Genomic DNA, 131,778 nt, shown 5'->3' with positions numbered 1-131,778 from the left:
ATGTACTTACTACTTTTCTGGGCCTGGAAACATTTCAGTTTCTAGAAAGCTCTTGGATTTCATCAAAAAAAATAAAAAATAAATTGTGATCTGAAGATATACGAAGGTCTTACGGGTTTGAATCATTATGAGATTATTAATGACAGAGTTTGCATTTTTCGGTGAGTTATCCCTTTAACACATCTTTCTTGCGCTTACACATGGTTTAAAAATATATTTACTGTAGTGGTAACCATTGAAATCTACAAATATTATAGTTGAATCATGGCCACATAGTAAAACCATGGTTCATTTTCATAAAGGCTGGCCAGTGACAGGCTGTTGCATGCATTAAATGCAACTTTTTATTCTGACAATGTACAATTTATATTAGGCTAACATTACAGAATAGAACATCAATATGAACTTTCAATGTTCAATTGAAATAAATTTAATTGCAAATATGTAGGCTACAATATAATTGTTTTTAATTGTAAAATAACTAAAACATATGTCAGCAAGCAGACTCAGGACTCAGAGGTAAGTGAACAGCAACTTTTTTGAAAAGCAGAGGAGAGAGGATGGAAGTTAGGTGAGTAGACTTGAGATGGTACAGTATAATATTAGAGTCTCTTAGCTGATAATGATCGACGGATGTCTATGGCAGGTTTTCTAGAGGAACGGGAGAACTGGTGGAGTATTGGAGCATTGGAACATCTCAGAGGTGGGTTTTACCAGTAAACTGCAGTTAAGGAACCAGAACTAGAAGCCATGTAGACTGTAGACTGGAGGATGAGGGAGTGAGAGGAGTGTAGGGATATAGGGAGCTTAATGAGAGGTGAAAGTTGCGAGTGATTTGAATTCTGCTGATTGGGATCTGGTGTACATTGGAGCTGATGACTACGGTGACCGTTTCTCTGACAGTACCCCCTCCTCCAGGGGCGGCTCCTGTGCTCTACTACGGTGGACGGTCATGGCCTCTGGGTGCGGGACAGTCTGGGTGGTTTCAGTGGAAATCTTCCATCAATGAAGGGTCTAGAATGTCATCTTGGTCCACCCAGGACCTCTCCTCCGGCCCATATCCTTCCCAGTTGATGAGGTACTCCAGCCTGCCGCCCCGTCGCCATGAACTCAGAATCTCCATGACTTGGTAGATGGAGGATTCTTTGAGGATATCAGGAGGAGGAGGAGGAGGAGGAGGAGGAGGTAAGCCCTGTTTGGGTCCTGGTGCAGATGGAGAAAAGGGTTTAAGGACTGAGACATAGAATGAGGGATGAATATGATACCTTGCACAGAACTCAAGTAGGCAGATCCTTAGTGGAAAACCAGACCTTATCCCCGGGCTGATAGGCTGGTGGAATGGAACGGCGGGCATCTGCGAAGGTCTTATGTCTCCGCACTGCCCGCTGGAGGTGGACGTGAGCTGGGTCCCAAACTCTCTCACTCGGAACCAGTAGTCCTCAGCTGGAACCTCTGATGGCTCCTATGTCCTGGGGAAGAGCGGGGACTGGAAACCGAGTATGCATTTGAATTGGGTCAGCCCGGTGGTATTCTGCTTCATGGAGTTCTGAGCATACTCGGCCCATGGGAGGAAGCGGTTCCAGCTGTGCTGATCATCCTGGCAGTATGACCGGAGGTACTGTCCGAGCTCTAGTATCTTGCACTCAGTCTAGCCATTCAGCCGTCTGAATTAAAGAGGATCAGTAACAAAATCTACCCCTATACAAGACCACAGCCTTTGTGGAGCGGGTAGGGGAACCAGATTGCCGGCGGGGAGATGGCGAGGAGTTTTGGAAATGGCACAAACTGAGCAGCTACCATCATACCGGATGACTTCCAGGCTCATACTGGGCCACCAGTACTGAGCTTGGAGGAGCGAGAGAGTTCGCTGGCTGCATGGGTGTCCAGAGCCCGGTAAATCATGAACTGAGCCCAGAAGGGATAGAAGTTGGGAGGTGGGAATATAAATCTAGCGGAAATGGCTTGGTGCGTGTGGCGGCACGGATACGTTCATTGATGTCCCACTGAATAGGGGTGATTATCATGGCTGGTGGGAGGATGGGCTTGGGTTCTGCAGGTGAATATGGGGAATGGACTCATGACAGGGCATCAATCTTCACATTACGGCCTCCTGGGTGATAGGTGATGGAGAAGATAAATCTTGTGAAGAATAAAACCTAGCGGGCTTGACGAGGGTTGAGTCTCTTGGCCTCTCTGAGATACTGCAGATTTTTATATTCTGTGATAGCAGTGAATGGAAGCTGTGCCCCTTCCAACCAATGGTGCCACTCCTCTAGAGCCAACTTGATTGCCAGCAATACCCAGTTGCCAATGTCATAATTTTGCTCTGCTGGGGTGAGTTTCTGGGAATAGAAAGCGCAAGGGTGAAGGCGGGGAGACTCTCTGTGATATTGAGAAAGCACAGCCCCTACTCCAGTGGTTGAAAATGCCAGGAATCATTGCAGTTCCTTCACCAACTGGGGTAGCGGCCAATCTGTGATGGCTTGAACCTTCCCCTGGTCCATCTGGATCCCTTCAGGGCTGATGAGATAGCCGAGGAATTGCACAGTGGAGTAGTGGAACTCGCACTTTTCTAGCTTCAGGTAGAGGTGGTGCTTTCTGAGTTGTCTAAAGACCTGTGTCACGTGATGGCGATGTTCAGCCAGGTTCTGGGAGTATATCAGAATATCATCTATATAGATGATGATGTAGTGATGGAGAAACTCCCAGAGCACCTCATTCACGAAACCTTGGAAGACTGACAGTGAGTATGCTAGCCCATATGGCATGACCCGGTACTCATAGTGGCCAGATAAAGATGGCATCGGAGGAGCACTATACTTCACCCACCCACGCCCTAGCGGTCTTCCCTGTATGGTCTTGACTCGGAGCTCCCGGGTTTGGCATCTATGGGGCAGGCAACTTAGGAGAGCTTGGGAGATGAAATTTCCAGAGGAGTCTGAGTCAACGAGGGCGGACACTCAAACAGAACAATCTGTGATCAGAATTTGCACTGGTAACAGTAACAGATTCGAAATATCAGGGTCTAATTGAAAGGTACACACCACAGGGCGTGGGGGGGTCGAACAGGGCAGACCTTGATGAAATGATCTAGACACAGGCACAGTAAATCCAGCCGCATGCCGGCAAGCACGCTCCGTGCATGTGAGGCACACAGTGTCAACTTGCATAGGCTCTGGTACTGGAGGACAGGCAGCAGGTGAGACTGGATGATGAGCGGTTTCCTCAGGCTGAGAATCATTGGGAGATACAGGTAGCTCATTGCATTAAACTCTCCAATCCCATAGTATCATCGTAGATCCCCATTTGAGCACGTATGCACGGATCCAGCCCTTGACGGTATGTACTCAGCAGGGCAGCTTCGTTCCCCCTGTTAGTAGCCACCAACGGTCTGAAACTGCAAGGTGTAATCGCTGGTGGATAATGTGCCTTGGCACAGCTGCAAAAGTTGATCGGGGACAGATAACTCTCCTGTTGTAGTACCGAAGACCTCCTTAAAATGATTAGTGAAAGTATTCACAGCCTATATCATGACACTCAAAATTGAGCTCAGGTGCATCCTGTTTCCACTGATTATCCTTGAGATGTTTCTACAACTTGATTGGAGTCCACCTGTGGTAAATTCAGTTGATTGGACATGATTTGGAAAGGCACACACCTGTCTATATAAGTTCCCACATAATAGTGACTGTAAGGGCATAAACCAAGCCATGAATTCCAAGAAATTGTCTGTAGACCGTCAAGATAGATTGATTTGATTGTATAGAGGCACAGATCTGGGGCAGGGTACAAAAACATTTCTGCAGCATTGAAGATCCCAGTGAGCACAGTGGCCTCCATCATCCATAAATGGAAGAAGTTTGGAAGCACTAGAATTCTTCCTAGACCGGGCTGCCCGGCCAAACTGAGTGATTGGGTGAGAAGGACCTTAGTTAGGGAGGTGACCAAGAACCCGATGATCACTCTGACAGAGCTCCAGAGCTTCTCTGTGGAGAGAGCAGAATCTTTCAGAAGAACAACCATCTCCGCAGCACTCCACCAGACAGAAGCCACTCCTCAGTAAAGGGCACCTGAAGGACTCTCAGACCATGAGAAACAAAATTATCTGGTCTGATGAAACAAAGATTGAACTCTTTGGCCTGAATGGCAAGCGTCATGTCTAAAGGAAATCAGGCATTGCTCATCACCTGGCCAATACCATCCCTACAGTGAAGCATGGTGGTGGCAGCATCATGCTGTGGGGATGTTTTTAAGTGGCATGAACTTGGAGACTAGTCAGCATCGAGGGAAAGATGAATGCAGCAATGTGCAGAGACCTCCTTGATGAAAACCTGCTCCAGATCGCTCTGGGCCACAGACAGGTGAAGGTTCATCTTCCAACAGGACAACAACCCCAAACACACAGCCAAGATAACAAAGAAGTGGCTACGGGACAACTCTGTGAATGTCCTTGTGTGGCCCAGCCAGAGCCCAGACTTGACCCGATTGAACATCTCTGAAGAGATCTGAAAATGGCTGTTCACTGATGCTCCCCATCCAACCTGATGGAGCTTGAGAGGTCCTGCAAAACAGAACAGGAGAAACTGCCCAAAAATAGGTGTGCAAAGCTTGTAGCATTACATTTAAAAGACTTGAGGCTGTAATTGGTGACAAAGGTGCATCAACAAAGTATTTGGCATGGGCTTGAATACTTATGTACTTTTTTTTTTTTTTTTTTTATAAATTTGCAAAGATTTCAAAAACTTTTCACATTGTCATTATGGGGTGTTGTTTGTAGAATTGAGGAAAATAATGAATCTAATCCATTTTGGAACAAGGCTGTAACATAACAAAATGCAGAAAAAGTGAAGTTTAACAATTTAGTTTCTCGGACATAAAGTGTTTTTGTATTGTAAAAAAGCAAAGCATGCTTCTTTGTTTTTTAGGAGATAAGAGTGGCCAATATTAGTAATTGCTAATATAATAATATAGTTGCTGATATCAACATTCTAACAGATGTAAGTGGTTTTTTTTTATTTTGTTTTTTGTGACAAGATACCTTGAAGACTTCACTTCAAACTGTTTTTTTTTTTTGTTGTTGTGGGTTTTTTTTTTTTTTCTGAGAGTGTGGTACCAACATCAGATGTTTAACTACACTGGGCTGATGTTCTACATGAATATGGTAAAACTGCTGTTTATGGACTACTGATGGTGGGAGTTTTTTTTTTTTTTTTTTTTAAATCCATGGAAATAAGCAGGCAGAAAACACTTATCACTTAGTAGGAAATACCTGGTATGGTTAAGTAGTGGTGAAATCATGGCCTAGTGGTTAGAGAGTTTGACTCCTAACCCTAAGGTTGTGGGTTCGAGTCTCTGGCCAGCAATACCATGACTGAGGTGAACCTTGAGCAAGGCACTGAACCCCCAACTGCTCCAAGGGGGCCGCAGCATAAATGGCTGCCCACTACTCCGGGTGTGTGTTCACGGTGTGTGTGTGTTCACTGCTGCACACATAGCAAATGTCTTCTGGCCCAGATCCGGGCCACACAATCACTTTTCCCTCGGCCCAAGTGCCGCAAAGAATGACGGCCCTGAAGTGGCCCAGAACTGGATTACAGACAAGGGCCACACATGGGCCATAACCGGGCCGAATCTCAGCCAGTTAATCACCCTAAACTGTCCCTGAACTGGGCCAAAACAGGTTTTATTATTGGTGCCAATTCTCAGCCTTAAGTAAACCAGAATCTCCAAATCTGAGCCACACCTGAGCCTTATATAGCCCAGACCCAACCCAGACAGCAAGCAGTTTGTTGGATTTCATGCGGGCCAGATGTGGGCCGGATCTGGACCAACGCTATATTGCTGTCTGGGAATACAGAATCTTAATATTTCAGATTATTGGCTTGTATATTACTATAATCACAATTATTCATTTTGTGACATGCTTTGGTAAACCAGACAGCAACATAGTGTTGGCCCAGATCCAGCCCACATCTGTACATTAATGTACACACAAACTATGCCAATAAAGTACATTAAACTGAATAGAAAATCAGACTTAAAACTCACACATCATGTAACTGTGCAATTAAATAAATAAATAAATAAATAAAAAAACCTTTTGCATTGATTTTTCTATTTATTTTTATAAAGAACAAATCAACCAATAAAGACCGAGTATATAAAGAATGCATTCTATAAGAGAAACGTAACAGATAGATGTAACTTAATCATAATAATTTATTACAGGTGTGTGAAAGAGCAGTACCACAGTAGTCCAAATGACGATACATTGCAGTTGCAGTCCTCTCTGGCAGAATATAATAATAGTGCGAGGAGCAGGGAATAATCTAAATTGTTAAACGCTGAAAATACTCTCCCGATCCACTCTGTTGAGGCGCGCGTTTCTCATTCAAAACACGCATCACCGGAAACACGGCATGTCGCAATCTATGACGAAACCGGCGAGAGCCAATGAGCGTTTGATATCGCTGCCGTAAAACTTGTTGTAAAACTTATTAACGGCACATTTTTTCAATTGTTACTATAGCTACAGAGGAAGGAGATACATATCGCCGATGAATGCGGTTTGAATTTGGATCTGTTCTGTTCCTCACACCAAGCATCACATGGATACAGAGGATTTAAATAAAAAATAAAATACTTTCATGATCATTTTATTTAATGCTTGTGCATGACAGCATACTAATAATAATGATGTGCCTCATGGTAAACCAAATAATTATTACATGATGGTTAAATTATCTCTCTCTCACTCTCGCTCTCTCTCTCTCTCTCTCTCTCTCTCTCTCTCTCTCACTCTCTTTTCATGTAAGGATTCTAAGATTATTTGTACCAAGAATAATAATATAAAAATTTAATAAAATTTTAATTAAGTGCAGTTTAATGCACTTGACTAATTTGCTTAATTTTGTTTTGACTTGCCATTTCAAAGACTATATTAACAATACTACACTTCGTTTAAAATGTATGTGATCATTTAACCATTATCATGCATCTTGTTTATCATGGGTCACATAATATGCTGCCAGATCATAGCCTGATTTGGGTCACATATCACCTGACTGATCTGGGCCACACTCCTCCCACCAACAATCGGCCCTCATATTGTTTGCCGGATCCCCGCCCTGCCGTCATTGCCACACATGGCCCAGCTCTGGCTGAAAGGGTACATGCCATTGCCGACAGGAGGCCAGCAGTGCCAGCTTGAGGCCACATTTGGGCCAAGTCCGTTTGCTATGCGGGTGTGTGTGTGCACTTTGGATGGGCTAAATGGAGAGCACGAATTCTGAGTATGGGTCACGTCACTTTCACTTTCACTGTCACTTAACTTGTTTAAACAGTTGATCAGGATCAGTTTCCAGAAATTACACAAAGGTCTGTTACTGTTCACATCTCTGTGTTTAGATTAGTGTGCTCAGTAATGTGTCTTTGACCTTCACGGTGTATATTTTGACTATACTGTGTTGTGAATGAAATACAAATAACCAAAACCCTGTTTTTTTACTCTCCTCACATTCTTTCTTATTCGCTTCACAGTCACTTGGGGAGGGACCCTTTGTCTCTCAGGTGTGAATCACTAATTATTCATGGCCATTGTCACTCCCTTGAATACAGCCTTTCTAACACAAATCATGTTTTACAAATGTTAGATCAACTCAGTTTTGTTTTCTGTGAATGTGTGAACAGGATGATTTTCACATCATTTTGTAGCGAAAACTACAAAGTCTACCACATCCAGTTCTCAAATGTTTTCGTCTTTCAGTAACGTTATTTTCTCAAAAATACAAACATGTACATTCATGTTGCTTTCATATTATTGTAGCCCAGTTTGTGCTGATTATTGTAATCAAGTGTAACCCCAGAGGGTTAATAGTGAAATTGGGACCCTAAAATAAAATGTGATCATACTTAAATATTTAATATGCAGAGACAACTGTAAGTAAACCATTTGTTGATCATACTTAAATATTTTAATATGCAGAGACAACTGTAAGTAAACCATTTGTAGTGTAAAAACGGTATCTGTGCTGTCTCATTATTTAATCACATTTGGTGACACTGTGGCACTGAAAATACACACTTCACCTTGGATCCATCTTTCACCCACATTGCTTATTAGCCAACTCTGGGACATTGATCAGTATATTAGTATATTGATTAATACATTACCTCTTTGCCTTGTGTTTATTGTGCTTGTTTGACCCTATCACTCCCAGCATGCTGAAGGAGATACTTTCACAGCTGAGTGACTTGAATCACAAGGTTTATTTACAGCATTACGTGGTCTTCAATGCTTCAATGGTGCTGAACTTAGCTGGACAGCGTGCGAGAGTTGATTATTCTGGCATTTGACAGCACGCTTTGTGTGTGCATGTGTTTGTGTGGATGGATGGGTGATTGAGCATGTGTTTGTGTGTGCTGAGTGTGTATTTTTCTTGGCTGTTTGCCTTACCTTTGTGATAAAGCAAGTAACCCCATCATCCCATTTTGTTGCAAGCTTTTGGTCGTTCAAGCGCCATTGCCCACATGGCTGAATCAAAAAAATTTTTTTGCATCATTAATTTTATGTTTTGTCTTTTGTGTTTCTCCTCTAGTGTGGCATCTCTCAATGTGTCTGGAAGTAATCTGTTCTGCTTGTATTTGTAGGTTTTTGTGCTTTTTACAGTACATGGCAAAAGTGGAATTTTCTTTGGAAAGTACCAATTCGTTTTATTTATGAAAACTTCCCTTGTGAAAAATAAGTTTGCTACATTGTATTGAAATAAAAGGCCACTGAAGTTAACTAAGAAAAGTCTTTGACTATTTCTTAACACATTTAAGGGCACTTTGTAATAATGTCAGATTAAAAGGTTTACTTTAAAGTTCTGTTTTAATAAAAATTATTTTGTGTTACAAAGTCATACTAAATCACATGTAATGCACTTAATTAGTATTTAAACTAACTTTAATTTATAGGACATTTTAGGTACCATAAATGCTTGTCAGTACATTCAGAAGTACACTACACACTTAAAAATAAAGGTGCTTAAAAGGTTCTTCACAGTGATGCCATAGAAGAACCATTTTTGGTCCCACAAAGAACCATTCATTCAAAGGTTCTTTAAGGAACCACCTCTTTCTTACCTTTTTATAATCTGAAGAACCTTCTTTGGCCACAAAGAAACTATTGTGAAACAGAAATGTTCTTCAGATGTTAAAGGTTCTTAATCGAACTATTTAGACAAAAAGGTTCTTCTATGGCATCGTATAGCACCTTTATTTTTGTAACCATATTTTAAAGACAATAATAAAAGTGATTCTGAAATTGCATGTAAAGATCCTACTTAAGTACATTAAAAAGCACTCTTGGGTTCAAATAATTGCCTTTATTATTAATTTAAACTATTATAACTTTTAATTTAGTTATAATTAGCATGAAATTCAGCATCTGAAAACATTGCTTTTTTTTAGTACATTCAATTGCATTCAAAGTTTATTCTTTATATTATTTTATATTTGTAATACTCTTTTTAGTATGCTAAACTGTACTTCTTTTTCACTATGGGTGTCTCACTTTTATAGTTACAAATGTCTTTTACCAAAAAAAAAAAAAAACAAACAAAAAAAAACATCTGACCTCTGTATAAAAATACTTAGCGCTACATTCTTACCATGGGAAAAGATTTATTTTGCTTTCTAGCATAGATTTATTAAGTGGTGTAATGCTGCTTTGTGGCAAATGTGTCCCTTGTTGCTCAGGGTATAAAGATGTATGTCTTTAGCTTTCTGTACATGACCCTTCTTGTCATTTCTGTTTCCTCTCAGTTTGAGACTTTGTACATAGTAGCCCTTGTGACTGTAGTTTACCTCACAGTCTGAATATGTTGAGCTTTTTCTGTCACAAAATGGATCATTATTCTCTCTCTGAACTCTCTTCCCATGAATGACATTTACTCTAAATGAAGACAAACTACATTAATTCAGCTTCCTGTTGCAGCTGAAACTCTCAGCACTGTGGTTGATGAGTGTTATACTAAGGCCCACTCAAATACAGAGCACTTTATATTTGACCAATCAAGCAATGATTCCCAGACATTTTCTGAACAGTTGTATTTCTTGTCAGGGTCAGAGTAAGGAACAGTTTCTTCATCAGTATTTCTGCTTTTTATTTCAGGCAGTGATGTATGAAAGTGAAGTATGACAGTATTCAAAGATTTATCTGGACATAAATCTGTCTTTTGTCGTCATGAGTGGGACCTCTGAATTCCTCTGACTCTTCACATTTGACTCCAGCGGTTCTAAAGACTGCATTGTGTTTTTTACAGTGACTTCCTACGGTGCCCGTTCAGTCTGTGTGTGTGTGTGTGTGTGTGTGTGTGTGTGTGTGTGTGTGTGTGTGTGTGTGTCACGAGGGCTACTTCTTTGCTGATTAGGGCTGTTCATACAGTACCCCTCACATCCTGTTAGCAAATGCACACACAACAGGACACACCAAATACTTGCCATCTATTAAGAGTCTCACTCACTCTTTTTTGAGCATAGACTTCAATCAGTGTTACTGAATCTATTTTGAAACTGTGTCTTGAGTTAGACTAGGTTTTTAAAGTTTTTATAGCTTTATATATATATATATATATATATATATATATATATTCTATATATATATATATATATATAATATATATATATATATATATATATATATATATATATATATAAACCTAACAGCACTATAGCTACATAAATGGAGCAATGTTTTATTTTATTTTATTTTATTTTATTTTATTTTATTTTTTACAAAGTTTGCAATTACAAAAAATATTATTTAATATTTTTTTCAATAATAACAATAATAGGAACAGTTTAAAATAATAGATACATTTACACTACATTTAAAATAAAAGAATATCTAAAATACTAATAAATATCTAAAATACCATAAAATTATTTTTATCTTTTCATTTACGTAAATCGTCCGAATAAAGCAATTCATTCTAATGAATCTGACTTCATGAAGTTACTCACAGTGCTTGGAAGTTACTAGTTACATGTCGTAAATTCATTACAAAATAACTATAATCTGTCCTACAGTTACTGAGACAAAATGCAATTAAATTACTTATGAAAATGTTAATGATTACAAATTACACACGTTTGTTTCTGTGAATTGTGGGGATTTTCCATAGACTTCTATGACTTTTATACTGACCAAACAATATTTTCTATCCCCTAACCTTACAGAAAACCTGTTTGCATTGTTACACTTTCAGATAAACATCATTTACTGATTTTAGTATTTTTTCCCCCCCTCGTCAACACTTTTAGGTTGTGGGGACATTTTTCCAAGGTATTGTTAGAAGCCACTGTTTCTTATCATATCTATGCAAAGATTTGATTTCAAAAGCAGTGTCATAGCTATTAAACTATTTCTTGTTTTGATTTTAAATCACTATTTAACCTCAGAATGATCTCAAAGTAAAAAGAGGTGCTAACGTCTGATTTTGTGGTGGCTGTGCTTTAAAAATAAATTATTATCATCTTAATTTGAGCGATGAAAAGTCGGACAGTGTTGAGTACTACCCTTTGGATAACCCTGACTGCTTTAAATGTTTGAAAATGATTAACAGTTAAAATATTAGTTAAAAAAATAGAAAAGAAATCAAATGTAATCAGTTACAGTAATTGAAATAGTCACACGACTTATTACATTTTAAAATTGGTAACTTATAATAAGTAATCTATTACATTTCCAAAGTAACCTTGCCAACACTGGTTACTTATGAGAAAAGGGAATCATTAAGAATGAGCCACTTCACTAGAAAGATTCAGAGTTTTTATTTTTTTTCAGTGCTCTGAGAGAGTTGTTTAGTACATGATTATTATGATTCAGATTTTTCAGTGCTACATATGAGAGAAAGAATCATTTAGGATGAATTCACTAAAATGAATCATAAGAATGTTTCAGACTCTCCAACACTGTATGAGGTAGAAATATCTAGGATTAACTGATTCACTAGAATGATTCAGACATGTAACAATAGGTTATAGGAGAGAGAGGACTGTTTAGATAAAACTGATTCAGAAGAATTATTATCATATCCCAATGCCCCAAGAGAAAGAATAGTTTAGGATGAATCAATTCACTGGAATGATTTGAATTTCCAGCATTTTATATAAGATATAGAATTGGATAAATCAATTAATTATAATGATTCAGACTTCAATGCAACAAATGAGAGAGATGAATTTCACAACAAACCAATTAATAAGAATAATTACAGGTTTTCCAGTACCCTGATAGAGAATTGATTAGGATGAATTGGCTCACTAGAATGATTCAGACTTTCCAATGCAAAGGATGAATTATTTAGAATCAATTCTCTAGAATGATTTGGAATTTTTTTTTTTTTTTTTTTTTGCAAAATGCTACATATTAGATAAAGGAATGCTTTAATGTTCCATTCCTAAACTACTCTCAGATGTCAAGTTTTCAGTATTGTAATGCATAAAATATGATTCGAATCGCAGCCAGACAAATCAACGCTTATTTGCTGAGTGTATTGCACAAGTGAAGGACTTCTGGGGGCTTCTTGCAGTGCTATTGTCATAATTAGTTTCAATCCACTTGTGGTCAGGTTTCAGATGCTGTTTTGTATGCCTTAACCGCATTCAGAGAGCACTGAATTAAGGGCTGCTGTGGAAAATAACCTCATTAAGCTCCAATGAAATCAACAAAATCCAGTTATGCCTGTAGATCAGAGGCTCTGATGGGCAGGAACGGAAATCCCCTTCTTGAGTGAACAGCCAAGTACAAAGAAGCTGTCGATCATCATGACATTTAGTTCTTGTACCTCTGGGACTAAGTGTTCGGTGGCTTCAGAATCTGTTTATTTAATGTTTTTGAAGGAATAGATGACTCGAAGTCTCAGCGTAGTAGTTTGGATTAGGGTGTGTGTTGGAAAGGTTGACTAGACTCTCATACACACAAAGCAACTTGTAGGCAAGCCAAGAGGAACTTTAGGGGGTCTGGGACACTGGAGCTGCACAATACTAACCCGCCACGGCTCATTTGTCTTCTCAGTTTAATCATATTAATGACATCCTGCACCAAATATGACAACCTGCAGCTTTTATTAGAGTTATGAGTGAGGTCTTGATATTTTCATGCCCATATTAACAAAGAAGCACACGTATCCAAGTGTGGCTTGCACATAAACAATCCTTATCCCACTGTGCATTTGAGCAGATAGATGTGTTTTTTTTTGTGCATCATTGATGGAGTACTGATGTTGGCTTGGAATTCTGCTGTGCAAGACTTTGGCTCATGATGAAGTGTCTTGTGGGTTAATTCAGATGCGAACCCTCCACGCATTAAAGCTGAACCTCCGCCCTGTTCCTCCAACAATACACTATACCTCTCCTGAATTCATCCACACACCCTGTCATGTCAGTCAATCATCACCACACCCAGACCTCCCAAAGGCAACAATGACCTCATGAAAACATTTTATCTGGGTTTCCTCTTTCCTGCTTAGACAGAATGAATGTGACCTCAGACCTGGAAGAGCAGAAATCTGCATGCCATTTGAGCATAAACACCCACTGATTTGCTTACAGGAATAAGTGTTATTAATGAATTTGAGAACGTAACTTTACGGTTACTAGGGTTTTCTAAATGGTTTGCACTGTTTCAGCTGTTTTTGTCTATATACTGAAAGTCAATGAGGTTCAAAACAAAACTGGAACCCATAGATTTTCATTGTAGATAAAAGACATTTCTCTAAACATTTTCTTTTGTGTTCCACAGAAGAAAGGAAGTCATATTGGACTGGAATTCGACGGTGAGTAAATAATGATAATTAGACCTATCAATTTAATTCTTGGTTTGATAGTATTACCCTTTTTAAAAAGAAGTGCACTTAAATGTGCACATGTAGTGTACTTCAAATCTTAAAAGTATATTCTTAAAGATCCGTACTGGCAAAGAATGGCCACTTAACTGTGCACTTTTACACAAATGTGTTTCAAAGTATTCTTAATGTCAAATTAATAGTTTTGCTTTAAAGTACATGTAAAATCATTAAGAAACAGAGAATAAGACAATAGAAGTATGGAGTTACATACAGAATAAAAATGTAAGTCCTACTTGAGTAGTCAAAAAAGCACATTTAATATAATTTTAAACTGTTTTGTTGTTGTTGTTGTTGTTTTTTAATTGCAATTAGCATGTGGTTAAGTTCTGCAAAAAAACTACTTTTAGTTTGCACTTAAGCATATTCTTTTGAGGTATATTATTTAAGTGCTATATTTAAGTCTACACAAGGGTAAAAGTGCTAATAATAATAACATAAAATATAAATTTACTGTACACTCTGAACTAGAGTTATTTCCCACTATGTAAAACATGTCTTCAATCATAAATTGCAACATAAAAAAAAAAAAAAAAAAAAACCAGACATCTGGAGAAGGAAAGTTGTGCCAGGTGACAATGATTTATTGTATCTTAACCATTTATGGTTGCATACTGTATTGTATACCACACAGTGAAGTACAGAATGTAAAACGTTGCATTGTGAATTAGAAAATCCATACACAGCAAATTATTTTAGAGTAAGTTTATTTGAACTTTTTACACATAAATGCAACATACAAAACACTGTAACTCATCCTGGAGTAATCATAAGTGACCATGACTATATTATTAAATATCTGGGGATGATAAATCTGAGGTTTTATAATAGGAATATTGTAACAACTTATTCTTGGAAATATTTACAATGAGAATGAAATGCTTTACAAAATGAATAGCTAAAATAATGAAATGTACATAACATAACATAAAATCCCATCCCCCCAAATTGATTCTTTGTTGCTGTTAAGAGATAATATTTAGCAAATGTTGTAATAATAAACATTACTACATAACGCTGTGCAAAACCATCCAGGATATGTTTGTTCAAGATCCTGTACCATTTTTTATTTTTTTTTACTGCGGTAAACTTTGGGATTTTACCGCATTGATTATGAGCCTGATTTTGAGCTACATAAAAATGAGACATGCAAGTCCTCAAACTGTTGAGGGTAAAAATATATTCTCAACTCATGTGTACTCGTTTTTATGGAAGCTTTTTTCTGCCATGCAATAAAAATATAAAAGATAATTGCAACCTTCATATATATATATATATATATATATATATATATATATATATATATATATATATATATATATATATATATATATATATTTATTTTTTTTTTTTTTAGAACTGTCTTTTTTTCCTCAGAATTCTGAGATTACATCTTGCGCTTTTTACTTTTTTCTTGGAATTCTAAGTTTAATTCTTGCAATTTTGACTTTTAATTGGAATTCTGAGTTTATATCTCACAATTCTGCCTTTTTTCCATGGAATTCGGAATTAACATCTAGACTAGACACATGCACAATTTTGAGAGAAAAGTCACAATTTTGTGATGTAACCTAAAAAAAAAAAAAAAAAAAAAAAAAACGAGTAAAAGATCACACCAGAAATGGTGTATTTTCCAATGCAATCAGATTTTAGACAGAACTTCACTGGCCCACAAAGTGAATATTGTAGGTCATCTGATGGCCATTGTCCCAAGCATACAGCACCTTATCTTTGGGATTGTAGTCCACTTGGGTTACAAAAGCGTACTCGTTAGTGAACGGCAAACGTGGAGCGGCCTCCGTGTTCGTGTGCGTATCGTAGGCATACGAAATCTCACCCTCTTTCTGGTTGTAGACGTCAACGGCGTACAGCACTCCACACACGATGAAGCAGTTTCCGTACGAGTTGCGCTTCAGCCCAGTCCTCCATGTCGTCTCCTTCTTCATGGACAGGTCACTTGGATCCAGCTTGCTAATGACGATGACTTCGTGCTGGGAGTAGTCGTAATCCAGCGCTGGGTAGATCACCCAGAGGCCACTCTCGTCTACAGCAAAATCAATGTCTGAATGTCCTCGCCATTTCCAGGGTGTGGTGTCCTCATAGACAGCGTCATGAAGCTGAGTCCAAGCTGCCACGTAGCGCATGCGCAAGTCATATTTGATGATGTTTTTGGTGAAGGCTCTGTTGTAATAGAAGGCACCGTTGTAGACCACATGGCCGGTTCCTATCCAGTTGTAGGGAAGCTTGTAGAGGTTACTCCAACGACCTGTCATTGAGGAAGATATTCAAATGATCTTGATTATGATTCAGTTTGTACTGATACTTTATGCATGTATAATTAATATTAGCTACACAGGCCATCCTGGCCATGGAGCATATTCTCAACTCCATAGTGGGAGGAACTGACCAAGAATGAATTGTGTTCACTGATAGCATTTTTCATTTGCTATCTGCTACACCTGATTCACTAAAGAAATTATGCAAATTATTAATAAAATACCCTCTGAATGCCATTTTTGCAGTGCAATTCTCCATCTTGCAGGTTAATTTCAAATGCTGGGTTTGATTATTGCACTTTTACATTAGCACTATAGCACTAATTTACATTAAAAACATTAAACATGTTAAAGGGATACTCCACCCCAAAATGAAAATGTTGTCATTAATCACTTACCCCCATGTCGTTCCAAAGCCGTAAAAGCTTTGTTAAGCTGCCAAGTAAGTTACACTGTCAAGGTCCAGAAAAGTGTGAAAGACATCATCAGAATAGTCCATCTGCCATCAGTGGTTCAACCGTAACGTTATGAAACGATGAGAATACAAAAATAACGACTTTATTTAACAATTTCCGATGGTGATATGGAGAGACACAGAGGAGACTGTTGACAAAGGAATTGTTGAATAAAGTCGTTATTTTTGTTTTCTTCGCTTACAAAAAGTGTTCCCGTCGCTTCATATAACCCAGATTGCACATCTGATGGCAGATGGAATATTCAGACGATGTCGTTCACACTTTTCTGGACCTTGACACTGTTATTTACTTGGCAGTCAATGGGACAGTCACAGGCCTCCCGGTTTTCATCCAAAATATCTTAAATTGTGTTCTGAAGACGAACAAAGCTTTTACGGGTTTGGAACGGCATGGGGGTAAGTGATTAATGACAAAATTTTCATTTTGGGGTGGAGTATTCCTTAAAATACTCATGGTACAGTGATATTTCAGTGCCTATAGAGCCTTGAACTGGTTTGTGCATGGTTACTAAACAAGAACCATAAAAATGGCAGAAATCTTTAGTAAATTTGCCCCTCTTTGTTTTGCTCTTTTACCTTGTTTGAAATTTTCCAGGTTGCGGAACTCCACCAGGTTATTGCCATAGTAGTAGTTTGTAACGTAGATCTTGTTGTCTTTGGCCACTGGGTCCTTCATCCAGGCTCCTTCATTCCGTCCATAACTGTGATGCTTCTCTGGCATCTCCACTGACGCCAATGTGCCCTCACAGTCTAAAGATTTACCTATTCAAATAAATAAATATTGATTTCCATATATCTCCACACATGTACTATGAATAAAATACGGAAATAAAAAATAAAAAGTTTGAATAGATAAATACATTTTTAAAAAATACCTTTTAAATGCTTGGGTCAGTAAGACTTTTTAATGTTTTTGAAAGAAGACTCTAATGTTCACCAAGGCTGCATTTATTTAATCAAAAATACATCAAAACAGTAATACTGTGAAATCTTTATTACAATTTAAAATAACTGTCTTCTATTTTAATATATTGCAATTTATTTCTGTGATGCAAAGCCGATTTTTATTTTTTTTTACTTCCAGTAAAGGCCTGGCAAAGCATCACAAAGGATGGAAACCCAGTCTCTGGTGATGTCCATGAGTTCCAGACTTAAGGCAATCATTGCCTGCAAAGGATTCTCTCAAAATATAAAAAAATGAACATTTTACTTATGATTATATTTATTTGTCAAAATACATTTGAGACCCTTAAAATGGGGGGACTTTATAAAAATGGTTGTAATTCCTAAGCATTTGATATTTTTGTTTAACCCCTTGAATTAAAGATTAACCCTTGTGCGTCAATTAAAAAAATTTCCATGTCAAAAAACTGTCATAAGAATTTGAAGCTTGGCAGCACAGAGTTAAGTTTGGTCTCATTTTAAAGAAGACCCATGGCAGGTTATTGTTGAAGTAAAAAAAACTTGTGAAACGAAACAAAACAAAAAAAGTTATAGAGGTTTCATTTTATGAAAATTATTTATGAACAATATTTTGAACAAAGTCATAAATCTAAACAAGTTGTGTTCCAAATTTGAGGTTGATATCTCAAAAAATGAGCTTTCAGTAAGATTTTGTTTGGCCACAGTATCAAATTTTCCTCATTAGATGCCAGCAAAACTCTGCTGATGCACACAGTGGTTGGATTTGTGATTTTTCAGTAGAGTTTTACTCTCTCAAATATTACAAGAACACACACGCACACAAACATTTTTTTATGACACACATACAAACCATACTCTGACATCCATACCAACACACCCACACAATTATAGCTGCATTATTTATCCAATTGGCTCTATAATATGCAGAAGCAGAAAACAGGAATAAAGCGAGTATTTGCTTTATAGACCAAACCTGAAAAAATAGCAGCATCCGGTAAAAAATAGTCAACAGAATGAAAGCCTATTAACAAAAATTGACTGTAAAGCATATCTGTGTGTGTTAAATGTTTTATAAATTAATAAAAATTGCATCATTTTACAGTTAAATGGCACTACAATTAAAAATAGCAGTTTTAATGGGTTTCAATGGGGACATTTTTGTCCTTAAGGTACTGAGAGGAACAATTTTGTGTACCAAGTGCAAAACAGATTTATTAAAGGAAATGGAAGTAAAATAGTACAATTCCCCCAAAAATACACACCTGTGCCAAAATTTATGCAGTTGGCAATAACACAGGCAAAATGAAAAAAAATAAAATGAAAAAAAAAGAAAAGGACAAAAATGTCCAAAAGGTCGAACAAGGGTTAAAGTCTGCACTTCAATTTCATCATCATTGTTTTATTTTTAATTCTGTTCTGGTGGCATACAGAGCCGAAATTATGAAAATTGTGTCAGTGTCCAAATATATATGGACCTGACTGCACAAACACACATAAAATAAATAAATAAATCATACCAGCTTTTTGCAAGTGTGTCTTTCCTCCACTGCTTATTGGTTTCTCTGGTGCTGCTGTGGACAAGGTTGAATTCATGATGGGCACTTCACTGGGGGTTGCTAGTGTGGTGCTAGTTGCTGTCACAGAGGCAAGCGTAGTGGTTGTTATTGGCACTATAGTTGACGTTATTTCAGACTCTTCCAAAACTAGCTCGGAGCCTCTTTTGTCCACGGTTAGGTGGCCAGTGTGGGTTTTGGCAGAGTTTTCTGAAAAGAGCATAAGAAGAAAGCCAGGGAGGGTTTGAAAGGCAGATTACAATTCTTGGCCTGAAGTTTCACCCCGAGCATTTCAGATTCCTGACATCAAAAGAATTATTAATGAGATGTTGCACTCGAAGAAACTTCCTGCATTGTAACCCAGTCTCTGCCTGCAACGCTTGGATTCGACATTCCTACACTGAGCCCATTTCATCTCATGCCATATACAACAGATCTCCGTAAGACAATGTCAGCGGAGAGACCCTAATCTGAGCCTCTTCTTCCTGCACTGTGGGAGCGTCTGGAACATTAAACATGTGGACATGAGCACAGGACATAAGTACATCTGATATTCATACACACTCCATCACTGCTATCTGTCATTCAAGGACACAGGGCCAGTACTGTAATAGTTTTGGACACCTTAGCAAACTTAAGATTATTTTCTCTTCCCTGCATGTCACTGTTTTATATTTGGTTCTGGAAAGCAATGGGAATGATTTCATCCCAGAGGAAAGCTCTTGCTGATACTGTTGATGAAATAAGAAATACAGAGCAGCATTTCGTTAAAATAACTCAAGTTATTGCCTCTCAGGAAATGCATTTATTACCCAAGAGGAACTTATGGATCCACTATACTGTAGATTTCAGCTCCAGATTCATTAGAAGGGAAAGGAACCCCCTTTTCCTAACCATGGGCTATTCTGGTGTTTCCCATTAAGGATTTTAATGCGAAATAAAATATAAGAGGAAGGGGATTGCGGAGGAATTTTATATAGGATATGTCGGAGATCCAGTCTCGCTTCCAGTATGAGAGCCTCGTATAATATAAACTATAAAACACTTCTCTTGGCTTTCTGCTCTTGTACCTCCTGTAAGGTTTTATAGTCATAAGGTGCACTCATTGGAACATTTTAAAGCCTGCGCTCACAAAAAAAAAAAAAAAAAAAAAAACTACAGGTGCAAACAACCTGTCCTCAAAAACTTTATATACTATACCTATAGTATATGCATGTACTATGGTAAAAAAAAAAAAAAAATTAAACTATTTTCTGGAGAAAATATGAGTGGTGATTTCCAAAAACCACTACCACAATAATAAACGCTGGAATACACTCCATGACTTTTGCCTAGATTTTTGCCCCGATTTACAGTTGTTGATGCTATTTGTTGAAAGACAGAGCCAGTCTGCAGATTTTTTATTTTATCTTAAGATCCATTCCAGTCATTGGATTTCAAACATGTTTGATATTATGATTTCAATGTGAGTTTGTTATGATCGGAACAACTTTAAAGTCTGGTAGTGTATGATTCTCAGTTGTGTAGTGTATGATGGCCAGTTTTTCCTTTGTGACTGTTTAAAAAGTTGACAAGTGTATGATGTCTAGCATTTTAAAATTGGGTCAGATTGGCGTCAATAGCCTTGTGGTTAGTGCACCGGAATACTGCGCAACTGTGCTCGCCGCGACCTGAGTTCAATTCCTGTCTCAAGGTCCTTTGCCGATCGCGCTTCCCTCTCTCCACCCAATGCTTTCCTGTCTGCTCTCTACTGTCCTGTCCATTAAAGGCATAAAAAGCCTAAATACAACTTTTAAAAAATCTGGTCAGATTTGAAAAGTTGTGTAGTGTATTCCAGCCTTAAGGTATTTTGCTAAAGTGTTCTTGGTGGTTAATTGGTTGTTACTAGGTGGTAAAAAGGTGTTTTGGGTTGTTAATAAAACAATGCAAGGAGGTTGCTAGGGTGTTCTGGGGCCAGTTGCATGAACTTTGTGTAACTTAATTTAATATGTTAAGACAGTGAATGAAGTACGAGTCTAACCAACTAGCAGTTAGCAAAGGGGTAATTAGTCTTATGCTTTGGATTCAACTTGGACTAATAATCATACCATCATACACTAAGTGATTTTCTATGTAATCTGTCAACTCAATCTATAGACTGGCTCTGACTTTCAGCAACTAGTGTCGACTTCTCCAGAATGTCAGTTGGAACATAAACTGGGCAAAAGCCATCTTAATATGTTCTGAGTAGTTGCCTCAAGTCTCTATGATGTTCAAGAATATAGATGTGTTTCACCCATTTTATCACCCACAGTAAACCCAGTTGCTTCTGGCTCTACACTGAGGTGGTTTTCAGAAAGCATTAATTGAACACAGATGTGATGTGCACAGTCTCCATACCTCTCTCTCCTCTCCCTGCTGAATGTGACTCAGAGTCATCTGTTTTGGACGCTTTGTAATATGTGATCCCCCTGATGACTCCCGCCTGGTGCACTAAGGGCTTGGTTTTGCTGGTGGGGTCTGGCTTCGCAGGTTTTGATGCTTTGGCAGGAGCCTCTTTCTTGGGCTTGGCGGGTTTCTCTTTAGGCTGTTTGGGTGGAGGTTTGACAGCTGGGGGTTTCTTGTTGGGTGGTTTTATGACGTCCTTAGACTTTTTACTCTCTGTGCCCTGGGATCATAAAGTTTTAAATTACATTAGACTGATTTTGTGCATTTGTGTTTGTGGCATTGTGTTGGAGAAAGTGTGTGTTACCTGTGCTTTACTATCAGAGGCTGCGTCTTTCTGTAACAGCTGTAGTCCCAGGCTGGAGATCTCTTTCTTGATGCTCACCATGATGTCAGAGTAGTTCTCGTAGCGCTTCAGCTGATTGGACAGATTTACTACGCTGTCCCTCACAAACTCATTCTCCCTGGTAAGGTTTGTCTTTATGGTCTATGAAGAGATTGTCAGAATAGTGTCATACTTCTGTCAGCTGAAGGTTAATTGATGTTTCACATTCAAATCTGATCATTCAGATGGTTACCTCCTCTAGTGTGTTCATCTGAGTCACAACCTTGTTCATGTAGGCATGGACCTTCATCAGATCCATACTGTACAATGTTCCTTCCAGGAGATCCACCATGGAATGGAGCTGGACATAAACACAGAATAATAAAGAATGATTCTTTGAGCCAGTGTGATATTCGATATGAAAACACACTGCATTTATGTTTCAAGTAATATTAATTGGGATGGCTGTTGGATATTGCACCTGAATTTCACTTTTGATAAAAGGATTGGAGTGTTTTCTTGCCATCAGAGTGTATAGGATGAACACTAGATATTCTTTGGTACTCTGAAGTGTGTGTTTCGGGTTAGGATCTGTGGGCATCATCTGCTGCATGCTGCTGATTACCACAGAAAATAAGTTTGACCTTTTTCGGTTTGGAAAAATAAACAAAAAAATTGTGTCAGAGTGTTTTTTGTTAGATTTTAGCTTTTGAGGGGTAAAATGATTTTGATGAAAACTAACCCATGGTTTACTCACCCTCAAGCCAGGTGTATATGACTTAAAGATGAATAGAGAGTTATATTAAAAAATGTCCTGGTTCTTCCAAGCTTTATAATGGCAGTGAATGGCTGTTGATATTCAGTAGTTCAGTAAAACTCCAATAAAGTGCATCGATCCATCATTAAAAAAAAGTGTTTCACAGGGCTCCGAGGGGTTAATGAAGACCTCCTGAAGCGAATCGATGTGTTTTTTAAGAAAAAATATCCATATTTAAAACTTTATAAACCCTAATCTCTAGCTTCCACTAAGTGTTGTATGTGCGTTCACAAGAGAGTGGCATTCCAGCGGATGACGTAGGATGGTGACGAACATGGAAGTGCAGTCACGAATTAGAAGTACAAAAATTAGGATTTGTAAAGAAAAATATCTGAAGAGTTCGATACAAGTCAAGAGAAGTTTCTTTGCTGTAAACAAAACTTGGATCTAGCGAGACTATGTCCTATGTCATCCGATGGAGCGCCACTCTCTCGTGAGCGTGCATACTACAGTCAGCAGAAGCTAGAGATTAAGGTTTCTGAAGTTTTAATTATTTATATTTTTCTTACACAAATGCATCGCGCACTGCGGGGGAACTTTTTATGATGGATGGATGCACTTTATTGGACTTCTATTGGACTATTGAATATAAACTGTCCCTTTAAATATGCCTAATTCAGGTCTGAATGAATATCTTGTAAAATATAAAAGTAAGGACAACCTAAGGCCTGAACCTCTTGAGACTGTGTATAGACATGTCAAAGTGAATGTTCCAAATCCACTTGTACTGTTGTTGGAAATAGCTATAAAATAGTTGTGTCAATAAAGTTAAACTTCATAAAATGGTGATGGCCAACCTCAACAATTCAAACTAAATATGGGCTGTTTTATGTTAAATTTATTTAAATAATTTAGCAATTTTTGTAAAGGTGTTACTAATGTGTGTCTAAATGCAATTTAAAGAAATACTTTTTGGTCTACTACTATACATTTTACAGATCTGTTGATGTGCCGCTATCCAAAATCCCTATTTTAATGCTTTTATAAAAATTTCAGGACCTCGATTTATATTCTCTCAGTGTCACTGAAGCATCCTGACCTGAGTCCCAAGATCCTGACCTGAGAAAAATGTCGATTTTTACCTTAAGTAGTTCAGGAGCCTGTTTCCTGAGTTTTTCTGTTCTCCATTCATTCTCACATGGGTTGAGTGAGGAGGGAGGAGCCGTGCAGGAACATTTACAGTCGGAGCCTGAGCTGACCGTCTCCACTGTGTAAAAATCATCCACTCGCAAGCTTCCGTCACGGAGCCTGGTGCAAGCCTCAATGCTCAAGGGCCGCATCACACACTTACAGCGGCAGTCTGAACCCTCAGATATCATCCTGACTGGCTCCGGCTCACCGAAAATCTGACAGAGACAGAGAATGTGAGAAGGTCAAAAGAATATATATATATATAAAACATACTTTCAAAAAAACGTTTGTGGTATATTGATGATATATACACTACCATTTTTTTTTTTTATGTTTTTGAAATAAGTTTCTTATGTTCTTATCAAGGAATTGATTTAATCTAAAACAGTAAAAACAGTAGTATTGTAAAATATTGTTACAGTTTAAAATAACTGTTCTCCTATTGTAACACTTTTAAAAATGCAATTTATTCCTGTGATGACAAAGTAGACCCCCCCCCAATAATTTTCACATAAACCTTCAGAAATCATCAGTGTTAAAATGTGCTGCTTAGTTAATTGTTTTTAGGATTCTTTGATTACTAGAAATATCAAAAGAACAACATTTATTTGATATAGAAATCTTTTGTAACTATGTAAGAGACTTTACTGTCACCTTTGATCAATTTAAATTTTCCTTGCTTAATAAAATAATTTATTTAAAATAAAAAAAAAACAATCTTACTGACCTCACACTTTCAAATTTGAATTAATTTTAAACCATTGCCATACTCATACAACATGGTATTTTCATTTGTATTATATATGGAGTTATGTGAAGTATAATATATTATATGGAATAATTCTTATCATAACCAGCCTGTACATCAAGATCAAACTAAATCCTTCAAGTGCCAGTGGAATGACATGTGGTGCAATTGGGAACAAAACAAGAGTTTAACCCTTTCTTTCATGTCCTTCTTAAATCATCAGTTTAAAGCCTTTCTGCACTTTAGTATATGACCAAGTGAAAAGCTGCTAATTTGCCTTGAAGAGCGTAACAGACTTTGCCTGTCGGCTTGAGCCCTGATGCTCTGGAAGTGATCAGCCGTTACACTGTGGCCCATGAGGAACCCACTGCAGTGAAACTTCACCAGTCCCTATAACATCTGTCCACAATTTGAACTCCCTACCTTTACAATCATACTTTTACGTGATAGATCTATGCCATTTTACATCCATTTCAAATCTTATCTCTAGTTCTAAGTTACACAACACACAAAAAATCTATCTAATATCTGCATTTTATGAATCAAGACCACTACCTTTGGAGAAGACACAGAAAAAGTCTATTTTCTCTCTCACACACGCACGCATCTGTTGCCAGTTAGTGCTAGCTTTTACCATGGCACTGGCTTTGAAGACAGCCTGGGGCTTCAGATTCCCATAAATTCAGCCCAGTGATGGGACCTAAATGGATTTGCACCTTCTCTCATAAACAACTTGTTTTTAAACCACATCCTGCAGCACCTCACAGTTTGACAGAACATTTCTCTATTCTCAGTAACAGCCTCTCATGACATCCATGGGTTACATGTGAATATCATTTACAGAGTATGTACTTGTGCCATAAAGCAATAATTGGACTGATATGAGGCTTCATAAAAGCCAGGTGTTGTTGAATATGGAGGTTGACCATATATGGTGCCGTACCCTCCAAGATGTCGGCCACATGTACTTCAAAAAGCTGCTTTAGCAATACCTACCTGACACTGATAGCACTAATAAATCCAGCTTCATGAACAGTAGCAGTAAAAGCGAAAAGACTATGTGGAGCCACAGGGGCAGAACACACAGAACGGATGAATGCGCAATGACGCCTACGATTGAGAAAGTAGAAGTAAATGATGCACAGATGCGCTGTTTTTTTCTCGGACTGCCAAGTTGCTGCTGTTGAGTATGTACTGAAGACAGGAGCGTAGGAACAATCTGAAAAGTTACAAGACATTATTTGTTTGGCGCATGAATATGAATTAGCTGACATAAGGCTCTACTCAAACAATTGACAGAAGCTCTGTTTAGTTTTAAAGGCACAGTACACCCAAATATGAATAATTCACATTCATGTTGTTGTAAAACTGTATTACTTTCTTTCGTCTGTGAAACAAAGTTAGATATTCTCAATGTTTCATCTGGTTTTGAAAGTCAATGGGGTCCAAAATTGGTTTGGAATGACATTAGGGTCAGTAAACCATGGGTGAACTATCCCTTTAAGACCACTACAATCTCAAGGATGGCTTCAGTGCATTTACTTTCCTTTCTGGTAGTTATTAATACATAAAGACATATGACCCTGCATAAAAGTTGAAATACTATGAACTACTGTATTTGATTGACATGTGGCTCCACCTCTACCTAACAGTGGCCCTTTTGCTCTCTGACTGTTTGCCCAAAGAGCTCAGGCCTGTCATCTGTCTGTACTGAGATTTAGAGGTCTCTATAAATGCCCAGCCATGGCGCATGTGGAACTGCTTACAGGCAATGAAATATTTCAGCATTTCAGAAATTCTTCATTATAAGAGCCGCTCTGTCTTTGAGACATCCATTTGTATGATCTCGCAACTGCCACGTTGTCGGGTACAGTGAGGCTAAAGGCTCCCCAGGGTAAAGAACCTTTTGGGTTTTTTCCACTCTCAAAACACTTAATAGCAAATAAAGACACCACAGTGCTTTCCTAAACATCTGTTTATTGTTACGTACTGCAAGATTGTCCTGAACCATAAGGTCATCATGTGCAAAGGTTGCTAATGAGGTGATTTGAATTTCATCTTTTTTTTGTTGTCTTATAAGAATCCCTGAAAGAAATTATAACATATATTTCAAAACAAAAAACTTGCACTTTAAATATGTACTTTATTTGTAATTGTCAAATTAATGAAAAGATATCTGGTGTAAAATGGTAAATTACGCTTGTTAAAGGACCTCCCACTGTGGCTAAAAATGGTGCCTACAAAAAAAAAAGAACCAAAACACCACCAAAAACACTGAAAGGAGGAATAATAGAGAATACCCACTAAAAGGTAAGTAAATTAAAAGTAAGAAAAAAGGTGGTTAATCATTTGCTGACATTGTTATTTTGTGCATAATAAAATAAAATAGAATTAGATGACATAAGATGACAAATTTTCAATATTCACATGAAACTATGAGCTGCAATCACAAAACAGTCTTTCTTTAATGTTTTAAAGATATATATATATATATAAATCTGTAAAAATATGGCACAATTTACTGTATTATAAAGGAAAGCTCTGTATTGATTTTACAGGTGTTTTACGTGTAATTTAGCAGTGCACTGTGTTTAGAGTTAACAGAAATGTAATTAAGTAGCTGTTAAGTACTGTAGCTTATACCTGAAACCATCTGCCAAATGAATAAATGTAGATCTCAATCTCAGCTCTATTTAAAATGCAAATGCAAACCAGTTAATTAACTGACTGTTTGGATCGAAAATCTTAATAACATGACTTAAAGTCCAAGTCCTTCTGAAGACTTTAATCATTGTTCCATGACAACCACACAATAACACACACGGGGTGCCTCACAAAAACTGATTGACTGTCAGCTGGAAGTGGAAAGATTTAATAAAGCTCTGCTGTTCTTTTGTGTAAGATCAGATTTATAGAGGACATTTAAAAGATTTAGTCTGACAGTAATTTGCCCAGCTTCTCAAAAACACATTTCATCCTCTGTTAAAATTACCCCAGAATGGCTTCCATTGTTCAAGCGAGTTAATTAGGTGAAAAGTCCTGTAACACTTGCAAACATATTCACACACACACTTAGTGTCTAAAGCATAGTGGCTTTGACAATAAGAGCCCTTGTTAACCATAATGAAAGAGTGTGTTATGGTCATTTTGGTGTGTGTGCATCAGGCATCAAGGCATACTCAGTTCTTTGTATGCTCTCTATAAGCTATATAATATAAGCTATAAAGTCCTAAATACTCTCTAATATGTATTATATCTATATATTTGCACCACTCAGTGAGGGAGAGTCTTTAGTAAAGTTAATCTCAATGCAAAATGGACCACAAAATTAACTGGGCTGAATGAAGGATGTCATGTAGATTTAGATATAATTAACTAAATAAATGGCGTTCCAACAGTTGCAGGTCATGCAAACAAACTTTTGTTATCTAAACCTGCTACATGAACATTTGGTCTGACTGTATGGTGTACCTCACAACTGACCAAACAGGGAATGGGCTGCTATCCTGAGATAAGATTGTTGTTTTTCCAAAAATACTTGGCAGGAACAGTTGTCAACATTGGCCGCTTTCCTGAAAAGCCTCTTAACCCAATAACCTCATGCCTGGTGAAGCAGTTCAGGTTGTGAGTCTGATCTCTCTTTCAGTGAGGTGTTGTCAATGGCTGGCTCATCTTCTTCCTTTTATCTAAGGCTTTGAAACTAGAATTCTAGAATTCAAGATGATCCCACACTAAAAGAAACATGTGAAACTGTCTAGAGCATTCTGAGATTACAAAGATGCATCTCTTTGATGTGAACCGGGGTCACGGTTCATATCAAGTGTGCCTTCATTATTCTGCTAAAAATGAAAAAAAAAAAAATCCAGGGTCAATTTGGGGTCCAAAGGCTACTTGAGGAAGTCTGTGGATAGATGTATAAAATATTGATCTATGGATCAATCTATCTATCAATCAATCAATCAATCAATCTATCTATCTATCTATTTGTAAAAACATTAATATTATGAAATATTATACCAATTTAAAATAACTTCTTTCTGTTTGAATATATTTTAAAATGTAATTTATTCATGTGGTGCAAAGCTGTATTTTTCAGCATCACTGCTTTAGACTTCAGTGTCACATGATCCTTCGGAAATCATTCTAATATGCTGATTTGCTGCTCAAGAATTTTTATTATCAATGTTCAAAACCATTTTTCCTGCTTATTTTATTTTTTTTTTTTGCATCATAAATGACTTTACTACAATTTAATGCATCCTTTCTGATTTAATGTATTGATGTATTATATCTATATATTTGCACCATTCAGTGAGGGAAAGTCTTTAGTAAAGTTCAATCTCAATGCAAAATGGACCACATATATATATATATATATATATATATATATATATATATATATATATATATATATATATATATATATATAATTTTTTGGGTATATATATATATATATATATATATATATATAATTTTTTGGGGAAAAAAAAAATACTAAAATAAATCAACTGTGTAATGTGTCCTAACAAAACATATCAGCTTACAATTATTGTATTATTTGAACCAAACTGCAGTTTATCACAGCCTTAAAGACACTTTCTCATTTAGACTGAGACAAAATAATGGAGATCTGAAGACACAGCTAGACTCTCCAGCAGGACACACACAGACAGACACATGCCATTAGGACAGACATGTCAATTAGGCCCAAACTAGCTTAGTGAGCACTTGTTGATTTTGGGGACACACAGCTACATTCCAGCTGAGCCTGCTTATGTGTCACAGCTCTCTCTGAAGCTCTAACTCTTCATGCTCTCAGTCTCAGTCCAGCCAAGAGATGAGAGACGTTCTGGCTGAGGAAGTCAAACAGATGGTTCACGTTCAACAGAATAAAACAAGCTTTATTTGCATCAAACTGATAATAATGATAAAAAGTCTTTAAGAAATGTTTAAAACTTTTGCATGTTTATATTCTCTTGTGAAAAGGAAGTACACTTTTAAAGCATCCTTTAAAGAGAATGCGTAATATGGAAATAATACTTAAAATATATATACTTATCTTTTCATACACTTAACTATGTAAATGAAAATGTATTTGAGTGTAAATATATATTAAATGCAATTTCAGACTAAACATGAGTGCTTTTTGATCAGCTTAAGTAGGACTTAAGTACATTTTATATGCAATTTCATAATTTTGTTAATTTTGAAATATGGTTAAAGTGTACAGTTGAATAAGTATTTACTGTAAACTAAAATATCCTTTAACATCATTTCTAGGGAAATATGCATGTCATATATACTGGCAAATGCACATTTGGTAAAGATGAAGTTACAATGTAGTACATTTAAAATATATTAACTTTAAATGTAATATCAAATAACACACTACAGTTCAAATTATAATCAAGTACTTTACATGTGCTTTAATCTTTTAGTCAGTACATCAAAATAAGTCTACTTCTTTACAGTTCGAGAAAAGATTATTAAAAGGGTCATATGATGTTGCTAAAAAGCGCATTATTTTGTGTATTTGGTGTAATGCAATGTTTTTATGCGGTTTAAGGTTCAAAAAACACATTATTTTCCACATAATGTACATTATTGTTTCTCCTCTATGCCCCGCCTTTCTGAAATGCGTCGATTTTTACAAAGTTCATCAGTCTGAAAAGTGAGGTGTGCTCTGATTGGCCAGCTATTCAGTGCGTTGTGATTGGCCGAATGCCTCAAGCATGTGACTGAAATGTTATGCCCCTTAACATCACTAGACGAGACAAAACAAATAAAACCCATTTACAAATGAGGCATTTGTTGCATCCAGTGGAGACATAATTACTGATTATAATGACTTATACTGTCTTTTTACACATTGCGTTGCGTATCACTCTGCGTAAACATAAAACCATGTCTGCATTTGTGATCTGAGAAACAAACAACAAGCCTACTCCACTGCTCAAAACTTGCATTTGAATCATCATTGGAAAATTATTTAAATATAAAAAAAAAACGTACTTACAGGCTGTGAGTCAGAAGCGCCAGACTGTCCTTGCAAAGTTTAAACCGTCCCACTTTATAGAAACAGCCGTTGTGCCACAGACACATTGGAGGCTACTGGTTCAGGAAACAGTCCTCGTCCTCAATAAAATGCGCTGCAACCATTTGAATATTTGGGTTGGACTGTTCTGGAACAGTGTTGAAATACAACTTAACCACTGATTTCTAGTTGTGTCCTCTTTTGGAAGGCCAAACTAAGTAGTTTCACAGCAAAACACAGCTTCTCCACAACATGGCAGTGGCGGCAACAGAGAGAATAAAAGTTATGCTTACTTTCTTTGTGTGAACAATTGGGCGGTGTTATGCAAATCTTCACACATCATGACATAGAGATGTGGGGGTGTGGTTGACTCTTAACTTTTATAAAGAATATCTCTTTGGATTTGAGACATTTTAGTCTTTGCAACTTTACAGATCTTCTTTATGCACCAAGAGCTTGTAACACTCCAAAGAGAAAGGAAAAATTGAAATAGCATCATATGACCCCTTTAAAACACATTATTACATTTTAAAGCATACTTAAATTTGACCCTAGACCACAAAACCAGTCATAAGGGTCAATTTTTCGAAATTGAGATTTATATGTCATCTGAAAGCTGAATAAATAAGCTTAATTATCCTAAAAAATTTGTTAGGGTAGGACAATATTTGGCTGAGATACAACTATTTGAAAATCTGGAATCTGAGGGTGCAAAAAAAATTAAATATTGAGAAAATCACCTTTAAAGTTGTCCAAATGAAGTTCTTAGCAATGCATATTACTAATCACAAATTATTTTTTTTATATATTTACAGTAGGAAATTTACAAAATATCTTCATGGAACATGATCTTTACTTAAAGGGTTACTCCACCGCAAAATGAAAATTTTGTCATTAATCACTTACCCCCATGTCGTTCCAAACCCGTAAAAGCTTCGTTCGTCTTTAGATCGTCTTTAGATCGTCTAGATCATGTTTAAGATCGTCCAAAATATCTTAAACACAATTTTAGATATTTTGGATGAAAAATGGTAGGCTTGAGACTGTCCCATAACCGTAACGTTATGAAGCGACGAGAATACTTTTTGTACACGAAGAAAACAAAAATAATGACTCTCCAAATCAGCGTATCGCCATTTTGGCAATTCTGAGCACTACGCAGGCAAGATTTGAAGTACACTACAAGTGCACATTCAGTGAAATTTAATTAAATTCATCATTCAATAAAAAGAAGTGCACTTCTTTTACACAATGGATTATCTGCCACTCTCCTCATTTTAAGATACCAAAACATAGTCTAATGCATTTATTAATGCATTGTTACCACAGACAAGGGGTGTTCGTAGACATGATGCAAAGCTTTTTGCTTTTATAAGATGAGTGCAACAGCAATTTAATTCAAACCACCAATATTCAATAATGAGTTACATTTATTACTAATAGTTCAGCATAGCCACCTCTTTTGCCAAGTAAAATAGTTGTTTCTCCACCCAGTTCAGTGTGATATGAACATGAATTCAGGCACCAGAAAGGGTTTTATACACTAGTCACTGGGACGCCAAAACGAATGTGTTTATGCATTAAAACATCACTATTATATAATATCAACATTACTGTACAACAGAGGATAAATGATTTGTTTTGATGATTTGTATGACTTGTTTTGTTTATCATGCCTTTGAGTTTGATGATCATAAGGTTTTACAATGCATTATGGAGCGAATGTTTCTAGAACAATTTTGAAAATGTTACTGACCTAGAAATGTCTGACTCCCTGGAAAGTGCACTGACTAACTAGGGAACCGATTGAGACACACCCATAGTTCATAAATCTAACTGGATGCTGTTTTTGGTCGCCAGACAGCTTGTGACATTAATATAGATTGTATAATGGCTTTGAACATGGCTTACTCAATCAGAATTTAGCATCAAAACTCATTTTATAGCTAAAAAAGGAGTTCATAATGTCAAAAAAAATCACAGTAATTTGATTATTTAACATTATAGTTTATTTGAAAAGGAATGTTGAGAAGCCAAATGTTTTACACAAAGCTGCTGCAAATAGTTCATGCTGGCAAATAAACATTAACCAAACATCATCTGTTGTGGCAGGCCATGAGTTATTATAGTGCTGGATGGACAGTAGCTGCCAAAACAAGGGCCAGTAAAAGTCCAGATTTTGCTCACCACACAACCAGTGTATTTCCTGTTCATTCACTGAACATGCTGAGGTCAAAGATCAGGTCTTATGTAAAGGTCTATATAAAAGAAGACTGGCATTGTTGCAGCATTCTGAGGTTCACTGTCTGGTCTGGATTAAAATATGACAGCCCTTCAACTATGATGGCCATCATTACCGTGATGGCTCGGTAAAAGATGTGACGCATTAAATGGGACGCAGATGTTCCCGGTTACTCCTAGTTTAAATCTTGTGGTAGAAGTGTTAGGCAACTTTTATAAACAGGAACTGCCTCAGTATTTGATGGCATTGTGTGAGGTAATCTCCCATGAAACTACAACCAACAGAATTTGAAATGAACAAAACAGAGCAGCTGAGCTTTCTATGCCTGTGTTCTCTTTCAGCATCAACCCTATCATTCCATCATACATATATCCATATCTTTTATTAAAATATCTACACTCTATACATATCTATAATATCTTTAAATATCTATAATCATTAATAATTCATGACATTTGGTGAATATCATGAATGTATTTTTATTTGAAAATACTTCTATCTATCTATCTATCTATTTATCTATCTATCTATCTATCTATCTATCTATCTAATCTTTTAATATTAATATATTTAAATAAATCATTAAATTATTCAGTTATTATTCATTTTTTATTAAAATAATTATTAAGATTTTTATACTCCTCTGCTCTTAGTATATTTTCATATAAAATGATAGTCTTTTGTAATTTTATTTTATATTTTCAGTATTCATTTTAATTTTAGTTTGTTTTAGTAATTTCATTATCTGCTTTTGTCACTTTTATTAGATTTTTTTTTTTTTAATATATTTTGATTTAGCTTGAATTTCAGGTTTAGTCATTTTTGGTACTTCAATTAAACTTATTTTTTAGGTTTTAGCTTTAAATTTATATTTTTATATTATTATTTATTTCATATTTTATGTTTCATATTAGCTTTGAAAATGTTTTTTAATAGTTTATTTTTTGATTCAGTGTTAGTTAACAATAACACTGTACACACATATATTCAAGTGAAAAAAATATGCGATTTTGATTTTTACACCATATCAGGTATTATATCAAAAACATTTTTTAAATAAACCCTCTACTAGATGGCAAATGAGTGCCTAAATAACAAATAAATTTGTCACATTGGTTTGTGATTTTTAGGGTTTCACTCAATTTTCTGTTAATTATCCCACATTACTAACAGATTTTTTTTTTTTTTATCACAGCCCTGTCTATGCTGTTTTAACCTCCTCACCTCTTCACACATTTAACCAACAACAAAGACATTTAAAAAAATTCACAACATTATACAATTAGTTTGGGTTCCTGAGTTGGTGACTATCATTTACAGAGTCAAGACCTCTCTCTCTCTCTCACACACACACACACACACACACACACACACACACACACACACACACACACACACACACACACACACACACACACACACACACACACACACTCACACCCAGTCATAAGAGGGTAGGGCATGTTTCTGTGGGACTGACAGGGCTGCTCTTAAGTGCTACAGCTGTGTAAGCAGACATATATTGTTTTTAACCCCAGCAGAACTCGACTCCAATTACCATACTAGGCATCGAGCCCAAAACACACTAACACACCCAATCAGGGTCAGCCTTTGAAACAAATGTCATGGTTTTCTGAGGAAATGACGGCGGTTCTCTCTGTCCAAAAACTTTATTGAAGGACATCTGTCTCTGGTTGTATCAGCGCACTGTCAACACAGCTGAGGTTTGATAAACAGCTGCTTCACAATTCAGTACAGTGTTTTACGGTGTATTGTGCATGTAAACTATTAAAACATGCTGCTTAGCATTGTGGCCAGTTCTCACAGCGTTAGCCCAAAAAGCAGGACTGGAATTACAGTAAGGTCAGGGGTCTAAAATGCCAATTAAACTTTATTGCCATGCCACCTCAAAGATTAAAGATTGGAATGTTCTGGCAGTGCCAGGAGTCATTCAGGCCAGCATATGTGCCAAAATATGTTGCCTGCAGCTTTGGGAGGGGAGGTTGTGTGAGAAAACTGATTTGTTAAGTGTTGTTTGACTTATTTTGTGTGATCTGTCTGTGAAACTGAGTGTGAAAACCCCTATTCTCCCATATGAGCTTTTCTGTCCAGTTGCACACATGTACAAGTCCAGTGATGCAAATCCCAGTGCTGTTGGACTAAATATCAGCACAAAAGGCATTTGACCAATCAAATTCAAGGACCATAACAAACTGCTGTATTGTCACTATATAATATAATCTAATCTAATATAATATAATATAATACAATATCCATATAAATTGTTTTTTTTTTCTTCACCAAGGCCGCATTTATTTGATCAAAATACAGTAAAACAGTGACATTGTTTATTTAAAACATTTTTTTTTCTCTCTGTTTACAATTTTTTATGTAATTCCAGACACAGGCAGTGCTCAGTGTCAGATCAGTCCTGAAAACAGCTGTTTTTTGTTTGTTTGTTTGTTTGTTTGTTTCAGGATACTTTGATAGAGGTCAGAGTAATTGCATTTATTTAAAATAGATTTTTGTAACATTATAAATATATTTACTGTCTTTTTTTCATAAGTTTAATGCGTACTTGCCTAAGAAATGTGTTAAAAAATACATAAATATAAACTTATTGACCTCAAAATTTGAACGGAAGTGTATAATGATTTAATACAGGTTTCGTGTTCCCGGATCCTTTATTGAGACAGATCAACATTATACATTTGACCTCGTGGAATTTCACGTGTCATTAACGCTGATTGCAGGATACGTCATTTCACAATCCCCAGATGAACTTAATTTCAAAATCTCACGAATTCTGCAAATACAGACACTCCCATTCATTGGTATTACAAAATCAAGAAAATGCTGTCTGCTCTTAACAATGTGGCTGGGGATTTGAAGTCCAGTCTTCAACTCTTCCAAAAACGCCATGCGCAACACACGAATGGCATGCCAATGCTAAAGACAAATTAATCTAATTATCAGATGATAAATGCACTTGTCAAATAGGTTATTGAAACGAGATCGAGCCTAACCGAATTAAATCATAGGCCTACACTAATAATTATGTTTTGGTATTGCAAAACCGCATTTAGCATTCCAAGCTGTGCGTAAAATGTAGTGTTGTTCAAAATAAAAGGAAATACACACGAAACGCATCTCACCTTGCTCATAGCTCTTGCATCTCTTGCCAAAAGCAGCACATAAGTTAAAATACTTGCGTAGATCCACATTTTTCATGAACACAATTCCCTTTTTCGCACAGCTTCCACCTGATGATGTGATTCGGCGCCTCTGAAAGCACCTGTATCCTCAGCCTGGAGTTATGAGTCTAGATCCACTAGAACACAGGTTTACGGCTCCATGATTACAGGTCGGTGCCATGCAGAGTTGTGTATGTTGTGACGCGCAGCTCCAGCTTTGCTCCGCGCAGATCTGTGATGAACACGCGCGCGCACACACCCACCAGCACCATCTCCGACACTCTGTGTGCGCCAATACGAGGCGGGGAGCCGCTGCCTGGCTGCACTTTTATATTTATAAACGACATTTATATTTTATGCGTCTGTGCAACGTTCCAAGAACATTTAAAAGTGACCGCTGACCAGTAATTATATTTCTATATTAAAAAGTTATACGTAAGCTATTTCGTGGTAATTGGCCTACATAACATCAAAAGGAGATGTTTCTTTTTTTAAGTTATTATTATTACTAATAATCGTATCGGTGGTATTAATGTTTGAAATATTAGTGTATGAAATATTAACTCTATGGTTTATATTTTTAGTGACAAATAACAGGCAAAATCAAGCAAGCTTCAGGTAAGGTTAAAGTTTTCGCTGTTGTATAGCGCCCTCTTTCAGTTAAAAGGCTAATGATTAAGTTATGACCGGAATGGTCCTGTGTTTTATGGGAATAAATTAATGGGATCGTTCAGTCAACATTGCAAAAAACGTAATAATTTACTCACACTCAAGTTGTTCCAAACCTGCCTGGGTTTGTTTTTAACCAAACAGAAGACAGAAACTCATACAGGTTTGGAACAATTTAAGGGTGAGTAAATGATGATTTTTATTTTTAATTTTTTTCATTTTTTTTAGTTAACTTTAATGAAGTTTTGGGGGAAACGTGTGCTAAATTGCAACAACAACAACAACAATAATAATAATAATAATAATAATAATAATGCTTCTTCTTCTTCTTCTTCTTCTTCTTATACATGAACTGCTGAATTCTAAAGCATTGTATTTTTAGGACCAGCAATTTTTGGGGCTGAAATTTAACATGATTGTATAGCTTGTATTGAACAGGAATGTTTCAAATGGGAGGGGGGGGGGGGGGGGGGGTAAAAAAAAAAAAAAAACTGTTGAAATAAATGTATTTAAATATGTTAATCAATACATATTGACATATAAAATGAACGTACAGTTCACAAAAAATAAAAATAAATAAAGGGAGAAAGGGTAATAAAAAAATCAGAACTACATTTATAGAAACATTAAATATATTTGTTTTAGCAAAATAATTATTCCTAAATTAATCATTATTAATTTATGCAGGTTTTCTTTTCACACAATGAACACAGTGCTCAGTATTCTTCTGTTTCTATTGTAGTGGTGTTCAGAAGTACGATTTTGCCACTGTGAATATTGTGATACTGATTAAAATGGCTTAATAAAGTAATTAAACAAATACTTTAGTGATTTTGACGTCAAGCCGTCATCCCGCCCCCTTTGACCACGAGGAATATTATTGGGCAAAAGAAACCCGGAAGTAAAGCGCAGTGTTTTCAAAGCCAGTTATGCACGTGTTGGAAATATGGTACGATTCAAGTCGAGGTAATGAAGGAAAAGAGTTACTTTGCGCTTTTTTAAAAAAACTTACAAACCGTTCTAACCTCTCGTTATTCTGTGACCTGTCCAGGTATTTGCTGTGTGAGGTTTGCGTCCCTGATCGTAGCAGTCTTCAGCTGTTGGAGGACAGAAGCATCTACAACACACTCAGAGCAGCCGTGAAACGAGCGCACGGAGACTACGGATCAGCGCTCTTTAACATAGGGGTGATAGGTAAACACTGGGCTGGCTATTATTTTGTGCTTATTAAGAGCTCAACCAGATAAGAAATAATCAGACTGCTGCTCGTTTTACGTTACCGTTATTTTGATGCGGTGCAATTACGTAGCTTAAGATTTCATTTAGCTCAGTTTAATGTCTCAGTACAGAAAGATCAAATCTTGTCAAATCTCCTGTAGTGAAATACCTGAACGCTCACACTGGAGTGGTCCTGATACGCAGCAGGAAAAAACACTATCGACTCATCTGGTCTGCCCTTTCTTTCATCACCTGCCTTGAGAACAGAGGCCAGATGGTGCAGTGCTTCCTCAACTGCTTACATGTTGGAGGTAAGAGAGGTTCTGTCTAGTTTAGCCTCCATCTGACACCAAACTCCACACCATGTGCTCTTACAGCCATCCATGCCCTTCCCTGATCTCTTCCACAGGAACGATTAGAACATGTCAGAAGTTCCTTGTTAAATATAACAGACAACAGCTCCACAGAATGCTGCCAGACTGCAAGACAGATGGTAAGTGCTTTCTGTTATATTACAGTCTATCCTTGATTATATACAGAAACTCTTAAAGGCCATGCATTACTATTATTATTTTTCTTTTCCTTCTGATCTTGACCAAAAAAAAAAAAGATCTTATTATGATTTATTTACGATCTTATTATTTGCTGTAGAGTAGATAGCAGGACAGGTCCAGATATTTAGCATGCCAAATATTTCACATTTTAATATTATTCATTTTAATTGTAGTCATGAGAAAACAATTATTTTATGTTGACATCACAAGAAAAAATTTTTAAATCTAGAGATCATGAGAAAACTAACTAGCGATAATGGAAAAACAAATGTCGAGACTGCAAGAAAATTAAGGTCGAGATCACAAGAAAACAACTATTTTTTTGGTTGATCACAAAAAAAAAAAAAAACTTGATCACAAGAATGCAACTATTTTGTTGTAGGCCATGAGAAAACAAGTTCATTATTTATCTCGAGATCATGAGAACACAACTATTTTGTTATGTTAAGATCACAAGAAAACAGCTTTCTATGTCAAGATAACACAGTGACGGCGCTACACCGGAGCTAGGGGGCTATAGCCCAGTCAGAATTTTTAATAGCCCCGGTTTAGCCCTATTTCTTTATGAAGTAACTCTGACGTCATCAATATAATTAATTTTCTTAGAATGTTCATTTTGAACTATTCTTTTAATCCACCAAGTTTGACAACCAGTGATGTAGATGTTTCACGTACTGTATACACACTTTCTCTTTCTTTTCCTGTCCACAACACAGCCGAGAAACAAGAGGTTAGAAGAGCGATCCTGAGCTGTTCCCTGAGTAATGTCAGAGACGAGGAAGCTGATGAAGATGGAAGCGATGATGATGATGATGATGATAAAGAGACATAAATCCCCTCATAGAAAATACTTTAGACGGGTAGTTTAACCATGCAGTAATCGGGGAGATAGTAAAGGGTTCATGTGATATAAAAAAATGTTAGGGCTCCACAAGACACATTTGCATTTTGTTTTGTGCAGCATTTAGTGATTTGTCAATGGAGTATATCATTCACATTATTGATATTACTGTGTGAACTCTGGCCATGTGCTGTGTAGGTTATGTGCATATGTATTTTTTCTGTATTGATTAAAATATATACTGCTGTTTCTGTTTATGTCTGTAAACGTCTCTTTCGAATAAACCAAATATGAACAACAATAAATGCTTCGATAGCAGAAACAGGACTAGTTGTCTATAAAAATAGTGCGAGATTACGCATACATTACACCACAGCTTGCTGTCAAATGCACCAATCAGAATGGCTGAATCCGCGCATGCGCACCTCGTAAACCTGCTCGGTTTATAACCCTCATCCGGGTGTTTACGGTTCCCGATTGGCGACCCGTCGCCATATGCCTGACATTATTTAGTTGAACTAAAATTTGGGTTAAAACCCATTTATTCATCCGTTTTCCTCCTTTGGAGAGCGGTTAACGCCTTGTGGGGCGTAATATTTCCCACGCCAAGGAAAAACGACGCTTTTCAAGGGGCGAGGCCCCGCTTTTTGGGCACTTGTTTTTTTGTGTTAGCACACAGCGTTTTTACTGAGACATTTGGATTGTGTCTCTGTTTTTTCTCGGTTTGTTTGTGGTCAAGATGTCGCCGTAATGGGGTCTCCGCGTTTGACAGAAATGAATAAGGGCCTTCGTCGCCTGACCCGCATTCGCAGCGACCCGTTTAATGCTAGAGAGCTCGGAGGCTCTCTCCCCGCAGTTCGGCCTCAATATGGAGAAAAACCCAAACGCCAACAACAGCAGCAGTACGAAGATCCCGCCCCGCTCCAGCTCTACAGGCCCGACTCCTGCAGACTCTAAAACCAAAACAGGTAGAGAACCAGCGTCCATGACACGCTTATCGTGCTCAACTTTGCGGGGAAAGTGTGTGTGTTTGGGGCTAACGGCATTGTTTTGTTTGTCTGCCGAGGTGACGTAGTCACGACCAGCGATTGGCTCGTTTCCTGAATAAACAATGAAGAAATTCAAACAATATCAGTCGAGATTGACCGTGTCAGAAATTTACTTTTGTTAAAGGGCAATATTTTCCCTAAAATTATCTTTTAGGGGTGGCTTACTTTTATAAGGTTGTAGTTAGCTTATTAAACAAATCAAACCAATAATAAACCAAACGACCTGTAAAATAAAATATAAATAAATATATTCAGTATAAATAAATATTGAATTACATGTATATAATTTAAGGAGATACAGTTCAGTTTGTTTTAGGGAAATGTTAGGTTGGTACTTCAAGGAATTTAGTTTATGATATTTATTTTAATATATTTAAGAGAGTCACACACACACACACACACACACACACACACACACACACACTGGCTGTGTTATCAGAGTTTATATTAGGTGAGGATGCGCTGACACAGATAAACACCAGAATAATATACACACAAACAGGCTGAAAGCTGTAAATTCTTGAAAAAAAAGGCAGAACTGGTTTCATTGACATTAAATCATCTAATGAGTATTATTAAATGTAATTTGATACCAGGATCACAAATGAAAAGGAACTGGAATCGAATGAAATGACATATTTCTGAATGTTAAAATGTGCTGGCAAAGTGAATTCAGTTTTAAAAATTTTTCTTTAAACATTTTACATTTAAGCATTCAGTATTCATTAAACTTGTAACCTTTCATGGGTTTTTGCACCTTGTAATTTTGTGTTTGTTTTATTAAATAGCATTCAGAAATACTAATTATGGAATTTAATGTCTTTTAAAGCAGCTTGTTCAGACTGGGTTTATAGACATCAGTCTATATGTTTTTGTAATTTATTCTGGTGTCAGTCTAAGCTCTAAGTGCACATGTCCTCCCAATATAAACTCATTTTCTGATAACACAGACATGGGTAAACCAATATCAAAACTGCATTCCCATAAACTAACCTATCAAACTAATATAATTCCCCTGAATTTCCTGATCTACCCAAGGGGCAAACTTATATTTGGGTTTATTGTCCCCTCCTCTTAGTAGCAGATCAGATGCATGAGAATCATAGTCAGGATCTATTCTTGTCTGGCATGTGACCACAAGAACAGCTTCAGTGGTGTATTGCCCTCTAGCTTATAGATGGACCCAGGAAAGCCTCCAGCATATCACAGTGAAATCACTGTGGATAAGAACTAAAATGGTGGCGTATGTGTTTTAGTTTTGATAATGTTTTGATGTGGGCTTTTGAACCGTACGGGACGGTGGACTCTGCTGATGGGTGATAAGCTGTGTGCGTTTACACCCCTCTGCTCTTATCATGTGGTCTTCTCTGAAATACTTTAAGAGCAGCACGTGACTGGATTGATTAGTTAAGACTGTGCGAATGTTGTCAAAAAATAATGCAAAATGAACCGGGATTTCTTTCTACAATAATTCAGCTCGCTGAGAGAAAACACACTTAAAGTTTACATTTAGTCATTTAGCAGACACTTATCCAAAGCAACTTACGAGGACAATGGAAGCAGTCAAAAAAAGTTGTCAATATTGCATTCAACAAAATTTAATATTTTTCTGAAGTTGCAGGGACAGCCCCTTGTCTAATAAAATGTTATTTTTAGAATAATATTTTGATGTTTTTTGACATTTCTCCTCCCCACCCCGTTCTTTTAGATGGTAAGAATAATGGTGGCTCAAAGCGCTATAGTCGCAAGCGTGAGCCCACTTTTGCAAAGGCTGAAAGCTATCCCGGCCCACGCCGCTCCCAGCCACATAAAAGCAAGAATTTTGACAAGAGACCCCCTCAGAGAGGTGGCGGAGGGGGGCAACAGTATGGACTCGCTGGTGGTGGGAGAAGAGAAGAGGTGCGTTTTAAATAAGCCTTTGGTTTATGATTCATTTCCATAAACGGCTGTTTTTATGCTTCTTTATTGCATGTTAATGTGAAGGTTGCAGTGATCATGTTGGTTAATTAACTACTATAATGCCTGTAATGCAACGTAAACAAACAGACCTGTACTTGTATGGGTTAACCAGGATTAACTGTTGGATTCTGTCATTAGGTAGCAGAGAACCGCCGGGCAGAATTTAGCCCGGCTCAGTTTGCTGGACCCAAAAAGATAAGTCTGAACCACCTGCTCAACTTCACGTTCGAGCCACGTGGAGGCCATTTTGGCTCGGGAGCTGATGGCCACTATTGCTGGGGTCGCCGCAACAAGTGGGGTCACAAACACAAGCCCTTCAACAAGGAGCTTTTCCTGCAGGCTAAGTGAGTACAGCAGAATATGTTGCATACATTTATATGAACTGATATTAACAACAACACTCTGCAACAACACTCTGTGTACTGTATTTTCCCTTTCTCCACCAGTTGCCAGTTTGTGGTAATTGATGATCAAGACTATCAAGCCCACTTCACTGATCCGGACACTTTGGTGGACTGGGACTGTGTGCAGCAAGTGGTCAGTTGAGACTTCACACTTCCTTTTACATCCTGTTAGTTCCTTTTCTACAAATCTCAGCGTGTTCATCATGGCGTTTTTCTCTTTCCACACAGCGCATCTACAGTCACGAGGTGCCGTCCTGTCCGATCTGCCTGTATCCCCCTGTGGCGGCCCACATCACGCGCTGCGGTCACATCTACTGTTGGCCATGCATGCTGCACTACCTCTCTCTGAGCGAGAAGAGTTGGTCCAAGTGCCCCATTTGCTATGAGGCTGTGCACAGCGCTGATCTCAAGAGGTTAGTTCATAAAACACCTGTTTATAGTATTTGTTTGGCTTTAATGTTAACATCATGATGTAGAAATCAGTTTTTTTTTTATTTAAATCAACCCCTGGTAGATAGAATGTTCGGAATTCAGTCAAGACATTGCTGTTTGTTCACTGAAGCCTGTCTTGTCATCTTTCAGTGTGGTTGCAATGGAGACGCGTCAGTACGTGACTGGTAACGTCATCACTATGCGTCTGATGCGGAGAGAGAAAGGATCGCTGGTGGCTCTTCCCAGCTGTCAGTGGGTGAAGGTGGAAGAGCCCATTCATTTTGGAGGTGAGACATTTTGCTGTTTGCGTGAGCCTTTATGGTGTTCATTTGAGTCGGTCTTATTGGACACTTTCCTTCATTTGTTGCAGATGTGCATTTGCGCGCATTCTCTAAGCTGCTGTTGGCGTCTCAGGAGCAGGTTTTGGGTTTGCTGGCTGAAGAGAGGGTGGCTCTCCAAACCCAGCTCAGCCAAGAGAAAGACGACCCGCAGGCCTGTTTCATACAGAGCGCCTTGCTGCAGCTGCAGGTACACATGCTTTCATGCTCTGGCATATGAATGTTGGGTTGGACAAGCTGCCTTGACTCCTTTCCAAGTTACAAACCACTTAAACCTGAAACAAGCCAAACAAGTCATGCTACTGTTTTGAAAAAGTGGTTTGTATAGGTTGCTTATAGTTTGGACATTGACAGTAAGGTGGAAAAACACTGAATTGTGTTACTCCTATGTAATTGATTGTATAATTTGTTACTGAAAAACAATGAGAATTTGGGTTGACTGCACCAAACATCATCATTTATATGCAACTATCTACAGTTTCGTGAACTGTTTTATGAAACGAAAAACAATGACTTTGACATTTAAAAATAGTTTAAAATAACCGGAAAACCTCCATGATTTTGGATCGTGTTGCGTAACTTTCTGAGATTACTTTAGTTAACTTAAAACTGCACAAAAGTAAATGAAAACATAGTTGCTATAATTTACTTAAAAAGCTTAAACTACATTTAAAGGTATTTCAATAACTATGTAAATCACTCGCATATGCGACTACATCTTCACACTGGGTGACTAAATGTTGTCTAATATTAGCCAATGGCTAATAAATTATCAGATTTTACTCGCCAGTGTGTGAGTTGAAGGCTAAGTATAAGTTTAGCACAGATATAGCCTATTTTAATTTGCCGAACACTCTTTGACCGAGCGCTTCAGAGTTTCACTCTCAAACGATCTGTGCTATTTTTCAGTTCATCTGAATGGATGTGCAACGCACCTGTATTTAACATACCGTAAACTGTAGTGCAGGGGTGCCCAAACTGAACCAGATAATCAAGCTCTTACTATGCATACTAGAAACTTCTCGGCAGGTGTGTTAAGGTAAGTTGGAGCTAAATTCTGCAGGACACCGAGGGGACCGAGTTTGGGCACCCCTGCTCTAGTGTGAAGGTGCACAACTCGCCGTGGCTTTGTTTCACACACACGCAGAGAGAGAATCAATGCGCTACATGTAACCAATATTCTTTGTTGTATTTCCTGTCAATATAACAGCCTTTTATGTTTTATGTCTGCTTCATAAACTATTTTATAAATCTGAAAATGTATTAATGTGACATTAAAAAAAAAAAAAAAAAAAAAAAAGGCAGAATTTTTAATGGAAGTGACATGGAAAAAGCATTGAGCTATGTAACACTTAGTTTTTGTGTGTGTGTGCTATGTATTCCCTAACACTGCACACAAACACATAACACTCAAATTGTATCTCTGACTGAACGAACAGGAGCGTGAGGAGCATCTTTTGAAGGAAGGCTGTAAAAATGCTGGTTCTGTTGATTGGGCAGACTTGAGGAAACTGTCTATATCTGAGCACTCCTCTCCAGAGGTGACCGTGGTCAAGAACCTCAAAAAGTCAAAGGTTGGTAGAGGCAGTGCTCCTTTCTTTTAGCATAAGGTTAAGTTTTAGTCCAGTGCTGTGTTGCAAGTTTATAGCTTTCAATTTTATGAGAGAGACAAATGGTGTGAGCTTGTGATAATGTCACCTGATTGAGTGAACAATATTTAGTGAATTATCTCCAGAAACTCCCATCATGTTAGTTTTTTTTTTTTTTTTTGTAGAGAAAGTGTTATATTTTAAAGCTTCTCTTTTCTTCACTTCTGATGCATACTATTTACTTTACTATGGGAATGTTTGGAATGTAGAGAAATGGAATGGACCAGATACCTTATTTATCTACAAAATGAATGAAAGCATTTGAACTTTTCTGTAAATGTTTGTAAAATTCAGAAAATCGCTGTAAATTTCTGGTAACAAAAGCTCAGTGCATGACTTGTGTATTCTAACACAGCCCATCCTGCAGTATGCTTCAGCGTTTGATGATGAGCTTCAGAAGTCTCATGAGGAGCCTGTGGAAGAGATGGCTGCTCAGAGTGTTCCAGATGTGGCCGAAGAGATGCCTGAAAGAGCTGTGGAGGACAAACCGCTAGAAGAGACCCCTCAGACCAGTCAGGCCGCTCATCATGGCCCATATTACTACTTCTATCAAGGTGTGTGTGTTTGTTAGTCTATTTGTAATGATGCTAAAGGTAAATTTTCTGGCTATATTTTACACAGTTACTGTATAAGCAGTTGAATTGGAGACTTTATTTATTTATTTCTCTCTTTTGTATCTGTAGCTGAGGATGGTCAGCAGATGTTTCTGCACCCAGTGAACGTGCGCTGTCTGCAGAGAGAGTACGGGAGCCTGGAGAACAGCCCTCAGTCCATCACCGCTACCGTAGTGGAGATTGATGGACAGACTGTCACCGAGGTACACGATCATCTCTTAATTCTCACATTTGTCACAGAATAGCAGTAGCTGTTGTCAGGACACAGGATGGAATACTAGTTAACTGCTTACTGATAACTTTATACTGGAGTGTGAAAGAGCAGTGTGGTATGATGCTGTAATGCCCAGTGTCTGATGCCACAGCACACAGGATCAGGTTTTGAACTAATTCTGTAATGCCTAGTGCAGGGGTGTCACACTCAATTCCTAGAGGGCCGCAACCCTGCAGAGTTTAGCTTCAACCCTAATTAAACACACCTGATTTAACTAACTCTGCAGGGCTGCGGACCTCCAGGAGCTATGTTTGACACCCCTGGCCTAGTGCCTACTATGAAACTAATTGACAAATTTAATTTGCAGGATATTCGCCGTCGACATCGTTACCTCTCTCACCTGCCACTCACCTGTGAGTTCAGTCTGTGTGAGCTCAAACTTGAGCCACCCATTCTCTCAAAAGAGACCTTGGACAGCTTTGCAGGTACATGAACATAAACAATACACTATTTCACTCCATAATGAAACCCACAAAGATGAACAAGGTTCAGGACAGGTTGAAGAGGTCAACTGCTGAAAGATTTTCCATATTTCAGTGTTTTTGAAATGTTGCTTATGTTTACAAAGGCTGCATTAATTTGATCAAAAATATAGTAAAAGCAGTAATATTATAAAATGTTACATATGATTTATTATTATTATTATTATTATTTTTTTTTAATATAACAGTTTCTGCCAATCTCATGATAATCTTAAGGACTAGTAGTAGTATTGCATTCTTCATCTCTCCGAAGAGTGTTTAATCTGATCAGATTTGTGCCCGAAGTGTGAAATAAAAAACGCATTCTACGGAGCCACTAAAAGGTAAACCACTTGCTAGCGGTAGCCTGTTGCATCACAGTACATGAAATTTCACTTACCACATACACAGAGTAAGGAGAAATGTCTGATAGGATAAGTGAATGATTAGCAGATCCTGAGCGTCAGTGACAAACATCATATCTTGTCAAATGTGTGGTAAGTACTGCCGCTCCATAGAATAGAGTCCTTGTGGTTGCGAATCTCGAAAATGAAAGTAAAATGTGAGAGCGCAATCGAAGGAAAAAGTATTGACAAGTATTCATAAACTCAAAGGTTGGTAGAGGCAGTGCTCCTTTCTTGTAGCATAAGGTTAAGTTTTAGTCCAGTGCTGTGTTGCAAGTTTATAGCCTTCAATTATATGATAATAATTGAAATACTGTTGCAGCCAACAACAGCACAGCTTAACCCTGCGCACATTTTTATATTAAGTTATATTTACATTTACGCATTTAGCAGATGCTTTTATCCAAAGCGACTTACAGTGCATTCAGGCTATACATTTTATTTTATTTTTTTATAGGTATGTGTGTTCCCTGGGAATTGAACCCACAACCTTTTGCGCTGCTAACGCAATGCTCTACCACTGAGCCGGTTACTCCACTGCATACCTCAAATCACTGTCTGCTCACTCTTAACCTCAGCATGGTTCCTTAAACACATACCCCTCCACATGTCATCTTTTCACGTAACCTACGCTCACGCTCACCCTCCCGGCTATCTGCTATGGTTTCATCTTCGTTTCCTCCCCTAAACAGTTATCATCTCTTGATGCTAACAGTGCTACTGATACTTTCTGCTCCACTCTTACATCTTGTTTAGACACTGTCTGCCCCTTGTCTTCCAGGCCAGCCCATACCATCCCTTCTGCCCCTTGGCTGTCTGATGTTCTCCACGAACATCGTTCTAAGTTCAGGGCTGCTGAAAGGGTATGGCACAAATCAAAATAATCCTACTGACCTTAGTGTATCAGTCACTCGTCTCTTCCGTCTGTGCTAATGTCTCCACTGTTAAAAGAACATACTACCTTAACACAATTAACAATTTGTCTAACTCTTGCGTACTCTTTAAAACATTTTCCTCCCTTCTTTGTCCTCCTCCTCCCCATCCTTCAACTCTAACAGCTGACGACTTTTTCATGTTCTTCATTAAAGGGGTCATATGATGCGATTTCGATTTTGCTTTCTCTTTGGAGTATTACAAGCTCTTGGTGCATAAAGATGATCTCTAAAGTTGCAAAGACTAAAGTCTCAAATCCAAAGAGATATTCTTTATAAAAGTTAAGACTTGTCCATGCCCCCTCAAAACGGCTCGTTTAAACACGCCCCCACATCTCTACGTCACTATGTGGGAAGATTTACAAAATGCCACCCAAATGTTCACGCAAAGAAAGAAGGCGTACCTTTTATTCTCGCTTTTGTCGCTGGCGCCATTTCATGGAGAAGCTGTGTGTTTCATTGTGAAAGTGAAACTACTTTGTTTGGCCTTCCAAAAGCCTCCCTCTTCATCATGCCTGGAGCTGATCCATGCTGGTCGCTGAGGAAATACATCAACTTCGCGCTGTGGATTGCCGGATCGGCTTTCCCCGTTGACGAAGCCGAGTCCAGCCCAGGGTCATCACATGTGGTTGCAGCATCCCCTGGCCGCTTCTACGTCGAATCCGCCAGCCGTTCCTTTTTATAGCCGCTGGCTGCTGCTCACTCAAGCCACGGGCCGTTCCTCACTTAAGCCCCCGGCTGTTCCTCACTCAAGCTGCTGGCCATTCCTCACTCTTTGCAAGGACAGTCTGGCGCTTCTGACTCACTGTGTGTACTGTATGCAAGTATTTTACCAGCCAGAGGCATCATGCCCATTCAAAGATTTTTGAGCCAAGTGGATTTTGAATGCAGCTTCAAAAAGACAAAAAAAAAATAGTAGCTTAATGATATTTTCTATATTTAATACAACCACACCGGTGTGATTAGATCTTTTAGCGTGTCATATCATCAGCTGCTAAATTCAAATCTGTGTTCGCTGGCTGGCACTGAGCCAGAGACAGATGTGTTTTTACAGCGTTGCATTATAAGCAATCACACGATGCTGTTGAGTTTTTGAATGCATCAACCAATCAGAGGTGTTCAGAGGAGTCATCGCTAAAATGCCAGTGTTTTCTTCACTCGCTCGCTGACTGAATGAATATTTCTTTTTGGTGATTTCTCTTGTGAGGAGACAAAGTGCAAATGTGTGTACGAATCTGTAAAATAATAATTTCATAGTGCAAACAGCTACAGTGAATTTAATGGAAGTTTGCTAGAACTAGGCTGTCAGTGAAAATGTTCTTTGACAATGTAAATGTTCTTTGCTCTTTTTGTACAGCGAAAGTGATATGATTAGCAGGGGCGGATTTAGTGATTTGGGGGCCTCAAGCAAAATACAGGAATGGGGCCCTATACACTAAGCAATTGTCTACACAATGCAAGGTTGTTTAAATTCTAAACTTTAAAATACATTTATTTATTTATTTTAATTACAAATTTAAACTGAACTGAAGGAAATTATACATTTACATGCTTGGATTATTTCAACCAAACATGAAGTGTGCCTGATTGGAAAGTAACTGTGCATGCGTCCTCTACTTGGGTCCGTCACAGAATTGAGTGAGCACCATTTAAAACAATAAACATATAATACACACTGTTGCTTAGTATTAAAATACAGCTTCAGATGCATGATATTTTCATTTGTAGGGCCCTATGAAATCCATTTTAATTGTTCCCAAGTTAAGTTCCAAAATCCTTTTTTTTTTTTTTTTTTTTTTTTTTTTTTTTTTTTCAGTTTAAATTTTTCTGGATGGTTATATTAAATTTTAATCAAAAAGCATGTCTAATTAATGGAAATCATGAAACTTGTTTAAGTGTAAAAAAAAAAAACAATTACATTATTAGGGCCCAAATTCTGTTCTTTCTATTTAAATTTTTCTCCATTCCATTTTAATGGTTTAATCAAAAACATATCTAATGAATTGAATTTATAAAAACAACTTAATGTATTAATTTGTATACAAACCGAATTAGGCTGTCGCCTACCTTTGCCTAATGGTTAAGTCTACCTCTGATGATTAGTAGCCTAACTTTCAATGTTAAATTCACATTAAATATAAACTCAGTCGTATTAAAAATGTTACGGCATGTCACCCATATCTGTTAAGTAAACAGACAGGTTTTTTATGCATAGTTAATAGATTACATTATTAGGTAACTTTGACCATTGCCCACTATGGATCAACATAATCTACAAAGGTGAGAATCAAGATATTTCATGATAATTCAGTTAATGTGTTTGGGAATGTTTCGAATAAAATTTCATGATAATTCAGTTAATATGTTTGGGAATGTTTTGATTTGTTACATGACAACCCCCCCCCCCCCCAACTCATGCCCTCCTCAAAAATAATGAGTGCATGATGCCCTTGTTACCAGCATACACTCATTCACATCCTTCTCTTCACTCTGATGCAGAAGTCTCCAAACTCATCCTTTCTAATCATCCTACTTCTAGTTTGCTTGATCCTATTCCATCTCATCTCCTTCAAGCCATTTCTCCTGCAGCTGTACCTGCACTCACTCACATCATTAACACATCCCATCACACCATTTTTTTTTTTTTTTTTTTTCCTCAGCATTTAGACAGACTTGTATAAATCCACTACTTAACCCCAATACTAACCGATCTCTTTTAGAGAACTACAGACTGGTCTCCCTTCCTTTCATTGCAAAAACATTTGAACGAGCTGTGTTTAACCAAGTCTCTGCCTTTATCACACAGAATGACCTCCTCAACATCAACCAGTCTGGTTTCAGAAGTGGACATTCAACCGAAACTGTCTTGCTCAAGACTGGCAAGAGCGGATTTCAAATCTTCAATTCTTATCTTACCGGATCTGTCCACTGTTTTTGACACGGTTAACAACCAGATCCTCCTGTTAACCCTATTGACAAAAGGGCTTCTCAGGAGCCGCACTCCAGTGGTTTGAGTCTTACCTCTCAGATAGGTCCTTCTTGGAGAGGGTAGGTGTTCAAGTCACAACATCTAACTAATGGGGTGCCTCAGGGCTCAGTTCTTGGACCACTTCTCTTCTCTGTTAACATGGCTTTTCATGTCACTGCTATGCTTATGACACTCAACTCTACTTCTCATTCCATCCTGGTGATCCAACGATAGCTGCTCCCATCTCAGCTTGTCTAACAGACATTTCTTGCTTGATATGAAGGACCATCACCTTCAACTCAGCCTTCCCAAGACAGACCTGCTTGTGGTTCCATCATACCCATCGTTTCATCACAATTTCACTGTCCAGTTAGGAAACCTTGGAGTTGTGATTTGATAATCAGCTGACTTTCGCAGACTACATTGCTAAAACTGCCCGGTCTTGCAGATTTGCTTTATTTATCATCAAGAAGATCAGGCCCTTTCTTTCGAACATGCTTCACAACTCCTTGTTCAAGCTCTTGTTCTGTCCAGGATGGACTATTGCAATGCTGTCTTGGCAGGTCTTCCAGCCAGTTCTGTCAAACCTTTACAATAGGGATGCACCAAAACGAAAATTCTTGGCCGAAGCCAAAGCCGAACAAAATGAAACCCTGGGCCGAAGGCCAAATACCGAACACGGGTATTCACTTTTTTTTTTTAAATTAATTTAATTAAATTGCCAAAATGTGCTTTTTATGGTTTTGTCCTGCTTTTCAAATAAAAAAATAAATTTCAAAACAACAATTTAAAAGTATTTACTTAACACTGAGCATTTTATTTTAACATTCTAGCAGACATTATACCAACAAAGCATAATTTAACTTAAAATTAATAAGTTGAGACTTGAATCAGGCATGTATTTTTATTTTCTTACTGTACAAATAAAGGCTGCCTTGCTGAGCAGAAGAGAATTATTTTATACCATTAGAATATATTAGATATCTCAGTTTGAACACTGTGTGAATGTTATAATAAATGTATTAATAGAGCTGTTGTAGGGTAATTATTATCATTATTATTGTCTTTGTTATTTTACAGAATGATTGTTTTCCTTTTAATTATACAATAAACAAAAGCAAAAAAGGCCTCTAACACTAGCTTGCTCGGTTTTCTTTTTATTATATGATAAAAAAACTTGATGTTTTTTGTGTGTTGAGGTTTGTGTTATTTGTGATAGCAATTGTTTTTATTTGCTTTTTTTGTTGATTTTGTTTGCTTCCATTGTCCTCATTTGCAAGTCGCTTTGTATAAAAGTGTATAAAAGTGTCTGTTGCAAGTCGCTTTGTATAAAAATGACTAAATCTAATATTTTTGTGAATACCGTGATGCTTTTTTCCCCCAGGATTTATTTATTTATATAATACAATATAATATAATATAATATAATATATCACTTGAAATACTTTTTGTATTAATGTCTGCTAACTTGGAATCAATTTAAAGCTTTCTTGAAGTATGAATCAGTTATGTTTGATGTTTGCGGTTTCGTTTAACTTTGAGACAAAAAATGTATAAAATGTATTGGAAAAATGGTTGTATTTGTTTCAGTCCTACAAAAGTTATTATTTTTTTTTTTTTATATATTTGTCACATTCTGACAGATGACTTGGAGAAACGAAAGCGCCTGAGACAGAAGAAAGCAAGGGATGAAAAGAGAAGGGAGAAGAGGATCGAAATTGAGGAAAACAGGAAACACGGGAAATGTGAGAATTTAAATCCTGCTTTTCTGGGAATACATGGCATACATTTTCATGAAAATAGACCAAATGTCTGATTGTAGAACATTTAGCTTAATTCAGGGTGGTGTAATTGATTTGCCTGGGTGTGATTTATTGAATTAATCTTTGTGTCTTCAGATCCAGAGGTGCACATTGGGCTGGAGAACCTCCAGCATTTTCCTGCTTTTGGATCTCCGCCTCAGAGCGGCTCACAGATGCAGCTCCCAGAGTTCCTGCTGGGACCTCCGTCTCCTCTGAGCGGCAGCCCTTCATCAGGTAACACTCACCCTCTCTTGCCTTGGCCTTCAGTGGTTAGTCTCCTGTGCTTATTGCCTGTTTTTATTTCAGATGGAGTGATGTTTCCTCATCTGAGTGAGCACAGTCCGTCTCTGAGCGTAGCCAGTGTGGAAGAGGACTCTCACTGCATGTCCTTCGCTCAGGTTTACTCAGACTGCCTAAACCACTTTGTTTCATGGTTATAACAACAAAATAGTCAACTTTGTAGCCTTCATGTGTTGGGAAAATCATTACTAAATTGAAACTGAAACTAATTTTAAATAGAGTAATAAAAACAACGGCATCTTTAGGGTTAAATGTACCATATTAATGTGTACAGATGCTGAAAGATGGAAAAGCCCGTGTGGACGCCGGGCCTAAAACCACCCCAAATAAAGGTGAGCATCCTGTCATCACTTGACTTAACTGTTGGCTCACTAGCTACATTGATTCCTAATAGTGTCATTTAGGAGTGATTTTAAGTGATTTGTATTTTTTTCCCCCACAGCTGACATGTTCCTGGCCCCTCCCCAGGCAGACAGTGATGGAGAGAGTGACGCCTCTGATCGGGTCCCAGTACCCAGCTTCCAAAACTCTTTCAGTCAGGCCTTTGAACAGGCTTTGTCACAGCTGGACCATGGAAGTCAAACTCCAGCACAGGCTTTACCCATCCCTGGTGAGAAAAAGATTTATATAAAAGGGATACTCTATCCCAAAATGAAAATTTTGTCATTAATCACTTACCCCTATGTCATTCCAAACCCGTAAAAGATTTGTTTGTCTTTGGAACGCAAATTAAGATATATACTTGCCAAGTAAGTTACACTGTCAAGTTCCAGGAAAGTATGAAAAGACACAGAGGAGAGGAATTGTTAAAGTTTTTTTTCTTCTTCTTTTTTCTTCGTGTACAAAAAGTATTCTCGTCGCTTTATAACGTTACAGTTGAATCACTGATGGCAGATGGACTATTCTGACGATGCTTTTCATACTTTCCTGGACCTTGACAGTGTTATTTATTTGGCAAGTATATATGTTAAATTGTGTTCCGAAGACGAACAAATCTTTTACGGGTTTGGAACGACATGGGGGTAAGTGATTAATGACAAAATTTTCATTTTGCAGTGGAGTAACCCTTTAAAGCAGGGATCCTCAAATCTGGCCCACGAGATCCACTTTACTGCAGAGTTTAGCTCTAACCCTAATCAAACACACCTGGGCAGGCTAATCAATGACTTCAGGATCATTAGAAAATCTGAGGTAGGTGAGTTTGATCAGGGTTGGAGCTAAACTCTGCAGTGTATTGGCCCTCCAGGGCAAGATTTGAAGAACCCTGCTTTAAAGGGATCATTCACCTACAAATGAAAATTGTCATTTACCCCCCAAACCTGTATGAATTTCTTTCTTCTGTTGAACACAAAAGAGATCTTGAAGAATTTATGGACCCAAACAATTAATGGTCCAAACAATTAATTGACTCGCATAGTTTTTAAAAAAAAAAAATTTCCATATGGTGGGGTCCATCAGCTCATTATTATTTTTTATTATATAAATTTAACACTGAAACAGAGAATAAATAAAAGCTGCTTTTTTTTTTGTCACTCTTGTTGTTTTCCATTATGTTTGTTACTCGTGACCATTCTTCTCTCTATTTTATAGATGAGAAAGGGGGTAAGAAGAAGAAGAAAAAGCAGAAGCTTCTGTTCAGCACCTCTATGGTTCACACCAAGTAAACGCTGAAGCCCACCCTTCACTCCTGTTTCTACCTTCTGCCTTATTCCTCCCATATGCTTAGGTTTCATTAGGTCCCTCAACAGCAGTTTCCCTCCTTTTTTCTTGCCCCTAATGAATGAGACCCTCTCCAGACGTTGAGTAACTTGCAGAAAGTGCAGTAGCTCAGTGATTGTACAAACCATAGACTCAGTATTACAGATCAGACCCACATTTGTCCAGTGCTTCTTACAGAAGGGACATGTGCTGAAATGAAAGAACACTACATCGGATACATTTGACATGGCGCTGTAGTTTAGAGGTGATGCTCAATTATTATCTAAAATGTGGGTGGAAAAAAATGACATGGTTTTTGGTTATGGGTTGCAGTTATATATTTTGGGGGGTCCTGAGATAGCAGTCAGCCAGCTGCAGAAATGTCCCTTCATCATATCTAACACATTTGTTCTTCAACCATGGTGCTTAAAAAAAATTAGCATTGCTAACAGCATACAAAATGCACAAAGTGAAGAAGTTGTGGTGAGGATTATATGCATTTGAGTTCTTCTTCCTGTCAGGCACATACACACAGAACTATGCTGATTGTAACATTCTTGCTTGTTTAAATGGCACCCCACGTTTTTCTTCCTGCTTAAGTTCTGAGCTCTAGTTATTATCATCTGTCCAGCCTAAGAACTGCCTTTCACAATCAGACACATTAATAATACGTAAAAAGGAATCATTGTTCTGCTTGAAGAATTTAGTGGGTCTTTTAAGCACTTGACTTTGTTGGAACCTCCAACTCTTACAGGATTCAGAGCTGCTCGTGTTCAATAGTGTTCAGATGTTAGAGGCATCAGAGACCAGCCGATTCCACTGCTGGCTACGTTTTCAGTGAAGAAAATATGTAAAGACACAGGCTATATAAAATGTTGTAGAGGGTTTAATTTTACTCTTTCTTTCTGATGAAACCTGTGATACGAAACCTGCATATAGACTAATTTGAATGAATAAAGGATTATTATGCACTGGCATTCTGTTTTGTCTTATTTAGAACAGATTTCATTTAACACTTTAAAAGACCATTCACACTTTTGTGAACATTTAGAGAGAAATATATTATTTTTGGCTTTTCTGATTGTAATCTCATAGATGGCTTTGCAATAAAATGTTATGTACAGGTTGATCTTGATCCTTGTGTTTGCAATTGTTTTTGGTGTTTGAGTAAAAGGTTTTATAGTAAGATAATTTGTAGTTGCTTAATGCTGATTTTGCATGCAGCATGCAAAATCAGCATTAAGCAACTACAAATTATCTTACTATAAAACGTGCGTACAACACTTAAAAAATTAAATAAAAAAAAAGCCTAATAAAAAAAAATTAGGCTTTCCATGGCTAATCATCTTAAATAATTGTAAAATAATTATGGATATAATTAGCTGCCCATTAAGCAGAAATTGCATTTAAAGACATATAATGGTCATTCTCATTCATCTCAGTGGCTAATTCTTAAAAATTCTCTTCCCTGTGATTTAAGACATGTTTTCTCAATTAACAAGAAACAGTTCAAGAGAATTTGCTCATTTAAAATATCACTAAATTATGAATTCTTCACTCCAGATTTTTTCTTTTTTTGTACTCTTCAGTTCATCCTCAGCTTAAGTGCTATACAAAACAACTTGAACATTAAAAATGTACACAACTTTTTTAAAAGGACAAATGTACAGACGATTAAAACGGATTCATGTACATTTTGAAATATATTGAATTTTATAACTTTATTTGATAATCTAAAATGTAGTTAAAAACAAAATAAAGCATTTTAGATGCACATTTTGAATTTAATTCTCTCTCTCTCTCTCTCTATATATAGTCATTTTCTCAATGAAAAATTACTTGGCATTTCATAAACATTCACACATATTCTAAGTATTCACAGAGACATTTTTTCTTATGGTCAATGATCAACTGGACTTCCAGTGATAAAGAAAGCATCATGCTCCTTTTGTTTGCCAAAATGCTTTTATTGATTTTTCATTACACTTTTCTACAAAATGGGTAGTTATACAAGATGTAATTTCCTGTAAAGGATCATTAAAGTATCAATCAATCAATCAATCAACCAATGTGCTGTATTCTCACAGTATTACCAAAGTCACAGATGCAATTCAATATCAATCACTGGCTCAACTTCCCCACCTCCTCTCCTATGTCAGATCACCTGAGAAACTGTAAGGCTACTTTGGTTTGGTTAATTAATTTCAAGCTCGTTAAATGCTTATTAGATACGGAAAACCTGTACAGTACTAAAGAAAAATTGGAATTTATGGTTTTGCTTTGTGAATAAGAGGAGCGTAGAGGTTTTTAAGGACGTGAAGAGATGCATTTATGTAAATATGGAGCAGCAACAAAAGGATAAAATGGACAGTTCATCATGGAAGGATAAAAGGAGCAAAGGTCATGATTTGCCCCAGTTTTAAATGAACACACAACGTGTCAGACGGAGCAGATATGAAAGCCATTAATAGATACATTGCACTAGACTGAAATAATTGAAATAATGAAGGATCAAAAAAATCATTGGACGTGTATTTAAAGCTCCAGGTACTTTGTCGCCATGGCAAGAATTGGGGCGCCTGTTGGGACACCAGGGAAAGGGCCGCTGGATCCAGCAATGTCAGTGTGGGAGTAAGGAAGAGGTTTGTCTGAGTCCACTCCATGCTGTGGGAAAAACATGTAGATGGTTAAAAATAAAAAAATCCTAAACTAATAATACACCCAGTTTGTCTACCTTATCCAGTCCAGAAGCCATGATGAGGAAGGCGGCGGGCGTCTGGTGTCCACGTGGTGTGGCAGATGAGGGCAGGTTATTGGCCTGCAGGATATCCTCATACTCAGACTTCCCTTTGTGGAAGTCGTAATCCTCCCGACGAATGGTGGACACCTCGAACAGATCTCCCAGCACCTCTCCCGCTGCCACACAAACCGATTTCACACAATTGAAGCTATGTTTATGGAAGCAAAAACAAACAATTCTTACCTCTTCTTACCTTTCTGCCACTGCAGAGCGTTTCCTGAGTGGTGAGCAGCACCGTTATCCATTATGATCTACAGGGACAGATAATAATTATACGTTTAATTTATATAGCACCTTTCCCAAGCTCAAGGATGCCTCACAATGAAAATAGCAAATAAACAATCATTTCGTACATAATCACTTAGGTGGACAATTGCCCAAGTCCAAGATATGTGCGATTGCAGTTGCGTATTGTAATAGTAATGGAAACAATCACATACCATAACAGTTTAATAAGAAACATTATGACCAGTAGTATTGGTTGTACAGATACTTGAGTTTAGACGTAAATTCATGCAGTGTGGTTATTGTCTTAAGAGACAGGGGCAATGAGTTCCAATGAGTTCAACATTCTCTTTATGAGCCATAACAGAGAAAGATCTGCCTCCCGAGAAATCTCGGTATACAAAGAAGTTCACCTCCAGATGATTGAAGTGGTCGAGAGGGAATGTAAGGAGAAAGTAAGTCAGAGAGATAAGTAGGAGCAAGACCATAGAACTTAAAGGTAAGCAGAAGAATTTTATAAATAATACAAGAGGACACAGCTAGCCAGTGGAGGTTAAATAGAATAGGAGTGACATGAGCAGACCGAGGCGAGATGTGATAAATGCATGTACTAATGATTCAGCATCTTTTGAGCTGACAAAGGAACGGAGTTTGGCAATACGGCAAAGTTGAAAAAAAAAAGCAGCTTAAGAGAGTTTACTAATATAAGCACCTACAGTAGGTTTAATGAAGAGTCGAGAATGATACCCAAGTTTTTGAAGGTGGCAGACAGAGTAATTGATGTAGCTTCAAAGTCAAGTCTGAGGGCATTAGTTTTTTTGTTAGAACTGGGGGACCGAGAAGTAAGATTTGAGAAACTGAGAAAATTAGAGTTTAGCCAGGTCTTTTACTCATTGATGCATGACGATAGAGATGCAGTCTGGTGAATAGAGTCAGGTCGGCAAACTGTATATATCTGAATATCGTCGGCATAGCAATTGTACTGAAAACCATGGCAGGGAATAATTTGTCTGAGGGGCATAATGTAAATAATAAATAATAATGGCCCGAGAACTGAGCCCTGTTGAACACCCTGTTTGAGTAAGACAGTGGGAGATTTATAGTTAGGCATGGTGATGTAGTATTGTCTGTCTGTCAAATAGGAGGGAAACCAGAATAACGCAGCTCCTCAGATGCAAATCTCTGAGAGGCGTATGAGTAATAACTTATTACAGACAGTATGCTGAGCTGAGATCTGAGTAATAAGAGAAAGGAAAGATTGCCCGAATCACCAGAAAGTAGGAGGCCATTAATAACTCTTACTAAAACTGTTTTAGTACTGTGATGCGAGCGAAAACATGACTGAAATAATCAAACTGATCGTTGATATGAAGATGGAGATGGTCATGATGGAAATGGTTAAAGTACCACTGAAGTGTAATAAACAGTGTCTCAGCCCTCAGAAGATATGTAGGAGTATGTTGTTGAAGTACTCACAGAGTAATGCGGTCCCATGGCTCTGACAGCATGTCCTGTCAGAGTGGCTATAGTGAAGAGATGAGGAGACACTTCCCGCAATGCCTGGAGAAACACACAAGCGCTCTAGATCACCAAGAAGGATAATGTCATATTTAAAATAACTTGTTTTTCATTCCTGTAGCAGATCTAGACAGGTGGAGCTGGGGGAGGTAGGGGTTTTAGAGGAACTCTGATAGCACGCTACAGGGCCAGCTTACAGCGAACACAGAACCAAACTATTTAAATGTTGAGCAAGCAATCTCACTAGTCTAATGTTAGCGGATTACATGTAATGGACCTAATAGCCAGCATTATCTGGAATTTCATGACTGAAATGAATAATATAATATATAAAATTAACTAAAATTTTACAATTGTTTTCATTAATTGAAACAAAGATAAAATTAAATATACATTTTTGTTAAAGCATTTAAACTTCAACACAAATTAATAACTGACAAATAACACATTAAAAAAAAAATTAATTCAAATCAAAATTCCCAATTCTCACAATTAACAAGTTGCTTATTATCGTACCTATTATTAACATATCGGCTGTTTATTAGTACTTATAATGCATTTATTCTACATGATCATATTCTACAGCCCAAATCCTACCCAATACCTAAACTTAACAACTACCTTACTTACTATTAATAAGCAAGTTAGTTGTTTGTTTTTTGAAAAGTCGTAGTTAATGGTTTGTTAATAGTGAGAATTGGACTTTAAAATAAAGTGTCACCATGTATATGAAGATGTGCTGTTAGGTCCAACATAAGCATCTATGCAAAGCCAACATTATATTTTTACTTATTCCTTAAAGTAATGAAATGTGCTGCTCAAACTCAGAAGGTCTTTTAAAATGATATGCTGAGCAGGTGCTACACACAAGCAAATTAGATTTTCCTTCATTTCAATGTTTTGGCATCTTAGTTTTTTTTTTTTTTTTTTGGTTCTGTCAGAGTATATTTGTATATAACAATTTGATTCTGATCTCATGATAGGGCCCATCTAAATCTTGAAACAGTAATGCAGGCTATTTTAGAGTGTATGTACTGTACCTGCTCCTTCATCTCACACAGCAAGTCCACCATGACCATTCTTCCTTCAGCATCAGTGTTTCCAACTCGGATTCTACGACCAGCACGAGACACTACTAACTCGTCCGCTACATAGCAATCTGCCAAAAAAATTCAAAATTAAAAAGTGACCCATATTTAGCAATAGGCACCCAAACTGGTCACCATATGCACACAAAACTGCTTACCAGATCCGACACTGTTTCGCACCATTGCCATTGCACCCACAACCTTCAGGTGTTTGGGCTTTAGTTTGGCTAAGATCTAAAAAAACAAATACACATTGATATTAGACTCTAATATTCTCATCATTAAAAAAAGCAGGTGCATACGTGACCGGTACCTGGAAGAAGCCAGCAACCGCCGCAGATCCACATTTATCTCTGTGCATTCGGTGAAAGCCGATTCAGCGATCCACAGTGCAAAGTTGATGTATTTCCTCAGCGACCAGACCCAGGCATGACGAAGCGGATATCATCCTCTTTTGGAAGGCCAAACTAACTATTGGCAGTGGCGGCAACAACAATATGACAACCAGAATAAAAGGTACGCCTTCTTCCTTTGCGTGAACATCTGGGCAGCATTATGCAAATCTTCCCACATACTGACGTAGACGTGGGGGCGTGTTAGAACGAGCCGTTTCAGTGGGGTGTGGACGAGTCTCAACTTTTATAAAGAATATCTCTTTGGATTTGAGGCTTTGGTCTTTGCAACTTCACAGATCTTCTTTATTCACCAAGAGCTTGTAACACTTCAAAGAGAAAGGAAAATTTGAAATCGCATCATATGACCCCTTTAAACGAGATATATATATATATATATATATATATATATATATATATATATATATATATATATATACATATATACATATATATTATATATATATATATACAGTATATATATATACAGTGTATATATACAAAATATATATACACAGTATATATATATATATATATATATATATATATATAAATATAAATTATCATTAACGTAAAATATATTATATATATAATAGCATAGTATATATGATATCAGCTTTATTTAATTTACAAATATTTTAATATTTTAATCATTTAAATTATGTAATGAAAAAATATAAAATATAATAAAAAAATAAGTGAAATAAAATACTTAAATGCAATTTTAATTTAATTTTAGGTAACAATAACAGCTAGAGAGAGAGAGAGAGAGATGGAATTTTTAAGGAAACTGAATTGATAATATGTAATCATTTGGATGAATGAATGAAATAAAGTGAAAATGAAAAATGTACATTACAAAAAAATTATACAAAATTTCTCACCGTGTAGAGAACATGCAGGGCTCCTAGAACAGCCACTAAGGTGCTCTTTGCATAGCTACTGTGTGGAGGACAAACCAGCAGAGGGCGCTGCATGCCAGCTTTCAGGGCCCTATAACAAAACATATATACATATTTGAATCAACATTATAAAACCTCTGCATGAGGAAAAAGTCCTCTTTAAAGAGAAGAACGTGAAGAAAAGAAAAGCACACATGTTTGCATAAGCACCTCTTAATGCCATTACCAGCAGCATCACTGAAGCGCCGGACATCATCATAGTCCCGATTCACCGGACCAGTGCAGGAAAACACCAGTCTGTTTCCAGAGAGACCAGGAACCCTGACCACCACGACCTCCTCTCCAACACAACAGTCCACCTGAATGTGAAAGAGTACAGATGTGTGCAATAAAAAGAAATCATATCAGCAGCAGGGCTGGTCAGGTGTGTGTGGTGTTGAACTCACTGCGCTGTAGTCCTGTAATGGTGCTTTCAAACACTCCAGCTCATCTGGAAGCTGCTCATAACTTTGGCATATCAAGAGTATGCCATCAAAACTGTAGAAGAGAAGATTAAACTAAATAGCAATATACACGTTTGCTCTAATATACAAGCTGCAGTAAATCCAAACAGTACTGTAATGCTTAAAAAAAAAAAAAAAATTCACATAAACCATACACATATAAATACATATAAAAATATCTTGGTGATATAAACATTCAGATGTAATTGTGTAGTTCAGTTTACACGGGGCCACGCTCGAGACAATAAACTATACTCTGACACATCAGTTACCAGAAAGCATGCTGAAGTCTAAAGTCTATGTGCTGCTGATTGTAAAGCAGACCGTTCAGGTAACAGAAGTGATCACTGATTCATTAATAGTCACAGTTCCTGTGATGGTATAACATAACGCTGCCAAGTAATCTATCATGCCCTCGAGCAGCTGTGCACAAGTGAAGCACATCAAGCTCAGAGTCTGAGACGGCCATCTACTGACTTCTGGTCCTTGCAGTCTGTGGTGCACTGGAGAGGCTGGACACTGGAATCAAGGAAAGACAGAGAAGATTAAAACCTTTACCAATCTTATCACGTGTACAGACATGAAGAGGTCTTATAAAATAAGCTGATGTTTAGCTTGCCCCATTGCAGCTGCTCTCACTATTTCTGATAATGTTTGATTAACATTTGAGTGCCATTTGGCATCTATGAGTAGTGGGGTCCAAAGGACTGAAACTGGGACAAAGAATCATGAATACGCTGCTTTTCTGCTATTTCTACTTAAATAATAATAATAATAATAATAATAATAATAATAATTCCACCACATGTTGCTGACATGGGAAACTGAAATCCTTCTCATACTTGAAAATATTTTTTTGTTGTAGTCATATTAGCAAAGAGGAACTGTTTTACTGAAACTGTTATTTTATTCTGCTTCATGAACTTAGTACTCTGGAATGGGGTAGTAATAATAATAATAATAATAATAATAATAATAATAATAATAATAATAATAATAATAATAAACCAGTTACAAATTTAACTTTAAGGTTTCATTCTGGTTTCTAAACACCGATAAGAAATCATGAGATTCATCGCATATGATTTGTTTAATCGTAGGAAGAAACAGATTTAAAAAAAACAAATTTCCACAGAACAGCATTTTAATGATCTATTTTAACAGTGACCCTATTGGTCAGTACCTGTTTTTATACAGTTACTGCAGTCGCACACAGACTTAATGCAGCGAGCGCAGACAACTCAATATAACCACATAAAAATAGCACTAATAATAAACATATTTGAAACTTCGCAAATTCTAAATAATCCTCCAACCTTACAGACATCCTCACGGTTTCTTCTGCCGTCTTGTAGCAGATTTCAAAGACACGTCACATGACCACTGGAGTCACGTGATTAATGAAACTTTATTTTTTTTTCCGAACTCTGTAATGAAATAAAATGCACAGAAATTGTGGAACTGATACATTGTTCTATTTCAAATGTGCAATTTTTAAAACGTATTTCAATATTTTAACTCACGCGTGTATTTCCTTAAATTATGTCTTTGTCAACAAACATCCCTTTAAACTACAAAATAAAACCGGAAGTCACAGAGATGAAAAGTCCGACTCATTTCTGCGAATCGGTTCTTTTGAACAGTTCATTATGAACCGACTCAAAAAACAATTTTGTCGTCCCACTAGACACTTGTATCACACACGGCTGTTTATTACGTTTATATTAGGTTTAAAAACAAACGAAGAGTGTTTATTATATCTCCATGTGTCCCAGTTCCTTTTGTCGCAGCTATTAAGTCTTAGTAGATAATAAAATTAATTTACATCACCCAGCTTTAAAGCTATGTATTATAACTAAATTTGTTTTGTATGCCATTTGATGAATGGTTGTAAATGACACATTTTTAAATTGTTTTCATTAAACAATATTTCTGAACACTTCATCACAAATCATCACAGTTAAATCCTCATGAATCCGTGAACAGGTTCAACTGCAATGAAAAGATCCGACTCAAAAGAACAAATCCGGTCGTCGAGTCACATGACAGCGACGACAGAGAGTGCGAAGTGTCTCGTATCAAAGTACAAAGATTGTGTCAATTTACTCGGATAACAGTGAGATGTTGCCTCGTGTGACACGTTAAACCTCAGACAGATCATTTTTGTAATCTTTGTTTGATTTTTTTTGTACTGTGCATGATCAAACCTGCTGTTCTTTGCATCAAGATCAGGTAGGACTGTCACAGCACTGCAAGAAACTGAACGCAGGGGAAGTAACCTCTTATCTGCACTGCCTTGCTTGATATCTTATTTCTAGCGATAAACATGTGGTCTTAAGCAATCAGTAATTAGATTTTTGCTGAAGTTCTGTTACATAAAAAAAACCCTTCTGAAGCTGTTGTTGGGCTGCTTTGATGCCTTTATCTGAAATAATGCTGCTGCCTTCAGGTGCAATCATGTCAGAAACACACGGAAGGAGCCCAATTATATAAAAAAAAATAATAATAATAAAATCAAGAAAATTATTAATATCTATCACATGGTTTGTGTTAAAAAAAATAAAAATTATATCCAGTGATTAACAAGTGTTTTATTTTTTTAATGCAAAACAAAGGTTGAGATTTGAGTACAAATATTTTAATTATAGGTAATTATAGGTATGTCTTATTACACAATGCAGATTTGTTAAAGTTGCTTCATGTTTTGAGGCTTTTAAAGGTGTTTTAAGTTAAACTTAAAAAGTTTGTCAAATTTAATTAGCTTTTACATAATTCAGCATTTATTATTTTATTAATGATTCGTTTTTATTTCAATATTTATTTATTTATTTTTTTTGCTTAGATTTATTGTGTTTAACAATGATAATGCCTGTGTGTTATTTAAAGAGGTTTAATAAAGGTTAAAAACAATGGAGGACCAAACCTGCAGAAATTAATAAAATAAATAAATAAAAGCAATAATAGGAAAATAATTAAAGGAATAAATGACTCGATAAATCAAATCTAGTTTATTGGTAATAAAATTGCATCCTGAATTTATTCATTACCTTTTTTTAATTTATTATTTTCTATTACTTTCAAGTTTTTATTTTTAAAAAGATTTTAATTTTTTTTTTTTAATTACTTATTCAATCTTTATATATATCCAAAAAAAAAAAAAAAAAAAAAACATCTTACGCTGTATTGTACATCACCACTTTCAAAAATACAGTATGCAACTTAAATACAGCTAAATGAAAATAACTTTCACAAACATTCGTTATAATTCACTACAGACTTGCTCATTTCTATACAGAGATTATTGATGTATTATATTATCCATATTATAGATTAGTGCTTTCGCAATGTTTTAGATCAACGCACCCCTTCCAGTGTCACGATTCAGCAACTCATGTATCATCTCTCCGATTTCCTGTCTTTTAACTATGACTTTGCTTGGTCATTAATGTGCTTGGAATTTGCAAATATTATATTTCTGACTCCACTTGAAGGGCATGTTATTTCTTCTGTCGTCTTGCACCTATTGGTCTGTTTGTCCATTTCTCTCTTTCACTGCTGCATGTCTTTTCATCTGTCTGTCTGTCTCTCTTTTCCTCTGCTTTCTAATAGATGAGATTTCAGCTCAGTTTGAGGAGACTCAATGCCGTATTCTCTGCAGGCACCGTCAGAGGCACCGCAAGCTCAGCCGCTATGAGACTCGTCCAGTTCTGCCACAGAGGCGGCGAGGGGGGCGTCAGAGTCGGGGTGGAGCAGGCAGAAGGTCAGGGGGTCATTGATCTGAAAGCCTTCGACCCCTCCATGCCTTCCACTATGAGACAGTTCCTAGAAATGGGGCAAGAGGGAATGGACTGTGCTAAGAGGTGTTAAGAGTGCACACTGTAACACAAACTCATCACAGAGAGCACACTGGCATTATGAAGATTCAAGGCCTACATACATATACATGTTATTAGTTAATTATTTAGACTTTCAAGAGTTGATATCAAAGATACATTATGGGTAGAACGTGTTATGTTATACAAAACAGTATTTATTCATCTTCTCAGGGCTTTGTCCAGTGGTCAGCATATGGTAGCGTGGTCAGATATCAGACTGCTGTCTCCAGTGACCGGCCCAGAGAAGGTGGTGTGTGTTGGTATGAATTATAAAGACCACTGCCTAGAGCAAAATGCCCCCATTCCTGAAGAGCCCATCATATTCAGCAAGTTCCCCTCCAGCATCACTGGCCCTTCTGATGATATCCTTCTGCCAGAGGAGAGTCAGGTGAGTTACAAACTGACAGCTGGTCATCCAACAATGACTCTCCATACTACAGAAGAACTACTCTGTGAGACTGACTCTCGTAGTGCCTGCTGGAATATTGAAAATGGAACAAATGTAATCCATATGTTCACATTGTTTGGGCTCAATTTACAGGAAGTGGATTGGGAGGTGGAACTTGCCTTTGTGATTGGACGGAAAGGGAAGCACATTAAGGTAGTAAAAGAGTCATTTATATCTCCATCTGTTGACATGTATATTAAAATCAAAATGTTCTGTTAACTGATTGATAAGATTTACCGGATTAAACATTACGTGTGTAATTTCAGCAGCAATAGCAGGACAATCATATTTAAGCATGTGAATGAGATTAGATTCTATGGCTTTTTTGACAAATGGGAGCAGTCAAAATATGCAACACATTTAACCCTATAACGCCTACTCTACAATGCATACACACATTTCTAAGGCCTCTAAATTATCAACATGATCAAAACTTTAAAAATCTGTTGTACACAATCTGCTACATGCCTTTTTTCATATGATTGACAGTTTTATATATATATATATATATATATATATATATATATATATATATATATATATATATATATATATTTTATTTTTTCAGCAAACAAATGGCTTTTTAGTACAAATGAAAAAAAAAAAATCCACTTTCAGGTTGTGCTTCGTGTCTTTTAGCAGTGAAATATTTACTGATTTTTAAAAGGTAAACTTAAGAATAACTTTTATATTGGAAGTCATATTTCAAGGTTACCATTTAATGAACCGAAGCAATTTTATTTGGTGATCCATACACCATTTGTTGCAAAAATCATGTTAAAATGTATCAAATGATACATCAATGTTTGTGTGTGTACATCTCTGTCATTATTGCAATGCATGATATGTTTTACCCCCCACAAGAAAACTACAAAGTCTTGATTATAAACTAAGCATTTAAATATAATCTTACCTAGACATATTATTGGACGATATAGAGTGACAACTGATATTTATATGCATTTATGAAATCTCTGCTATAATGTTATAAAAATCTAACTTTTGTTACAAGCTATCAAAATTTCTGCAATATAAATATAAGCATCTGCAGAGCTCCATATTCTCCTATATCATATTATATGAGCCATAAAGTCCTCAAAATAAAAAAAATGACAGTCAGTAAAGACTTGCGTATAATTCAGCATCCTATTAGTAAAACATACCTTATGCCATTCCCACAAAAGCCCAAACCTAATTTATGTCAAATACATTTGTTTATTTGTCTTAGGAAGACGAGGCTCTTTCCTATGTTGCAGGTTTCACTGTAGCGAATGACGTGAGTGCTCGGGATTGGCAGATGAAGCGCAATGGAAAGCAGTGGTTGCTGGGAAAAACATTTGACACGTTTTGTCCACTCGGGCCAGCACTGGTTAGCACTGCAGCACTCAAAGGTAAAGTGGAAAATACAAAAAGTTGAAAAAGTAAGACAGATGTTGTATTTGATAATTAATATTTCTGCTCAGATGTTCATAACCTGGGTATCCGCTGTCTGGTGAATGGGGCCACAGTTCAGGACAGTAACACCAATCAGATGATCTTTAGAACCGAGAAGCTGATCGCCTGGGTTTCACAGTAAGCAAACTCACTCTGGGTTTATTTAGAAAATCATTATGCTCTTCAAGGCCGCATTAATTTGATCAAAAATACAGTAAAAATATTGTGAAATATTATTAGAATTTAAAATGACCATTTCTATTTTATTGTATTGTAAAAATGTATTTTATTCATGTGGTGCAAAGCTGAATTTTCAGCATCATCACTCCAGTCTTCAGTGTCACATGATTCTTCAGAAATCATTCTAATATGCTGATTTGCTGCTAAAAAAGGTTATTATTGTTAAAAACAGCTGAGTAGATTTTTTTTTTGTTGAATTGAAAGTTCAGTGGGTTTTTTTGTAACATTATAAATGTCTTTATCATCACTTTTGATCCATTTAAAGCATCCTTGCTAAATGAAAGTATTAATTTCTAGAATTCTTTCTATTCATCAAAGAATCCTAAAAAAATTACTCAACTGTTTTAAATATTTATAATAATAATAAAATGTTTCTTGAGCAGCAAATCAGAATGATTTCTGAAGGATCACATGACACTGAAGACTGGATTAATGATGCTGAAAATTCAGCTGTGAAATCATAGGAATAAATTACATTTTAAAATATATTAAAACAGAAAGCAGGTATTTTAAATAGTAAAACTTTTCACAATATTACTGCTTTTGCTGTATTTTGGATCCAATAAATGCAGGCTTGGTGAGCAGAAGAGACTTCTTTAAAAAAACATTACAAATCTAACTGTTCAAAAACATTTGACTGGTAGTGTATGTAACATGCATTAAATTTGATACATTTTCTTCTCAAATTGGTGTTTTTGTGCAGGTTTGTGACTCTTTGTCCTGGTGATGTGTTTTTGACTGGAACGCCTCCAGGTGTGGGGGTGTTCAGAAATCCACCTGTGTATTTAAAGGTGAGCTCTTCTATAGGAAATCAATGTAGATTTCAACATGGCTGGGTTAGCGTCACAACCCACAATCACTGCACCTGGCCCGCTGTTAACACCCGCTTAAAGTCTTTCCTCAAACCTGTGTTTTGATCAGCAGACAAAGTCTGGCTGTTTCCCTTCTGTTCAAACAGTCAGAACAGTGTCACTGACACAGACACAACGAGAACAGCTGAAACGCAGAACAACACAAGACCAGCTGGAATGGTCTTATTGACGCCTTGAAATTCTTCCTAATAGCTCTAAAATATAAATAAAAAACAAAAACCTTCATTCAGTGTGCAGCGGCCACGCCACGTCATTTACACCAAATATAAGCTTGTCAGAAAATAACTGACATTAATCCTGGGTGATTATAAATGCAATTTACACAACAGAAAAGTGTTAGTTCCTTGCATTTGGCTCTTATGAGTGGCTAAAAATATGTACTATCACATTTAAATTGATCTAGTCCGCTGAGATTTACAAGAAAATATGCCCTACTAGGTATATATAAGCATGTCTTTAAAATGTTTGAGGATCCGTTAAAGGGATACTCCACCCCAAAATGAAAATTTTGTTATTAATCACTTACCCCCATGTCGTTCCAAACCCGTAAAAGCTTTGTTTGTCTTCGGAACATAATTTAAGATATTTTTGATGAAAACCGGGAGGCCTGTGACTGTCCCATAGACTGCCAAGTAAATAGCAGTGTCAAGGTCCAGGAAAGTATGAAAAGCATCGTCAGAATACTCCATCTGCCATCAGACGTGCAATCTGGGTTATATGAAGTGAAGGGAACACTTTTTGTAAGCAAAGAAAACAAAAATAATGACTTTATTCAACAATTCCTTTGTCTCCTCTGTGTCTCTCCATATCACCGTATGCTCTTCTGTATCATCCGCACCACAAAGACATGCTATTTTCTTTCAAATCAAAGCTAAATACACGTAGAAACAGTAGTAATTTTTGTTTAAAAAAAGCAGCCTATTTCCTATTAAATAGTTCTCAAGAGTATAGTAGTAAAATGTTTTATCCTTTTCATAATGCAGCACATATTATTTTAACATTTTGTATTTCCACTATAATCCATTATATAACTGAAGGTCAGTATATTGTTTTAATGTGTTTCAGAGGGGAGATGTTGTGGAGTGTCAGATTGATGAGATCGGGTCGATACGGAACACAGTCATGTAACACGAAGAGCCTACATTGATTGAAGTGCCACTACTGCATTTATAATTATTTCATATCGACATCATAAAACATGGATTATTTTTTAACTGAAGAAAATAAAAGAAACATTATGCTCTGGGCCAATTAAAAAAAAAAAAAAAAAAAAAAAAAAAAAATGCAGCCTTTTATTCTCATTATCACTGTGTTTTTCACCATTTAGTTTCAAACTGGGGTTTTCATGCCCAGGGTTCCAGTAGAGGGCATTACTGACCTGTGTATGTTAGCTTTCATTATTTCTTGTCCATTTTATCTATTCTCAGCTTCAGATAAATAGGTATGGTTCCCAGAAACAAATGTATTTTTTTGCTAAATTACACTGTCCTTCAAAATAAGGTGACTATTCAATAAGCAGGATTCGGATTCTTATATTTGGAAAAATCATTCAAATGAATAAAAATCATAAAAAAAGTCTTAAAGTTGGTCAAAAGGTATGAGTTTAATACTAAACTTAATACAATAAAAGCAGGAACTGTAGCCTTTTTTCAAAGTATCTTAAAGTTGTGATAAACAACTAGCGACAGATGTTTTCTATCATACTGTGACATACATAAATATGTAACAGATCCATTGGAAGATCCATAAAAGTCGGATCCATTGGTCATTGATTGGATCAGTGAGCACCATTTAAAAACTAATGTAAGGTAAGCTTTCAGTCAAATGCAAGAAAAGGGCAGGAAGTAAGCAGACTAAATGATTGGAGATGTCTGGCGTATATCACCAGAGAGAAGTCTGGAGGATCGAGTGAAATGAAGATAAAAAAACATGGATGAATCAGTCACAAGATCTATAAGATGTGTTCACAAAATAGATATGGCGAATTTCCATTTCATGCCAACTTTAAAACAAAGTGATTTTTAAAGCAAAGTGTTAATCAATAAATCCCTGAGTTCAGCAGCCAACTGTTATTTCTCAGCCCATCTTGTTTCTTGTTAATTACCCTATTCTTTTCCCATCTCCAGCTTTCACGCTCATCTAGCGGTGTGTGTGTGTGTGTGTGTGTGTGGCGAGACTGTGGGTCGATTGTCTGGGTGGCTCTAGAGAGCTTATTCAGCACTTTTGCGCTACAAGCTTTGTGTTTCAGACGAACACGCAAGGCCACTCACTCAAGAATAATGGTTGTGTGTAAATGCACATTTACTCAGGAACTGTTCTCATGTTTCATGGATGGGTGTTTATATATATATATATATATATATAAATATAAATGGGACTGTCAAGAGATGGGTATATATAGAGCTAAAGTCATTTCTAGGGAGTGATAGTGCAGTGCTTGTCTCTGTAGCATCCGTCATGATTATTACCCATCAATACTCCATTTAGAGCAAACCTCCTGAAACTCAGCTGGACCACTGGAATCACTGATTATTGAGACAGAGGAACTGTTTTGGATTGAGGTGATCATTTACATTTACTTTTATTTTCCTGGATATTTTACAAATTAAATGTCAACATATCAAAAGTATTGTATACTCTAATGTATATCTATAATATAACATTGTTATGAACAAGGTTGGTTTTATGATTTTTAAATGGCATTTCTGTAGTCATATATTTTTAATGTATGTGTATATATATATATATATATATATATATATATATTTTTTTTTTATTTTTTATTTTTTTATTTTTTTGAAAATTATAGACATTTTTTAATACTGATCTTTTTTTACATTTTCTATTATAGATTTTTTTTCCCAGAATTTTATAATGTATACTTTTTTTTTTGTAAAGAATTATTTAATTTACAGTAAATAATATGCACATTTTAGTGATTATCTTAGATTAATTTTAAAGTGCAACTGTTACTATTTTTTAAAACTAAAGACAAGTAAAAGCAAGACCTCTTTTGTTCCATGCCTCAAGAATCAGTTAAATGGTACTTCGGTGTTCAGTGTTTGTGCTAATGGAAGCAGAATATGCATAGTAAGAAAATGGTTGTGATAATTCATCTTAATATTTTAGGTAATGCAAAATCTTTGCATATATATGCTGTGCTGTGTGGCTAAACTATAAATCAAACCATGACAGAAACACTGCAACTGGGTCAATTATCAGAAACTTGTGTACTGAACCAAGCCCATTACATATTCATTACAGTTAAACAAAAGAATAATAATAAACAACACAATCTAATAAAAAAAAGAAAGAAAAGAAAAACTTTTAGCAGCAATTTATCTGCCCTTTATAAACAGAGAACATTATCTAACCATCTGAATAGTCATTATCCAACCAATAACGAAACCAATTCTGGGCTCTCAACAACAAAACCTAACAAAAAACCCAACCTCGGCATCACGTAGATTACAAAAAGCAAGTGCTCTCAGCAAAACAGATGTATAAACACAGAAAAGCATTCATAATTAATGATTTACACAACATTGAAGAACAGAACAGGAATTTCAGAAGTGCTTACTGTTCCCATCATTCCCAGCTGAGACTGACTTCTCTTCAAAACTTTTACTTTTCTCTTTCAGTTATACATGAACTGTTTGAAAAACTGCAAGAGTTTCTCTTTGTGAGCACACTGAGAGAAGAGAGGACTGACATCTAGATACACATCTTCTCTCTGTCCGTCCTCAATCAACACCTAAAGCACAGGAACAGAGAAATGCTGTTTAGTCTCCAGAGGCCAAATTAATTGTCCTTTATTACAACAACTGCTACATATTGTTCCATTTTACTGTCCTCCGTTAATCTGGCCTTGCACTTTTATTTACAGCTTATATATATATATAATAAATCAGGATGTACAGAATCACTTACCCCAAGATCAATGAAGGTACGAAGCACCATTCTCACCAAGTCAATAGATGAGGTCTCTACAGAAGATTCACAGAAACACATCAAATATATATTAACATTTAGTCATTTAACAGACGCTTTTATCCAAAGAGATTTACAAATGAGGACAATGGAAGCAATATACAGGGCTGGAGTGATCACGACACCAGGACTTCTGTACTGAAGTATTATTTAATAATGCTGGAACACAATTTGGTGTGCAGCAACTCTCTTATAAAACATCAAGGCTCTAGTCTTCAGGAGAGTAAGATTACTCAGTAACACATCGAAATCCAGTGGGATTAATAATACATTAAAGATAAAGCATCAGCAGCTGAAGTGAAGCTGTCAGCATCTATGTAGGTTGTTTAATGGTTAAAACTTCTTTATGCTCAAAGATCTTAAGAACCCTTAATGTTGCAATCCGATTCAAATATTCATGTACATATGTGAATGTACACTGTCAATGTTTAATGGGATGTGTTTAATAAAGATTATAATCGTTGGAGCGTTGTTAGCTAAAGCACATTGTGTTTGTCTATATCTGTGGTTTTGATGAACATCACATGACATTTTATGGCCAATTAATGGAGAAAACCAACTAATTCCAAAGGTTTCACATATTTTTCTTACCCCTGTATGTCAAAAGAATATTTTTGAAGAAATATTTAGTAATTATTTAGTTGTGTTCTAATTGGTTTATTCAATTCCATGTTCCCAGTCAATCGGATTTATGTATTCATTACCATAAACCTTTATAATCAGGACGTATTCAGTGAATGCTATGTCTCCGTGCTATGCGTGTCCTCATGCTAACACCTCCCCAGCACCACGTATCTATATCTGCTATGGGGATCTTCCTCTCTCTAGCAGCAGCGTAGCAGATGTAATCTGCCAAGACAAAACCTATGCACATTCTATTTACATTAATAAATGCTTAACAATCTATCCCGAGAGTTGTCATGGCTAAAATAAATATATGCGCATTCGTACAATGCAAAATATATGTAAACCTAAGCATTACGGCAAGAATTTTTTTAATCCGATTGAGAAAATTCAAGTATTTACATGGTTAATTATTTCCTGTTGACTGTGGTCTACACACCACCCCTTTTAACCTGGTCGAAATGTTATTTAAATGGAGCTCAATCAGATCAATTCAGGTGTTGACATGAAGGCTTTTAGTCCGACTGAGCCGGCAATCCAGTTACTAGATTATTAGTATACATATAAAAGTAGCTACTGGGGATCTGTTCGGTGATCCGATCACAAGTGCTTTACACAAAGTGGTAACATGACTCAAGCCCATTTTCTGTGACCATTCCTGACAGGATTTCTAAGTAGGGATGGCATTCTTAAAGAATTAAAAAATTCCTCTTTGCTAATTTTGGTTTGGTCTTTTAGCAGTTTAGCTTAAAACAAACAACCAAAAAAACAACAACAATTATTTCTGTTACTACGTCATCATTGCATAGTCCTTTCTTTTGCATTTAAGAAAAAGCATATTTTGATTATGCACTGGTGAATTGTGACACAATGACATCATACAATGTGAAACCTTAACAGTGAAAGCTAAGTATGTTGATGAAATCAAGTGTTTTTGCAAAGAAAAAAAAACAGCATCTGTTTCAGTGGTGTATTCCAACCGCTTCCCAAAAGAATGCCATGTTGCAAAAGCAAAGAGGAAAACATCTTTACTCGATTCAGTTTTAAGGTCGAGAGGCTTTCTTGGGAGACTGGATATACTCATCTGCCAACTGCCTGTCAGGTTTTTGTCTGATCTGTTTTTATTGCCTAAGCTGACCACTTGTGATTGGATCAGTCAAGATGGATGTTCTCTGTTAAAACAGATCTCAATGTGGATCTAAGATGCAAACTCTGGCAAATCCTTCAGCCTTATGGTGGTGAGTGGAAATTGAAAAATGTGTTTTTATCTCCTACCGTAGTGTGCTTTGTCCAGTTGAGCTCGGTTCTTCAAGTGTGCATGTAGTTGGCTCAAACAGTCTCTCTCTAACATAAACAATTTTTAGGTTATAAACACTTAGTTGTTCACACTCTGTGTGAATAGTGACAGAGATGCTGCCAAAGCACACTTACTCATCACACATGGCAACGGCATTGTTTGGCCAGAGGCCAGAGTTTGTATATGTGCTGACCTGTGATAGGTGAGGGGAGGTAATGGAGGCTTTCTAGCGCCCAGCACAGAGCTCTCAGCCGGACACTCAGTAAACTACAGAGAAAGAACAGCAGCTCCGGGCACTGAGACGGCTGACTCAACTAGAAAGCAGAGAGAGAGAGAAAAGACAGCAGAAGGGTAGAGGACAGTGGAAAAGTGCAAAGGTCATTATTAGTTAGGTAACAGATGTTGTTTGGGCGTATTTATAGACTTTCAGAAAGAAAGAAAAAATTCACTTCAATTATTCTATTCAATCATCAAATATTCCTCATAAAAAAATAACATTTAACATGTTTCTAAGAAACATTTTGTTGGTTCGATTGCTTCAATTGTCATAATTTGTAAAATATTAAGCAGTAAAACTGTTTTCAACACTGATAATAATAAATGTGTCTTGAGCAGTAAATCATCATATCAGAATGATTTCTGAAGGATTATATGACACTGAAGACTGGAGTGATGATGCTGAAAAATCAGCTGTGCTTCACAGGAATAAATTATAATTATGTTAAAATATAAAATATTTATTGTACATTTTTATTTTTTACAACATTCTGATTTTGATAAAATGAATGCAGCCTCGGTGAGCATAAAACATTAACCAAAAACATTAAAAAAATCTTACCAACCCCAAAGTTTTGAATGGTATATATTTAGTCATTATACTACGGCGCTGTTGAATGCTTGAATCTGATTGGCTGTTGAACATTCTAAGGTGTGCAATTATTTTCAGGGAAACACACAGTGAAAGTAGTTCCAAGCAGGTCTCTTTACAGCATTACATGTCTATATCACTTCGCCAAATGATTTCAGGTCCTTACAGCCTTATAGCAGCAAAAACCAAAACCCACAACAACACTGACCAAGCAAATAAATACAGTAAACAACCAGATAAAAATGACAAATTATTTCCAAGTTTTTGCCACAAAATTACATTTTATTACTCTTTCTCCTGCTCACTCTCCCATACAAATGCATACACGCAACAGTAAGGACACAGAAACATACACATGTACACGTCAGTGCTGCTCTGACTATTTTATCAGTAAAATAGTTTACCAACTTAAAAGCTACATGATATTCTGTTCTTGTGCTGAATTCAGCGTACAGACACTGAAATACTGCGCAACACGCAGACAGACACCAGAATTCAAGTGCAGCATCTCTGAACTGTCTGTCTTAATTTTAAGTCTGTTTTTTCTGTCAGTGTCTGAGGTTTGCATGTTAGTATTTGTGTGTGTTTCTCCATACGCTGGAACTCTGTATCCAAAGTGTTCAAAGATTGTGAGTACTCTGAATCTGAATATATGATTATAAACAAATCCAAAAACACTCTGAATGTATAAACAAAACTTTCTGGATGATAACTGTCTATATTTTATTAAAGCTGTCTGTGGGTTTGTGTACCTTATAAGAGCGTGCGTCTGGTTCCTCACAGTCTGAATCGCTGCTCTGGTCAGGGTTGTCTGAAACAGCCCATGACAACACACCTTGCCTCTTCATGAAGTCACAAACCGGTGTATCCTTCTGAACCTATGTACACACACAAACAACGAGTTCACATCTCTAAAGCCGCATACAAACAAGCTGCAAAATGATCAGTTTAGGGTTAAAATGACCTTTAACCACATACAAACAAAAATAGCTTTCACGTCTGAGGGTGTTTGTGAATCAGTCAGCTGAAAACTGTGGTGGCACTTGAAAATAAATGGGCATAGACCGAACGGTCAGCATGTCAGAGATTAGATCGAGTCTGAGAGCTTGAGAGATGTCTGGGCAGTGGAGTGAAAACTGTATTTTTGGCCACGTCTCTGTATTCTCTGTTTGTTGTTTTGATCTTGACATTGTAAACTTAAGAAATTCTACATTTGTGAGGGTGTGATACTGTATATTGTCCAGGCTTAAAAAAATGTGTCTCTGCATTTATATCTCTATCTATCTATCTTATATCTATCTCAAGTTTTTACTCATATCTCTATTTTAAGATTACTGGTATCAGCTGATAAGTGTGCTGCTGTGGCCGAGTGGAACAGAAGCTGTAGTTTCCCTTGTGTCAGTGCCAAAAAACTACCAACAGCCTTATCAATGACGCTAAAAATAATCATTGGCTGACATTTTGTCATGCTCTATTTCAGTCTGTTATAATATAAAACCCGGTCCTTTAAATTATTTTTTTTAAATCCTGACATCACTCCTCATCTTTCAAAGAATCAATTATAAACTTAATTTTCACCCATTTTTTTCACTTTTAATATCTATTACCATATTTTAAAGTGTGAGTATCAAAATAAAAGGTTTTTTTTTTTTTTTTTTTGTCAGCTCTTTTTAATTTAGTCTTTTTAGTTTTATTAAATGTCCTTATTTAGTCGTCTTATCTTGTTTTTTGTTTAGTCAAATTCAGTTGACTAAAATTCTGTGAATTTCAGTCTATTAAAACAGTCACATTTCAGTCCTGTGTTAAATGTCCTTTTTAGGTTTTATCATATTTAGTCATTTTTATCCTGTTTTTTGTTTAGACAAGTTTTAGTTGACTAAAACTGAATTTGTCTATTTTTAGTCTATTAAAAATATTGCTGTCAAAAGATTAATCACATCCAAATTAAAAGTTTTTGTTTATATTATATTTATGTGTATGCTGTGTATATTTATTATGTACATATATGTTGTTTATATATTAAATATATTTATATATAATATAAAATACAAGACTATGAATACATAAATGTATAAACGTGAATATTTTTAAAATATATACTGTGTCTTTATATATACATAATGAATATACACCGTACGCATATTGTATATAATGTACACTTTTATTTTGGATGTGATTAATCATTTGACAGCACTAATAAAACATAGTCAGTCATAGTTTTAGTCATGCTGTATAATGGTTAAACTGATAATCAGTTATTTTGCTCAAAATTATACTGTTCATGATTGTGCAGAATTATTGCACTTTCACTTATAAGCATACTGTACACACTGTTAATCTCATCTTGTTTCCTGATTTATTATGATATCAGAAATATAAACACTCTTACACGGTGACAAACGATAACTCAAAAGTTTCCCTCTTTATTTTTTTATTTTGTTTATTAATTTTATTTTATAAAACGGATAGTTCCGGTCCTTGATTCTGATTGGTTGAGCCGCGTTTGAAGCTGTTGTAAATTACACTACAAAGGTGTGTTTGTAGTATAATATACAACAGCTTCGAACGCGGCTCAACCAATCATAATCAAGGACCGGAACTATCCGCCCCTTTTTTTAATAGCGTTCATTTATATCACAGCTTGGCCGACCGTTCAGAGCCGCTGAGCTGCATAATGCCGCATTTGACAGGGTATGACAGCAACAATCTCAACCATATTGCTATAAAATATAGCATTCTGTGTAGAATTCAAATATGTCCGATACATTTTGTAGTCTGCACCGACTTGCGCATGTGATCCGCTCCGTGCTATCGTGCCACTGGAGCGGAGCAGAGTGTGTGTGCACTGCGGTGGTTAGCGTGACACAGCGCGTAACCAGACTTCTGTTTCCTCAATGGAAAGCATATTTACACTGTCTGAATCGTTCCCACTCCCCTATATAGTGCACAACGTGCCATTCACTGTGCAGAAAATACTAATTCTGTGAAGTGACCGATTTCAGCCACGGCTTCAGCATCTATTTATAGTGAAGGGGGCGGGTGCAGGTGCTTCAGATTCTAGAGAGCATTTGATTGGACAGTAAGTTTGTTGAGAAGATAAAGTACGAGGTGACGTCAAACTAAAAAAACGTTGATCAATTTTGGCGGAAGTGACGAACTGCAAGCTTTGAATGCTTGTATCTTCTAATTGCGAATTTTCTCACGGTTTTAGAGGACACTGGCATATAGATAACCTTAAGACTAACATATTGATACTTAAGGCCCGTTCACACCAAGCACGATAACTATAAAGATAACGATAAAGATATAGTTCTAAAAAATTTTCTCAATATTAAAGAATAGCAGAGTCCACACCACAACTATAACGATAAAGGAACAGAGAAACGATATCGTTGGAATTTTTTTCAGAACGATTTTTTTCCAGCTGATGAACGATACAAACATTGACATCCAATCAGAATCAATCCTGCTACAACGAGCTCGAGAATATAAATCGGCAGGCGCAGGTGCGCTTAGAATAAACAGACGATATAGTTCGCTGGTGTGGACGCTAATATCGTTATCTTTATAGTTATCTTTATAGTTATCGTTCTTGGTGTGAACGGGCCTTAACTTTAATTTTGATTTCATGGGACCTTTAACGGACATTCTGTTGCTTAGTTACGTGCATTCTGTCACTGTTTAAACTGCATTGTCAATCATCTTGTCACAGTTAACATCACCATATTTCGTTTAATTTGATTTTCTACCGTATTGGAGAGAAATGAAAAGGCACGTTGATCTGCTAGTCACGGGTCTATCATGCCAAGAACTCTGCTCATGTGTTTGTATAATGATGCAATAGTAAAATATCATTATAAAAGTTCACAGTGTTGCTGCAGATGAAATATAATGTGGATAACATTAAATTAATATTTTTCATCAGGTTAGACATTGATTATTTATCATGCAAATCCCTTTCTTTACCTGTCCGTCTGTCGCGTATATCCGACGCACAACGCGAAGCGGCTTCTTGGGGCTTATTGGTTTATTATAAACTACAGTTTTGTGTTTATCTACAATACTGCATTTTGATATAGACACATTTAACATTTAATGATGTCAGTGATGTCTTCATGTTATTCTTATTGGAAAAAAGGTCAAATTTTTGTCATAGTTTTCGTTAACAAGTTTAACACTTATAAAGCAGAGAAACAAGATACCAGTTACTTTTTTTATCTGATTGAAAGTATTCATCATCTGTCCATGTTTCTTCAAAAATAAATGCAAATATGTAAATATATAAAAATGCAAATTATAAGTATCTTATAAAACATGATTCCCAAAATAATATAGTAATACATTTGTGTATAATACGCTGTAGTATATGATAACTACTCTATTCTCTAGAATATTAGGATCAGCCATTTAAAAAACCATTTCAATGACCAGGGATTTTGAAAATGCTACATGTGTGAGGACAAACAAATGTGTGTGTTTGTTTGTTTGTTAATGCAGGTATCGCACCTCCTCCATAACAAGAACCCCACAGCGCACCATGCTGTCCACCACATCAAGAGCAAAGCCATGAGCGGTTTGACACGGCTAAGAGACAGACAGATATGAGCAGATAGACAGGAGGAGAGATAATTAGTTGTGTAGTGTTTTTGTTCTTGTTGACATTTCACAGGCTTTACAAGTGTTTATTTGCTGATGCAACTGTAAAATGTGCCAGCAATAATTACACATGCTATTCCCACCACTGAAGAACCCTTGAACGGGAAACTAGACATCAAGAGAGAATAATAAAGGGAACAGATGGGGAGCAACTGATCGATTGGAAGCATGAGAGAGAAATTGGAGAAAGTATGAAAAATAAATGAGTTTTTTTACTGACTGACGTACAAACAAGACGACTGTATGAATCACTACTAGCATCAACGTGATTATAGACGTCATAGTAAGGGGTCCTTGTGTGTGTTTGAGTGAGACTCACCGGTATGAAGCCGGGTGACAGTAGATGTGTGAGTTGGAGGCTTTTCTCCGTCAGCTCCTCCTGGCCCAGAACAACATCAAACTCCAGGTCTCCACCACCTCCACAGCCTACAACCTCACTCAGCATGGCTGAGACAGCACAAGCTATACACACACACACACACACACACACACACACACACACACACACACACCTTTCAGGATTAGCACAGTCAATAAACCCTGCTGTGGTGCAAACATGACTCAACCAAAACACATCAACACCCTGAAGTGCAGGCCCATTCAAACCGGGCACGTGCACCCTCAGATTATTGAACCAAGTGGAGTTTTTGTTTAAAAAGTTACTTTTATCTTGTATTTTTAAAGGAAAAATTCCAAAATGATTGTTGGTAAAATAAGTGTTTGTTTAAAACAATCACTGATTCGTGTAAATTTGGTCAAATCAATCTGAATCTTCTGCAAATCTTTAAACTGAAAATTTATTACAATTGACTGGGTAATATTAAATACTGGGTAAAAATATAAAGTTTCTTATTTTGTGTTATCTTCGTTTGAATTATCTCAATATTGATTTTTAGAATCCCAAAATTATTTTAAGGTTATTTTTCAAAGAAATCAATTTAAACCAGCAAGGAAGCATTCAATTGATGAAAAATAACAGTAAAGACACCTGTAATATTTCAAAAGACTTCTATTTCAAATAAATTCTGTTTAAAGAAAAAAATTATCATGGTTTCCACAAAAAAAAAAAAAAAAAATTATTAAGCAGCATAGCGTTTTCAAAATTGTAAGAAATGTTTCTTGAGCAGAAAATCTGCATATTAGAATGATTTCTAATGATGTGACGCTGAATACTGGAGTAATGACGCTGAAAATTCAGCTTGCATCACAGGAATTAATTACATTTTTAAACATTAAAATAAAAAACAGTTAATTTAAATTCCAATAATATTTAATAAAATGATTATATATTATACATAAAATAAATGTAAAAAAGTATTATTATTATTACTGTTTTTGTCACTATATTACTGTATTTTTATCAAATAAACGCAGCCTTGTTGAGCATAAAAGACTTTCAAAAATATTCAAACATCTTTCTTACTCCAAACTTTTCAACAGGAGAATACAGTATATACGAATTAAACATTATAACAGAAACATATCCAAAAGAATCGGATTCAAATCAGAAAATCTCTATCAATACCAAGCCTTAAAGGGATAGTTCACCCAAAAATTTAAATTCTGTCATTACAGTTTTTTATAGTCGTTAGGACACATTTCTCAATACCAAAGTCATTTTTTCAAAGCTCATCACAGTTCTCCTAACCAAATTTAAGCTTGGCGAAGCAGTTAATTTTACATTCAAAATGCACTAAAACTACCAGAACATTTCGTACAGTACATGTCTGAAAACAACTCATTCTTTCATAACACTAGCAAAGGCTTTCAAACTACCATTTGTCACTCATAAAACACTGACCTAAAACACTAACAACAGGTAGCATTATGCAATGTTTGCTTTTGTAAAATTTCAAAACAAGATCAACACTATTGCTTTTAATTCACTGCAGTATATGTTACATAGTTCATGTTTGCATTACAGTGCAAAATTATTCCTACTGTAAGTTTTCCCCTTTTGTATAGATGGTAATGAATTCGAAAACTAACACGTGTAGGTTTTCGACTATATCAGATTGCTTTGATTGTTTTGCTTTGTTTTTAAATTCAGAATATATTTCAATATGGTATTCCTGTAGAAATGTAGCAAATTTATGTCATTCATTTTTGTATTATGTTAGGTTTTGAACTTAGGCTTAACAGTTTTGTAAAGAGTATGTGAACAGGTGGAAACTGGCTTGTAGGTACATAGAGTTTTGCCGTAGTTATTTTCTGAGTGAGAAAAAAATGTATGTCATTTGAATGATGTAGTTATTGAATGCACTTTGTGCCAAAACAAAGACAAATGATACACAGTTTAGCCCACATCGAATACTGTTGTGCACACCATGTGAAGAGTTTTGAAAAAGTGACCAAAATATTGAGAAATGCATCCTAGCGAATGTAAAAAAATGTAATTACTCACACTCACGTTGTTCCAAACCCACAAGACCTTCATTCATCTTGGGAACACAAATGTGACCCTGGACCACAAAACCAGTCTTAGGTCGCTGGGCTATATTTGTAGCAATAGGCAAAAATACATTTTATGGGTCAAAATTAATGATTTTTCTTTTATGCCAAAAATCATTAGGATATTAAGTAAAGATCATGTTCCATTAAGATATTTTGTAAATTTCCTACTGTAAATATATTAAAAATTTATTTTTGATTAGTAATATGCATTGCTAAGGTCTTCATTTGGACAACTTTAAAGGTGTTTTTCTCAATATTTAGATTTTTTTTGCACCCTCAGATTCCAGATTTTCAAATAGTTGTATCTCAGCCAAATATTGTCCTATCATAACAATGTATAAATGTATTGATGTATAAATCTCAATTTTGAAAAATTGGCCATTATGACTGGTTTACCAAGTTTTCTTTTTGTTTAGTCATCATGTCTTATCTTGCCAACGTATACCAAATGAGCCAGAACTCCCACTAATGCCTCCTCAAAAAAGACAGGTGCATGACACCGCCAACAGCAAGTTTCCTTGCCTCCACCCAATCTTTAACACACTCTGCCCACCTCCTACAGCCTCGTGTATGAAGACGTGAGTGAGCGAATCGCAGTGCTGGCTCAGTATGAGCAGAGAGTCTGGATCGGGCCGGGGTGCGATGATGGGTTCTCCTGTGGGCGGAGCTGCAGCCAGGAGCAGATACGGGCGGAGCAGAGAGAGCGCGTGATGCACCAGCCCGACCAGAGAGCCACCGTAACCCACGTCTGTGTTTCTAAACAACACCTCCTCCAACAGCCAACAGATGTCCCTGCACAGCATGGATACACGCACACCCTGAGAAAGAGGGAGAAGATCATTACAATCATTAGCAACGTCATTAAAGCAGAACCATGTCTGATGCTTGTATGAATCATCTAAAACCAGTGGAGGTTTAATAAACCAATTAATGTACTATTATAAAAGAGTTCCAGTCATTTTTATTGGTTAATAGAGCTGATATTAAATAATTTTTATTTTAACGTAGTGGTCAATATACAGCATATTTAGGCTTTTATTAATACACAGTGTAGACACTTACTTTAATGCAACATTGTTTAATACATAAAGCACATAAACACTTGTGTTGAAGTAAGTATTTTAAAGCTGCAGTCCGTAAATTTTGCCTCTTTTTCGCCATCTGTGTTTGAAACCTGCAATTGCAGCAATTTGCGGAATTATTTTCTTCACAGATTCTAGCCTACGTCTTGGAAATATGACCCAAATAATATACATTGTCATCTTAACAAGTAAGTAACAAGTCTGCTACTTTTGTTCTGACCAACTGAGAAAAAAAAGTGTTCCAAAGACAAACAAAGCTTTTTACAGGTTTGGAACGACATTGGGGGTAAGTGATTAATGACAAAATTTTCATTTTGGTGTGAAATAACCCTTTAGGTCTAACAATTACTTAGCTCATATCACATCAAACCATGCAAATTATTGTTATTGTTATGCTTTGTTCTCAAAATGTTATGTTAAAAACATTAGCATTGTATGACTGTGTATGTAGTGTGTATTAGCATTTACATGTACATTTCAATTTCTGTACAGTCATCTGTACAGTTGTCATATCATTCGACACATGAAAACACACTAGGAATTTTCAAAAAAGCACCTAAAGGACCCTCACACTGTGAGAAACAATATTCTCTGGCCTGATGAACCTCAATTCTAAGCATCATGAAACCAGCTCTGCTCATCACTTGCAGAGTACCGTCCCAAAAGTAAAGTGTGCTGGTAGAAGCCTCATGCTGTGGGGCTGTTATTCAGTGGCAGGAACTGAGTGAGGGACTTGTCAGAGTAGAAGAAAATCTCAATGCACCAAAATATTAAGATAGCCTTAATGAAAACCCAGTCCAGAGCATTCAGAACCTCAGACTGGGCAGAAGGTTCACCTTCCAACAGGACAATGACCCTAAACAAACAGCAAAAGTGGCTTATAGACAACTCTGTGAATGTCCTTGAGTGTCCCAGCCAGAGTCTGAGCTTGAACCCAATCAAATATTTCTGGAGAAACCAGAAAATGTGTGTCTGCCTCCTTCCAACCTAACAAATCTTATGAGGTGAAGAGGTGAGGAGAAGAATGGCAGATAATTGCTAAATGCTAATGTGCAAAGCTTGTCGCATCATACCCAAAAAGATTTGAGGCTGTAAAGGTGCTTCAACTAAGTACTGAGTTAAGGGTTTGAATACTTATGCATTTTTTTATTTTTTAAATTGTGACATATCTGCTTTTGCTTTGTCATTATGATGTATGGAGTGTAGATTAATGTGGAAAAAAAATAATTTAAAGCATTTTAAAATATAGTAAATATAATATATAGTAAAAATATAGTAATATAAATAAGGCAGGAACTAAACGTGAAAAAAAAAATTAATGGGTATGAATACTTTTGCAAGGCACTGTATACCACTGCACAGCACCAACAGAGGCCAATTATTAACCTTAGTTTTATTGGATACTACTAAATTTGTTAAATAAAAAAGTAAAAAAAAAATGATATATGATAATGTGATTTAAAACCCAAAAGGAGTTTTTTTTAAAAACCTTGCGATGCTTGTGGAGCAGCAAACAGGACACCAGACTGGTAGACATGATGGCCATACTTGTTGTTGAAGCTAAAATAAAACAAACACACACAAAGCTTACTTTCATACATAGAGTAGTGATTATTAAAGTGCAAGAGTTTGATCTCTGGGAGCCTGCGTGTGTCAAACAGACTCACAGTACATCAAATGAAGAGTCAGTGCGATAGTCTGCTGTCTATCAGCAGGAGACAGTTCAGGCATGACAGCGGGAGGGAGGAGCCAGGAAACATCCTTCTGGCTGAAGATAGTGTCCATCCTGATGAAACAAATCACATTTCATATATACACATACATATAGGGGTTTTATTCCTTGAAAATCCCACTGCCTTGATCTCAGCATTAAATTTACCTTACAGTCCTCTGCATACCTTTTTTGACTGTGTAACCTGACTGTTCATTGTTCTCGCTCCCTAACTTGTACAACAAAAGGCTTTACAACAATACATTATTACCAGCTGTCAAAATGCAAATGCCGAGCCCGCAGGGCTGAGTCTCCATGATAAGGCCTCCCGCTGTGGATTTGCCGCTTTAAAACATATAACAGACCCCGAGGCTCTCGGAAGAGACTGAACAGCGGATGAGAAGCTCTTGGTAGATTTTCCAGGATATTCCAGTTCATTATGATTCGGAGTTGGAATAACTGACTGCTACTGAGAATCTGATTTGCTTAAAATGAGTGCACTGCAGAAACATTTTTTTAGCACGTGGGTCTGGAGGTCTGATTCAGCAGACTGGAGTCTCAGTTAGACAGGAAGTTGAACTGGCTGAAGTGGACTGAAAGGTATCATCCATCATTCTCAAACAGCATCCTTCTGTCAATGTTTATTCTTCCTGTTGTATTTCTTGTTTTTTAGTCTTAACAATTTGGCATGTCAGATAAAAACCCAAAGGTGAAGAAGAATTGGAGGTCCAAACCTCCAGGGACCTTCATGATTGAAAAGAAAATCATTCATTCATTCTTCCCAATGAAGGATGCGGGAAGAATGAATGGCTTGAAGTGAAATGTGTGAACTCTTTCGTCTTTGACCATATGGGCTGAAGATGATATGGGGGCAAATAAGAAGAGATGGATGGAGAGAGAAATGCTGCAGATAGTATACAGCAACAGAGGGATTGAAGTGACCTGTCGTGCAGTATGGCGGTCAACAGCAGGTCCTGTAGGGGGCGCCCTCCATCCACACGACACTTTCCACTCTCGCACATCTCCTGAGAGAGAGAAGGAGAGAATGAGAGAGTGTAAAACTTTTCCACAGTACTCATACATAAGCTTCAAAAACTGAGATGTTGTATTAAGGAGGTGGTTCTCCACGGGATTCGATTCAAGACTCAGATTTTGGATGTCAAATGGCAGTACTAGATTTATTTACTACAGCAAGTAGACAAATTTTCACCTAAAATCACACATGAAATTGACTATTACCACAAACAATATAGATTTTAATGCATAGATCCAACAATGTAGTTTTCTCAACAAAGATTTGTGTCTCTTATGCTTTAGTAACGTAGTTCAGTAACAAAATTGTGAATCTGTGTTTTAGGCCTTGCAGTGTAAGTATCTGAGTTATTCAGTATCAAACAAACTATAATATGAAGCAAAATGTCTCACTTGGATGGATAACTTTAGTAGCTTTAATAAACCATCAATAAAAACAAAAGCCATGATTCTACAGCATTAAACCAGTATTATATCTAGGGAAATGACTATGCCAATAAATAAAAGTTATTTGCATATTTGTCCTATTGTCCTATTTGTCCTATTGCTTGTAATTTGTTTCCTGATTCTTTATTTGATCACTCCCAGTTCACTTTAAACAGTTACTTGAGAAAATGTAGAAATGTTTACTTGCATTACCATTCAAAAGTTTGGGGTCGGTGATTTTTTTTTAGTGCTTCTGAAATAAGTCTTTTTTTCCCTCACAAAGGCTACATTAATTTGATCAAAATACAGTAATATTGTAAGATATTAATACAATTAAAAAAAAAATTCAATTGTATTAATAAAAATGTACCAACCCAAAAATAGTAGTCTACAGTAGTCTATGTATATGAAAAGTCTATGTATTGAAGTATTTAAAAGCTATAATCCATTTTGTTTATGTAACTTAATAATTATATTGATGTTTAACCTTTTAAAGTAGTGTTCAATAGCATATTTTCAATTTAATAGCATATTTTGCAGTGGTATACAAAATGAAATCATAAAATATATTTTTTAAGAAATTCAAGGTATTGATAACAACTACTCAAATTGTGGTATTGCAAAAACCCAAATATTACCAAACACTGGATCATTCTGCAAGGTTATTTATTATTCTCCTCCTTTTAAATGTTAATTAGACAATTTGTTTCACTATACTTACTCTGCATAATTACATGGCAAGATGCATTGTATTATTTGCATTTATTATTCCCCTGCTATCTGTGACCCTATCAGAACAGTCCGGCCGCCCACCAGCTGAGAACCGCTGTGTTAAGGGTCTGCATTTGTATGAAACTATAATTTTTTTATTTATGTGTGTATGGATGAGCCAGTTTGTGAGTCATACCTTCAGAGAGAAAGCCTGAGCAAAATGGATCCTAACACTTCCTCTGTGATCACCCTTCAACAGGGAGATGGCAAACCGCAGAGCAGACATCAGGCCGGCCTCCAGACCACACAAACAAATGAAAAAACACTCACTCAAATGCTGCCACTCACACATGCTGATCAAATGAATTGAATGTAATTAGAGAAAACTTCACAGAGATCTAATGGTGAAGAGCCATTAGAGGAGAAATTAGTGGCTGTAATCACTATAATAACTGGCGTCTATTTGAGATGGATGGACGCAATAATATAGATTTCTCTTTATTGCTCTCTAAGTTGACACATTCTAGTCTGTACCATTTCTGAGTTAGAAAACACATCTCACAAGCTGCATATTAAAAATCATCAAATCAAAATGAAAAAACACACCATCTGATTTTAATTATCTGAATATTGCTGCTTATTACCATATAATTAATCAGTTCACCTCAGGAATTACAAATACAAAACTACAGAAGTGCAATTCCTATGCAAGACTTCTGAGTGGTTTATTGTGCACTGCTGTATGGTTGCTAGGGTGTTCTAGGCTGTTGCTACGGTGTTCCTTAATAACCTACACATGGGTGGACGCCCCACACACTGCTCCTGACCCGACTCAAATGCTTACTTTGGGTGGCTGCCAGGGTGTTGCTATGCTGTTGCTAGGGTGTTCTGGGTGGTTGCTAAGACAATGCTAGGTGGTTGCTAAGAAACTGCTCTTTGGTTGGTTGCTGTGGCATTCTGTGAGGTTGCCAGGACAATGCTGGATATTTGCTAGGAGACTGCTAGGTGGTGGTCGCTAGAGTGTTTTGGTAAGTTGCTAGGTTAATGATAGATGGTTGCTAAGGAGTTCTTGTGGTGGCTAAAGTGCTCTGTGAGGTTGATAGGATAAAGTTCTTTTCTTGGATGTAGCTGGGTGGTTGCTAGAGTGTTCTGTGTAGTTGCTAAGACATTGCTCTTTGGTTGCTGTGGTGTTCTGTGTGGTTGCTAGGACAATGCTGGATGTTTGGGAGAGGACATTGCTAGGTGGACGCTAGGGTGTTTTGGGTAGTTGCTAGGATAATGTTAGATGGTTGCTAAGGTGTTCTGTGAGGTTGCTAGGATAATGTTGCTTTCTAGGATGTTGCCAGGTGGTTGCTATAGTATTTTGAGTGTTTGCTAAAAAGTTCTGGGTGGTTTTTAAGACATTGCTAGGTGGTCACTAGGGTGTTCACTAGGATGTTCTGTGAGGTTGTTAGGATAATGTTGGTTTCTAGAACATTGCTAGGTGGTCACTAGGGTGTTATGTGTGGTTGTTGGGTGTTTGGTGTGGTCGCTAAAACAATGCTAGGAGATTGCTGGGGTGTTTTGTGTGGTTGCTAGAATAATATTATTTGTGTTGTTTGCTAGGATGTTCCTAGGTGGTCAAAAGAGTAGGTCACTTTTTGATGGTTGCTAAGATAATGCTAGGTAGTCATTACAGTGGTCTGGGTGGTTACTAGCCAGGATGGTTGCTAAGATAATGCTAGGTAGTCATTACAGTGGTCTGGGTGGTTACTAGGATAATGCAAGGTTGTTGCTAACGAGTTTTAGGTGGTCACTAAGTTTTGGTATTCTGTGGTTGTCATGATCTTTTTTGTTTTTTGGTTTTTATTGTTGGTGTTTTTTTGGTGTGTGATAGGTGGTCAGTAGAGTGTTCTGTGTGGTTGCTAGGACAATACTGGATATTTGGTAGGGCATTGCGAGGTGGTCTTTCGGGTGTTTTAAGGATAGATGGTTGCTAAGGTGTTCTGAGTTCTTGCTGGGGTGTTCTGTAAGGTTGCTAAGATAAAGTTGTCTTCTAGGATGTTGCTAAAAAAAGTTGGTGGTTAATGGCTGCTAAACACTGGTTGCTAAACATTTCTGGATGGCTGTTAAGACATTTACATTTTACATTTACATTTAATCATTTAGCAGACGCTTTTATCCAAAGCGACTTACAAATGAGAACAGTAGAAACAATCAGATCAACGAGAGAACAACAACGGTATACAAGTGCTATGACAAGTCTCAGTTAGTCTAGTACAGAACACGTAGCCAGGGTTTTTTTTTTTTTTTTTTTTTTTGAATATGATAGACAAGAAAAAGAAAAAGGTAAGTACTAGTATTAGTTGGTTAAGTGCAGGCAAAAAAGATGAGTCTTTAGATGTTTTTTTAAAAATGAGTAAAGACTCAGCTGTTCGAATTGAGATCGGGAGGTCATTTCCACCAGCTGGGCGCAGTCCAGGAAAAAGTCCGTGAGAGGTGATTTTGAACCTCTTTGGGATGGCACCACAAGACGTCGTTCAATTGCAGAGCGCAAACTTCTGGAGGGCGCATAAGACTGAACTAGTGAGTTTAGGTATGTTGGCGCCGTGCCAGTGGTCGTCTTGTAGGCAAGCATCAGTACCTTGAATTTGATGCGAGCGGCTACTGGTAGCCAGTGTAACCTGATGAGGAGAGGAGTCACATGAGCTGTTTTTGGCTCATTGAAGACAACCCTCGCTGCTGCATTCTGGATCAGTTGTAGAGGCTTGATAGTACATGCAGGAAGGCCCGCCAGAAGAGCATTACAATAGTCCAGTCTGGAGAGAACAAGAGCTTGGACAAGAAGTTGGGTGGCTTGCTCTGACAGGAAGGGTCTAATCTTCCTAATGTTGTATAAGGCAAATCTGCAGGACCGGGTCGTTGTAGCAATATGGTCTGTGAAGCTTAACTGATGATCCATCACAACTCCTAGGTTTCTGGCTGTCCTGGAAGGAGTTATGGTTGACGAACCCAGCTGTATAGAGAAGTTGTGATGAAACGATGGGTTAGCTGGAACCACCAGCAGTTCAGTCTTAGTAAGGTTGAGCTGAAGGTGATGGTCATTCATCCAGCTAGAAATGTCACTCAGACAGGCTGAAATGCGAGCAACTACCGTCGGGTCATCTGGTTGGAATGAGAAGTAGAGTTGAGTGTCATCAGCATAGCAGTGATAGGAAAAGCCATGCTTCTGAATGACAGATCCTAATGACGTCATGTAGATGGAGAAGAGAAGCGGGTCCAAGTACTGAGCCTTGAGGAACCCCAGTAGCAAGTTGTTGTGACTTAGAAACTTCACCCCTCCAAGACACCATGAAGGATCTATCAGAAAGGTAGGAGTTAAGCCACTGGAGAGCGGTTCCAGAGATGCCCATCTTTCTGAGGGTGGACAGGAGAATCTGGTGATTAACAGTGTCAAAAGCAGCAGACAAGTCCAGCAAAATGAGAACTGAGGATTTTGAAGCTGCTCTTGCCAGTCGCAGGGCTTCTGTAACCGAGAGCAGGGCAGTCTCAGTTGAGTGGCCACTTTTGAAGCCAGATTGGTTGCTGTCCAGGAGGTTGTTCTGTACAAGAAACATAGAGAGCTGGTTGAACACAGCTCGTTCGAGTGTCTTTGCAATGAATGGAAGAAGGGATACCGGTCTGTAGTTTTCTAGAAGTGCTGGATTTAGAGATGGTTTCTTCAGCAGTGGGCTTACCCGAGCCTGCTTAAATGCTGAGGGAAATGTTCCAGAGTGAAGAGAGGAGTTGATAATGTGAGTAAGTGAAGGTATGACTGAAGAAGAAATCGCTTGAAGGAGGTGAGTGGGTATCGGATCCAGTGGGCAAGTAGTAGGATGACTGGACAGGATAAGTTTGGAAACGTCCGTCTCTGAGAGTGGAGAGAAGGAGGAGAACGAGTGAGCATTAGTCGTTGTGAAGTTATCCTCAGTCTGCGGTGTGGAGAATTGGTCACTGATGGTTCTTGTCTTATTCGTGAAGAAAACTGCAAAGTCATCAGCTGTAAGAGTCGATTGAGGAGGAGGTGGAGGCGGATTAAGAAGAGAAGAGAAGGTTTTGAAGAGTGTCCGAGCGTCACAACAGTTGTTAATCTTGTCGTGGTAATATGATGCTTTAGCAGTGAAGACATTTGCAGAGAAGGAAGAGAGGAGAGACTGATACACACTGAGGTTGGTAGAGTTTCTTGATTTAAGCCATTTCCTCTCTGCAGCCCTGAGTTTAGAGCGATGTTCACGGAGTACATCGGACAGCCAAGGGGCAGATGGGGTGGTGCGTGCTGGTCTAGACGACAGTGGGCAAAAGTTGTCCAAGCAAGAGGTCAGAGTGGAACAAAAAGTGTCCGTAGCACTGTTCGTGTCCAGAGCTGAAAAGTGCGAGAGTGAAGGAAGTGAGGATGCAACCACAGAGGATAGGCGAGATGGAGAGAGTGAGCGTAGGTTCCGTCGAAAGGTGACCCGCGTTGGAGCGTGTGCCGCTTCAGGTGTAAGTGCTAGATTAGCAGTAATGAGGAAGTGGTCTGAGGTGTGCAGTGGAGTAACTAAAGTGTTGTCCACTGAGCAACAGCGCGTGTAGATGAGGTCCAGTTGGTTGCCCGATTTGTGAGTCGCTGTAGTAGAGACTCGCTTGAGATCAAATGAGGCGAGCAGAGTGTTGAAGTCAGCAGCCTGGGTTTTATCTAGGTGGATGTTGAAGTCACCAAGCAGTACCAGAGGAGTACCATCTTCAGGATAGTTTGATAGCAGCACGTCCAACTCCTCCAAGAAGTTTCCCAATTGACCTGGGGGACGATAAATGACCACAAAGGGGATTTTTTAAAAGGGTGGGTTACAGTAACAGCATGTGATTCAAATGAAACATTACCTGTAGGTGGTGGTTGAAGATCAAATTTCCAATCTTTCAATATAAGGAGACCAGTACCTCCACCCCTCCCAGTCGTACGAGGGGTGTGGGAACAAGTGAAATGAGAGGAGAGGGCTGCGGGAGTGGCAGTGTCCTCAGGTTTGATCCAGGTCTCAGTCAGTGCCATGAGGCTGAGACCAGAATGAGTAGCAATAGAAGAAATGAAGTCTGCTTTGTTAACAGCGGACTGGCAGTTCCAGAGACCAAGTGGAATAGAAAGCGTTGGAGTAGAGGTCAGAGGGACAGGCCTTAGATTTGTCAGGCAGGCCTTCCTTCGACGTACATAGCGTGCTCTCCGAGTGTTAGTAGTGATAGTAGAGATCTGAAAGCACATAGTGACTACCAGTGACCAAAATAAGTATTTGAGGATGAGCTGTACAAAAATTGAAGGGGAGGAAAGCAATACTCAAGTGCCCTGTCGGTGTCCTTGCTCGGTGGAGTCGCGCAGGTAGAGTCGATGGTCTTTACACTCGTCGGTCTTCACACGAGGAGGCTTCACACGAGGGGGCTGCCGCGACCGCTGCCGCGGTGTCACCTACCACTTATATATTTGCCTGATTACCTGTGATTGAAGTCAGCTTGTCACGCCTCCGTATTTAGCAGACCGAAAACTGTCCAGTCCCGCGATAGGCAAACGCAAAAACAAAACGCCACAATTCGGGTCATTGTAGCAATATGGTCTGTGAAGCTTACCAGGTAAAGTTTCAAACTAAACACGTTTAAGGCAGTTGTCTAATGACAAAACGAGGCAAAACACTTACAAACTGCTGTCCTTCTCTGTCGCTCGACCGTTTCTTCTTAAAGGAGTTTACAGAACAGCTCTTTAAGTACTTTTTACCGGCTTACTGGCTTTTGTCACGCCTCCCTATTTAGCAGACCGAAACTGTCCAGTCCCGCGATAGGCAAACGCAAAACCAAACGCCACAATTCACACGTATTTACCAGGGTAAGACACACAGTAATTAAAGCAAAGTTTCCCTAGCAACGATGATCACGCAGTAGTCTAATGACAAAACGAGGCAAAAACACTTACAAACTGCTGTCCTTCTCTGTCGCTCGACTGTTTCTTCTGTCATTGACTGTTTCTTAGACATTGCTAGGCGGTTGCAATGGAGTTCTGAGTGGTTCCCTAGAAATTTCTAGGTGGTCACTAGGGTGTTCTGGGCAGTTGCCAGGATAAAGTTGCTTACTAGGACATTGCTAGGTGGTTGCTAAGATGTTCTGGGAGGTTGCTGGGTGTTTGGTGTGGTTGTTAAACAATGCTAAATGTTTGTTGGGGTGTTTTGTATAGTTGCAAGGATAAAGCTGGGTGTTTGTAAAGGAGTTCTGGGTGGTCGCTTAGGTGTTCTGTGTGGTTGCTAGTACACTATATTTTTTTCTAGGACATTGCTAGGTTGGTTCTGGGGTGTTCTGGGTGGATGCTAAAACATTGCAAGTGTTCACTAGGGTGTTTTAGGTGATTAATAGAGTTCTTTGTGGTCACTAGGGTATTATGTATAGTCGCTAGGATAATGTTGTTTGTTAGGTAGTCACTAGGGTGTCCTGGGTAGTTGCTAGGGTGTTTTGGATGGTTGCTAGGATAATGGTAAGTTGTTGCTAATTAGTTCTGGGTGGTTGCTAAGTTGGGCTAAGTTTGGATGGCTGTCATGGTGTTCTGTGGTTGTTAAGACAATGATAAGTGGTTGCTGAAGTGTTCTGTGTGGTTGCTACCATGTTTTGGTCTGTAGAGTGTTCTGTGTGGTTGCTAGGGCATTGCTAAGTGGTTGCTAGGGTGTTCTGGGTGGTTAATAGGACCCATAAGGGCGTTGCACCCCGGACAAGAAGCACAGAGCAGCACTGCACCGTGTAGTGCTGAGTTGTATGGAAGCAGATTAGTCTCAAATATAATTCACGCAAAAAACACGATTCACACATGCATAGACAATTTCACATGCATGAAACCTAATTCACGTACACACAAAAAGCAATTCACATGCGCAAAATAAAATTATATATTCATAAAACACATTTCACAAATGCAAAACACAATTCGTAGATATACAACTGTGCACAAAAACCTTTGAATGTTTAAAATGTACGAGTGTCTGAATGTACAAATCGTCATTTACTACGAATCCACTCGGATTTGTGTGTGTGTGTTTTTGAGACTTTCCTGGCAGAGCTCTCTTCCCACGTGGGTCTGTCGTACTCTTTAGCCAATCAGATGCGAGCTTACCATTCAACCAATCATATCATAAGCCACTGAGAGTGCATTCAAGGAGCACGATTCTGCGCACCTTTTGCGCAATATGGATTAATTAGAACGGAAATTAAGCCTTTACATCAGTAATCCCATAGACAGTAAAAGAAATGGACACAGCGACCCAATTGGAACTCAATTGAGACAAGTGAAGCCCATTTTTAGTGATTTTTAGCACTTCCGTTTCTGACGCGCAGACTCAAACTAAGCTTGATGACGTCAAAAACCTGTCTGACAGATGTAAATCTTTTAGTAGCTGTGCGTGCCATCGTTAATCTTGCAGAGACGGCGAGCTTGAGCGGGGAGTTCTTTGGCGTGAGTGAGCAGGAGTAAGTATTCTGATTAATTATTTTGTATAGTATTTTAAAATGTAACGCCAGGGCTTCTATGGGCATCTCTCTTGACATCTCCCCGATTGCCTGCGAGATTCTGAATGCACTCTCAATGGCTTATGATATGATTGGTTGAATGGTAAGCTCGCATCTGATTGGCTAAAGAGTACGACAGACCCACGTGGGAAGAGAGCTCTGCCAGGAAAGTCTCAAAAACACACACACACAAATCCGAGTGGATTCGTAGTAAATGACGATTTGTACATTCAGACACTAGTACATTTTAAACATTCAAAGGTTTTTGTGCACAGTTGTATATCTACGAATTGTGTTTTGCATTTGTGAAATGTATTTTATGAATATATAATTTTATTTTGCGCATGTGAATTGCTTTTTGTGAATATATATTTTTTTTTCACGCACGTGATTTTTTTTGTGTGTACGTGAATTAGGTTTCATGCATGTGAAATTGTCTACGCATGTGTGAATCGTGTTTTTTGCGTGAATTATATTTGAGACTAATCTGCTTCCATAGAGTTGTTGCTGGGTGCCGCCAGCGTGCGCACACTGATAGAAAACAATGTGTTAGAATTTTAAAGATGTGGCGCAACATGCTTCTCGTCCGGTGTGTGACCCTCTTTAGTGATAATTTCTTATAATTATAACTAATTACTTTCAATGGGGTTTGTTGCAACTATGATGAGGCAGCGTTTTTTTTTTTTTTATTGTTTGGCAGGTGAAAATAGTCAGATCGCTTCAATAAGCAATAGCACACCTTTCCAAAACGAGCTGCTTGTTTTTAGGCATCACTCTGGGTTACATCACAAAGTTTAATACTGAGTTAAGAGTTTGGCAAAGTCCATGCTCATTGTGTTTATGAGCACCATTATCGTGTTTGCCTTTGTCAGGTAAATGTGAATCTACTTGTGTTTGTAATTTGTTTATTGGTTTGTTTAATAGCCCCATGCGCTAATGGTGATGGTCTGATAGAGGTCATTATGGAATGGAGTGTGTTGTTAATACTAAGGTTGTCACCTGTGGACGTGTAAAATAGCGTGGCAGGCAATCGTAGGAAATGCCCACTGGCACAACGCTAACATCAGGCACTAGACCGTCACTGATGGCCTGATGTACACGTGCTAGCCACTGCCCGCTGTGACCTCCGGACATACAGATGCCCACGCTTACTGCGGCCCCCTCTCGTAACAGCTCGCCAATAAACTGTGAAGTGGAACAAAAGAGGAGAAATGATGGATAAAAATGTTTGTTGGAAACCAGAGAGGCTGGACAGTTTTATGACGAGGAAGAGATATGAAGCAGAAAAAATTAACTGCAATATCTGCAAAATCAGTCCAATAAAAATCTAACTGAAAGCCTGTATGTTCAAAGCAAGCATCTGTGTGTGAGAAGAGAATCATATAATGTGCTATAGCAAGAGAGAAGTGACACTTCTATAGAATCAAATGGTACTTTTCTCATGCTTGAACAAAGCATTATGACAATTCTGTCATCATTTACTCACCCTCGCATCCTTCTAAACCCATACGGCCCAAAATGGGCAAGAAAGCTCCACAGAAATGGCTCATGTGACTCATGCGCTATATTCCAAGTAATGTTGAACTGTAAGCCATTATTAAAACCTAGCTCTCAAATTTTAAACATGCTTGTGCGTATTCAAACCAGTGTTATTTTAGTATTATTTATATACTATTAGATTATTAATTTTGAATTAGCTTTTATTTTTATATAAAAAAAAGTCACTTTAATTTTAGTTGTGGTATTAGATAATAGTTTTGTGTTCGTCATGATTAGTTTTCTATTTCTTATTTATTTCAATTTTAGTAATATTACTGAATAGGATTTTGGTCCTTGTGTGCTTCAAAGCTATATTAAGTGAAACACCATGTAAGTGTATGGAACTGTTTTATATTTGATGTGCTTTATGTATGTGGGTTGATTAATGTATATATGTGATTAAAAGCCTAAATTAAGCAATCATAACTCTTCATTGGATTAAACTGTTTAAATCATATGGATTACTTTTACAATAAACGTATGACCTTTTATAAGTATCAAAGTTGTGGTGGAAAAGACTTTGACTGGAGAGACTGTAATCTCTCAGGTCTCATTTAATTTCTTAAAGTCTTGGAATGAGATGAGGGTGAGTAATTAATGGCAATTTTCATTTTCGCATGAACTACCCTTTTAACAGTCCCTGCTCACTGTCTGTTTCAAATATGAGAAAGAACAGCATCAATGCTCTGCAGAAATTTCTCCTTTTGTCATTCATGCAAGAAAGTATGTCACATAAGTTTTGAATTATATAATGGTGCCTAAATTACAAACTTGTAATTTTGAGTGAACTATCTCTTTAACTATCTCTCTGTCACACACACACACTGTGCCAGATCTCTCCCAAATCCATCTTGAGAAGCCTGATAAGCTCATATGCTATTCCAGGCATGACAGATTATTTCCTCTGTTCATTTACGCCAGTCAGAAGCCGTACATATGCACATATCTAATCAAAGCCCTTCATATTAATACTAATATCAGCTCTTCTTGCAATCAAGATCCTAATGCAGATTATGCCAAATCCTCTGAGGATCACAATGTCCAAATTCTTGTAAATATTCCTTGTAAATGGCTAATAATACATTCCCTCAAGAAACTCAGATAACAGTGTGATTCTGACAGTAAATCTGGAGGCTGAGGAGAGCTATTATCTACCTCCAGGCATCAGTGAGGCAGAGTAATGGGTTCAGCGACTCATGCAACCTCCCAATGAAACATCTGCAGTCCGCAGGTGCCCCATCGTCATGGGAACCGCTGCGCCAATCAAGGGCAGGTTACTAATGCAGCCTCACCTGCCCCGAAAACACGGGTGACTGTCCGTCTCGAGACTAAAACCGCTATCAATGGGATTCAAAAACAGTGTGTCTGTGCACACGTTTTAAGTATGGTCCGGCAGCTCAGCGCCTGAAGCGACAGTCTGTTTCACTTGTCTTATCGTATGCTGAATCTTGGCAATTCAAGCAGAACAGCACACTCAGCCTTTGTGGGGGCTTACAGAGGTCATGACTGGAGAATAGAGGCTGTCCATCTTAGCGTCTCGCTCTGAGCCACAGCCTTCTGGGAGCAAGATGACACCCAGCCTCTGAAGGATGGACCTGAGAAGACAAAACGGCCTCAATTAACAGGACTAATGGGACATTCCTTTAGGTTATTCATCCAACAAATAACAACATAGATGAGACTTAAAGGGGCCATATACTGCACTTTCACAGCACTTTATTTCTTCCCTGATGTCTATTTAGAGACAAGGTCAGAATTTCACAGGGTGTGTTTCAATTTGTCCCTTAGTTCAGTAGTAAGTGCACTGCCTAAGGATTCAGCCATTTCTAGTGCAATTTACTATCAAAATAGCTCCAGAACTGCAATTTTTTTCTTGCCAAGAAATTACCAGAATGCACTGTAAAAACCTGCAAGGATACTGACTATATTCACTTTCTGGAAATGTCATCATCATGAAGTCTTTTAAGTCACAGGACGAGCAAGCCTTACTTTTATGTTTCTAATTACACTACCGTTCAAAGCTTTGGGGTCAACATGGAGTAAAAACTGTAATATTGTGAAATATTAATGTAATTCAAAGTAACTGTTTTCTATCTGAATATATTATAATATGTAATAGTCCTTTCATGCTAAGATTAATTTTCAACATCGTTACTCCAGTCTTTAGTGTCACATGATACTTCAGAAATCATTCTAATATGCTGATTTGCCACTCAGGAAATGTTGAGAAATCATTCTAATATGCTGATTTGCCACTCAGGAAATGTTGAAAACAGTGATGACTGACCTGTGTGTGTTTTTTTTTTTTTTTATGAACACCAAAAGTTGAAAAGACTTTACTTAGGAATCGTTTAGTGACATTATTATGTCATTCATTGCCATTTGCCACTCAGGAAATTTTTTATGAATGTTAAGTTGATGATAATTGTAGGAATTTTTAGTTTCTTTATTAATGTCTTTATTAAAAATTTATTTTTTTCTTAAAGTTGAAAAGATCAGTTTGAATATATAGTTTTTGTATATTTAAGGTATTTTTTGTTGAAATCTTGATATATTATTTGTTAAAATCTTGATAAAATTATTATCTATTAGTTAATTTATGTATGTTATGCAATATTGCACTGACATACTAATGTTTATCTTTTTGTTTAATGTCTGATTTCCATTATGCATTTTCTGCTTTGTTTAATATACAAAAGGCAGGAGAAGCACATATTTCATAATGGCACTTTATCAGATACTTTCTAACAGCTATAACAAATGTGTCATACAGTGATGTTGATAAATACCAGCTACGTTTTAATGCACGACCCTCATAAACGTGTCGCCGGCTGATCGCGGGTAATTGAGTCTGCTGTTTAGTGGATAAGGCCTTTTTGCTAGTGCCTGAAACTGTGTTTACGATGCACTGATTCATCCACATAACATGACCATTTATCACTATTCTGCTACGGTACTGTTTAGACTTAATCCAGCATAATTCACACTGTCAAAAGCCCTGGGGAAGTAACTTAGCACTGTGAAAAAAAGGATGGGAATCACAACAAAATCAACAAGTTCATATTACTCTTTCTGCTTCCTTAATTCCATTAGCGACTATTTTAATACTTTGAAAAAAGTGTGGTTAATTAAATAATACAATAATTGCACCAAATTGTTCAGTGACTGATTGTGCCATTAGGCCAATTCAAACCAACAAGTCGTTTTATTAGTTCACTACTTTTATTAGTTATTAAATTTCCAAAAGGCCATTTTTAAATTAATAAGTTATTATTCGTATATTAAAATAATCTAACAATAACATACCCATGACCCTACATAGGATGAGGATTGGAGAATGGATGGATGTATCACTTATATTCAATAAAAAAAAAAATAATAATAAAGAAAAAGGAAACTGAAATTAGATGAAAAATCATCTAAAATCAGCTGTATTTCTTCTTACTGATAAATTAATGATTCACAAAATTAAATCACAAAATTACTTTTAGCAATACACCCACTTTCTGTTTATAAAAAAGTATACTACGTACGTATGTATTGAAATGCTGAAAATATCTCCTGCTGTTTAGGATAACTAGAGGCCTTTGAAAGAGTAAAAAAAAAACAGGTGGACACCCACATGTCTACTTAATATATTTAACTCTTCTTTCAAAAGTTTCAATTCTTATTTTTTTCTAGTGTATTCATGGTACACTTGAAACTTGGACCAAAACATACTGCTAATTTGGTTTCAGAAAATGTGAATTAAGCTGATCTACTCTATATATTTTGTATTCATATGTGCACCACATCCAGTGACAATCAATCAAGCATTGAATCATAAGTTTGATGCATATCATAAATACATTAACAATTACTGACACATCAATCTGTATAAACAGCTATTAAGTAATTATTGATGTAGCCTTGTAAACAAAGCACAAACCTCCCCGCGGCCTGGAGTCTAAGTCTTCCGTTACCTGCAGGAGGAAACTATTTACCCCCACCAATCCCTCGCTGCGGTCGACTGCCGTTTCCAGCACTCTGTGCCATGATTCTTGAAGAATTGTATGCTTCATTACTTACCAAACCATTATGCCCTGTTAAATGTGTACAGGTGCTTCTGTTGGCTGAATAAGTTGGCAGTGCGCTTTAGAAACTGCTGTTTGCACCAAACTAGTACGAAACTAACAAACAAGACCTTTCTTTTTAACAAAACCAGCGCTACTGACACAAACAGAGCTGTGATGTAAATTTACACTGGTAGAGGGCAGGAAATGATGTGAACTGTGGGGGTATGTGCTAAGAAGGTTTCTAAACAAACTAGACCTCTGTGGGCACTGCAGGTTGAAAGTGTGTGTGTGTATATATTATATATATATATATATATACACCTTAGCCAGGTTTGTCGGAAGTGGGCTGGGTAAATGGTGTAGGGAACCCTCAAGTTGTGGCAGAAAAGAGTCAGACAAATGAGAGCTTGATCGATGCCGCTCTGCCGAACACACACATAGACCAGTGGATATTTCTGCAATACAAACAAAATGAGAGGACACTTCAGCGCAGTCAGAAATACAGTTCTGTGGTAAGTGCATACTTGAGAATTAACCTGTAAATGAACTGTTTTTGTACTTCAGAAAATGGCACTGAGATTGTTTTTCCAGAACCTTTGTACCAACTATGCTAATATCCCCAAACTTCTGAGGATTAAGACCCAAGAGCAGGTTAAAGATTACATAATAACCCTATTATAGCAAACACAACATTGTTCATCATAACTCTAATCAAGTACTCTACCCATAATAATCTACTTATAAATCATAAATTATGTATACCTAGATTCCACACGGCAAAAGGGTTTTTTTTTTTTTTTTTTTATACAGACACTGTATAAAACAGTGTATAAATTATTATTTTTTCTTAAAGGAACAGTTCTCCCAAAAATTCTGTCATTATTTCTTCACCTTCAATTTGTTCTAAACCTGTCTTCTGCTGATCACAAAAAAAGATATGTTGAAAATGTTGGTAGCCTAACAGTTGCTGAAAGCCAATGAATTCCATAGAATGGAAAAAAATACTATGGAAGTCAATGGCTACCGGAAACTGTTTGGAACAACTTGGGGTGAGTAAATGATGACAGAATTTTCATTTTTGGGTGAACATTCAGTGACACCAGTGGTTACAAGTGACAGCAGGAGGTGGTGTCTCTCTTGCCTACTGTTTCTATGGTTTAAAGGTGTCATAGACTTCCTTTCTTTTTTATTTTGTACTGTTCTGAGGTCCACTTATAATGCTACCAAGACATTTGCATAAAAAACATCACAATTTAGAAGTAACAGGCTATTTTCTGTCCTGTTTTAACCCCCTCATCTGAACGCAGTCAGTTACTCAGTTGTCAGTTACTCATTTGCGACATCAGATCCAATATAGTCTTTAAGTTTTAATCTTTCTAAAAATCTAATTTTGCCTTGTTTATAAACAAATCCGCAGTAAAAAGAAATGAACAATGGCCAAATTCTTACAGATGCGGTCTGGAACTTCATTAAAAATAAAGTTTATTGTTTGGTTTCTGTGTCAACCTGCTTTTTCCTACTATGTGTGCAAATCGGTGGGCGGGGCTAAACCGGCAGCGATGTAGAAGCAGGCGTTTATCTTCTGTGAAGGCGGTGTTTAGCCACATTATTACATCATAGAGTGGTACATTCCACAAACTGTCATTTTGGCAGATTGGCCTCAATATAACCAGTTTTTAGACCAACTAGAAATAACAACTGAGTTCTAAAATTTACAGATTGTTTTTATAGTACAATGACCTCTTATATGTCAAAAGATCAAGGGAATTTGGGTTTCTCAGTTCATGACCTCTTTAAAGTGAGCAACAAGTCAAAGCAACAGAGCTATACACAGCAAGCGCTCAGGGACGTTTATGGTAATTTGGCACTATATTCGCTAATATTTTTATCTATAGCCAAACATGATTCATTCTTTTCCTCTGTGTGGATGTTGCTTCTTTCCCCTGGTAAAGACATACTGTAAAGCTATAGCTGTAGATGTGATTATTTTAACTACAATAGCAGAAACATGGTGAGCAGCAAAATAGATTGATACTTTCGCTAAAACACTGCAAAAAAAAAAAAACCGAGAATGTTGCAAATACAGTTATTTTTATCTATAAAAGTAACCATCAACACTCATAAGATCAGCCCAATAACATCTAGAAATTTAAGTATATAGCTTGTTTTAATTATTTTTTTTACTGGAAAACAAGGAAACAAAATTGCAATATTCATTCTGAATTCTTTCAAATTGTCTTTTTGTGGAGTTAAACTGAGTGTTGCACAAATGTATCTGTGCTGCTCAGGTGGGCAGTGAGTATCTGATCTGCAGGTGAGCTCAATATTTTCAGGAGTGATACACATGGACTGAGGCCAAAGAGATGATTTCTGGTGGTGTTGCGGGATGGATGTTTAATTGGTCATAAAATCAAACAGCAGATGAGGTCTAATCGGTTCTGTGATGTTTTGTTTCATATTGCACTTGCACCAATTGAATGGTACAAAAAAAGCTTTTCAAAGTGTGCTTTTACTTCCATATAAAGAGTTATGTGTGACCGAAAGCCTGAGGTGGAAAACTGTACTGCAATAAAAATAAATGTGTAAACAGGATAAATGGAGCAATAGGTTGAGAGAAGGAGAAAGAAAGAGGCACACACAAAAAGAGCATTTTGATATAGAGAGCAGCCTTCAGCTTCATATATTTAAATCGCAATAGCACACAGCAAAATTGAGAATAATTGAGTTTGGTTCAGAAAAACACTGCAAATGTGTGTGTGTGTGGCATGGGGGGGGGAATAAATAAATAAATAAGGAGAAACTTGAAGAAAATTTGAGGTGGAAGAAGAAAAGCAGTAAAGGCTTATGAGATATAGGAAGAATGAAAGCATGCAATGTATGAATCACAGGATGCCTATAGGGAGGAAAACAGGTTATATAAGAGAATGGGGTGAAGGATTAAAGCCTGGATGTGTGCTTACCAGTTGTGTGGCACGATGTAAAGCTGCCATCTGGTTGAGGTTGACCTGTACACTGCAGAAGATCAAACTGAAGAACTTCAGCAGCATCCAGCTCACCAGCCTGAAAAAGAGTTCAGTGAGAAATCAGTTGAAAAAGTTAAAATATCTATATGCAGACATTCTGCCCTTCATAAGCACTCTGTAATTATCCAGTGCAGTTATGCAGCTTGCGTGACCTCATATGAAATCAACCTCAAACAAACTGCAAAAAAGCAGTTAAATGGTGAAAAACACTTGACCATTGACACTGACCATCTGCACTCATTTGTACAAGTTTCCTTATTTAATTAGTGACAAGAACTGCATGGGGTGAATTTTTTCTTCATTTGACATTCCCTTGAACTTTAATTTCTGTTACACTTGGAATGCTGAACATTCTATTATTAAAGTTTACAAAAACCAAAAATCCACCTCAAACATTCAGCTGAATGAACTGCAGAAGAATGAACGGGTGATTTGCTTTCAGAATGAGAATTGCGTTCAGACCTGAGTAGCCAGGGGGAGATGAAGGTCTGTGTGATGGTCAAAAGTCTGCCTAAATGACTTCTGACTTCAGGCATAACCTGCTCCATCGCCTTGGTCTCATCTGGGGAACATGCCTTCATCAAAGCCTGCCTCACTCTGGGTAAAAACACACAGAGTCACAGGACAACAGACCACAGAGTAAACAAATGGGATATTGTGTGATGGATCATCACATAAACACCATGCAAACACACCAAAACCGCTTATGCCTCCAGAGTGAAAAACACACCAATGCTGTTTAGGACTATAAAAGGTTATTTAAATGTTAGGGCCCAAATTGAGTTAGATGAATGGATGGAGGGTGTGGTAACAGGGTTTAATCAAGGTAAAAGCAAAGAGAAAAGCTAACATGGCATAATGTGGCATACGGAACTGCCCTGCTGAGCTGTTTCTGAATGCAAGAATGCTCTCCTCAGAAACACATTCAGTCAAGGTCAGGTGAATCCAGTTCTAGTCTAGTGACCTCATACAGGGCTTCATTAAGACCGAACTTTCAAGCAACCAACCGGCCAGTTCAAGAGTTTTCAAACTAGGGCCTGGCTCTTTTTCGAGTTCCTAGAAAAAGAGCTTTTACAAAATGTATGTTTAGGTCTATTAAAGGTCAAATGTTCACATATGATACATTTATTTAAAGTTATATTTTCTAACACACTTACTAATTTTGATATTTGTGATACATTTTGCATTCTGCTTCAGGATGGATCCATATTTCTGAGATTGTTTTATTTTACTCCATTGACAATGGTTTATTCTATTGCAATTATTTTATTCTATTGACAGCCATCGTTTTTAACAGTAAGAAATACACTAAATCAACAGTTTTGTGAGTTCACAGTGTTTTAACAATGAACAAATTTTAACTTTACTCTAAAAAATAGAAAAAAGACAATTATGTTTAATTTCAAAGTTACTAAAACTATGTATTAAGTACATACAAATAATATTTTAACAATTTGCTTTCATTTTCATGCATTGATAATATAAATTGCTGATAATAGAAACTAGGTTTGGACACACCATGTGTTTATAACATGCCTGCTATTTTGCATCACATATTATAGGCAGGTCTTAATGCTGCATTTATATTTTACACTCAAAAATGAATCATGTTTATTTTTAATTGTTGGCATCTATTTGATTTTATTTAAATAATCATGTTTTAAAAATTTATTTATTGAAACTCCTCCAGCATGTCAAATGCGAAAGTATAAAAGCATTAAGTATTCTTACTTGTGATGCATATTTGCCAGTCATAAATAAAATATTAAATTTATTAGTTTATTTTAATACTGTCATCTAAAGGGATGGTAATTCTATATGCAATAAAAATATAGCCAGCATTGACAATAGTTTTTTTGCACATTTCTGCATGCAATCTAATGTAATGTCAGATTAAGTGGCTGCCAATCTTCTATATTAACAGAGGAGAGAAATATCTGAATTTAATCTCAATGGGAGCCTCAGGAGTGCCTCTCAATCCTCAAATGCATCTCTCTCTGCTCTCACGTGGCATGTCATCTAATCAGTGAAGAGTGCTGAAGCGAATCGCACCTCTCACTGCCGTGGACTCTGTGCCGTATGTCTCCAGCAGGGCTGGGGTGAACTTCACAACCCCATACAAACAGCAAACAGCACACCCTCCTTACTAACCAGCCACGGTACCTGAAAACACACACACACACACTCACACAATACACTCATGTATGCCTAGCCTCTTTTACCCGATTAGCAAAATAAAAAGGAGCCCTTGTGTAAATAGATATTGTCTCACTCACCTTGGAACAATAAAAACAATAGCTGACCAATCAGCAATCGGTGAATACATCATATTCTCAGCATAATCAGGCTCCGAAATGTTAATAAGCTCAGCCAACGAAAGAGCAGGCTCTGATCTGGGACTATTAATTCAAGCTGAATTAAACGCTTCAGCAGGATTTGCAGCGTTTGTCTTCTGACACTTTCTAAAGTGGAAGGTGATTGAGAAGATAAACCGGGTGCTCACAGAGTCTGCTTATGTGTGTTTTGATGCAGGGGAGACAAATCCCATTTATTTGCTTTAACAAAGTGTTTTCTTGGAAGTTAGAAACTTTTCTTTATGAGAGTCCTATTTCTTTTCAAGGAAACAATGACTGCATCCCCTCACATCAGGATCTATCAGCAACAGCCACAAGAGTGCCATCTGCTTTTAAATGCAGGGGTGAACCCTGTAAATTATTATTCTGTTTATGTGTAGTCAGAATTACAGAAGTCATTCCCAAACTCAAAACGGATGGCATACTAACAATCACATTAACTTTTTGCATAGAAACATGGATCAATTGGATTCACATTTAGACAAAACAGTGATTATTAATATCGAATTAACTGAAATGTAATGGGGAAAAAAAAGCAATTTTTATTCGCTCCCATAAATGTATAAAACATTTTTTTTCCTGATGTGTGTCTTGTTGGGAGAAATTGAAAGAACATTTAACTACATTTTCATTAGCGGTTTTCAAAATATTCTAGATTTTCCAACCAGCATCATGACAAAACGCTCCATTGCTGGTTTAATTATGTCATATTACATTTTGAACACAATTTTAGAGACTATAATCGAACACAATCTCCTGAACTCTCTCAAGCATTAGGAAATCCAATTTACCTTGATGTCTTTTGTAAGGACGTATATAATTGTTGCTGTTCATCACTGTTTTCTACTTAGTTTGGTATATACTGTATTTTTTATTTTTTTATTTTTGTAAATTATTGAAGAAATCTGAAAAAGTCTTTTGAAAAAGTCTACAAAATTAGTAATCAATGTACCAGTGATGTGACCTTAACAGATATCAATATAATGCATTGTGATAGATAGATATACTGAACATAATAATTTATGATGCAAGTCATACACTAAATTCCAAAAGTTTAGGGTTGGGAAATTTATTTTATTTATTTGTCATGTTTCTTGAAAGAACTGTCTTACCAAGGCTGCATTTATTTAATCAAAATACATTAAAAACAGTAATAAGGTGGCATGTTACAAATATAGTTTTTTATTTTAATATATTTTGTAATGCAATTTATTCCTGTGATGCAAAGCTGAATTTTCAGCATCATTACTCCAGTTTTCAGTGTCACACGATTCTTCAAGAAATCATTCTAATATGCTGATTTGCTGCTCAAGAAACTCTATTATTATTATCATCATCAGTGTTGAAAACATTGATGCATACAAAGTTCAAAAGAACAGCATTCATTTGTAGAACTCTTACATAGCATACATGAAGTTAGTTACTTTTTGTTAGTAGCTTGTACTGAAGCCAAGTACTTCATCAAAACAGCAGTTTGGCTGTAGCTGAACTACTTTAAATGACTAGCTTGTGCTTGGAAAGCTGCAGTTTCAAAGTATCTTCCCAGCACTGGTGTATGTGTTCGTGGCCGATGTGACTCAAAAAGAGTACCCTTTCACAAAAAGGTAGAAGGGATGTGGAAATCACGCTCGATTGTGGGTCTGCGATGTAAAAAAGACAAAGTTATTCTAGGGCTCTTTATTTTGTGACTGAAGTGCATGTGCCAGGCTTGCGAGTCAGAAACGCAAACAGTAATTACACTCGAGCAGTTTGAAGCCGGAGTTGAGAGATGCATTGTTATTTTAATGGGCCGGATGGGGAGGGCTTGAGTCGAGTGAAGGATGTGCACTTACCCGGTGTGTGTCTCGTTCACACACGTCAGGTTCTGAAAGCCCAGAGGAGGAGTGTTACGCAGCAACTTCAGACCCTGAGAGTGGCAAGAGGATATTTGATCAAACTTGATGGAGAGCGCACTAACCAGCCTCCATCACAGTTCAGAGAGTCTGTTCTGCTGTCCTATATAGACTGAGATAATGACACACTTTAGGGAAGCCTTTTAGTGTTCAAAATAGCACCGTATTAGTTCCACTATAAATCACAGCCTGAACGATATTCAAGAAATGTATCTGAATAAAAATAAAATGTTTCTCAAAATATGTTGACATGCAATTTGGTTTTAAAAAAGCTAGTTTCTGATAGATTTATTTTTGCCTCTTTTTACTTGACAGAGATCGAGATGGATATGTTACAGTCCGGATGTAAAAATCGATCAATTGCTTATTTAAAATAAATTATAATTAAAATAAATAAATGCTGGTTGTATAACGTAAAGCAGACAAAAAAAAAGAGTGTCTTTTAATCTCGGTGACAGGGTTAGCTTAAGTGAGCCACTGTACAATTAGTCTTTTTAAACGTCTGTATCAGCTCCCAGCAACTCATCACTATAGAAGTGTCTAGAACAGATGTTTTTGAGAGGGTCTGAATATAAGAGTTGGGAGTGGAGTAATAATATGCATTTTTATGTGCTGCCATTTAGGTCAACCATAGCTAACATGATCACAGCCCTTGCAGCATCAGCCATCTTCAAAACTCCCAAACAAACTAATTAAGACTAATTTACTTTTTCAACAAACTTTTTCAAATAAAAGATTTTGTGTATTATCTTTTCTGTGTAGCAGCATACAAACCACTTGAAAATAAAGCGTTAGTTCCTCAAAAGTGAAAACTATCATTTTTTTTAGAATAAACCAAAATGTAAGTCACTATTTGCTGAAAAAATGTTTTTTTTTTTTGGAAATAAACTAATGGTGCACTACTGTTCAAATGCTTGGGGTCCAAAAGTGCTTTGATTTTTATGAAAATTATTAAAATGATGTTCGTTTGAACTTTATAATTATCAAAGAATCCTAAAGCCACAAAAGCATAAATGTTTTCAACATTGATAAGAAATGTTTTTGAGCAGCAAATTAGCATATTAAAATAATTTCTAATGAATCATGAGACACTGAAGACTAAAGCAATGATGCCGAAAATTCAGCTTCCCTAATGAAAAATAAAAAAATATTAAAATGTGTTTGAAATACATTTATTTCATGCCAAGTATACAACAAAAGCATTTACATATTTATGTACTTAATAAAAACACCCTGCAATTGTACTTTTGGTATAATAAACTGGCATATTTAAAGTCTGCTAAATTGGAACAACTAATTTTGTACTTAATGCACTTTAATTGTGTGGAAGTAGTTCTGAAGTCCAACTAAAGATATACTGAAGTATATTTGATTGTGCTGAAGTGGAATTATTGCAAGTATACTTCAGGTACACTTTAAATATCTTGATTTATCCTCGACAGTAGTGACATTAAAACACATTTTAGGCTTAATATACAGAAATGAGTATTGTGCACAAGTGATACTCCAAATAAAGGTTAATTATAATTTTAATATCAGTAAGTCTCGAGCGATATGCCACTAAATATGTTAATGGATTTGAACTATACACTCTTCAAAATAAAGGTGGTTCACGATGCCATAGAAGAACCTAGTTTGTCTAAATGGTTCCATAAAGAACCTTTAACATCTGAAGAGCCTTTCTGTTTCACAAAAGATTCTTCAGATTATAAAAAGGTAAGAAATAGGTGGTTCTTTAAAGAACCTTTGACTGAATGGTTCTTTGTGGAACCAAAAATGGTTCTTCTATGCCATCGCTGTCAAGAACCTTTTAAGCACCTTTATTTTTAAGAGTGTACTTAGTATGAAATAAATGCATTTTAAATATATATAATTTTACTAGGGTTTGCATCACAACAATAACAATTTGGACTTTAAAATTATTCGATTTGAAAACAGTTATTTTAAAAGTTATTTTTTTCACAATATTACTGGTTTACTGAATTTTAGCTAAGATAAGACTTTTTAAAAGAATGTAAAAAATGACTGACCCCAAGCTTTTGAATAGTAGTTTATATTTCAATATGGCCAGTTAAGATGTGCTGCGCCAGATTTAATGACAATAAACTGAAAAAGAATGAATGTTTCTAGTGCACAAAAAAAAGTTAAATTGCAACTTTAGATCTCCCAATTGCAACTTCTTTTCTCACAATGTGACTTATTTTCTTATTTAAAAATTTCCCACAAACCCTTTTATTTAAATTTTGTTTTTTAGATCAAAGCAGAAGGTTTCCACAGAAAAGAGTTAAATTACTACCTCCCGCTAAAATCATCTCCTTCTGCGCTCAACAGAACAACATCAATTTGAGTAAACAACTATTCCTTTAAAGGCACTGATTGTCAATAATTACCTCCGTAAAAAACCTAGGAGGGCAAATGCAGACATCTCAAAAAGTATAGCGGTTGCTATGTCCCTGGGTCTGTTCGTTTTATTTGACATAGCTGTTAAATAAAATCCATGCATGCATTTTAAACGACTTTTAATACAAACACCAAACGGCTCAAATATGATTTATTGGCTGGCTGGCTGGCTGGTCTGAGATGGTTGAGATTAATAGATTTGTTCAGGAGGGGTTCGATCCAATAACCCTCTGATTACTGCTCCATTAGCCCTGCTCTCCCAGCTCTCAGCACGATGTGTCCACTGGGACCAGTGCTGCTGGAAACAAGCTTAGTCATCTGCAGTTTTCTAAAAAGCTCTTCATAGCATGGGGGGGAACTATGCTCTTGAGTGTTCATTATTTTTCTCTCCACTTATAATCCCTTTTTTCGTGCTATTCCTACCCTAAGTAACATGCTCACTTGCGCTCTGAAATCCCTTTGATCGTCCCTCATGATATGGGTTTGTGAAAGCAGCGTCTGAGGTTTTCAGGTGAGCCTAAATCTGTGCACTTCCCATCTGCCTCTGGCTGTTTGTCCTTTTATTATCTTCAAATAATCCTTTCATCCCTCTCGTTTTCTCACCAGACTCTCCGGGGTGCATTGGTGACAGCACTGTCCAACCAGTGGCCTGAACCTGCCCAGGAAAGGAGCCACGCTTTTCAACTTCCTCTTGATTTTCACACCCCACGACAGCTACCAAAGAAGAAACACACACACAAAAACATATAAAAGGGTTTGCTGGGACACAAAGAAAGGAATAAACCAACCGGCGTTGGGAGTGATAAAACCGTCAGCACTTTTTCCACATATTTCAAGCTTAGATAAGAAACAACGCTCTAGCCAATAGCGAAGCTCTTGTTCCAATTTTATCGCTTCTATCAACGCTCCATTTGTTTCACATTTTCCAACATCAAAGCAGGACGGATCGATGTTTGAATGCAAACTGCACAGGGAGGGGAGGAATGTAAAGTCAATTCATGAGTGGTTTCTACTACAAAGGTATCCCAATTGAATCGCAATCAATTTTGGTCTTTGTGACAGAATGGCGTCCCCTGAAAGATTTCTACTGAAGATGACATCCATTTAAATTGATACTAATCATAACATTTTAGCACAGACAGATAAGAGACATGGCTGGAGACAGTAGGACTGATTTATCATCATACAGAGCCGTCTCTAATCATCATCTGTGAGGGAAATATCACTTACAGCAATCAATTATTAAATAAGACTGCATAATGGATAGCGGCTCCAGCACCCAGGTTAATTCTTTTAATCTCCTTTTCAACAGAAAATAATTTCTGCTGGTAATGTTTCATTAGCTCGGGCTCACAGACACCCGGTGTCTGTCTTTGGAGTAATAAAAGCACAAGAATATTAATCTGACGTCCAGTAGGGCTGTCAAAAAAAAAATTGAATTTTGAATATTCGTCGAATAAAAAAAAAAAAAAATTCCAAATGCAAAACCGTTGCATTCAAATTTGAGGTCTGCATCAGCCGTCAGTCAGCTTGTCAGTGGCGGACGAAATACGACGACGATGTAAGTGTCACTGCATTTGAATGCTTGTGTTAGGCAATCCAGTTGATCGCACTAGATTCGGCGCTGCTGCGTTGTTCATTCAATATATTGCGGAAAACGAGAGAGAGAGCATCAGTGTGGAGAAGATGTGTTTACGTCAAAACTGAAACCAAGCCGTTCACACAGAACACATATTTATCACGGCTGCATCCGAAAGCCTAGACAGCTGACTTGCTGCCTCGCTGCCGTATGTGGAAATGACTTTGCAGGCAGCATTTTTGCACGAAGGCACCCAATGACACTGATTTCAGACAGGCTTCTGAGGCAGCGTAAATAAAATAGAACGAATTTTGGTGATAACTAAATGAATATTTAATTACTATAATACTGATTTTTTGCTAGAAATAACATCAAAAGTACAAATAGATAGTCAGAAATAAACATTTACACACAAACGGACCATCAAATGCAATTTTCAGATGCCATCTTTATTTTTTAGCTCAACAGTCATGGAATGGAACGCACGGGATTGTGGGATATCAAAGGCAGCGAATGGTATGTATATGATGGGTTCAAAATTCGATCAGAAGAAGGTACCTCCGGAGACCGGAAGTTAAGCAGAATTTGGATTCGGATGTGCCTTGATGCCTTCCTGATATGGAATGCTGCCTCCGAAGACAGCATTTTAGAGATTTCGGACGCAGCACACATTTTCTAGAGGGACATCTATCAGCATTGCACTTGTGTCCCGCACAAGAGAGCGGCATGTTTAGCAAGCCATGTAAAATTAATCTAAGTTCAACTTTTAAAAAACATGTCTCAAGACTTTATGGCGGTTTTTCTCCATCCCACTGTATCTCATGTTTTAAAATGAAGAAAGTAGCCTATTCTTTGTTTTGGTTTTCGGTCCTTTGTATTAAACTATACATACATGCATGGTGCTGTTTTTCTCTAATTGTTTAAGCAACTTTATTAATTTTATATGGTTTATTAATATTATTTCAAACAGTATTTCAGATAAAAGTTAAATGCTTTGGTTTAAGGAGTAAAAGAGAATTATTTAGAAAAAAAATAATACAAACACAAATTATACATAAAACCATTCAAAGTTACTCACTAAATATTTGAATGATTAAATAAATAAAAAAGTTTTTACACTGAGATGCAAAAGACTGAGATACATTAACAAATATCTAATTTCACTTTAAACCATTTTTCACATCACACCTTTTTAAACCATTTTAAACCATCTATGAAGGTGGTTTGGTACGTGCTTGTAAACATTTTAATTCATGTTAATTCATTTAATTCATTTTTTCCCTGTGGTGAACAAGGCCTAACTAGAGATTTCTAAACAGGCACCACTGGGAGTACTTCATGTTCTATGGGGACCTTTTGCCACATGTTTGGCTAAAGGTGAAGCATATAATTTTTCAATTTAAACACTTTCTAACTGGTGATGCAGCTAAAATCTGTATGTAAAAAGCATTTTGCATTAATTCCCTAGACTCTGGAGTAAAAGTCTTCTCAGGTATTAAAATATTTACCCGACCTGAATCACTTCTTACCCGAACCCGACGTGCATAAATACTTTTTTTTTTTTCAAAGAAAAACCCGACCCAAGACAGACCTGATGAAATTAGACTCAAGTCTGACCCAACGGAATTTAATTTTGAACCCGTCTGGACCCAAACGTAAACGGCATTGACGTGTGTACATCCTGCAGCCTCGCAGGAAAAATGTCCTGCTGACTGATTTGGCCGCCTCTCCATTACTTTGATTTATGTAACATTTATTCAATTTATTATTAGGCTACTTTATATTAGTGCCTGCCTGATGGATACAAGTTAGCCTATTTCTGAGCTCGGCTTTCAATTGTGACCAGTGGATTCGAAAAATAAGCGTGATAGTTTGATAAAAAAAAATAAAAAAATGATAGCCTAATAATTCATGGATTCCCTAGTGTTGTCTGCAACCTGGTCTCCGGCGAAAGGCTACACACAAAAAAGAAAAGCCCTGCATGAACACGCAGCATAATGAAGGGAGTGGATTTTCCTGATGGATCTCATATCTGTAGTATGATTTTTGTGTGCGAGGCTACAAACGTATGCTCCTTTTCTATGTGGGTTCCTCACTTAACACGAAAGTGAAAGTAACCAATGCATTCGGGATAGTTTAAAAGAATTTGGGTCTAATCAGGTCTATTTGGAAAAAGCATGTTTATTTTAAATTACCCGTGACCCGAGGCCGCTGATACCGAAACAGACCCATGTCCGAGGTTCTCGATGAAGTATTGGACCCGAACCCGCTAGGGCCTCGGGTCGGACCTCAGGTTTTTAGATCCAAGTGGACCCGTGAAGACCTCTACTCTGGAGGCCTGCCACAGTTTATACATAATACATTGAAAATATTTTGTCCCTTCTCATAATAGCATAAATTATCTTTAATCCCACAGTGTTTTGTGCAATTGGAAAGCATCTTTGCATTGAACAAAAATCAAAATCACAATAGGGCTTACTGTGCTTATCAAATTGCAAAAGGCTGTGATTTAATTAAATATGCACATAGTCTAATGCACTGAAGGATTCAGAGTGATGTGCGGCATGCAAGCAGCTCATGAGCCAATGTTTTTATCGTATTGTGTTCACAGTAAATCTTTCCACTCTCCCATGGGCTGTGAGTTCAACATGCATTTGGCAACACAATATGAGCCAGTTAAGTTTTATTTTCACATTCTCATATTTTGTCCTTTATTTTTTGTGGATAGGTGATACCAGCTATTAACATAACTATTATTATCAGAAGATAAAAAATGTAGGGCAGGTTGTATGTATTGGTTGTTGATTAGAATTTATGGTGCATTCAAAAATGGAGTTAGATGAATGTGGGCTTGCAGTCGATTGTAAGAGCGCTAGGCATTGATGAAAATTTGCAAATGCACAGGGTTTAAGGGGACTAGATGATCGGAGAAGTCCTGCATTCTCCACCATAGAGAAAACCGCCTTCCAGTTATGACATTTTGATTAAACATTACAAGAAACATACTGTATGCACAGATGAACTGTGTACAGTAAGATCATTTACAAAATAGAAACGTGATGACTTTTCATGATGACTTTTACGGTCGTTGCAGTTTCTGGCAATAAATAAATAATAAAAAAGCAAGTAAAGAAATTAAGACCTAAGTATAAAACAAATTAGTGTAAAATAAAATAATTATAAAATATTCATTTTTATTTTACACTGCAGTTGTATTACAATAGTACAATTAATTATTAATATCATTATTATTATTCAAGAGAATAATTATTTGTAGAGAACACCAACACCTTTATGTTCCTCTTTATTATATCATGATGAAAAGAACTGACACCAAACCTGACGAAAAAAAAATAATAAATAAATAAACAAAGAAATTAAATTAAAATGGGAACACTACCCTAACAAATCATTTTGTACAAATAGTCTGCATGGTTCTGCACCAGCTTCCGTTACCTAGAATTATCAAGGCACTGTGCAGGAAATGTTCTCTTCAACCTAAGTCTGAGAAAGAAAAAAAAAAAAAAACAGGAAAATTGCTCATTGGACCCTTGTTTAAAAAACTATGTGCATTTCCGAGTAATTCAATAATTTGGTCGAGCCACTATCCGGTTTACTACTTAAGGGTACAAAGCAACAACTCTAATCTAATCTGAAAAGTTTTCAACCTCACTCCTGACCGGGTGAGTACATCTATGTCTTGCATCGATTATATATAAAAATAAAAAAAAATTGATATAACGAGCTCACAAAGGTTCCACATGATTGACTCCTGACAGCGTGTGTGTGAGCGTTTTGACCGTGTGTGTGCATTCATTAACAGAAGCCAGAGTTACCTCATGCTTACCTGGTGCTGTGCTTTGAATCTGATTATGATAATCACCATCATTACAAACACAGATAACATTTTTCAATCTGATACAGCAAAGCTAATGAACCAATCAAAAACGGAATACATTTGAGGTCATTTTCATCAGCGTTTGATGGGACGCAGCTTCTGTGGGAATTTATCAAAGAGCTTTCTGACTTTGTTCACACCGCATCCAATTTCAGCTTGTTTTTCCAAACAATTTGCAAGTGATGAAATCTGATCTTTATGTTCAGACAGTGACGTCACCATCTACAGCGGTTGCCATAGTAATGACATGGCCAGGACGAACTACTTTGAAATTTAATATGACTGTTCGCCAATTTTAGTCACATTTCGTTGCTCATTTATTGCTGTTCACATAATTTACTAATAAGATTTGAACTGGATGCAGGAAAAGATTTTTTCTGCCTACCTGAACAAAGCGATTGTCGACTTCAATGTTCTTTTCTCGTCAACAAATGAGAATCAGCAAAGACGTATGTCACATTCTTACGTTTCCCGCTCTAATGCACAGTAGCTCATTATTTGTGTTATGAATCCAACCTGCCCTAGAAAAATAGGACTACTAGATGATCAAAGACCTAATCAAGAACCCTTAAGTGGACAGACTCTGAGGTCATCTACAAAAAAAGTACTGTTCAGGTGAACTGAAAGTAGGCTGGTATTAGGGGGTATTCGATTGGTGGTAAGATTTTAGAGAAGATGGGATGGCGTTTAGACTAATCGTCTGCAGCTGGTCTGAGTTATGAATTCAATTATGTTGTAGAAAGTAGGTGGATTTTTAGAGAGATGGGATGAGTGAAAACATGACATTGAGAGAGGTCCTTGGGTCTTAGATGAATGTACTGTTGACAGATTTTATGGTGTCTATATAGCATATACTGTATAATGACTGGACAATATTGACAGCTCAAGTTCAGACCAGTATGATTTTTGTTTTGAAAGAAATTAATGCTTTTATTCAGCAAGGATGCTTTAAATTGATCAGATGTGTCAGAAATTTCAAATAAATGCTTTTCTTCTTAACTCTTGAAAAAAAAAAATGTAACAAAATCCACAAAAATATTAATCATCACAACTGTTTTCAACATTGATAATAATGAGAAATGTAAAAAGTACTTAGCCTGAAGTACACTGCGTTTCAAATTATTATGCAAGTGATATATCAATAGGATTTCGGTACAATAAAGAGTCAGATTTTTGTTTGTGTGGTTTTTCACATCTTTTTAGATAACCTGTATCATTCTCAGACAGGTTTGTTCAATAGTTTGCCAGGTCTTCTTAGGTAAATGGAAACCCTACTTAAAGAGGTTTTTCCAAATTATTAAGCAAGTCACAGTTCTCATGAAATATGGTGAGCAAGAAAGATCTTTCTGAAGATGAAAAGTATTTAAAAAAATGCAATGTCTTGCAAAAGGCACCAAAACAAACAATATTTCACAAAAAGCACATAGAAATTATTGAACTGTCAAAAGATTTGTGAGTGACTTAGAGCACAGAAGATCTTGGTCAGATAAAGATTTATAAAGGAAAGTTTCTGTCAAACAAATGAACTGTATTGTAATGCCAGCTGTAAAAAAAAAAAAAAAAAAAAAAAAAAAAAACACTTCTTGGTGGGAGGCAGGTGTTTGTTTGTAGTTGATTGTGTATCAAGATCCTCTCTATGCTCTGCTGAGTGTGTAAAGCTGTGTTTCAGTCACTGCTAACCAAACCTCACAAAGAGAAACCTGCACAGTGGCTGTGAGATCCAGTGTGAAGCGCTTTAATTCAGCGAAGAACACGAATGACTTGGTGATTTAAACTAATTTAAAGCCAGAAGAAACAACACTGACAAACAGGAGAAACACTGTGCGCAACGATACAGTCAGAAGACTTTTCAATCTACAAATCGCCTTCATTTACCATTAATTTACTATAGTAACACTAACTGCAGCATGGTATTGTGGCAGAAATGTGGGATTGTGGTTTTAACTGTGGTTATCATGATCTAAATTTATTTATGCTACTATGGAAGACCAATGGTTAATTTTAATAAAACTCAAACAGTCAGAATAATTACATTTCATATTATGATAATGAGGTAATAAAGATTTTTCTGAAATCTCTTTAACATACATTCTGTTCTAACCCCATATATAACAGGCAGATGTGTCATGTGAAATGAAAATCTTACCGCAGGGCGTTTGGGCTGGAAACTGGAAGGATTTTCACTGACTGGGTCCATGATTCTTCCGCTGCTGTCCTACCATCAGAAGAAATCCTGAGGAAATAAAAATTATTGATTATAAAAATTGCATGCTGTTTATCAGGAGGTGCATTTCAGTAGCTCTAACACATCAAGTGATACAAAACGAAAGATACACATGATGCAACAAGAAGCAATGCACATCTCTAAATGAGAAAGAAAAATTGAAGCTGATTATTGGATCTGTGGTCACAGCTTCATGAAATGTCTACTTTTGTGCCCCTCTACAAAAAACAACAGCATATGGGTTTGAAATGACAAGGGAGAATAAATAATAACAATTTTAGTATTGATGACATCTACTGCTGACCAAACATAAAACACAGAAGGAACATTAATGCTGAATTTAAGAATGTAAATTTATTTTTATTTATGCAGCTGCGTTTTTTTCATGACAGTGTATCTTTCAAGAAAATTGAGGGAACACGTTGGAAGTTTTCAAGCTGTATAATTGTGTCTTTCACTGCATCTGCATTAATATTGAAATCTAATGAGCTCTCCCTATCCAATAATAACAGTACAAGCAGGCCTAAAATCTTATTCTCTCCAGCACCCTCAAAAACGTCATTATCCCTATCTCAGTCTAAAGCTGAGTGTGTCCTGGCAGAATAGTCTGGCTCTAACACTGCTCATCAAACTTTGCCCCTGTAGCTACAATTATTTCATGTCCGGCCATCTCCATATCTTTAATTAGTCCTGTTTTCATTTCTCATGCCTTTTCTCCACATTTGCCTCAGCATTACAGAAATAAACACAACTATGCATGTTTAATTTTGTGCATTATTATCTTATGAAATGTGTCAGAAAACATTTCTTAAGTTCTTAAACCTGTATGATTATTTTTCTGTGGAACATAAAAGAAGATACTTTGAGAAATGTCTCCATACAATGGAAGTCACTGGTCACTAGAACAGTCTCAACATTCTTCAAAATATCTTCTGAAATTGCATGTGGGTGAGTAGGCTAAATGATGACAGATTTTTCCTTTTTTTGGTGAACCATCCCTTTAAAATCAATATGTTTATAGCTAGCTAGCAACCTGAATAATAACAAATCCACTTTAATGGCACAAACATTTAAAGAAAACTATCACCCCAGTGAGTACTAAAGTTTGTTACCATCACAGCAACAGAAGAGCGCACATTAAGTATGTTTAAAGGACCTTGCATCTGCATACTAAAGTGTGTTTCTGGCCTTGTTACGTTCGCATTATAAAATTTTCATTAAAATCTGAGCCAAGGGAGGAACCACAATGCCAAAAGCTCTGGCAGAAAATGGAGAGGGTACCTTCAGGTATCTGACTTTAAAAAAAAAAAAAAAAAAGCACTGATATGTACAAAAAAGTTGGTGAGTCATTGCTGTTATGCAGTACCTTTTGAACTCAATGACTCGGTACAACGTTACTTTCATGAATATAGCCATTGACTTGTGTTTTCCACATTCCATTTACTTAGTAGCACTCATTTCACTACTAATGAGCACTTTGTATGCAGCACAAATACATTTACTAAGTAGTTTTGTTTCATGATTCAATATTCTAAATCATTCCTCTGGGAATTTGCAGACTGTATGAATACGTCTGTCACCATCTTTATCTGCTAATACTTGCAGCACTAGACATTTTCTTAATTCTTTCTCAACACAGTCTGGTTGTTTTGATAATGGATCTTTACAATGTCACCCAGCTCTTCTTGGCAATAGAGTGGTGCAGGTATGATGTACATTTCTAAGTAACTAGGGCTTGCGATGTTAGTGTGTGCAGTTTATGTTGCAGAACAAAACGTAAATGTATTGTCATGTTATGTTTACCAGTGGCTTCATTTTACTCATAAATTGAAAAACCCAGTAGGAAAATCTCAAAAGAAACCAGAAGTGAATGACATTTCACAAGAACACAAGCACAGACAAGGACACACACTGAGATACTCCTGACTCTAAATAAAACTATATCAACCGATTAACTGTGTTGGATTTAAAGGAATTATTTGTATTAGTTATACTGGTGATTTTTCTTTGTTTAGTTTTTTTTTTAACTATCAGGACAGATTGGTTTTAAGTAAAAACACTGCACAAAATTGCTGAGACTTTTTTTTTTTTAATTGTGCTATATTTTCCCACTAATATCCTTCTTGGGGGATGTCCTGTCATAAGTTCCAAATTCTTTTGACTTTCTTTATCCCATAGAGCACAAAAGATGACATTCTCAGTCACTGTTCACTTTCATCACAATTTTTCCCTCAAACAAAAACCGTGAATAGTGACTGAGAAGAAGCCCCACAGAAGAAAGTCAATACAGGTTTGATAAACACGAGGGCAAGCAAATGATGACAGAAAGACTAACTGGCAACATGTCAGAAAATGACAGAACTGTGTAACTGGGTGAATGTCATCACTAGAAATCAAACAGGCCTAGTTAACGATATAAAACGAGACGATGATTTCCATCTTTTAAAATAATAATAATAATAATAATAATAATAATAATTCGGTCGGTGCTTACTTAAGTCCGCCATATTCAGCACAACCAACCTATATTTCTGCATATCCATATTAACCTACTATATAAAACAATACTTTGATCAAGTAAAGAAAGAACAAGAAACGTGTCTGACTCACCTGCAGCGATTAAAGTTGCCGTTACTTGTGCAGCTAATCTGTTCATCGCCCCCTACAGGTGAGGAAATCAAGCTATAAGATTAATATGCATTCACCTTTGAGTTCAAAGACTAATCCATTTATTTATTTATTTATTTATTTATTTATTTATTTATTTATTTATTTATTTAAATGAAGTCTCACCAAAGCTGCATTTATTTGATCAAAAATACATTATTATTACAATTTAAAATATTTATAATGAATTAGAATGATTTCTGAAATCATGTGACACTGCCGATTGGAGTAATGATGCTGAAAATTCAGCTTTGCATTTACAGGAATAAATTACATTTTAAAATATATTTAAATAGAAAACAGTCATTTTAAATTGTAATAATGTTTCTGTATTTTTTGATCAAATAAGTCTTGTTGAGCACAAGAGAATATATATTATGTTATGTTATGTTATGTTATGTTATGTTATGTTATGTTATGTTATGTTATGTTATATGTTATATGTTATTTATATATAATATTATATTATATTATATTATGTGTTTTGAATGATGTTATGATTATATTATATTATATTATATTATATTATATTATATTATATTATATTTGTTATTGGATAAAGTTGGTTTGTTATATTTGATGTAAAATATTTTTCGCCTTAGTTTTCTACCAGTAAGTCTCTGGTGCATGATGTTCAGTATTCAGCATTTTTTATTATTCTCTTTTTTCAAGCCTCAAAACTTTTTCCATTCCTGCTGTATTGTGATCTTTTTCATTCTGTTAAGATTTTTATATTTTATTTTTGACATTTTTGATTTGTCCCGGCTCTTGTCTTGTTTATTTGAACAGGATTACGCTGGTTCTGATATCCGGATATTGAATAAGTCATCGTATGTGCCTACCTACTGTACCTTTCCAGGAAATGTAAAAAGTTCCCTGTTTGTTCAAAGGACATCTTGAAGCCCCGGTCTCCATCTTATGACCTTTGTTCTGGCTTGGAAATGTTTGCAAGGTCACCATCACTTCATCTCACAACAAGCCAACTGGTAATTTCATTATCATACTTTTAAAATGAAATCATTTTGAAAGGTTTTATATGTCTGATTTCACGTCACAGAGCCACTCATCCAGAAATCACCACGTCTTTTTCTTCTTTTGATACAGTGCCATCCTTTGGCATAAGATAATGTCACTTGATACATAAAAGGCCAGCTGCCTAGGTAATAAGAGATGCTCGCTGATTGCATTAGCAAACACTGTTTCATTTCAGTCCAAAAGCACAAACTCAATAGCAGTGGATTTATTATTAAAGGCAAAACATGAATAAGTTGATATAATAAGGGATTAGACCCGATGATTTTTCAAAACGACTTTAAGTGCTTACGATTTCCTGACATAAAATAATTGAAATAGGATTTAAACGTACAGATTTTAAAAGAATCTTGGCAGTTATAAAACAAAGACAGATAACAAAGGGGTTGCATAAAGCATTTCTGTTGTCAAAAATGAATAGTGACAAATAAAAAAAAAAGTTTCAGCAGATGAACATATTGAAAATATCTTATTATGCAAAAGAAGCACATTAAAGGACTCTGAATGTGTTTCTGAAGTACGTTCCTTGTTTGTCTTTCATGTTCTTCATGTATTCATACTCATTTCCTTCCCTCAGACAGCTAAAACATACCTTAATATAGCCATTTGCTTTGAATAGTGCTTATAGGGCAAAAGGTATTTGTGGTTTAAAGGACAAAAGCACTGCACAGATAGTGCAGATAGTATCGACTGAAGATGCCTCAAAATAGCTGAAGTGTTGTGAGTAACGCTGTGTAAGTGTGTCTGTAGCCCACATGTTTATATGGGTGCCACTGTCAATTAATTTTCATTGGGAAAGGAAATTGTCATACATTGTCCAAGAGGTTTATTTTTTACACATTGCAGGTACTTTTATCTCTTGCGCATCGTAGGATGTGTGTTTACCGCACTGTTGCATGTGTGTGTGTGTGTGTGCATCATGTAGGTGTAAAAGTGGGTGTTTACAAATGAGATATGACACATGTACCCTGTCTGTTGAAAATAACAATATGTTCTCTTTTTTGTCTCTTTCCTGTTTGTTTTCTCCTCACCCTTAGACCTCTTAGTGATTTTTGCTTTTTATGTATAGAAAAGCACTTTGTATTCAGCAGTTGTCCCAACCTCTCCAAAAACATACATCGTCGCCCACATTCGTAAATATACACATTAGAAAAAAAAAAAATTATTTCGGCAAAGGTTTTTACTGCTAGTTTAGGTCTGGGTGACTATGTTATGACAACTTTTTAATTTTACTTAATTATTAATAATATACCATGCCCACATGGTTTTTCAGATAGAAAAGAATAATAAAAAGGCAAAAAATAAAATAATAAGGGGAAAAAAGGGGTGGGGGGATTGATTGTAAATAAATTATATAGCCTACAGTAAAAAAAAAAAAAAAAAAAAAAAAAAAAAAAAAACCTTTTTAAATGGATGAACACTATGAGCTACAAGTATAGCTTCTCATAATTCAAACATTATATTTTGTAAATTAAAAAAAAATAAAACTATTGATTTAAGTTGTGAGGTACAGTACTGTGGTCATTTCAAATGTTTGTGATGTAATTTTCCAAATATAATAAATGAGAAAAATTAACAGATTTCAAAAATTACAAAAATTTATACATTATTTATACTGCAAAACACCATTATTTATGCTGCAAAATTATTTATTACAACCTCAGATATACATTTTACATTACTAGGCCCCTGGTAATCAAAGGCCCCAGGACTTTAAAGAAACAGTTCAACCAAAAATGAATATTTTTTTCATAATTTGCTCAACCTTGATGTTGTCCAAAACTAGCTGACGTTATCCATTCTGTAAAACACAAAAGAAGAAATGTCTCAGTATTTTTGTTCACACAGTGGAAGTCAATGATAACCAGAAGAAAGAGAGTCATACATGATAAAGGCCCGTTCATACCAAGAAGGATAACTAAGATAAATACCATACCAGCAGACAATATACACTGTTTATTCTAAGCACACGTGCATTTGTCACTTTTATTTGTATAGATAGTTTTAGCTGTATGTATTTTTATTGGGTGTCAATGTTTGTATTGTTCATTGGCTGGAAAAAAATTGTTTTGAAAGTGATTTCAACTATATTGTTTCTCTGTGCCTTTATCGTTACAGCCGTGGTGTGGACTCTGCTATTCTTTAATATTCAGAATGGTTTTAAGAGCTATATCTTAATCGGTATCTTTATAGTTATTGTTTTTGGTGTGAAGGGGCCTTTGAAATGACACAAGGATGAGTACATTCAAACATTTTTGGATGAACTATCTCTTTAAATAGCATTCATCAAGCCTTCTATTTTGTCCAAAATGATCTGTTGCATAAAAACAAGGAACTAAACACTGCAGGCAGCCTTGTGAATGAACTTCCAATACAGTCTGATGAAATACCCACAGCAAGACCAATAAAAAGGCTAATCTTAAGTCTGCTGAGAGTAATGGGTATGTTAGTCTTGTAATAAAGACAGAATCACATGCAATTCCTAATCCTGAAGAGAATAAGCTCGCTGAATGAATCCAAGTGAGAATGAGTATTGAGTAATGCACTGGCAAATGTAGCGCCCTACCTAGTGATACGCAAGTCTACACACTACCCAGCACACATCAATAGGTTAAATCAGTGCTCTTGGCATCCCAGGATATTAAGAAACCCCATTAGTATCGAACAAGTTTCAGCGCAAATATGTGGGGGACAAAAGCATGATAAACAGAGTCTGTGAATGTTTGTGTGAAGATAAGAGTTCCTGACACCACTAATACCAAATCAGCAAACTAATCCAGCCTCAGCTCATCATTATCCAGTCAACTGTTTCCTAAGCCACAATTCCTGTGGGCTCTGATGAACCATTGAGAATCGGAAATTGATTGGGATTGGGAATCATTGGCATGGAAGGTGGGTTGCTAATTGTATACTATGGCAATTAATGTGGGAAAGTGAGGTTGCGAGAAGCCCTGTAACTGCAGGATTGCTAAAGGGACGCTGTAAGAGGATCTAATTACTGCAGATGACATGAGGGGATAATGACCAGTGGGTTACTGATTTTACTGCGTGTGTATCAGAATGTAATGAATGGCTTTACAGTAGTGTTTTCAGAGTTCTCAAAGTCTCATGGTGTATATAATCATGCTGTTAAACAAACTTCCTGCAGGGTCAAAAAACAGCAGCTTTGTTTTGAAACATGGTCAGTGCTTAATGATGGGTTGAACAAGTTTCATGTGTTCATGAAAAAACTGATGGATCATAATCTTAAATTTAGTCATATATATCAATCAATCAATCATATAATGAAAATCAATGATAATTCATTTAATGAAATTAAGTATTATTTATAAATGAAGTATAATTTGTACAAATTATAATTAATTATAAATTAATAAATTATTAAAATAAAACAAAGTGTTTAATGTAAAAAAGTATCTTTTTTTATTAAAGTAAAGTAAATGAAAGAAAATATTAATAAAATTAATAATACAAATTATTAAAAAAATATGAAATTGTAAGAAATAAAAAAGTAAAATTAACATACAATTTTTGGTTTAAAAATAAAATAATTCATATAAATATAAATATTCATAGAATTCGTATAAAATTAATGTAGAATTAACATACAAATCATACACAATTTATGATAAAAATTAAATATTAAAATACTATCAGTATTAAATAAATTAATAAATATAGTAGCAAAATAAAAATCTTTTTTGCTATGTATGTATATATATATATATATATATATATATATATATATATATATATATATATACTACAAACAAATGCAAAAATATAAATATAAAATGTTTATGAAGATTATAAAAATATATTATTTTAATAAAATACAATAGAATAAAATAACAGTATAATAGAATCAAATAAAATTAGAGTTCATTCAATTAGTAATTGTATTACATATAAGAAAATACAAATTAAATAAATGCATTAAATATGTGCAAAATATTTATTAAATACATTTTAATGTTCAGTATTATATAAGCTTCATTTTAGAAAGAATATAAATGAAACATGGAAAGTAAAAATAAAAATTGTAATGCAAAGTTTAGCTAAAAACAAACCATTTAAATCTTTAAAATCTTTAAAATTAGCATTTTGGGTTGACATCTGTGTGAATATTGTGGAGAACAGATGATCTGTCAGATGAACAGATGACAAATCCAGCTGATCTGAAACTAGCATTAGTGAATTACACATGAATCTGTGCCAGAGTAATTATGCAGAAAACTATGCATATTTCCATATAATCGAAATGCCCATCTTTCACCTAATTGTCCACGTTCCTCACCCATGCAGTTCAATTAGTCTTGCTTATGATAAAAGAGTTTCTGAATAAATATCTTTCAGCTTCAAATAGAGCCATTTAAATCCATTTCATAGATTTCACAGTCGGCACAGAAAATGAAAAAGCATGGATTGAGTTGGGACACGAATAGTGAAATATTTTGGAATAAATAAAATGTTAATTTATGCAAAATGTGTTTAATATATTCCCTTGCAGGTGAGCTAATACACAGTAGAGTGGCTATTTTTTTTTTTTTTTTTTTATATATTTAAGAAGGCAAAGTGAATATACATTAATTTTCATGCACACTAAGCTATGCATATTGTATACTGGCCAGATACACTAAAAGAATTCATAATTGATCATTTGTATTGGTAACTTTTATATATTTATTTATTTATTTATTTATTTTTTGCGTTAGAAAAGTGCTGATATTTCTCCTCCACTAAAATGCACTAAATCTTTTTTGGTTAAGCTCTTAAACTCATTTGCCCTTCTTGCATGCATGTGAATCTTCAGACATAGAATCCCATATAAGAGAATATCTAAGATCAGGCACCAAAAAAATCAGATCTCAGATGTGATTTACTCCAGTCTTTGTTTAAAAAAAAAAAAAAAAAAACAGTGGACAGGGAGTAACTTTTTGATCATCTGAGGAGTCCAGTTAGAGTTCATGAGTTCTAGAGTTCATGAGTTCTAGAGTTCATCAGCAGTATATGGAGGGCCAATCATTCAGAAGGGAATCTCGACCTCTGATGGTACAAAGGCATGACAGGAAGAATGCATTATGAGTGGGAGAGAGAGAAAGAGGGAAAGGGGATAAAACAAATGAAGGGGATTACAAATCATCAGGGCAGACAAGTTAAAGGAATTCAGACAGCTGCACTCAAAAGTGTGAGCTGAAATCGGGATATTTAGATGAAGGAGGTCACCAGGCTTAAGGTTTTTACTGTGATTTACATCAGATGGAAAAAAAAAAAAACATTGCAACACTGATGCAAGCAACATTGAGCAAGGAGGGGTTGCAAATAGATCAGCTATGGTATGGATCTCAGGCATGCTTCAACTGTTTGGAGTCAGTAAGATTTTTTAATAGCTTGATTCAGCAAAGATGCATTAACTGATCAAAAGTGATACAGACATGTTAAAAATGCTGTTCTTTTCAACTTTCAAATGTTTTTAAGAATTGTATTTATTAACTTCGATATTTTAAATTGAAATAATAATATTCCATTATATTATAGTTTCTGATGTATTTTTAATCAAATAAATGCCTTGGTGAGCATTTGAGACTTCTTTCAAATTTTTTTACTTACCCTAAACTTTTAAAATGTGGCATATTTAAGGGAATCAAAAACCAGATTCAGATAAAAGTAATACTGCAGCAAAAGATTTTTATAACATTCGGCTTTGTTACCACTTTTTAAACATCTGCATTCTTCCGGAATCATGTTGTGGAATCAGAATCAGAACAGTTTAATTCATATTTATTAAATGAAAACAAACCAGAACACTAGAAAGACACAGGAGCACTGAAAACTATGAGTCCTAAAAACAGAAAAACACAAACAAAACATGAAACTGGAATTAATCCCAGTAATGTTATGGTTTGATATGATGGGTGGTTTATAATTTTCAAAATAAACCAACATGCAAAGGGCAGAGAATGTGTAGAAGTTTGTAAATTACGTTCAAAATATGTTTTCTATGCAATGCAGACTAGTCATGGGATATATGACCTTTTCAGGAAGAATCTGGAATGTCAAAGCAAATAAGGTCATAATGTGAAATGACTCCAAACAGGGCAGATGCTGGAAATTACCGGCTCAAGACAAAAAATTTATAGATGGGTGGCAGTGTAAGGACACTTTTAAAGGCTGCCTCCTTGTCTCAGGGCACAAGACATTCCCAGGTGATGTCCCAGGCTCACTAAACTACACACAAAATAATAGACACAACATTCCTCACCTCAGCTCCTCTGAAGAAGCCACTGATTCATAGGTTTAATCTATAGATTAAAGTAATGGCTGCAATTAAGGCTGACGCACTGGATGGCATCACATGCTTTCCTTGGTGTCTTCTTTATGCAGAAAGATTAAAACGTAATCAAGAAAAGAGCCTGCGGCCAAAGACATAACCCCATTGAACTCATTTCAAACCTCTATTCTTTGTGTACAATCTTTAATATCAGCACACACACTTCAATCTCACAATGTCCAGACAACATAGCCACCACTAAAAGAATCTCATGAGCTCTGTGGATGCAAATCTTACACACAACTGTCCAGCAGACAAGGTTGAAATGTTATGGAAAGTGGAAGATTTGGTTGATCCAGGTCTTGTGATGGGCTCTATAAAACAAGGAGGGGTTGATAATCCTCTAATACAATCAGCCCAGCAGCAGACATGTGAGTCTTATCTACTGCGGGCACAAACATTAAACACTGAAACAAAACAAGTGATAAAAATATTTCTCTTCATTTCCAGAGAGAGCGCGAGAGAAAGAGAGCATGATGTCAGCAGTTTAAGATGGGCATCTATAAAGGTCTGACATGAGACATTAATTATCTGAAAAAGAGCATGAAATTAGCAGATTGCACTGTAAAAAAATAAAAAGTTGAATTAACTTAAAAGGGTCATATGATGCAATTTCAAGTTTTCCTTTCTCTTTGGAGTGTTACAAGCTGTGAATAGATAAGATCCCTAAAGTTGCAAAGACTAAAGTCTCAAACCCAAAGACATATTCTTTATAAAAGTTAAGACTCATCCACACCTTCCTAAAATGGCTTGTTCTAACATGCCCCCACATGTCTACGTCACGATGTGGGAAGATTTGCATAATGCCTCACAGATATTCACAAATGCAGACATGGTTTTATGTTTATTCGACGCGATGCAACGCATAAAAAGACAGTATAAGTCATTATAATCAGTAATTACGTCCACACAGGATGCTACAAATGCCTCGTTTTTAATGGGTTTTATTTGTTTTTGTGTCGTCGCACTGGGACACGACATCAGAGTATGTTAAGGGGCGTAACATTTCCGTCACATGCTTGAGGAATTCGGCCAATCACAAAGCACTGGATAGCTGGCCAATCACAGCACACCTCGCTTTTCAGAACAATGAGCTTTGTAAAAATCGATGCATTTCAGAAAGGCGGGGCATAGAGGAGAAACAATAATGTACAGTTTGTGGAAAATAATGCATTTTTTTGAACTTTAAACTGCATAAACACATTTCATTACACCAAATACACCAAATAATGTTCTTTTTTTTGTTATATGACCCCTTTAAGGTAAGCATGCAGCTGCAAAGCATTCTTAAAGTACTTCGGTAGTTAGGCCATGTTTTTTTTTATTAAAAACTAGTTCAAAATGACTAATTTAAATTAAATAAACCTTCCTCATCCAGAACAACTGAATACCCATTCTTTGTTGTTAACAGAAGATTGAATGACCTAAGAGTCATTCACTTAAGAAACAAGATTATTGGAGTACAAAAGAAAATATGGTCACACTTTATTTAAAGGTCCAATCATCGCTATTACCAAACCATTAACTTTGACTTTTACCTCAATAAACTCCTAATTTGCCGCTTATTAATAATTAGTAAGATGTGTCGAATATGGTCATTCAGAATATGTGCTTTATAAGTACTAATAAACAATAAACAAATAAGTTAATAGTTAATAGTGAGAATTGGTTCCTATACTAAAGTGTTACCGAAATATTATTTTCTTCCTACTTTTAAAATTTATCTTTAATTTAACGAGTTACTTGTCATTTCTTTGTAATTATTTGTAAACTTTACTCTCTCTCTCTCTCTCTCTCTCTCTCTCTCTCTCTCTCACTCACTCCCTGCTCTGCTTCTCATCAATATGCAGCTCTCCAGAGAATTTGATCTCTTTTACACCTGAAAGCCTTCGTTCAAGAAAAGAAGCAAGTTTGGCTTCTCATGCATCCATTCCACTGTGACGTTAAGCATTTAGGTAACACTTTTTCTAAACTCATGAATTTTATATGAGTTCATATATGTATTTTATAAAAAAATATGTTATTAGTCTCACAGCAGTGGTGCATGATTAACATTACATACCTGAGGTAATAAAGTCCGGATCAGACTCCTTAATTACCCGTAATGATGAATGAACTCCACCTTATACTGCAATCTTTAAAGATGAAGGGTGTGATTTCTGTTTTACCAAAGCAAATAATGATTGTTTACTATCATTTTCTGAGTGAATTTATTTTGTTTATCAATCAAAGTCCAGTAAATTCACAGCAGTTATCCGAACTCAAAAAACTGAGGTACAATTACATCATAATATTTAAGTTAATTAACTAACCAAGCATGGTAATTTATATTGAGTAAGCTACTGTAACTCATTCAATTCGACTTTGGTAGTTGACCATGGTAGGAATTTACTCAACCCGATCATATGAGGAGGTGCTGTTTTTTGTATATCTATTTGACACAATTTGCAAAAAAACATAAAATAGGCTAGTTGTAAATCACCATGAAAGTGTGCTGAACTAACTTCACAGCATGCTAGCTTTTTATACCAACTGACACTATTTACAGTATTTTTTAGTTTTCTAGCTTATGTTGAAATACTTTCCAAGTAAGTCCAACACTGTGGCTTTGTGAAGTTTCATTGCTTTGTTTTATCCTGACAAGCCTGGCATGGCAACAGCTCAACCAATGCTTTGAGTTTGGGGTGGGGCTACCTGTCTTTCTGACCAATGACAGGCGGGGAGAGTGTTGTTAGGAAACCTGTTCAAAAACAATCATTATTTGCTTTGGTAAAACAGAAATCACACCCTTCATCTTTAAAGATTGCAGTATAAGGTGGAGTTCATTCATCATTACAGGTAATTAAGGAGTCTGATCAGGACTTTATTACCTCAGGTATGTAATGTTAATCATGCACCACTGTTGTGAGACTAATGACATAACTTTTTATAAAATACATATATGAACTCATATAAAATTCATGAGTTTAGAAAAAGCGTTACCTAAATGCTTAACGTCACAGTGGAATGGATGCATGAGAAGCCAAACTTGCTTCTTTTCTTGAACGAAGGCTTTCAGGTGTAAAAGAGATCAAATTCTCTGGAGAGCTGCATATTGATGAGAAGCAGAGCAGGGAGTGAGAGAGAGAGAGACAGAATAAGAAGCAGAGAGAGAAAATCACTACTGCACTTTTATGTGCTCATTAAAGTAGCTTTTCAAGGTTGGTCAAACATCTTGATTGATTTTTGTGGACCATACCAACAGATATCTGTATAATATCTCAATGAATCAAACACATATTTCAACAGACCAATGTATATACTCTAGCAACTGCTATACATTGTGAAACGTGAGCCGCAAACAGAAAAAGCCAGTCAAAGTACAACACAGCCAACACATCCAAAACAATTAGGAGAAGTGTCTGAACATAACACCATCACACATTTCTAATGTTTCGCTTCAGAGGTGCAGCGAATGCATCACAGGCGTACATGATAATTTAGTCAAAACTGCTCACCAACAACAATGACA

General features: G+C 36.5%; 6 protein-coding genes across 11 annotated transcripts; 3 read left to right on the top strand and 3 right to left on the bottom strand.

The window, feature by feature from the left end:
- Nucleotides 1-15,268: 15,268 nt before the first annotated feature.
- Nucleotides 15,269-36,329, bottom strand: olfml2a (olfactomedin-like 2A). The gene is made up of 8 exons (XM_019109054.2): nucleotides 35,997-36,329; nucleotides 23,769-24,032; nucleotides 22,123-22,230; nucleotides 21,852-22,031; nucleotides 21,500-21,767; nucleotides 19,085-19,330; nucleotides 17,220-17,405; nucleotides 15,269-16,158 (listed from the first exon to the last, which is right to left on the bottom strand). Exons 1-8 carry the CDS (start codon nucleotides 36,063-36,065, stop codon nucleotides 15,554-15,556), a joined length of 1,926 nt encoding a protein of 641 aa, XP_018964599.1. The 5' UTR covers nucleotides 36,066-36,329; the 3' UTR covers nucleotides 15,269-15,553.
- A 1,212-nt stretch (nucleotides 36,330-37,541) lies between these two features.
- Nucleotides 37,542-39,639, top strand: pop5 (POP5 homolog, ribonuclease P/MRP subunit). Its single transcript, XM_042730032.1, has 5 exons — nucleotides 37,542-37,670; nucleotides 37,756-37,898; nucleotides 38,084-38,233; nucleotides 38,332-38,415; nucleotides 39,193-39,639. Exons 1-5 carry the CDS (start codon nucleotides 37,651-37,653, stop codon nucleotides 39,306-39,308), a joined length of 513 nt encoding a protein of 170 aa, XP_042585966.1. The 5' UTR covers nucleotides 37,542-37,650; the 3' UTR covers nucleotides 39,309-39,639.
- Nucleotides 39,640-39,778: 139 nt separating this feature from the next.
- Nucleotides 39,779-55,578, top strand: LOC109094907 (RING finger protein 10-like). 2 transcript variants are annotated; one of them, XM_042730031.1, is made up of 17 exons: nucleotides 39,779-40,285; nucleotides 42,075-42,265; nucleotides 42,464-42,669; nucleotides 42,772-42,862; nucleotides 42,958-43,142; nucleotides 43,312-43,448; nucleotides 43,532-43,689; nucleotides 44,939-45,073; nucleotides 45,516-45,702; nucleotides 45,832-45,965; nucleotides 46,344-46,461; nucleotides 52,445-52,546; nucleotides 52,700-52,837; nucleotides 52,910-53,001; nucleotides 53,178-53,235; nucleotides 53,346-53,513; nucleotides 54,494-55,578. In XM_042730031.1, the coding sequence occupies exons 1-17, from the start codon at nucleotides 40,141-40,143 to the stop codon at nucleotides 54,565-54,567; spliced, it is 2,319 nt and encodes a 772-aa protein (XP_042585965.1). In that variant the 5' UTR covers nucleotides 39,779-40,140; the 3' UTR covers nucleotides 54,568-55,578. The 2 variants fall into 2 exon arrangements, with proteins under 2 accessions (XP_042585965.1, XP_042585964.1); XM_042730030.1 differs by having other exon boundaries at nucleotides 39,780-40,285; nucleotides 45,504-45,702.
- Nucleotides 55,579-56,543: 965 nt separating this feature from the next.
- Nucleotides 56,544-63,375, bottom strand: LOC109094908 (putative aminopeptidase W07G4.4). The gene is made up of 13 exons (XM_042729101.1): nucleotides 63,346-63,375; nucleotides 62,507-62,548; nucleotides 61,973-62,063; nucleotides 61,737-61,885; nucleotides 61,509-61,617; nucleotides 60,921-60,953; nucleotides 60,546-60,608; nucleotides 60,391-60,466; nucleotides 60,185-60,303; nucleotides 59,103-59,186; nucleotides 57,595-57,652; nucleotides 57,336-57,517; nucleotides 56,544-57,265 (listed from the first exon to the last, which is right to left on the bottom strand). Exons 1-13 carry the CDS (start codon nucleotides 63,354-63,356, stop codon nucleotides 57,137-57,139), a joined length of 1,146 nt encoding a protein of 381 aa, XP_042585035.1. The 5' UTR covers nucleotides 63,357-63,375; the 3' UTR covers nucleotides 56,544-57,136.
- Nucleotides 63,376-64,057: 682 nt separating this feature from the next.
- Nucleotides 64,058-70,964, top strand: LOC122138256 (fumarylacetoacetate hydrolase domain-containing protein 2-like). 2 transcript variants are annotated; one of them, XM_042730029.1, is made up of 8 exons: nucleotides 64,058-64,261; nucleotides 65,688-65,889; nucleotides 66,076-66,292; nucleotides 66,446-66,505; nucleotides 67,581-67,743; nucleotides 67,816-67,924; nucleotides 68,730-68,817; nucleotides 69,964-70,964. In XM_042730029.1, the coding sequence occupies exons 2-8, from the start codon at nucleotides 65,720-65,722 to the stop codon at nucleotides 70,024-70,026; spliced, it is 870 nt and encodes a 289-aa protein (XP_042585963.1). In that variant the 5' UTR covers nucleotides 64,058-64,261; nucleotides 65,688-65,719; the 3' UTR covers nucleotides 70,027-70,964. The 2 variants fall into 2 exon arrangements, with proteins under 2 accessions (XP_042585963.1, XP_042585962.1); XM_042730028.1 differs by having other exon boundaries at nucleotides 65,639-65,889.
- An 817-nt stretch (nucleotides 70,965-71,781) lies between these two features.
- gpat2 (glycerol-3-phosphate acyltransferase 2, mitochondrial) lies at nucleotides 71,782-120,926 on the bottom strand. Of its 4 annotated transcripts, none has more exons than XM_042730025.1 (22): nucleotides 120,732-120,840; nucleotides 118,160-118,246; nucleotides 111,140-111,250; nucleotides 108,077-108,150; nucleotides 105,943-106,053; nucleotides 104,353-104,487; nucleotides 103,828-103,927; nucleotides 101,189-101,322; nucleotides 98,308-98,407; nucleotides 96,273-96,458; nucleotides 87,946-88,044; nucleotides 86,523-86,605; nucleotides 85,537-85,655; nucleotides 85,359-85,429; nucleotides 83,341-83,605; nucleotides 80,653-80,795; nucleotides 80,184-80,261; nucleotides 76,430-76,555; nucleotides 75,003-75,123; nucleotides 74,788-74,856; nucleotides 72,829-72,884; nucleotides 71,783-72,652 (listed from the first exon to the last, which is right to left on the bottom strand). In XM_042730025.1, the coding sequence occupies exons 2-22, from the start codon at nucleotides 118,208-118,210 to the stop codon at nucleotides 72,536-72,538; spliced, it is 2,349 nt and encodes a 782-aa protein (XP_042585959.1). In that variant the 5' UTR covers nucleotides 118,211-118,246; nucleotides 120,732-120,840; the 3' UTR covers nucleotides 71,783-72,535. The 4 variants fall into 4 exon arrangements, with proteins under 4 accessions (XP_042585960.1, XP_042585959.1, XP_042585961.1 ...); XM_042730024.1 differs by lacking the exon at nucleotides 120,732-120,840 and adding an exon at nucleotides 120,848-120,926 and having other exon boundaries at nucleotides 71,784-72,652; XM_042730026.1 differs by lacking the exons at nucleotides 80,184-80,261; nucleotides 120,732-120,840 and adding an exon at nucleotides 120,848-120,926 and having other exon boundaries at nucleotides 71,782-72,652.
- Between the last annotated feature and the right edge of the window lie 10,852 nt (nucleotides 120,927-131,778).

The sequence above is a fragment of the Cyprinus carpio genome, chromosome B8 (genome assembly GCF_018340385.1).
Source record: "Cyprinus carpio isolate SPL01 chromosome B8, ASM1834038v1, whole genome shotgun sequence".
In the NCBI taxonomy this organism is placed as follows: domain Eukaryota; kingdom Metazoa; phylum Chordata; class Actinopteri; order Cypriniformes; family Cyprinidae; genus Cyprinus; species Cyprinus carpio.
This window is presented reverse-complemented; position numbering and strand designations above follow the sequence as displayed.

What these genes read in the sequence shown, in the direction of transcription:
- olfml2a (XM_019109054.2), bottom strand. Translation starts at nt 36,065, where the DNA reads ATGTGGATCTACGCAAGTATTTTAACTTATGTGCTGCTTTTGGCAAGA. An exon ending in ATGCAAGAGCTATGAGCAAG is followed by an intron (nt 24,033 to 35,996) that starts GTGAGATGCGTT and finishes TGTCTCTGTCAG; the next exon opens with ATTTTCGGTGAGCCGGAGCC. An exon ending in AGGCTCCTGAACTACTTAAG is followed by an intron (nt 22,231 to 23,768) that starts GTAAAAATCGAC and finishes GTTTATGTCCAG; the next exon opens with CTCCATTCCATGGTGGATCT.
- pop5 (XM_042730032.1), top strand. Translation starts at nt 37,651, where the DNA reads ATGGTACGATTCAAGTCGAG. An exon ending in ATGGTACGATTCAAGTCGAG is followed by an intron (nt 37,671 to 37,755) that starts GTAATGAAGGAA and finishes TGACCTGTCCAG; the next exon opens with GTATTTGCTGTGTGAGGTTT. An exon ending in GCCAGACTGCAAGACAGATG is followed by an intron (nt 38,416 to 39,192) that starts GTAAGTGCTTTC and finishes TCCACAACACAG; the next exon opens with CCGAGAAACAAGAGGTTAGA.
- LOC109094907 (XM_042730030.1), top strand. Translation starts at nt 40,141, where the DNA reads ATGCTAGAGAGCTCGGAGGCTCTCTCCCCGCAGTTCGGCCTCAATATG. An exon ending in GACCTTGGACAGCTTTGCAG is followed by an intron (nt 46,462 to 52,444) that starts GTACATGAACAT and finishes ACATTCTGACAG; the next exon opens with ATGACTTGGAGAAACGAAAG. An exon ending in AAACAGGAAACACGGGAAAT is followed by an intron (nt 52,547 to 52,699) that starts GTGAGAATTTAA and finishes TTGTGTCTTCAG; the next exon opens with ATCCAGAGGTGCACATTGGG.
- LOC109094908 (XM_042729101.1), bottom strand. An exon ending in CCCTGCATGTTCTCTACACG is followed by an intron (nt 60,954 to 61,508) that starts GTGAGAAATTTT and finishes TTCTCTTTGAAG; the next exon opens with TGTTACAAGCTCTTGGTGAA. An exon ending in CGGTTGCTGGCTTCTTCCAG is followed by an intron (nt 60,467 to 60,545) that starts GTACCGGTCACG and finishes TTGTTTTTTTAG; the next exon opens with ATCTTAGCCAAACTAAAGCC.
- LOC122138256 (XM_042730028.1), top strand. Translation starts at nt 65,639, where the DNA reads ATGAGATTTCAGCTCAGTTTGAGGAGACTCAATGCCGTATTCTCTGCA. An exon ending in GGAAAGGGAAGCACATTAAG is followed by an intron (nt 66,506 to 67,580) that starts GTAGTAAAAGAG and finishes TATTTGTCTTAG; the next exon opens with GAAGACGAGGCTCTTTCCTA. An exon ending in TAGCACTGCAGCACTCAAAG is followed by an intron (nt 67,744 to 67,815) that starts GTAAAGTGGAAA and finishes ATTTCTGCTCAG; the next exon opens with ATGTTCATAACCTGGGTATC.
- gpat2 (XM_042730024.1), bottom strand. Translation starts at nt 118,210, where the DNA reads ATGGACCCAGTCAGTGAAAATCCTTCCAGTTTCCAGCCCAAACGCCCT. An exon ending in CTCAGGCTTTCTCTCTGAAG is followed by an intron (nt 86,606 to 87,945) that starts GTATGACTCACA and finishes TCTCTCTCTCAG; the next exon opens with GAGATGTGCGAGAGTGGAAA. An exon ending in GACTCTTCATTTGATGTACT is followed by an intron (nt 85,430 to 85,536) that starts GTGAGTCTGTTT and finishes GTTTTATTTTAG; the next exon opens with CTTCAACAACAAGTATGGCC.